We start from the raw sequence: 144179 nt of genomic DNA, 5'->3' as shown, positions 1-144179 counted from the left end.
CAATCATACAACTTCTTTAATCAAATGAGGTAATATGAAATTGGCTAGATTTTCCTCAATACTTTCAACTTCAGTGAAAAATACAATAATTAAACTCTCGGTACAATGACTTTCAAACCTCGGCGCAGTCTCAGCCCCCTCCTTTTTTCTCTCTCTGGATAATAAATCCTTATGAAAGCTGCCACCACGACTGAGACAAATTGTGAAATTGTTTAATAATGTTGACTCAAGTAGTGACATCATTTGGAGACTTTTGGTTTTCTTGCAACATCTTTAAAGACAACTGTGAGTTGCCAGATGTGACAGAGCAGATACAGCTCCCAGCAGCAGGAAGGAAGGTGTTTGCAGCAAGGGGGGCTCTATCTATATTCACCATGGGGACTGAGGTGAGTCAGCTTTTGGGGGAGGAAACCCCAGCATTGTTTTCTACCTCCTTCTCTGGTGGCCCTTTTGACAAGCCCTTCTTTGAAACACTTCTCTTAGGAGAGGGACAGAGACAGGTGAGTTAATGTCTCATGTTTTGGAGGCCAGGGAGGGTGCCCAAGCCACTCTTGCCAGCCCCAGCAAAACAGTTTAAAGTGCTCAGAGAACAAAAACACTCAGTGGAAAGTAAACCCTGCAGAGCCAATTGCTTTCCCCATTCTGAGAAGCAACTGCCGCATCAGGCCCTGGGCACTTGCTGAACCCATGTGGAGTTGGCAGTCAGACTCCGGGAACATTTGTTTTACAAAACCCATCATTTCACCAGGAAGACGCAAATCTACTTTAAGAAGGAGATAAAGAATGAGCCCATGAGGTTCCTTCCCACTGTTGTGCTTTTTCATCTGTGAACAACGTTAGACTAACTCCAGCAAAAATTATTAGGGTGTATCACAACTGTCTGCATTTTGGGAAAAAAAAAAATCACTTTTGCTGTTCCTTGTATGGGACATGTTGTGAGTGACCACCCTGGCTCTGGTCTGAGAACCACACTGTGTTTCAAAAGGCAGTTCAACCCCCACGAAGTACTGCAAAATAATAACACGCTCCCCAAATATCTTGTGGTTTTAAAAGTATGTATCTAATAAATCTGAACATTATCTGTTTAAACGGATGTAAAATGTCTGTCTCTCAAAAGCTGGGCTGTAATTCTAAGGACGCCATGGAAAGAAGAAAAAAAAAATTACTAGCTCTAGTAACAGATGTGAAATTACATTAGATAAATATAATCATTAGTTTCAGTCTCACCCTGGTTAATTTGTTTGTGGAAATGTGCAACCCATTATTCATTAGGTAATTTTTCACACATTGATTAGAAAGCCATGTCGAATTGTGACCCAGCACATTGGGGTTTGCCTATCTCGCAGTGAACTATATCGCTTACAATAGTGGAAATGGGGGACAAAATGTTTATCTCAGGCTGATTTTGTGCCAATAAATAAAGTAAATCAATAGCCAGTGAAGTGTGAACGACATTTCTCTGCTGTATAATATGGTTTTGGGGGCAATTTGACATGCTACAAGGGGAAACAAGGGTCTTGAACAGAAAGGTAATAAAAGCAAATCATGCTGGTAACTGTTACTGAAGTCCTGTATTTTTCTCTACATGGGCAGCTTTAAGATGAGAAAAATAATGCACATAACAGCCTAAAACCACCAAGACACTCCCCAGCTATGTAAACATTGGGGATCAAATCCAGATGTGGTTGAGAAAGGGGTTGGTCTCTGTGAAATAGAAGTATCCGTGGGTGCTGGCTCTGCCTTTAGGTGGGACCCTGGGCTGCAGTGGCAGTGCCAGCACTTCCCTGACAGCACTCACCTCCGGTGGCCTCTTCCCTCCAGTAGCTTCCTTTCTAGGGGGTTAAATTCTGAGGCTATAAATAGTTTTGCATCAAAGCACAGAAGCAGTGTTCCCCTATTCCCATGAGACCACTGCAGTTTATTTTCACCGGTGCTTGCTGCCGGTGTAAATCAGTGGAACTTCATCAGCTGCAGTGGTCTACACCTGTTTGCACCAACAAAGCAGCTGACCCTTCATCGCTGTTACTCAACTTTGATACTTTGCCTTTGCAAATTGCAGATAAGTGAAAAAGGAAAGGAGAGAGAATTACACATTTGTGGTTGGTGCCGTCAGGTCTGTCTTTTACACCGCGGCCCAGATTGTTCTTCCTAAAAGACAACTTGGGCAAAATAGGTACATGATCAGTGATTTTACGCAAGCACCAGTTATGGTGTACCTTGTTTCATCCGCACCGCTTCTTGAGTCAACCAAATGTAAATGGGAATAAACCCATAAATTCTTTTTCTTTTTGGGTGTGTGTTGACTTTTCTATAAGAAAGAGAGTGAAAGAGAAGTTACTGTACAGTTCAAGGCAGTCTTTCATGAGATCTCGGAAATTACTCTCAAATATCATCATGGCTGGCATCAGGACAAAAAAAGAACACATGTCAAACACAGGGAAAAGAGGTCCTATAGCAAATTTCAACATCTCCAATGTACTCTGCGGTTGCGTCACCTGCAATGCCCTGCACAGACCATCACAGCATTCACAGCAGTACATGCAAGGTAAAATACAATAATAAACTCAGTCTGGACAAAAAGCAGTGTAATAAACTCAGGCAGCCTCAACCAGGGACCTTTCCCACCCCTGTGCCCACAGCCCTTGGTGGGTCTCAGCTTTCTCCTGTGGAGACCCAAGCAGTCACTTCTGCCCTACAAGTGGGGACAGTGTCGGGGCAGGAGTGAGCCACCACCCATCTCTAAATACTAGTTAATAGAGCTGAGACTCTATCAGCCATTAAACAGAATTTTGGCCAGTGCAAGCAGCTAGGGACAGGTTGTTCCTGTGTCACCCCAAAGAGGATTTTGTGCTTTCTAGTTCCTCCCTTCCCCAGTCTCAGGGGTGAAAAGCCTCTGCAGATCCTGGGCCAAGCTGTCAGAAAAACTGCTGCAGTAATGAGGTCTGTTTGCCCAGGTGCCAAGTAGTTTAAGCGAAGGTGAGTTGTTTAAGCAGCAGGTTGCAGGAGGGTGGCAAGTTGCTCTAGAGAAACCCTTGTAGTCAGGAAGCGGGCAATCCTATTTCGTTGGGGGTCCTGGCAGTGATTCACGTGTGGCATGGTCCCTCTGAGGGCAGTTTCATGAGCGTCTGCCTACTGCAGAGGGGGCAGCACAAAGGCATTCGTGTCTATCCAGGAATCGAGACCCTTCAATCAAATCACACACTCTGTCTGCTGAAATTAGAAAGGACCCAGTTCCTGATGTATTTTAAAATTAAAATAAATAATGGATGTAATAAAAAATATGAATACATCCTAGTATTATTTAAAATACCATTTAAAATTTGTGGTTTTTCACAGAAATCAAATTAAATTGTCTGAAACAATTGCTACCCCTAAGTCTACAAAATAATAGAACATGTCTATTAAACTCATAGGAGTCTCTTCTGACACCAGAGGGGCAAGAGCAATAGATACCTGTCTATTTATAAGGTGCCTTTGCCTGGCATTTTAAGCCTCAGATGTTTTCTTTAAAATACAGATTAAAATAACTTGTGTTTTTCCACATAATGCAGACTGCATTAAGGCAATTAACATTTAATTAACAGCAGGTTTTCCTCGGCAGGTCAGATTGCGAAGGGCTCACTGTTGTTGCCATAGAAAGTGGAAGGCCGGGCTGTTTGGTTTCCAGAAAAGGAACAGCTGTGTTTGAGCCCTGACAGTCTGAAATCATCCTGGGTAGGCTATAATGCTCCAAAGGACAAGGAAAGGAGGGGGCTGTCAGTGTCACAGAGACCATCTCAGGCTGCTGGAGAATGTCATCCGCTTTAGAAATCAGTGTGCTGTTGTTAGGGTATTTCTTTTAATTGAACTGACAGTAGAGCTTTAAAACTCCTGTAAGCACTCAGTAAGCTAATTTAACTGTTTTCCTTTGATATGCTTTTTAATTGCATGAACTGAGCAGTGCAATTATTTCTCACAGTTTTGCTTTTCATCTTTTATTTTTGCTGCTTCTCTTCTCTTCAGATTCTTCATTCTTTCTCTTGGTAGCCATTTGGGGCTCATTATGAATATTATCCAAGAAAAGATAGATGCACAAATTTCATTAAGAAGTTGCATTGTCGCTCTGAATTGAAAGCTGCTATCAAGATGGTGCAAACGATATTTGTAAAGGGATCTTTAAAAAGGACAGAAATACTGAAATGAAGATAGCAAGATAGATGCAGTGAATCTGTACTAACACAGACTAATATCTCCTGGGGAAAATGAAAAAAGCAATCTCAAAGAGAACTTGGAAGAGCATGGGGGCTCCCATAAGGCTGGTGGGGTTTGCCTTTTCTCTTCAGTAGGCACAAGACAGGGCTTTAAATGGTGAAGTTTAATTTTATCAGTGAAGTGCAATAGCAACAACAACCAACTGTATTTTTCAATAGCACGATTCAAGACTTCGTGTTGGGGAAGGACGTTGTCCTGGTCTGCTCCTAGGCTTTGGTAGCTGTGGGCAGAGCTGCTCCTAAGGTCCAGGGCAGTCAGACAGAGATTCAGACAAAAAAGCCCCACAAACGTTCTTGGTTGTGGTTTTACTCCTCGCTCCTTTCCGGAGGAGAGCAATAGATCAGCTTTCCTTCTTTTGGTAACAGATTTTAACCATCAAAAATAATCCATCTGTCCTGGTGAATTCATTAATCCCTGTACCTGTATATATTTGCTGGAGAGTCTGGCAAGGAAGGTGTAGTGATAGACCTTAAGGAAAGCATCACCCCAGGACTATTTTATGTATATCTATATCTGTATACGTATGTATAATAGATATTGTATATGTATACTCCCAGGAAAGGGAGTGAATCCAGATGACCATTCAAAAAGCACAGCTTGGTGGCGGCTTTGTTGATGCTGAAGACTTAAAGAAACACAAAGTATATGAAGAAACTAGTCTGCTGAGGGCATAGGCATGAGCAGCAGCTCTGCTGGCTGTGAGTAGCGTGTCCAGCTTGTCCCAGTGGGGGCCTTCAATGGCATTAACTAATGCTGTGGGATGCACTGGCCCAGGACCAAAGTGGTTTAACACTGTATTTGCCTTCACAAATATCACAGGTCTGCGTAGCTTGGACTGAGGGCAGTGAAGGGTGGTGGCTTCGTGATTGCCTGCAAGTGCCGACGTGATTGCCTGCAAGACACGTGAGGAGCAAAACACAGAGAGGAGGAGACGGCAGGTTTATTTAGGGTTGTTACTGTGGGTAACTGAAAGAAGGTGGGAACCTGTCTACTTGGGGAAATCAGTGCAGAGCCAGCAGAGGCGAGGGTTTCTGGAGCCATTTCCCCAGTGCTCACTCCTGTTAGCCTACTGACTAGTGCAAGAAAAGGGGCTTCTGCAGTCTTGCTTTTTGGATGAGGCAAATCATGCCAAAACCACCCTCTACAGAAACATCCTGTACAAGGAGGAAGAGGATCATCGAGATTTCCTGGTGCCTAGATTGCCTAGTGCCTGCCCTCCTCTCAGGGTCAGAGCAGTTTTGTGTCCAGGGTGTAGGGCTCCAGGACACCCCCAAAAGATGCGGTCTGCATGGGAGTGAGCCACTGCAAAGAGTGCAAACTCATCCTGGACAGGTTGAGTTGCTTCTGAGCTGGCCGTGTAGGGCCCAGATGTTGTAAATTGGTTGCCATGCCTTTTCTCCCACCTTCCCATTTTTCTTTTGTTTCACTGTTATTATAAAAAATTGGTAGATGGCTAATATTACAAGTCCAGGGCAAAACTACTCATACGTTTAGTGTAAGGACATTTAAATATTTAAAGCAGATGGTTCCCAATGACCTTACATGTCTCCTTTATAAATGTATGTACTGTCTTATAGAACCATCTGCATCCCAATATGCAGCTCATATGTTTCCAAGTGTTTCCTCGTTAACCAGCAGAAAACTTCATCTTCTGTCTGACGTGAGATAAAGGTTCAAGCTCAGTTACAGTCACACAAATCAACTCTCCAGTTGGGAGAAGCATTTACCCCAGGGCAGTGGGGTGCTGGAGCCTTACATTTTGCATTCGGGGTGGATTGACTAGGGCAGGATTTGGAGCATGCCGGCAGGCTTCCTCATGTGAGCTGAGCCTGGGAAATCCAACAGGAGAACAAATAATTTGCAAAAGCATAGCTACTGGTAACAACAGGGTGTGCGCATCACCTGGTGCACCTGCGTTGCCTTGGTGAGTCCTTCTGCGTAATGCAGAGCAATGCAGAGCGATGCATGGCTTCCTGCTCCCCTAGGTCAGCCTTGCTCCTCGCTCTGTTCTTGCACAGAAGAGCAGAGCCAAACTAGTAAAAGCAATTTTCCATTCTCCGAGAGACCCAGGGGAGATGAGCTCTGATCTTGTGCTCGTCTCGCACTCCCTTGATTCCCTGGACTGGCAGCCTTCCTGTGCGAGTCCCCACTGTGCAGAGCTGCTCTGTCATGAGAGCAGTATGGTTGCCTTGCTCCTTTCAAGAAAAATCCTTTAATTTTATAGGACTTGCCCTGTGACTGGCCGTGTGCTACCTGCACTTTTTGGGTAGGAAATCATCTTAAAGAATTGTTCATAAAACATATATAAGTGGCAGGTAGATGGGAAGTGGCATGCCTCTAATTTAAATTTCGATTAGAAAAAAATACAGAAATGTATTACATGAGGAACTGCTAAGAGTTGTATGGAATATTGTGTTTTAAGACCTACTGTAGATCTATGTCGGTGCCTGTGAAAGAGAGGATAATTAGTGCCCGTACTCTCAGTCATATCAGACTAAAGGTAATGGGGTGTAAGAAATGGTTCATTAGGCTCTCTCAAGTACTTTTACTGTGTCCATACTATTTATACCAGCAGAAAAAATTCAATGTCTTTAAAATCAAGTGAAAGCATTCGCCTCAGATTCTTCAGTTTAAGAAATAACATTGAGTGATGATCTCTTAAAGTCAAATGGAAAAAAAAATGTACATAAAAAAACCCCTTAAACTGGTTTTATTAGCTTTCTGTGTCACTCCAACACAGTCTCTGTCCCTATGCCAATCCTGCCTCCTTCATTTGTGCTTCCCTCTATATGTTTAGCTTGCATAGGGGAAAATCTGTGGACACAGGAGGCAAGCAGGCAAATGCATAGCATTTATTTAAGAGAGAAACATGTGTATGGAATATAATTTGCTTTCTAGTCTGAACAAAAGAGCAAACTGTGTGGAGAACAGCAACAAATGTGAGTAAGGGAATGGAAAGAATGACTGATAAAAAAGGGTTAAAAAACCAAAATATGTGTAGCTTGACTAAGTGGGGAGGACAGGATGGCATGCTACAAATGTTTGAAGGGTGCAGCTATCAAATGAGGGTGGGAAAGTTATTTAGGCTGACAAAGGAGATATAAGTAGGAGTAATAGGATGAAGTTAACAAAGGAAAAATTTAGGTTAAGAATCAGGAAAAGCTTCCTGACAGCAAAATATATAATACAGCTCTGGAGCAATTTCTCATGGGAAGCAGAGAAGCCCCATCACAGGAAGCCCTATGCATTTAAAAATAAATTGGAAAAGCATTAGAAAATATAAGGAGAATAAAATATAAGGCACTTTTCTGTGCACCAGAGGCTGGACTGGATAACTGGGGGCCTCTCCCCCCGCCCTCTATTTCCAGTTTTTTCTGGTTCTTTGCTAACAATGTGCCATTTGTACTTTCTAGAAAAGTAACTAGCACAGCAAGGGTAAATTTGGGAGTCAGTCTATTAGCATAAATTACACTATATATCTACAGGATAATAAGGGCATAGCAAAGACACATTGTACTAATACTGCATGCAATTCTGAGTGCACTTTTGAACATACCTCATTTTTTGATTTGCAGTCGTGGGCATCTCCATTTTCAGAATTTGGCCCTAGGTAAGTGCTTAATCTGGTACCTTTGCAGTCCCTGGCAGGAATTAAATGAGCTCCGTTTGACGCTGTACGCTCCACATGTGGAGTGAGGGACGCTGCCAAGACCAGGTGTGGAGCACCCACAGCTCCCACTGGCTTGAAGGGGGAGCGGCGGGCGTCATCATCTGTTGGTGGCAGGTCCTTCCCATGGCTCTTGGGTCAGGAGCTTGCTTTGCACAGGGCTATGGAAACGCAAGCCCAGCAGTTTGAGCTTGGCATGGCCGGCAAACATTTCACAGGGGCAGAAAGCGCATGCAGGACTGGATGACACTGCGTACCCCTTCGCTTTTGGGCCTCAGAAAGAGGATGCATAAATCATTACAGTTCCCCTGGGATAATAAGTTTTTCAACTGACCTATCTAGGGCACAGATTGGCCCAGTGGCCATATTGTATGAGGACAGGTAGGACACTCAACTCTTTAACATACAGATAATGAACGCCCACACCCAGAGAGAATACACAATTAAGGCATCCCGATAAATCTGATTTCACAGAACAGACATACAAGGGGAAATAGGCATATCCTGAAAGAGGTAAAGAGTAACTATCTACCTATGCAAAATATATACCATGCGCATTTAAGTGCCAATTTAAACTTGGGCTGTTGCCACCTGTTCTAAAATTGCCCTGTGAAAAGAAAAGGTTCTAACTGCAAAATATTATTGGGAGGTTTAGTTATACTAGCATCATAAATTGCCTTTGCATACATTTTAGAAGAGGTGGTGTCTTGGTCTTAGAAGATTATGCTTTCTCTCACACAAAAGAACAACTGCATCTTGGCTAAAAGTATCTTGATGTGAAGATGTGAGTATCTCAGAGACATTTGTCTTTATGCATACACAAACAATGGACAGTAACCCACGACCTTTACACAGGAAAGTGTTTATGCGTAACTTTCAAATCACAGGGAACAGCTCACGTGTTTCACATAAGCTTGTCCTCCAGAACATTCCTGGTGATTGTGATTGTCGTGAGCACGTGTAGGCTTTAGTGCTGCGGAAGCCCAACATTTTCCTGCATTGCGCTGGTCTTCCACAGAAATAATTTTTGTTTACCCTGAGAATTCATATTTACTAAATTCAGCCTCTGCAGTCCTTACAGAGGCAGAAGAAATGCCCAAAAGCCTACTGACTTCAATGTTTGTTGGATTTCTCTTTTTCTCCTGTACTAGGATTGCAGGACCACACCATAATTACTTTGTGAGCCGAGTATTGAGCCTTCAATTCTCCCTGTGTTTGATGTTTGGTCCTGGAAGACAGACTGAAAAATGGTTCATATGTTTTATATTCTTTTAGAAAGCAACAACATCTTCTCTATGCAGAATGCAGAATGAAAGCGTCCCTCATGTATTGGCATGAAATACAGGTATCAAATGTTTTGTGAAATTCCAGTGTACACTTGCTTTATCTCGAAATCATTCTGTACATCAGCCTGAATTTGTATTCCTTTTTTAAAAATTGTCCTCCATACCGTGGAAGTGCTTAGGGGGACCAGCAAAGAGCCATGATCCTGCTGTGCCAGGAGAGAGAGAGACCCGAAAGATGATACCCCTGTGGAGGAGTTGACACTGTTTACGTGTGAGAGCACTAAGTGACACTTGTGTGGTGTTTACTGCACGAGTTGAAAACTCTGGGCTAATCCTTGCTGGCACCAGGTTCGGCCAAGGATCAGGTCCCCAGTAAGCTGCAAAAGCGGGGAAAATGCCCAGTCACATGCTGTGCATTGCGCAGAGGTACAGCACATCTCCCTTCCCGGGAAGCTGCGAGGAGCACAGCACTCCCGCCATCGCGCACAGCTGCACGTTACAGGCGTCTTCCTCGTCCTGCCATGACTCATTTCAGTAAAGCAACGTATTTCTGCACAGAAAGCAAGGTATTTCTGCACAGAAACACCCTTTGTGGTAAACTTCCAGACCATTTCACAATTTCACACAGGGCTCCTTTGAAAATAAATCACTCTTCATACGCTACTTTGTAGCTTTCTCTAGTTACACTTTTTTTCCTCCCCCCTCCAAAATTCAGGGGAATTCCAGAACATTTTGCAATTAGCTAAGGATTATATTTCCTTATTTTTATTAATTTTATGTAAAGTGGGATTTATCAGTGGAGCATTCATTGACACTGACTTCAATTTATTCTGATGAAACTGACTGACATCTGTGTGTGCTGTTCATCAGTCATAATTTAAACCATTCTTAATTGCATTAAATGTAAATTAAGACATTCAATTTCAGCCATTATTTTTCATAAAACACTGTGAACTGAATTTTAGTGGGTCATGAGATCTTACATTCAAAATAAATAGGGTAAATTCGAAACTTACCATTGATGTTCATATTTCACCCTTTGTCGGCTGTATTTCTTTTGTAGCTTACTAGATTGGAACAATTAATTTTCTCTCTGAAGGGAACATGAATGGCTAAAGATGATGTAGCTGAGTTTTTTAACAAATGACTTTATCATTTCTAGAGCTTGCTTGTTACCACAATGTATTAAATATATTAAGAGAAAACGCAATTAACCTTTCATCTAAACCAAATGACAAATTAAAACAGAAAATGCAAACCATGCCAGAATCAACCCTCTGATTTTGAATTCATGAGGCTAAGCTGCCGGTATTTATTTGTCTGAGCTTCCTTGAGCAACAAGGGCTGTTCCCATTCAGCAACAAGGGCTTGGGTCAGGCAACACTCAAAATAACAGAAGGATGTGCAAGGTGCCTTTGCTGTAAAGGAGGGTGGCGTTGGGTGAGTGGGTTGGGGGGCTGTCCGGGAAAGGTCAGATATCTAATTTTTGGAAGTTTAGACCAAAGCTCCTCTTTAATCCAGTGGATCCCATCCCAAACGTCTAGCACCAGCAAACCCCAGCGGTGAGGAGGCCATTTTTAAAATCGAGTGTGTTTTGCTCCAGACCGAGGGGTGGGCTGCACTCTGTAGCTTGATGGAGGGAGCATCCCAGCCAAGCTGGCTTTTTGTTGGAGCATGGCAGGACTCAGCTTGTCCCCAGCCTAAGGTGGTGACTTCGGCTATGCTGAACTTGTGGCAGGGAAAGCCACTGCCACCTCTGGAGCAGCCTCGCCTGGCCCAGCCTGTGCTTTCCTTCCAGCCCCCTGTTACACGGATAAAGCCCTGGCCTGCCCCAAATCAGGGCTCCACTCTGGGATTCACCCTTACAAGTCACTGAGTAAAGGCTACAGCTCTTCAGGAGGGGACCACAGGCCTTCCCTTACATGTGTAGTAAAATTTTATATAACTATTATATATGACATTTACATTCCCATGCCAGTTCAACTGATGGAGAATGAAGTGTTGCAATAAGTCTGGAGATGGGTAGTGATGCAATCATTCTCCCAGTTTCTTGCTATTAATATATGTCTCTTACTCATTTTTAAAGATAGCGTAAATGAGAGTACTGAATATAAATGGCTTTTGTAAGTCATTGAGGTCAGTGAAGCATGTCATTGTTTGCAACTTGAATTCCATGAAAGCACTGGCTGACTGAGATGCACACTATATATTTTTCTCATAAATAAAAACCACAAACAATATTCAGTATGTTTAATGATAATTATAAAATAATACTGTGTACAATGAGTTTCCAAAGCCAGAACTAGTTGAGAGTGCTTAATAATATGACCTTACGGTGTCATCTTTAGTGTACGTGATGCCTATATGCCAGCAATGTGTGAATTATTTCTCTGGCTGTACGTTAGCAAACATTTGATTATGATTTATTTTGGGGTTCTCTGAAAGATGAAGTAAGTTCTTTAATATTAGCATTACTAATGATTTTAATGAGGCATTAAAATGTTGCAGTATTGTAGGAACATTTTTCTTTTTTAATATTATTTCATTAATAGTTTACATGAATGTTAATGTTAAATTGATTATGGAACCTGAAAGAGTAATCCACAAAATGTCAAAGTGCCATTAGCACAGTGAAAGAGCCCTCCAAAGGCAGGGATCTGGTAAGAGCTAATGAGATATCTCCGTACCACATAACACTGAAGCAGCTTTTTCTAAAATTAAGACTGAAAATTAGGTTCTAATATTCTTCACTTTGGGACTCTCCAGCCATTTCAGCGACTGAGTGTTCAGCCTCACGCACACAAAAACCAGCTCAGACCCTGATCCCAGAGACTCACGCAGAATTTGGTCTTATGTTGATATTCATTTGGTGTGTGAGCCTCAGTTAAAATTAAAAAAGCCAACTGCAAAAGAATTTTAAGAAAAAGGTCTTTCATAGGATGCGATGACTGCATTATCCACGTATCAACACTTCTGCAGAGTGGATCAGCCGTAGGGATTTATTTTCACATGCAGTAAACACTGTATGTATCACTCTTAATTTGAACAAGAAAGAGCACGATGAACATTTCCAGTGAGTTTTGCAAAGCAAATTTTTAGTTAATGCTCTGTTTTCTCACCCCAGAGGGCAGGTATGTTCAGAAGAACATGTGGAAATATGCTGCTTTAGAAAACCTAAATGGCAGTAGGGTATAAGGAGGGCTAGGAAAGGATCTGACACCCATCTGTGAGGTTCTCCACTGATTCACAAATTTGTGAGGTAGGGATGTTTTGAGACTTGTCCCACAGCAGCTCTGGCTTAAGCAACTGGCACTTAAACAGCAGATGAACCAAGGTCTCACTGACATTGTCAGCTTTACAGGGGAAAAGTTAATGTAAAGATGAAGCGTGCTCAAACAATATCATCTATGTGTTAGGTAAATCCATGCTCTCATGTGCTGTCCGTATATGTCTTGAATTTCCAATGATAGTTTAATTGTGGCTGGGGCAAATAAGATTTGCTCTCTAGACCTGATTTCTTCTTATATCATAAGAAGAAATTAAGAGGTGAACTAGGCCATTTTATGGTTCCCCCCTAACTTAGTGCCATGCTGTGGAATATATCAGAGTATCCAGCAATGCTAATTTGTGTAAAAGCATCATATTCACACCAGAGCAAAAGGTATCTTGTCTTTTAAGTTTGTCCATCAACAAGCATGCCTGCCTGCAGTCTCCCAGCAGCCCAATAGCTGCTATGATATTCCACATCAAGTCTTCACCACTGGCGTCCAAGCCTTTCTCACAGCAGTTATTTCCAGGATCCCAATTTTGCTACCAGGGCCAGTCTCCTCCCAGCACCTTTCAAATGGGCATGGCCAGAAGTATGGATATTCAGGGGTCCCGGACCCATGGGGACAGATCCAGGAGAAGGTGCCAGGGCAGGGGAGGTGGCCCTCATATCTTCAGCCTGAAGCATGATGGGAGTGGGTTGGGGCTTTGGCACACAGCACAGTACCCTTTGCTGTGCTTGAACTGCATCCTAAAAACATGAAGCCCTCTCATCATGGCAGCCAAGACTGTAAGGTGTTGAACTTCTTGTGGTGTCTGAGTTCAAGTGGAGAGGAGGAATTCAGACTTTCTATGGTATAGGGCTGCCAGATGTTGGCTCCCTTACGGGTGGGTGGTGGAGGGAGCTGAGTGCCCAGCCACAATCTGGATGTAGGTAGGGTGCCAGCCTGGCAGCTCTGGGCGGTGTTTGATTTGACAGGTCCAGGTGTCCCTCTTCAAGGTCTTCCAAACAACCGCAATGCTTGAACAAACCCCAGACAGCAGCAGGTGCGGGAGGGAAACCCCAGTCGTCCACAGCTCGCAGCCGTACTGTGCCACCCTCATCCCTCCAAATCATCTTCCCCCGAGCCAAAGCTCAGGCTGAAGCTGAGCAGAGAGCTCAGCCTCAGGTGGGATTGATCTCTCTCTCTCCCTCTCTCTCTTCCATGTAAGACTCTTGTTGTAGTCTAGTAATGGTAATTAATTAGCCCAACAACACCCTTAGGAAAAGCACTTCTCCTCTGTCACAGGCGAGGAAACTGAGGGTCCATAGCCTATAGCCTGATTCTGCTTGGCCTCTGTCTGTCAAAAACAGTGAAAATACTTTAATGGGCCAAATGAGAGGACTACAGGTCCTCTCCTACATGTCCTCATCTACAGACAATACTCATAGAGTACTCATTATTGCTGGAAAAAAAAAAAGCCTTGGTTACTCTAAACCCCTGTATTACAAAATTCCATAATGGATGTTACTCCTTCTACCTTCTCCATAAAAATTCCTTGGTTGATTTCATAATTCATATACTCAGAATATCTTAATTCAATTTCAGAACGCTTTTTTTTTCTTTTTTTTTTTTTCCCTTAAACAGGTAAACAGAGTTGAAATGGTGTAGAGTCACTTTCTTTCACCATGGCTTGTTTGCGTCCCTTTGATTGGAAAACTGGCTTAATGTAGCTTTGCCTAGTACATGGACTGAAGTCAGCAAAGCTGGTCCTGAGTGTCACTCCATGGCCAGAGTGCTCCTGGGTTTCAATCACCCCTTGCTTCTCCGTGGGGCAATGGGCAGCAAAATGTAGTTTCAAGTAGCCTTGAGAACACACTTAGCTGTCAAGAGGCAAAACAAGGAGGCAACATATCTTTCCTTTCCTCTCCCACCTTAGAAATTAGTGATGGCAGCCTTATTCACTAAACCAGCAACTTAAAAAGCAGTTAAGTAGTTAATAAACAGATCATTTTCTGATAAGAAGGAGAGAGACGATCGGCTGAGAGAGAGACGGTTACAGCTTGTAAGCAGAATTCCTCATTCTTCTCCAAGCCCATGCAGAGCTCTTCTTCATTTTGATTTCACTCAGAAGTTCTGTTCAGAAGCTGATGGTATGATCTGGTCTGTTATACTTAAGTGGGCATGTATTTATTATCCCATTTGTTTATGTTATCTGAATATTCCAGCTTGCATCTGATAGATGGAAATTACCGATCAGCTCGATGTGAAGTTCTGAGTGCAAGGAATATGTTTATCCTGGGAAGACCTGCTTTATTAAAAATGAGTGATAAGATTAATATGACTCTAAGCTGCATTGTTTTACTCCCTATAAAGCTGAGACAAACCTGATGGCCTCTCCTTGCACTCATACGTGGAAGAAACTTCCATTGTACCTAATATGAGATTTTGCCTGTGCAGACACCATTGCATTGCCCCTTCATCTGTTCCCAGCATTAGTGAATAAGCAAAGAGTTAACCTGGAATCCTTTGCCATTTGCAATGCTGTGTGCTGGTTTCCTGCTAGGGAGAGCTCGGGGTGAATTCATTTTCAGCTGAATATGTCATTAAGGAACAGGATTTATTAATGACTTATTAATGCAGACAGAGTCAAACTGAACTCTGGTGCAAATCCTCTAGGATTTGAAGGGAATACACAACTGCTTACAGGGCACGTGGTCTGTATATGCTAGTTCCTGCCATCAGATGTGGATATATAGGCAATATTAAGTATTCTGTTTAACACAGTACACTTATATTCATTACCACTCAGAATAATAAAAACTTCCCATTTTACAGTGACATTTATTTACCGCCGAGCACCAGCCCAGGCACAAGAACTCCCAGTTCACTCCTGTATATAATCTCAGGGTCTGTCATTCACATGTAGAAAACTCAGCTCTCTATTTAGCACAGTGTTGGTGAAAGATAGACATTTACAGGGCCCCTCTGCCCTTGAGCTGTTCCATTAGTGCATGGAAAGCACCTTGCAGCCTGTGACAAGCGCAGCAGATCGGCACTAAATCAAAAATCAGTGCCAGCCAGGGATCTAAGCCACCATGAAGGTCACAGCCATCAGCTGCATGCCATCTCAATCCAAACAAAACACGCTGGATACAGGGGGATTTTCACTACTCACAATAGGAGACAAACACATCATGTTAGTGTAATCCCCTGATAGCAGTGAAATGGGTAACTGACCTTTTAAATACTTTTGAGTATTTAATAAAACTTTGAAGATGGGGAAAGGAGGTGCTGGTAATTTTTGGGTGCTTTTTATAGTGTAACTGAAATGTTGGCTCTGTGCCACAGAAATCCAAAATGTTAACAAAGAATTTCTCCCCCGGTGCTGGGAGAGCTCGTATATTTAAAAAATCTTATGAATTAATTCACTATATTCATTTTTCCCCCCTAAATAAATGCTCCCTATTCAGAATCATTTTCTCTATTGGATGATAAGAAACTTACCCAAGTATCCTTAAGCAGTTGATTGATATGAAAGATATTTAAGTGAAGATACAGTTGTGCACAGCATCTTTCCTAAAGTTGTAACCCAAAGCAATATCCAGAGTTGATTCCTGTAATAGCAGGCACAAAGCTAAATGAAAGGAAAAGAAAGGGATGGGAGATTAAGAGGTTTAAGTAAGGCAGCCAAGGTAGTTTACTGCCTGAGTTGAAAGGAGATGAACAGAGATCGAATGGCAGGATCTGAACTCACCAAGCCACATGCCTTCTGTCAGCCAGGCTGCAGGAGGGGAACCAGGTGTCCAGCAGTGCTGCGTATGAACCCCCACACTGCCATGGACATGTATGGGCTCACCTTCTCACTGGGGTCTGTACAGGAGGTGCCCGTATCATACATAGCTCTCTCTCCATCTTTCCTCCACAGAAAGTGGTGTTGAAAACCATTTCCTTCCACAGGACTCCTTAGGGTCAAGGGAACAGAGAAGGGACAACAGTGATGGAGGTTAAAAAAGAAATACTTCCTTCACCTGTGGCCACCAGTGGCCAATCAGTGGCCGATGTCCCTGCACAGCCCTGGGGCTGGAGCTCGGGGTCTCCTCTCCTCCTGTGAGGGCTTGACCACTGGGACAGTGTGTTGATGCACAGTGGACCTGAGCACACAGGTTTCTGTTTGGGGTTCCCTGGCCTTCTGCTTATTCCTGCTGGATTCACAGGGAGCTTGGGGAAATTTTGGGGTTTGGGAGCTAAACCCCAGCATCATTCCACTGATTTAGCCCCTTTTCTTTGGACAAATTATGGAACAAACACCCAAAGCTAACTCCAGAGAAAAATGCCTTCCCTTTCCCAGGTCCCTTCCCTGAGGCTTTGCTCAAGGGCAGCTCTTCCCATTCCTTCAGGATGAACTATGTGCTCTGATGGACAGAGTCTTTATTTCCCCAGCTCTACAGTGACTTACGTTCTGCAGCTAAAAAGGAAAAAATACAAATACGCTGCCTGCGTGCCTGTGTGTATGACATACAAGGTGTGCGGGAGGGCAAAATGGTTTCCCTTCCTTTCCTATCCAAAACTGCAAAGTTCATGTGCAACTGCATGAGAGGAGAATGAGGGCCCCTTGGAAATAAAATGACCAGAAGAGGGAAGACAGAACTTCCCCTTGGAGATCTCCACCTCCTGCTTTGGGAAGGACCATTCCTGTTAGAAATGTAAAATGTATAAAACAAAAAGAAATGCTCTGAATGGGTAGTATAGAAATAACTTTTATGTAATCTATGTGAACAGATCTATTGAAGTGTCAGAGCTTATTTTAGCTATGGTATTTCAGCATTTGACAGACTAATTGGCTGCATCACTAATTATACAGAAAACTAATTTAAATAAGATACAAACCAATGCACTGGGTCAGGCTATAGGTTCATCAGTGCCCAGCGGTGGATACATTTTCTTAAGAAAAGAGTGTAAGAAGCAGGGCACATACAGAAGTAATCCCTCCTGTACCGTACTTCCATGGCTGTGGCAATCAGCCTCAGCCAGGTGTTGAACCGTCATGTTTAAAGCCACCACTGGACCTACCTTTTATGATACTGCCTATTCCTTTCCTAAAACTATTTCAATGTACTTTCCTAAATAAAAGACGAAAGACTTGCTGATGTGTTTTGGGGAAAGAAAGGTTTCTCTTAGAGGAGAATATTTGCAAATTCAAGTTGCATGTTCACATTGCATTGCTGCTCGAAATGCTCATTTTGCTGTTAAAAAAACTTACACATCCACATACATGTGGCTGATTCATAGATCATTTTGTACAGGTTATGTACATCTTATTTTTGTGTCAAAATTACGCATGTATCATCTACATACTTGCACACAGAAACACACACAAGAGCTCCACAACCTATTGTAGGGTGCTCCTACTACCAGTGCCCAGTGAGGCCACTGCGAATACAGGGAAACCCGGCGGAGATTTTCCCCCCAGCCCCAGAACTTCCCCACATCGCGGAAAACCCCCAAGATCGCGCCGGGGAAATGTGCATTGTGGGCGGCTGCCACCTGCTGGCACCAGGGGACGAGCCCGAAGCGGGGGGACGGGACTCCGGCTGCCGGGGCAGGTTTTTCCTCCTTGCGGCTGAGACCCAGGGTCAGGATTTTGTCTGCGCGGTGCCAGAGCTTTCCATAGATCCATGCGCGTCTCTGAATGATATTATTGGATTTAAAATCTCCTTAATGGCAGTTTCGTAGGCTTTCAAGCGAGGGAGGCGCTTGAAAATGAGCCAGAGTGAAGTGTCCTTTCCTCTTTCTTTTTTCTTTTTCTTGTTAGTTAATAAAGTTTTTGTATTCATCATTCATCAGAAGTCAGCCTGGGAGTGTGCTCTGTTTAAACGCTCTGGCTTTTCACTTAATGCATCCCATCTGTTTCTGAAATAAATTGCAATAATCCGTGTTTAATGTTAATCAATGTATTACTAAATATGCAAATTATATTAAAAGACGTGGTTTGAAAAAGCTTTCATTTGTAAATATGGTAGCTTAAAACAGGAAGCATATCTAAAAGCCATTTAGATACAGTAGCCTAACTCTAACAGTGTGGCTGATTTATAAAGCGGTTTTCAAGTTGATCTTTCTCCCACAAGGGGATATGTAAAACTGTTGCATATCAGATTTTGTTAACATCTGATGGGTTACTGCTAACAGTGTAAAAGCCTAATATTCACAACCATGTCTCTTATTTAAATTAAAGCAATCTTATTCCAGCTTTCTAATTTTTGTGCTCATCCTAACATATGAATTTGCATGAAGAGTTTATGAATCACAGTGAAAGCAATTTGAACAAGCTTTTCAATCAGTGCTACATCTTAGTGCCTGATCTAGATAATTCATTGTCTAAGGGGCTCTTCTGGCCTCTCCCTCTCCTTTTCAGGGGGACCGGTCTATCAAGCTGATGTGGCCACGGTCTCTCCACTCCAGCACGTCAATTTGCAAGAGGGCCCTATGTGCAGGACCTTTGCGATGCTGCTCCCACCATCAACGTGGCTCCATTACCCAGCTCACAGAGGCCCTACAGCGTTGCTTGTGTTGCTGTGTTATGCATACAGTACAGGGTCTTTTGAACTCGTTGACTTTCCATGGGACAGTTGTGTTGCATGTCATGGAAGTGCATGTGCACAAAGTCTACAGGCTGGACTTGACCCCTGCACCTAGTTTTGTGTCCCTGAACACAGGAAAGAAAACGCTATTGAGAAGCGTTGGAAAGAAGATCCAGCTGGGAAGATAAATGCTGAGATGTTCTTCAAACAGAGGTCTTTGTCGCCTCAGGCCAAGGTTAGCCATTGCCTCTCTTGTCTCTTTTTTTGCTTTCTTCTTGTGTTCACACAGACTGCTTCATGAAACCACCTCTTCTCCACAGTGGAGCAGCCCTACCTGGAAGCCCTCGGTACCGCAGGCAAGGGCAAGGAGTAGTGGGAATTGTGATCACTGCAGCAGTTCCTCACAACAAGGCAAAGCCTAGGAGGTGCTTATCTCCGTGACTAGGACTGTGTGCGTGAGACCAGCCACCTCCAGTCTCATCCTTCCTTGAAAATGGAAACTATCTTTTGAGCTGGTAGTTGTCCCACATCTGACAGCCTTTGGTCAGTTTGTGTTTAGTGTGACAACACACTTTTTCTTTCCCCATGCTGTGTTATAGAAAATCTTTGATGTTTCAGAATCACACAGAATCACAGAATCACAGAATCTTAGTGGTTGGAAGGGACCTCTGAGATCATCGAGTCCAACCACATAAAAAAAAAAAAAAAACCACACAAAAAAAAAAAGCACCCACCTACTAAACTCCACACCCACAACCCCACACACAACACCACACCACAAACCAATAATCTTGGGCACTAGAGCATGCCCTGAAGAGCCATATCTACACGTTTCTTAAATACCTCCAGGGATGGTGACTCCACCACCTCCCTGGGCAGGCCATTCCAGTGCCTGACCACTCTTTCAGTAAAGTAATTCTTCCTAATATCTAATCTAAATCTCCCTTGCCGCAGCTTCATACCATTTCCTCTGGTCCTGTCGTTATTCCCTCTGGAGAAGAGGCCAACCCCTGCCTCTCTACAGTTTCCTTTCAGGTAGCTGTAGAGGGCAATGAGGTCTCCCCTCAGCCTCCCCTTCTCCAAACTAAACATGCCCAGTTCCCTCAGCCTATCCTCATAGGACTTGTTCTCCAGACCCCTCACCAGCTTGGTGGCTCTCCTCTGGACATGCTCCAGCACTTCAATGTCTTTCCTGTAGTGAGGGGCCCAAAACTGAACACAGTACTCAAGGTGAGGCCTCACCAGTGCTGAGTACAGAGGCACGATCACTTCCCTGCTCCTGCTGGCCACGCTATTCCTGATACAAGCCAGGATGCCATTGGCCTTCTTGGCCACCTGGGCACACTGCTGGCTCATGTTAAGCCGGCTGTCCACTAACACTCCCAGGTCCTTTTCTGCCGGGCAGCTTTCCAGCCACTCAGCCCCAAGCCTGTAGCGTTGCCAGGAGTTGTTGTGACCAAAATGCAGGACCTGGCACTTGGCCTTATTAAACCTCATCCCATTGGCCTTGGCCCATTGATCCAACCTGTCTAGATCCCTCTGTAAAGCCTTCCGACCCTCAAGCAGATCAACACTCCCACCTAGTTTGGTGTCATCCGCAAACTTACTGAGGGTGCATTCAATCCCCTTGTCTAGATCATCAATAAAGATATTGAACAAGACTGGCCCCAAAACTGAGCCCTGAGGGACATCACTGATGACCGGCTGCCAACCAGATTTTGCTCCATTAATCACAACTCGCTGGGCATGGCCATCCAGCCAGTTTTTTATCCAGCGGAGGGTACACTTGTCTATGCCATGATTCTCCAGTTTCTCCAGGAGAATGCCGTGGGGGATGGTGTCGAAGGCCTTACCAAAGTCCAGGTAGACAACATCCACAGCCTTCCCCTCATCGAGAAAGCGGGTCACATGGTCATAGCAAGAGATCAAGTTGGTCAGGCAGGACCTCCCTTTCATAAACCCATGCTGGCTGTCCCTGATCCCTTGGCTGCCCTGCACTTGCCTTGAGAGCTCACTCAGGATGATCCTCTCCATGATCTTTCCCGGTACCGAGGTCAGGCTGACAGGCCTGTAGTTTCCGGGATCCTCCTTCCGGCCCTTCTTGTAGATGGGCGTCACATTAGCCACCCTCCAGTCACCTGGCACTTCCCCTTCTTCCAGGGGACACTTTGCACCGCCACAACTTTGTAAGTTGAATGCCCACTTCTGGACCTGAAGTAGCAGCTTAGTTTGACTTCACCTTCACAAAGCAATGCTCTTCCCTCATGTCACAAAGCCTGAGGTTTGCCCTCAGCCTTCTGGGGATTTCAGTGATGGCACTGTGTTCGGTGACTGAGATTGCCCTCAAGGAATTTCTTTTTTTAATCCCATCTAATCAAATTGAAAAAGTTAAAGTAACGACTAGGGCTGGAATGAAGATCCCTATTCATAGAGGATTTATTGACAGTACCTTTGAAAGTACTGTTTAATATGCAAGGTAAACAAATTAAAAATCCCAGCTTGTGGTCCAAGGGCATTCACAAATTAGAAATGACCCCCTGCCTGCCCTGAGAGTGCTAATGATGTAAAAGCTGAGAGGAGCTGAAGCCTCTCGGGAGAAGAGTGGGTCAGAGGGGATTTTGTTGAATGTACCAATCTGTTTGGCTGTGACAGGCTCTTTGTCTAACTTGGGAGATGACAAGAGGAGCTGAGCCGTCTGGCAAAGGTGGGTATGTCTGTCTATATGGAGTCGCAAGCTTTATGTATTCGTTATTTTTTATTGGCTTAGCTGCTGGTACCTCTTGGCTGCCTGAGACAAGGGAAGACACTCCCGGTTGCCTGCAGCTACGGAGACAGAGAAGCAACAGCCTGAGCCAATATCAAAAAGGGTGACACAAGAAGGGCTTAAATCACAAATCCAGTAACTCTGTTTTGCTTCACAGAAGTTTTAATCACTAAGGTTGTCTCTAACGCAGAGAAAACCCTTTTTGCTGAGAAACCAAAAAGGTCATCCAGTAAACTGTGAGTCCACATCTCACTCAAAGGTTGTCATGAGGAGCAGAGTGCGAGTGGTGGCAGCACTGCTGTCAATCCAGCAACGCATTGGTGAAGTCTGAAGGCTGAGATGGGTGTCTTGGTGCTGCCAAGGATCACATGTAGGAGCCAGTCTTCGCTCCAACACACCTGGCCTCCAAACCACACTGCTGCTCAGGAAAGGCTATCCTGTCCTTGTTTTTTGCCCAGCTGGGCTGTTTTGGAGATTCTTATACCTTGTACAAGAAGGCAAAGCTCTGTCCCCAGGGACGCATGCACAATTTTCCTTGACTCCGTCAAGAATTTGAGTGAAGTTCTAGCCCCACTGAAATAAAAAAACCTGCACAATCAACTGCAGATAATGCCAAGATGGTTACGCAGATACATATCTAGGTGGATATCCATGGAAATCCAGATGGATATCTATGAAGTGAAGGTGGGGGAGGCTGGCTGTTCTTTGGCTAGTGTGTGAAGGAAAAAGAATTTCCCTCACCGTTTTCCTTTGCTCCTCTTGAATTCTCATTTGAATCCAGAATTGATCCAGCTAAGATACCATGAGGGTCTAACTACTGCTACAACAAAAAAGGAGACGGTGGTTCCAAGCCCATATTCACAAAGTAGCACTTGCAGAAATTGCAATGAATAAAATTGTTCAGTGATCAAATCTGGTTTTAAAAGCTGCTGCTAGAGAAGGCCTGACTGGCAATGTAGCAAGTTGGCTGGTTAGCAACAGAGCTGCTTCAGCTGCTTTGGAAGCCTGCACATTTCAAAAGCTGTTCCTGATTTTTGGCTGTGTAGAACCCCCTTGAGGTGTGTTTTCTGGGGGCACTGAGCACCGACAGCTGTAGGCAACCCTCCTTTGGTGGGCAGTGCTCAGTACTTCTGAAAGTGGACCTAAAGCCTGGCACCCCAAATCAAAACATCCCAAAATGTGTTCATTTAGCATGGAAGTTCCTGAGCTTTGTTCTGGAAAGGTCCACTGGTATTTAGAGCCTTGCTAGCTCTTGATGGGAAAGAAGACTAATTGCTGAACATGTCTCTAGCAGTTGAGAACAAGAGATTGACCAAAGATTTCCCTTTTTAAGCTCTGAGTGAGTCCTTGCCAATCGGGTCTCACCTCCGCCTTTTCCCTGTCTCATGCCTGGGAGATTTCCCTTGAGCCCGCCAGGGTGCTGAACGTGGTCAAAGCTGCTGGGTCACAGCACCACCTCATCTGGATCTGCCCAAGAGCACCACTCCTTTTCCATCAGTTTTGAGGGCCCTCAGAGGAGGGAGAGGAACTATGGGCCTGATATTTCCCCATTACCTCACAAAACGTGACAGGAGTTGTGGCTAGCCCCAGGGCAGGAACATGTCTTTTTTGTCCCTAATTCTTTCAGGTTGAGGCTACCTATCTGGTGGTAGGTACAGTACACACTGTCTGTGTACAGTGATAACCGGGCTTCCTGTGTCTTTTTCTGCATGCTGCATGACAAAATACTAAAACCATCTGACTTGGCACGGAAGCATCCAAAAATGTTTCTTGATGGTTTTAATACAAGTATCATCATCTGAACTGGGTTATGCTTTACCATGGCTGAGTTTCCACAGCTGAAACGGGAGACATATTATCTTCTGGTGGATTCAGGATATGTAAGACTATGAAAGCAGCTGATCATTAGTTTTTAGAAACTTGTGTTTAGCTGAGATATGAGCTTTAATCTTTATCAGCTGCGCTCAGCAGTTCTCAGAGCCTACACTTCAGTCATCTCAGAAGTTAAGTTTTTACTTATTTGTATTCCCTCAAGTACAATCCTCTCACAAAATGTCACATGGTGTCTGCTAGACACCATCCTCTGATTCCTTATATAATTGAAGATGAGTAGCGAGACAAGATGAGACTATGCCACAGGGCTTGTGGTCTCACAAGTCTTGGACAAAAGAGGAGGCATAAAGGGGAGTGCAAGATCACAACATTAGTATAGTAAAAAGGGGAGGAAGGAGAGCCCATCCGCTGAGTTGGAGAGCAAGAATATACCTAGGAAAGAACAAAAAAAAAATCTGGAAGTACACAAAATTACATAGAAGTATAGGAAAGTACTTAGTTGTTCACTTTGCTGACTCGACTGTGAATGAAGGGATTAGCTGTGGAAATCTGTCAGAAAAAGACACACCATGATCCTTGTGGTTGAATGTTATAGCGAGACAAACTTCAAGAAGTTTCTAAACATTTTTAAACAGTGGGGTGAATCAAGCCCTGGAGTAGCTTGGCCAGATTTTGTCACGTGAGATCTCTACATGGAGAGTGGCTGCCTTTATGAGGACTTTCTGCAGCTTGCATAGAAACTTGCTATAGAAATGTTTGGGTGAAGTTTTCTGGTCTGTGTTATATGGAAGATGAGAGTTACCAAACATAATAGCTCCTTCTGGCTGAAAATATAGACTTTTGTAGGAAGAAAGAAAGAGGAAAGAAGAAGAAATGCTTAGAAACGACTGAAATCCTATCAAAATGTCCTTCAAGCCAGGACAGTCTGGAGACCAGTGCACTACTCAAGAAAACAGTATTGAATGGGGAGATGACCTCCTCATAACCAGGCCTGGTGTTGGTATCAACACAGCCTCTCCTATTCTAAGAGGAAAGCAAGAGAGGAGGGGTAGTACGATTCTGAGGATCTATGTTTAGTCAGAGGAATTGATTCTGCTGAAATTCGTGTTCCTTTTACACCAGATTTACACCAGACCAAGACTCCTGTGCTCATCAGTCACCCATCTTAACTGTCTTTGTGCCCTTTTTTTTGCCCTTCTCGTTATGAAGAGAACAGTGTAAGACAACAGGCTCTTGGGAATCATTCATGCACTAAGGGGAAGATTTCAGCTCTCACCTAACTTTCCTTGCAGCCCAGATGCAGTGTCTGCCTGTACTTGCTCTGGAAAACAACCAAGGCAAGTTTCATATGGGAGGAGGCGAGGAAAGCCAGCACAGTGACAGGACAAACGACACAAGACAGTTAGCTGGCACTCAAACACACTATGCTACACCATCCAGACTCTTCTGCCACAAAATTAGCCTTGAGAGCAACACTTTTAAGCTTCCAGATGTACATCATGCAAGGATTTATGAGATCAAGGCCAAAGAAAATGGGGCCCTCTTCTGACTTAACCTTACTCATTACTTCAAGGGGGAATTTGTATGAAAAGGGAGCAAAGGATATGGCCTAATACTGCTGTCTTTTTGTGGCATTTCAGTAGGTTCATACAGAGAAGGGAGTCAGAATTAGAAAACCATTTTATTTAATGACATAGTATGAATTAATATAGTAATATTTTTTAACCATGGTATGCATAGAAAAGAACTGTTCCCTAGCTTATCTTCTAAATCATTATGGCTCATCAATTATAATTTTTGTTTGAACTTATTATGTAAAGTTGAATGACATTTTATTTCAAACTGTGCAGACTGAAATGTGAAAGAAAAAACCTTGGTATATCGTGCTCATGTAACCTACACTCCAGTGTATTTCTTAACTGGAGCGCTGGACTTTACAGACCGGATATCACCCTTTTATGACTGAGCCTTTACTCCTTCAGATATTTAGTTGCCTGCTTACCAGTAACTTGATTGGAATAAATAAAAGAAATAATCAAATATTTTCAAGGATTTGGCTTTATTTGTTGTTCTGAGTAGGAAGATTTCTCTTGAATAATGGAAAGGGCATGCCACATGAAATCCAGTTATCAGCATGTGGCCCACATAGTGTTTGGGCAACATACTTAAACATAGACTTGACTTTTAAAATTTTGTTTTTTTTGGGTCTGAATTGGGTCTTAATTGACCCAATTCAGACAGTGCATACTGGAAATGTAATGGAAATACTTTGCTAGATTGGACCTTGGTAAATAGTGAAATTTCCTCATCATCCCCACCCTCAGTTCAGAGATCAGAGAAAGGTAAATGCATCTTTTATTCCCATCTAATTGTGCAGCTGAAGTGGGTACCTAGTGGCTTGTGCCAGCCCAGTGCATCAGGACAGGAGCATAGGAAGGGATTTCTGAGGGCAACCACCATCTCTGTCCCTAAAGGCCCACTTCGAGACCGCCCATGTGCCATTGCACAGCCCCTTAGCAGGCTTGTCCTGCCAAAACTTTGCTTTTGTTTAAAAATCCTTCCCAATTTCCAGCTGCCTTCTAGTGCTTCTATTATACACTAGGGAGAGCTGTTCTCCCCTTTCCACTTGTGTTTGGTTGAGTTGAATTTCTGGTGTCATCTGGTGTGATCAGCCTTCGGGTTATGGTGACTGCTCCCTGCTCACATATGGGTATGAATTAATGTTTTCTCACTGGAGGATCAGACTTGCACGTAACCCAGTGAGTCAGGTCTTGCTAGCATCCTGTACGTTGGTCTTTATAAAACACATATCTGTACTAGAAGTACCTCACCATTGCAGTTGCACAGATTAGTTGCACAGTCACATCAGACTGCCAATGTATTCATATGGCCAGGAACTGAGTGTCACCCCAAGGGAATTAAACAATTAATAGCAGAGGACATTCAACAACTTCTTCTTTGGCAAGGCCCCAGAGGACACCAAGAAGTGACCTGTCCTCTCATTGTAATGACTTAAATGTGCTGTAGGTATTGAAGGCGTTTGCTGTAGCCACCAGAGTACTCACTACAGCTAAGGCAGTGAGGCTTTTTACATTTTGGATGTCTTTGCTACATGCACAAAATTTTACTGTGATCAGCTATCAGGCTATACTTTACCCCCCAAGAGGAATTTCTGTAAGGACAATGGAATCCCTCAACCATTTATGAATTAGGGAAGAAGAGAATGCCCTGTGACCATTTTTGCATTTACTGTGAAGGAGACACATATGAAAATTATAAGTCTCTGATTAACACTTAACCATACCTAAATGCCACTAGAAAACACAGGATGAAAAAACGTGATCGACAAATAGGAAGACAACCAAACAGAAATATGTCATGTGCACAGTACAAGACATTCTAAAAAGGGTTATTTATAGCTTTCTGTGCACAAGCATACACAGCTTTGTTTCAAAATCCATTTAAATTCAAAGAAATTTTTCATTTGTCCAGACCGAAGCCCAGTGACACCACCTGCAAGTGACTGCTATGAACTACAGCTTAGTGCCTAAAAATGTAGTGAAATGACTTTTCAGAGGTACTGTTGAGAGCTTTAGGGATGAAACACAACAAGAGAGATGAAAGTTTGAACTTTAAACTTTACGTCTGTGTCTCCTGACTACCAACAGTCTTATATGGCCACAGCAATTTGGGTTTTCTTGCTTTAGAAAGTGTGGTTGATGATACTCTGACTTAGTGACTCCTCTTAAAGCACACACTGAAAGATATCCAAGGCAATGTGTAGGTCGTTTTTTATTTATGACCTATTACATATCAATGTATTATAAGCAGCAATTTAAATTAGCTCCGTTTGCTTTATTAAATATGATTACTGTGTATTTGTGCTACAATATCCCACTGGAATCCTAAAGAGGGATAAAGATGCCATTTGTCTGAGTGCTGCACAAATACAAACTAAAACGGCCCATGTTTCAAAGAGGTTATAATCCAAATACAAGCAAATACTTTGCAAGAAGATGCAGATGGGGCAGCCCATGGTGCACATCATTAGGTGATGGTTTTGGTCAGTGCCTTAAGGATGACTTGCAGCACATCAGCCCAGTGGTTTCTAAGAAAGTTGTGGATTTTGTTGCAAAGGAGAGTTGGAAGAAAGGATTCGAGGGGGGGCAGTGCATTTTTTTTGTGGGCACTCCTCCTACACATTCAAGATAATGTAGGAGAAAGCGCATCGGCATTCATCAGCAAAGCAACGGCTGAAAGGGAAAAAAACATTACCAGAGCAACACTGGACCCCAGCTTTTGAACCGTGAAGCTGATGGGGAGAGAAATGGATCAGCAGGGAGCAACTCAGATGAGGAGCTGCCTGGGATAGCCTGACTCAGTCTCTGTGGCAGCCGCCCCTCCTCTGGTGAATGAGGGAGAAGGCGGCGAACCATCAGCACCCTCAGCCTCTAAACTGTGTGCCTAAGATATGAGGTACAAGCCGTGCTCTTTGCAGAGGTCTACCTGTTACTCCTGGAAGGGAATAGAAATCCCATCAGACGCCTTTCCGTTTCATGTAGGCGTAATATCGAATTCTGCCTGGGTTTCATCGTGACCCAGCATCAGTTAATACCCATGTGTTGTAAAGTATTAGTCATAATTGGATTTACACTTTTCTCATAAAGTTGTTGAAATGTAACTAATTTTACTGTAATTGTGATCTTTAAAATTTGAATGGTATCTTTTATTGAATAGCTGTAGCAGGACATCATCAGCTTATGGACTTTAATATCTGGAATATAGTATAATTTACATTATTCCATTAAGCATCTATCAGATTTCAAGCTGGGTTTGAGGCTACTGCATTTGAATTACCAAAACGTATACAAATTGGAAAGTTAAAAAAAAAAAGAAATGGAACAGAGTACAGCTTTAATTTCTTTGTTCAAATCTACCATGAGGGTGAAGAAAATTTCTTTTTAAACAAAAGAATCAGATCCATTCCTTATGAAAACAAATGATTTAGAAAAACAAGGTTAGAATGCCACCTGGGGGCTTATATTGCCATCACAGTCCACTTAAGATCAGAGTAGCTTGCAATTAATACTGTCAGATAAAAAAAAAAAAAATTGTTCGCTCCATTTTCTTCACAAAGTACAGTCAGACTTTTAGGTGTTGCTCATGAAGGTGTTATTCCATTTTATGGCACCTGCTTCCTTAGTCCTTCAGCAAGAATATAATACAAGAAATGGGCACTAAAGAAGCAAACCAATTTGCTTTGCAAAGGGAAACACAGCATTATGGCTCTGTGTAGGACACTGCTGCTTTTTCACAAAGAGATGTAAACCAAACACAAGATACACAAAAAGAAGCATATTTATTCACAACATACAGTAGAAAATGCTAGACTACATCAGACATATTAGAAATGTTAGTTAAGAGAGGAAGAGATAACCCAGTGACAGTTTCTATGCCCAATCACTACAGCAGAGGCCAGGATCTCATTGGGGTGAGCTAAAAGGGAAGCCATCATGCTAGAAGATAGAAAGAAAAAGTATTCCTCCAGTCAGCTACAAAGGCCTGGGGACAAGAAATGCCACGTTTGTGGAAGAGAGACTTCTTTTGCAAGTGTAATCACAACATGTGCTGCAAATTTCCCGCAGTGACACTTATCGTCAAACTGACCCATCATTTCCATATTGATAAAGAGCCTTAACACAACCCTTTGCCAATGGCCAATGGTTGATAGCAACAACCCACCAAATTGCAGAAGACACTGCATGTTGGCCCAGCAACTGGACTGCAGTGGTGGATCATGCTCTTTACCTAGGCAGCACAACAAATATAGCACCTATACAAACTACGCTGGGCAACAAAGAAGCAGTTTCTGCTTCCAGGAAGTGTAGAATACATTAGATGCCTGAATAACAACAACTGGCTTTTCAAGATTACAAGAAGGATTTAAAAAAGAAGTATACAGAAATACAAAGGTAGAGAAATGGAAAATGGAGTAAAAAAGACTGAGTTCTTTAAATAAGTAATTCAAAGATGCTCAGAAGCAAAGTTCTGAAGTCAGGTCTCATCAACAAGAGAAAAGAAACTCTCCTGAAGTCCATCTGTGGTTGGTTAACCCTGGCTGGATCTCACGTGCCCACCAAAGCCGCTCTGTAATTCCCCTCCTCAGCTGAAAAGGGGAGAGAAAATACAATGAAAGGCTCGTGGGTGGAGATAAAGATAGGGAGATCACTTACCAATTACTGCCATGGGCAAAACAGACTCGACTTGGGGAAATTAATTTAATTTATTACCAATCAAATCAGAGTAGGACAATAAGAAATAAGAACAAAATTAAAGGCACCTTCTCTCCACCCCTCCCTTCTTCCCAGGCTTGACTTCATTCCTGATTTCTTTACCTCCTCCCCTCAGCAGCGCAGGGGGACAGGGAATGGGGGTCGTGTTCAGTTCATCACACATTGTCTCTGCTGTGCCTTCCTCCTCAGGGGGACGACTCCTCATGCTCTTCCCCTGCTGCTCCAGCGTGGGGTCCCTTCCATGGGAGACAGTCCTCCATGAACTTCTCCAATGTGAGTCCCACCCACAGGCTGCAGTTCTTCACGAACTGCTCCAGTGTGGGTCCTTTCCATGGGGTGCAGTCCTTCAGGAATGGACTGTTCCAGTATGGGTCTCTCATGGGGTCACAAGTCCTGCCAGCAAAAATACTCCACCGTGAGCTCCTCTGTCCATGGGTTCACAGGTCCTGCCAGGAGCCTGCTCCAGCACAGGGTCTCCACAGGGTCACAGCCTCTTTTGGGCGCAACCACCTACTCTGGCATGGGGTCTTCCACAGGCTGCAAGTGCATATCTTCTCCACCCTTAACCTCCATGGGCTACAAGGGGACACCCTGCCTCACCATGGTCTTCACCACGGGCTGCAGGGCAATCTCTGCTCTGACACCTGGAGCACCTCCTCCCTTTCCTTCTTCACTGACCTTGGTGTCTGCAGAGTTGTTTCTCCCACACATTCTCACTCCTCTCTCCCAGTTGCTGTTGTGCAGCAGTTTTTTTCCCCACTTCTTAAATATGTTATCCCAGAGGCGCTCCCACCATCACTGACAGGCTCAGCTTGTGGGTGGGTCAGTGGTGGGATCTATCTTGGAGCCAGCTGGCATTGGCTCTATTTGACATGGTGGAAGCTTCTGGCACCTTCCACAGAAGCCACCCCAGTAGCCCCCTGCTACCAATACCTCACCACACAAATCCAATGAACCATGAGAGCTATGTGAGGCTCCATATTCACCATTTGGGAACCTGGTGCATTTCCAGCTTCTGTTTTGAAGAACACACTCCAACACTGTCTTTACCAATGCCTACAGTCTCCAGGTGCTGCCATGAAGGTCTGTTTTTACCTACAAAGATGTTGTTCAGTGTAGTACTGCACTGCATTTTTTCTATCCTGTCTCTTCCAGATGCGTGACTTGTGATACAACAGCCCAGGCTAAAATAATGAGGTATGGCAGGAAAGGAGAGGTAAAGTCCAGCAATGTATTTTCCTCACAGCATTAAAGAAGAAATAAGATCCCTTCTCATGTTGCTAACCCAAGTAAACAGCATTCTCTGTCCCTGCATCTAGTGTAGTAAGTGCTCTTCGCTCTCTTTTTAATTTTTGGAGGTATCACTATGGATACTGTATTTGAGGATACTGTATGAGGTCATACAGCTGTAAGTAGTGTTATGCTGTGCAGTCCTTCCTTCCAATAAATGAAATGCAATGAAACGAGTCAACACTTGCTAGTTTGGAGAAGATACCAAATTATTTAGGGAGAATGCCAAAGAGCAGACTGGTGATGACAAAATATTACCATGGAAACCCCGGCAGATGTAGCTGCACACACAAAGCAATCCCACTGGCTATGCCCTTAGTCTGCAGGAACAGCACCTCTGAGCTGGGAATCTAGCACAACTGAGCTGAAATGGGAAAGCAGGAGTATGCTAAAGTAGGAGTAAACATCTCCTGCTTTAAAACTGGTTTATGCCTGTCATCAACTTTGGTGTGCTGAGAAGCTGCAAAGAATTCACAGAAGTTAACAAATGGCAATACTCAGGTTACGCGCCACCTATACTTGTCAAACTTGCATCACTACAGCGTTATTTCATCCTAGACCCAGGATGCATCCCGTGCTTTCCACGCACAGGCTGGTCGTTACTAGAAGTTCAGGTTTTAGCAAACCACCATTCTCTCCTGCCCTAGGTATCTGGGAAATCTCAGGTATGTCTCATGATATTGCGTGGTGTCAATTACCAGAAACATGTGTGAAAAGGCAACAGGACAACTGCAAGGCGTAGATTTAGATGTACAGAGCAGCATCTGTTGGGCAAGTTTATACGTTAGGTGTTTCTTTGTTACCTGTGTCTGCTCAAGAAAGGGGTTTGTGAGGCCTTTTGGGTTGGGTTATGTGATGTTGCTCCATGTGCACCTAAAATTCCAAAAGGCTGCCCAGATCATTGCGTTAAGGGCAGAGGAGGAGCAGAACTGTGAATTACATGACGACTATGAATTACATGAGCGTGTCATTTAGACCGACGGTGCAGCCTCATTTGTTCTTGTTGCTCCATCCCAACAAAGACACTGTGGTCTTAAAGGAGGTTCAGCGAAGGAGAATGAAAAGAGTCACAGCCCAGGGAAATCTATTATATACAGAAAATTTTGGTGGTTGTTTACTTCAGGAAATAGGTTAAGATGGTCACAACAAAATGGTAACAATTATTCATTTGTTGTAGCATAAATTTCACCTGAAACTGTATGACAGCAAGTAAAAATCTAGTAAATATTTTATTTGTCCGTTATACGGAATTAATACGTTCGGCCGTTAAACCTCAGGATTCACGAACAGGCTAATCTGAACCAGCCTGAGGCTCCCGCCACCCTTCACGGCCCCCGTCTCAGCACCGCCCCCTCATGGCCGCCTCACCATCACCGCCCACTCATGGCCGCTCCTCACCGCCGCCCCCTCACGGCCGTCCGGCACCCATTCGGCGATCGATTGCTCAGGCCCCTCTCGGCCCCGCCCAGCGGCGGGCTGCTCTCCGCGCGGAGCTCGATTAAGAAGGCCTGTCCCTCAGCGGGAGCGCCCGCTCCGGCCATCCCGCCGAGCCGCCGGTGCAGGGGCCGTGTCGACGGGGATAGCGCCGCCGCCGTAGCCGGCCACCCACTGGGGGGGAGACGCAGGTGCCGCTCCCGATGCTGCGGTGGCTTATCGGCGGCGGCCGGGAGCCGCAGGGCCTGGCGGAGGTAAGGCAGCGGGCGTGGCGGAAGGGGGCAGAGCAGCTCGCGGCGGGAGGCGGGGCCAAGGGGAAGCGTTAGGGTCGTTGGCGGGGGCGGGGGGAGCGTTGTCCCCTCAGCAGGAGCCGTCTGCTGAGCCTGGGGGGGGGGGTCGCCCGTGGGGACAGCCGCCGTCACGCAGCGTGGCGCCGGTGCGGGGCCGTAGGGAGCTGTAGGCCGCGGGGGAGGGGAGCGCTGTGAGCTAGGGGGGCGGTAGGCGGGGGCCTTTGCTGGTCTGCCGGAGGAAGGGGCCTTCAGGGCTAGCTGGCAGCCTGTGGGGCTTTATGGTGGTTAGAAAGGCTTACAAACTTCGCTGGAGAGAGAGTGGGGTGGGGAAAAGAAAAAAACAAAAGCAGACAGCAAAACCCCCGATCTGAGCTTGCCCAGGAGCTGAAAGGCTTGGGAGCCCTCCCTGCCAGTAGCTCCTCCCTGTCAGCTCCTCCTCGTCCTGCTCGGCGCATCCTGGGCAGGTGGGGGTTGTGTTTCCTAGCTTGCAAGCCTATGGAGTTCTGACCCTCGGGACTCCTCCGTCGATAGAGTAAATTGTAGGCAGTAACATTTTAGTTCTGTGTCCTAGTTGTAGTTTGTATTAGTCGTCTAGCATTTCTTTTCAGTTTCTTATCCGTAAAATAAACTAGGCTTATGCAGTGCACTGGACACTGACATCCTTCCTGCTGCCTTACTTGGAAAAGAAGTTTTACTGGATTTGAGGGAGAGATTATTGGGATTTTCTTGTCCCTGAGACTCTGTTGAAGTTCTCAGCTTGGGCTTATTAAAAGTTAATTAACACCATTCCTGAGCTACTTAGTGCTTTTGTAATCTAGACAAATATGAGGAAGTAATTATTTTTCAGCTGCTATACATGAGCAAGTCATGACAATGTCATGGTTGATTTCAAATGCTAGTAGTTAACTTTGGTGGAAGTTTGAGTCTGTACCAGTTTGGAATGATGATGTATGATGTCTGGGAATGCCTCTGACCTTTGTCATCAGTCAAAATGTTGGTTATATTGCAGTTGTATTTAGCAGGTTTCTGTGCAGTTGTTTTTAAAAGGAAATAGGAAATAACACCTTTTTAACATGCACTAGAAAACTATGTTGCTACATCTCCCTCTCCAAAATTTAAACTCTGGCTATGGTTTAGTTATACTATGATTTAATAAAGTGTGAGCGTGAGTCAAGGTGTGGTCCAGTTCTTCCATTCTGCCATTTGTAGCTTGATTAAATCTGATCCACGTGACTTCTGTTTCCATTGCTACCACTGGTTTGCTGAATGATGGTGATCATTTTGCTTCTCCGTGGAAAAACTGAATAACAAATATTGATAAGGATTACTCCCTTAACACTTTTAGTTCTTTTCTCCTGCATTATGTAATACTGTTTCCTGTAGAGATCATCTTCATAACCATCAGTTCTTTCTACTTTTCTTAAATAGATAAAGAAACCTATAGCAGCGTGGGGGCAATGGTCTTCTGATGCTTGTTTCATGTGCTATGTCTTCAGCCAGTCATGAAAAGGCCAGATGTATTAGAGTGGCATTGCACTGGGTGGATAGAGAAAGCTGTCTTAAGTTCATGAAATGTAAATTTCTCCTTACCCATTTCTCTTTTTTTGCTGTGGAATTGAAAATCATAGAATCATAGAATTGCCTAGGTTGGAAGGGAGCTTTCAGATCATCTAGTCCAACCATCAACCTAACTCTGACAAAAACCATCACTAAACCAGATCTCTAAGCACTGTGTCTACCTGTCTTTTAAGTACCTCCAGGGATGGTGCTTCAGCCACTTCCCTGGGCAGCCTGTTCCAATGCTTAATAACCCTTTCAGTGTAAACATTTTTCCTAATATCCAGTCGAAACCTCCCCTCGTGCAACTTGAGACCGTTTCCTCTTGCTCTATCACTTGTTACCTGCGAGAACAGATTGACCCCCACCTCGCTACAACCTCCTTTCAGGTGGTTGTAGAAAGCGATAATGTCTCCCCTCAGACTCCTTTTCTCCAGGCTAAACAACCCCAGCTCCCTCAGCCGCTTCTCGTAAAACTTATTCTCCAGTCCCATCGCCAGCTTTGTTGCCCTTCCCTGTACCTGCTCCAGCACCTCAATGTCTTTTTTTATGGTGAGGGGCCCAAAACTGGATACAGTACTTGAGGTGAGGCCTCAGCAGTGCTGAGTACAGGGGGACGATCACTTCCCTCCGTTGATGGCCATGGTGTATGTCTTAAGCAGAGTGGCTCATTCTCAACTGCAGTACCGTCATGGTCCATATAAGCCAATTTATTATGCTCCGTGATACATATGTAAGTATGTCTGTGTACCTTTGTATCCATATTTTTGGTGAATTGCTTTTGACAATCCCACTTTTAAATCCTTCAGATCATGGGGGTTATAGGAAGTTGTGGCATTGTTTACTGATTATCATAGTGATGCTTACAGGTCCTGCATCAAAACATACAAATTGGGAATGGATTCCATTAGCATCAGCATCTAGCTTTCTCTTCTAAAAACTTGTTGTTGCTACAAGAGAGTTCAATTAATAACTTATATCAAAAATATGTTTCTTCAGGGAAAGAATGCACATGTAACCCAACAGTTCGGTCAATATTAATGAAGATCTGAAGAGAGCATAGCTTGTTGTCTGACAGTACCGGGGGGGGGGAAACTGTTATTTTGTTGTTGTGTATAGTACTTCATAAGTACTGTACCTTTCAATATTCACAGGCATTCTTAGAATTAAGAAAAAATAAGATTAGACACATTGTTCAAAAGAAGTAGCACTGTCTTGTACTGAATAAGAAGCAACAACAGAATACAGAATTGGGATGTTAATGTTACAAATTCTGACTTTCGAAACGGTGTTACAGTTGTTTTGTGAATATATGTTTCTATTAGTAAATAAAAATGGAAGTCGTCTGACTACAGTATTGCTAATGTCATCCAGTGACGCTGAGATGTGCTTAGGATTTTTAGAACTTTCAGTTTTTTAAAAAGAATGTTTTGATTACCTTTTGACAGCTGAACTCCAAGTTTCCATATTTGTTCAACTTTTCTTTATAACCATGCAGACTCTACTTGCATTATTTTAAATGGGAACTGCTATTCTCACATAATTGCATAAAATGAGGAACAGTTGCTTCATGAAATGCATCAGATAGCACAAAACCAAGATAAAATCACAAGAACTAGCATTTTGACAACCTCTTCATTTTAAAAATAAACACAGATTTCTTTCCCTATTTATTAACTTTGTCATCCTTAACTTCTGAAGAATAGTATCATAGACCAATACAGAAGTAAGAGAAAATAATTTATTATTCCTGCAAGAGAATGGTGAAGTTTCTGAGGATAATATGTTTGTCTTTCACGTAGGATTAACTGTCATGTGCTGCATGTTGTACAGTGTTTAGTAATTGCTGTTTTACAGTGCAGGTTCTGTTGAAGTCCTCAAAGAAGAGACAGTCTTAGAAGTAAAATTATGTTGACAGTCACGTAAAATAAATCTAGAAGAAGGAGACTGCTGTCATTGAGTTCCTACTGAGCTATTTAGATATTTTTATTTTTTTTAAAGTAATGTCTGATGTTAAGTTGTTCCAGAATGTGGAAGACCTTAAAAACAAAAAAGTTGTCTTCTATTGAAACAAACTGATGATTGAGATTAGCAGAACTATCGTGCTTGAAACTGCAGTCCTATGCAATATTTTATTGACTCTGCCTGGTGATCAGCTTGCTCTGAGTGATTGATTGTTCTTTTAATTAATAGTCTAGTAGGGGGTAATTGCAGGTGCTGTTCTATAAAATGAATAATCATTCTCTGTGTTTTTTTAAGCAGTTGGCTGTGGTGTTTTGTGAATAGAGTCCCTATGAATGATGTATATATTATGTAACAGAACAGCATTTATTCTTATTTATTTTAAATATGTCATCTTTATATAGGATTTTAAAATTGAACGGTAGATGAAAGATATGAGAGGTTTACAGACCTCGCGGAAGAGGTGTAATTTAATGAACACCTGAATGTATGGTGAATTGAGTCATGAAGCTGGCTCCACATGACAGCTCATGACTAAACTGGGTTTTCATTTTTGTGTATCAGTGATTAAAACAGTAAAAATATTTTTGTTAAACAGAAAATGCTGTATTATAATTTAAAATACATGCTACAGAAATGTATTATTTACTTGAAATAATAAGAAATGATCTTTTGTAATGATTTTCATTAAGGCAAAATGATATTTCAGAAACTTAATTTAACTTCAAATATAACTATACATTCACACAGGAATCTATATGTAGATTGTTAGACGTTACAAAGACCTGGTGAAAATAATTATTCAGTACAAAATAAATTTAATTCCTTTTTTTATGAATTTTAGAAATCCTCTGTACAGACAATCGGTGAAGAACAAATACAGAACCCTTACACGGAGCTCCTTGTCTTGAAAGGTCATCAAGATATAGTACGATTTCTAGTGCAAATAGATGATTGCAGGTATGAAATTGCATTTCAAATTGTTTCACCGCATCCTTGGCAATACTTCATACAATATTTTTAAAAATGTACTAATATTTTTAATCCTTTCTATTTTTTTAATAAACACTCCCTTTTCTTGGCATGTTACTACATCTTTTGGCTTCTCTTGCAAGTTATACTTTCATGAGAAAATAATGGTGATGGAAGTACGTTTCTTGGTACAACTTCATTTGTTTGAAAGAAATGCCTGTAGCTAATTCAGCCCTTCTTTTTTAGGCTGTTCCTGGGTTGAACGTTCCCTTCTGTACATGTCTACACACACTTTCTACTTTCTCCAGGACAATATGCAGTAGTGTCTGCTTCAGTTCTGAGTGGATGCATGCGATGTATGTTTTTGAATTGAGGACAGCTGTTATTTCACCTTTTGGTTCTACAGAAGAATGTAATAGACTCCTACAGAGACACTGTAGCTATTGAACATGACATTCTCAACAATATTGAATGTTGCCATTCCTTTCTTTCTTATCTTCTGTTATGCTTTCTTCTGAAACTTCAGTGATCAATTCACTTGAGCTTTGGTTAACGCGACTTTTTTCTGAAATTCTCAAATTTTGACATTTTCACCACTTTATTCAGAATGACTACTTAGTAAAACGCAACATATGCTTAATCTCTGCATTACATATCTCCTCCAGTTTGATCTTGTTCAACTTGCTCTTCTTTGAAATCTGACAGTTCCTTTGTTTCTCTCTTCCAATTTTTAGCTTTGTGCACTTTTTTTTTTTTTAATATTCCCAGACAATCTTTCCTTGTAGCTAGTTCTCAGTTCCTTGTAGCTAGGTCCAACTTTATTGTGAACTCTGAGGATGGAGTTATTTAACATCTGGAAAACTGGTTGTGAAGCAGAGATGAAGTCACTACGTTTACCATTGTCACTTTGGAAGTGTGACTGAGAGAATGAGTTGTGATAGTTTTATGTTAGGACCTGGCTTCTGTCCTAGCTTTGTCTAAACTAGCCTTGAGTGTTCCCTAATTTAACTTAATTCTGCAAGAGAGGAAATATTTATCTGCCTTAAAAGTAAGGTTGTGAAGCCTTTAGTCAATAATAAGCGTAGTGACTCTTGGCTGATGTGGAGAATTAAATAGAAAACCTTTAGAACTAAGAATGTAAGTAATAGGCAAGAGTCTCTCTGTTAAAGAGCTGTAGTCATTTATATCTTTTATGGATTAGGCACAGAAGGGGTTTTCTAATATATTCATCAATACACTACACTAAGTTAACATGGGTAAGAGTTTGGTTTATATCCTTGCAGCGTACAGCAGGTGTTTTGTGAAGGAAGGTTCTGTCCTTCCCCGTGCACGTTGATTAGTTGGGTGGTCTCTTCCAAATTTAGAATGCCTGCAGAATGTTACTTTCTAATAATTTCATAAAAAGTAATTTTTTATATATGTAAAAAAATTTCACAGAAGACTCCATGCAGAATTTTTAGCTTGTCAGTTTTCATTCCTAATGTAATAAATATATATATCAGAAAAGCTATATGCATTACCATAAAATTTATTTTTCTACATTATAGTAATCGACCAGAAGATTAATATAAAAATAGAAGAATCTTGTGGGGGTTTTGCAGTCTTTTTTTTTTCCCAGAGAAGTTATTAAAATGACCTTTCCTCAAAGTACTTTTTTCCCAAAACACATGCTCAATAAATGTAATTGGTCTTTATAGAAATATGAGAGTATTCTTAGATTGCATGCACTGTCTGATGCAAAGAAATTTTTTGCCATTTTGGGCTTCATTGTATGGTAGCAGGTAAATTACTGAAGCTAAACTAATGATAATAAGTGTAAAACTAAAGCTGCATTGAAGATAGGTTATAAAATAGCATATGGATAAGGAGGTTAATACTCTGAGAATTTGAGGAGTTTATAATAGAGTCGCTTCACTGGTGTTTTCTGGATTGTTAAACAGCTGATAATATTTTTCACTTGATTCTTTTCAGTAAAATTAGTATTGTTACTCAGCTTCTGAAATGTTTTTATTTAGTTCTGCAGCTCTTCCATTGTGTGCTTTTCGTCAACTGTTGTAAGCCAAGTTTCACGCTTCAGGTCTTTAGATAATATCATCTTATTGAGAATTTTGCAGAAGGATTTTCTTGTTTTCTCAGTGGCTCAGCTAAAACCAGTGAGTGGAAAATTTTCTCAGATTGGTTTTTGAAGATACTAAATAAATCCTGTATAAATGTAACAGAAAGCTGTTTTTTTTTTTTCTTCTTCTTCTCCCTTGTACTTTTTGAACATGAAGTAAGGGTCATATTGATTGGAAGATCACTAAGGAAGGCTAAGCTTCAGCAAGAGTCTTCCAAAAAAATGGACTGAGATAAAATTGCATGTAATACTCTAGCATTTAACACATTAAACTAAACAGGGTTCATAACACATTTTAAGAATAGCTTTTTTTGTTGCTCATTTGACCATTCCTTGCTCCTTCAGGAAACAGACAAAGTTACAGATGATGGTGTTCATGACTGGAAAAGAATCGGGTGACCCATGAATCTCCACCTTGGTGAACAGAATGTAACTGTAGGATAACTGACTCTGACCAATGTACCTTGGTATTTAAACAGAAATCCTGGTTAAAGATGAGGAGGAAAATACACAAAACAACACTCTATTGAACTTCTATGTTGATGAATTACATTCGTGCCTTCTTTCAACCACCAGTTTTCTTCCCAGAATTTTGTTCAAATGGCACACAGCTCCAGTATTACTCAAGGGAGGAATTGGAATTTAAAGGACTAGTCCTGAATTGTGAGAAGTCTTACTATTTTAAGTTCTTGATGTTGTGACAAAACAAGGTATAATAGAGCTAAAAGGCAACTAAAGATAAGAAATTAATGTTATCGGAGGTGTGCATTGAAGACTGTTTTTTGCTCTAATGTTTTTAAAGAAGGGCTTGATTAGATATAGAATAATGAAAGATATTAAGAAAGTACAGCTTACACTTTTTTATATTTACTGTCATAGAATAAAACAAGATGATATGTGGAAGAAAAGGGGGGGAGGGAAACTGTATGGCTTTGTGCCTGAAAACTTATTCTGTTAGGAAGTTTCACAAACATTATAATTGTAAAGAGTCTTAAAGAAAGGACATGTATGAAGTTAATGAAACCATTCACACCTGGTAACAAAAAAATTCAGAAGTGATATAACTTTTCTTCTTCATGACTTTTATGCACATAGTACAGATCTTAGTTCTCTAAATAAACGGTTTAACCCTTGGTAAAGGCTCAAAACAAAAGGAAAAATTAGAAGAGTAGAAGGTATTCTATGGAAGGTCTTGCTTCTATTCCAGGCTTTCTCCACTCATAGTATGTCTTTACTGGGATAGCTGGGTTTTGTGTTCCAGCTACAGTAAAGCTGTGGTGTTGATAAGGTGCAAATGTAGCCTAGAGAAAAAGATTGAATTTAGGTCAGACTTTGTTAATGTGAGATTAACATGCTAATATGAACTTGTTTTTTCCTCATATGGTATGCCTTCCAGCTGGATTTTTAGCATAAGTCAAATTTAGCACCTTAAATTCACTCCCTTTGGGAGTTCTTTTTAGCCACAGTTTAAAGTATCATGATAAATACTGGGCTCCTCTACTCTCGGGCTGAACTCGTATGAGTAGTTTGTAACTTGTTAGATGTCTTGCAGTCAGTTAGCTCTACTAATACTGTTTGATTTTAGAGTTTGCTGTTATTTATGTATTATATGTAAGATCTCATATTTTTTAACAAGAGAATTGGTTCTGTAATGTGAGATTCTATTTATAATAATATGTATTGGAATTCTTAAACCTTGTTCTTATATTAATTATATGTTGATGAACACATATTTGAATGTACTGACTTCAGTTTATAAACTGTAATGAGGATTTAAGAATACATATTTATTCTTTAAAGCCAGAGTCTAATATATCATGTAAATATTTTTCTTACATAACGGTTTACTGCTTTTCCATTACATTATGCTATATTGAAGTTTTTACAGTGCTTTTTTTTTTTTCCCCCAGGTTTGCATCTGCAGGAGATGATGGAATCATATTTCTGTGGAATGCTCAGGTTAGCTCTTTTTGGGGGGTAGCTTGTGTGCTCCAGAGAGGGTAGAAGTTGGGAAGAGGAGTTAGAAATGTCTAGTAGTGAAAAAGCAGAATAAATAAGAATTGCTGCAGAGGTGCTGTTTGAAAATGTAAAAGTGGAGGGAGTCTGTCAAATCTTAGTTTACAAAGGACAGCTAGGAAAGTAAAAGTTGTGTGAACCCAAGAGAACAATAGTTTTAAAATTTGGAGTGTTTTGGGAAGACATAGTGATTTTAGAGAGATTTGAGATGAAATAATGATGGGAGAAGCAGAAGTGTGTATGAACTTGTGGCTTTAATTCTTTTAAAATATGCTTGGTGTTTGCTGTGAACACTGAAATGTTGACTAGTAACTTAACAAATCGCAGCGAGGTCCCAATCGTGCCAAGACCTGTATATATACTTAAGTTTTAAGTACATTTCAGTGGCTCTATTAGCAATGTCTATTTGTAGTATAACTGATTAGACTAGGTGGAGAGCTAACACAAAACTGTGTTGGAAAGACACCAAAGTCAAGCAGAAGTTAAACATTTCATGCAGTGCAGAAACAAGGCCTTAATTGCTTGCTGTGATAAAAATTTTCTTATAGCTTTTGAAAACCTTACTAAGGCATTAGATTTATCATGGAAATAGTGCTAAGTGTGATACCCACTGTTCTGCTCTTCTGCTCTGTGTCTCCCTGTCACTGACAAAATTATAGAGAAGGGAGAAGACCTGTGTTAAGGAGGGCTAGTATACAAGTTAGATTGTTCAATAGGAAGTCTAAAATATTGTGCTGTCTAAACTCTGAGTATCAAACATTCCAATTAAGAAAGAAATAAATCTCAGACCATAAACTTTTTTGGAAGCTTTCTGCAAAATTTATGTGACATTTCTGATGGTGTAATTTTAAAATACAGAACTTGAAACTTTTCCTCTCTTTTTAGCAGTTTCAGATAGTGCTTTGCTGTAATTGAAAGCCCATTATAATTCTATAATTTGGAAAAATAAATTGTTTTTGATTATTCAAAGCCATGTCTATGAGTATATATATTCAGTGTTCTGAGCAGTTAGAATGTAAAACTCATTTAGATATCCAGGTTAGGAACTGAGTTCCATTTTCTACTTCTGTAGGATTTTTATTATGTTTTTGTTAAAACAAATCTTTTGTAATTCTAACTTAAAAACGTAGCCCACAAGTGTAAAGAAGTGTACGGTCATAACTACCCTGTATTTTAATTGCATGTTTAAAATGCCAGTATGCTTCTGCATGTGTCTTTGTAGGGTTTTGCCATCTAACTAAACAGAGCAGAAGTAGCTGCAGTTACCTAAGCAGCAGCTTGAAGCTATAGATAATGTGCATACCAAAGAACGCTGCCAGGAAATTGGCAGTACTGTGTTTGCCAAAAATATAGGTCAAGTTTTTCCAATCATTAAAATAAATAAAAAAAACTTTTTCAAGAAAGGGTTTGTCAACAAATCTGAATTTTGCTAGTATACATTAAAAAGAGGGAATGACCAATATTTGCATTAAAATTAAATGAGTTTAATGGAAAGCTTTAGTTCTTAAGGGTTTTTAGAGGTTGTTTTTTTTTTTCACCCTTAGAGTAGTTTTTATTATGTACTGCTCCTTTACAGTTATACTTAATGTGTTCTTTAATTCTAGTTAAGATCTTGAACAGTACTGAAGGTAGGAAGAAGTAAATCCATAAATTGCTTTAGAAAGGGAGAGTTTAGAGTCTTGGAAATTCTTGCCTTCAAAAGTCATTTGGTACCTATGTCATATGCTACAGTAGGCATTTTCCAATGTTTTTGTTTTTCAGACTGGAGAAAAACTTTTTGAACTTCATGGACACACACACAAAATTACAGCTATAGCACCATTTTCTTCGTCAGATGCTTCTGAAGAAAAAAAACATTTGATTTTAACAGCATCAGCTGATAGAACTGTTATTGTATCCTTAGATCTGGAGAGGATTCAAATTTCTATGGGCTTTTTGTTGGCTTTTACTTCTAAAGGTAGTGTTGAGACAGGCTGCAGGTTGTTTGAATTTATTGGCTGATCATACCCAGTAGGTATAATTGGATTACACTAGGATTTTACTTATTATTGCTCACAACTAAATGCAATCGTTGCTACAAAAATGAACCCATAGCAGACCTTTATTAATATGTCATTTTGGCTGAATATTGGGTTTTAAAGACTGAGTCTCTGCATACCTATTTCCCAATCTGTCATTTAGTTACAAACACAGCATTTATAAATATAATGCATAAAAACCTTTCAGTTTCCTTAATGAATAAAGTCAGGTTTGGGACTGCTCTAGTGGCAGACAGGTTCAGAAAGTGTCATGTTTCCATTCTACTGTAAAGGTAAGTTGAGGAAACCCTGAGTATGTCTGTTGTTTTGTTGTAGACAAGAATCTATTACGTATGGCTCATGGGCCATATGGGCAGGTGTGTTAAAATTAACAGCAATGTTTGGTTTAAGAACAGGTACGTAATGAGTGACTGAGAAGCGGACACAATTCTTATTTTATTTTTGCAACTCAATATCTCAATTTTCTTTTTGAAAGGATGTAGAACAAAGATCATTTTATGGCTTCGTTTTGTTACTATGTTAAAAAGGCAACTTACAGTCAAACTAGTTCTTGAATGTTAATAGCAGAAAAAAATCACTGAAAAATTAGTTTTTGCATTGTTGGTAGAAAAATGTAACATATAGTATGTAATTAACTCTGTATTTCTTAGGAAAGTGACACCTTAATACTGTATTTCATAGTACTTACAGCTTTATCTAGCTAAAGCTCATGATCATTTCACTGAGAAATTCCCTGTAGAACTTTTGCAGGGGACATATATCTGATTTTTGTTCTGCAGTGTTTGACAGTTCTTCAAAGACTGGATGTATGGTTGTCTGGAGGGAGTGATCTATGTGTTTGGAACCGAAAATTAGATCTCTTGTGTAAGACCAGTCATCTTACTGATGCAGGTAAAAATGTAAATGACTCATTATAGCTGTTAAAGTGCAAGTAAAATGGATCTGTATAATGATGCAAAACCAACTTGGCAAATTCTCTTTAATTCTAATGATAACATTATGTATTAGAGTCACTCTCTATTTTTTTAAATGTCAGACTTAATCGTTTTAGAATTAAGACTGGTTTTAATCTCCTGTGCTACGTGAATTTTAAAGTATGTCAGATCTCAGTAACTGTACATTAGCTTGGACTTACAGGGCTAGACCTCAGATGCTGATCTATACAGCTGTTTGCTGTAATGTGGACCAGATCCTTTGGCTGGCTTTCTGTATGGATGAGTGGGAGTTTTATTATTCTGAAGTAAAGCTTTGTATTAGTAGAGCAGTAAAGATATCTTTTTACTAAGAATCAGTACTTGTGATGTAGAAGGTTAAGGTTTTGGTAGAAATACAGTAAAAGTAATCAGATCTCAATGTCAATCATGCTTTTCTATTAATAAACTTAAATATTGTCTGTCCATGCAAATTGTTGTGTAATACTGACATACTTCACAAAGATACCTACAAAGCTGTGAATCAAATTAAAAGTTGGAACCGATATTTTCCTTATTTTTGTCATAGAATGAAATAGTGGTAGGCAAAACCTTCTGAATCTTTGAGGATATTAATGCTTCTTTTGCTTCATTGCGAAATATTATGCCACATACCAGTTGGAAGTGGCACTGTAGTGCTTAGTGTGAGGTGCTATTGAAACTTTCATAGAAGGCATCAATAGGATGTGTGGCATCCCTCTCTTCCTTCCTAATCTCTTGCTTCCTTTCTGGGGAAAGAGACAGATTCCTTATTCCTTGGGGAATTTTACTTTAATAGTGTGGCTGCACAGACCAGGGGAATTCTGTGCAGGATGAAGGCAGAGTAACAGCAAGCAGGACATTTTATCTTGTGCCCTATTCTTCTTCATCTGGCTCTGCACAATATTTTAGTATCATGCATACTGTGGTAGTATCAGTATCTGATAACTTTGGTACTGCATGTATTCAGAGTCTCAATAATTACCACAGTGTCCTCAATATTGTCCACCATTAGGGCATAATCATCTTAACTGTTTTTAGAATAAAAAGATTATTGATTCACAGCTTCACCTCAAGTTTGACATCGAGAATTCTGTTGGATTCAGGACCAAAACTCCTGACTGTACCTCTATCTGAAGTAATCTGTTCATGTCCAATGCTGTTTAACTTTCACTTCAGGCAATAGCTTTTATTTTTATAATAACTTACAAGTGGAAGGAAGATTATGGAGAACTTTATTAATAAGGAAATAACATTTTGCTGTGTTTTCTTGTGGCCAATGAATATCCTTTTCTCCTTTGTCTCATGTATTTTTCTAAAGGTATCAGTGCTTTGGTTGAATTGCCTAAAAATTGTGTTGCAGCCGCTGTTGGCAGAGAGCTAAGTGAGTATGTTGCATTTCTGTTAAATGTTCATGTTTCTTTATAACAGCTGCTTACCAGAGATATGTAAAGACCATGCTGCTGGAATTGTAAAGGAAAAGTAAATGGCGTTAAGGTGTGATTAACAGCTTTCTTCCTTTCCCCTTATTTGACAAAGAAGCAGATGATACTAATCTCATTCAGGAATTTTGTTGAGATCTGCATGGCAAAACTTTTCTATATTCTTTGTTATTGTTATTACTGGTTTTGCCACCTGTCCAGATCTGATTGTGGTGACCTACGTTGTCTGTGTGGAGAAGGTCTGGAATTCATGATCTGAGCTGTCAGATGCTAGGCTTATTTAGAGCCTCCTTATCCCAAGATCAGGAGTATGAGGTATTACCGATCTCATTATACTGTCCAAAGCTATAATGAGACAATGTGATGATTTTTATTGGTCACTTGGAGACAGGGTTTTCTGAGTATGCAAACTGTAAATCATTGGCTGTGGACAGTCGTTTAAATAAGAGTGTTGTATAAAATTACTGAAATTTCAAAATATGTAAAAAAAAAAAAAAAATCCAGGAGAAAAAGTAGAGCACTGAATCAGCAAAACAACAAACTTTGTTCAATGTGATTAAACACTTAGCTGAAAAATAGCAATCTGATATTCTGATTGGAGAATCGTGAGGAAACTATAAATAGTCTTCTTGTGTTTAGACATTGGTATACATGTAAACTTCCATCTGGATTTCCCACAGTTCATTTGTAGTGCCCTTGAAACATCATAAAAGAAATTTCAAGACTGGTTAAAATAAAGTCTTAATTTCTGGCGATCTTGATTGCCTTACCAGAGAATATTGCATCCTTTGGAATAATAGTTTTCAGACAGATAAGCCTTTAAAAGAAAAATGTTGCACTTCTACTTTACTTATCCATGAAGACGTCTAATAGTTTTCACCTCTGCTTTCTGCAGCTTCTGACATTGAATGATTCTCTGAATTTCAGAGTTACCGTGCTGAAATGTTTTACCCTATAGTTGCTGTAGTAAGAGGCCCTAATAATAACACTGAAGTGATTTATTCCCATTTTGGTTTTGGTGTTGTGAGTGGTCTTAAGTGGCTTTGCATATCTTGTGCTGTCTCATTTATAATATGTTTTAGTTTGTGTCTTTCTGAAAATGATGTTTTATTTAGGCATAGCTACATTTTATTCTGAATGACAAAGCTTATTTAGACAATTTCTTTCTTTATCTCTGAAGTAATTTTTAGGCTGGTTGCTTCTAATGATGGGTCTGAAGGTTGGAATGTCCTTGAAGTAAAACGCCTTGTTGACCATCAGGATAACATTTTGTCATTAGTCAGCGTCAATGGTAAGAGTTTGTTTTATGATGTTACTAGTTGCATTAGTTACCAGTGGGATGTTTCAACTATGGAGTTTTTATTGGGACCAAACTTTTAACTGGAGCGAAACTTCATAACTTGATGTACCTTTCTGTATAGCTGCAAAGGTAGTGAAATAATGGGTTTATTTATGGATTAACAGTGAAATGAAATAGGGCAGGTTATGATGTAGAAAAGGCACAGAAGAGGCAGTGTCATTGATGGGAGTAGAACTCTGGGTCTCCTTCCTGTTGGGAAAGTTTTAAATACTGTTTTTTTCCTGTTCCTTCTGATTCTTAAAATGGAATATGCAATGCCATGTCCTTTGCAGTTGTAGTCCCAAGGTAGCTGAAAGTTCTTGTTATGCAGATATGGGCCTGCATATAGAGCCGTTATTTAGAGGCTCTGGAGGATGATGCAGTCTCTGCTGCTTATTAGGGCAATACTGAGCTATTACCTGAAATTCTGTCTACTGTACTACAGGAGTCAACCCCTTCTAGTTTGTTCTTCCCTGTTTTTTAATGGAGCGTTCCCAGAGCCCAAGACGAGTTATTCCTGGTGTGATAGAGTGTATATTTGTCCTTGGGCTTATTTGTGTCACTTGTTGGCATAAAGGGCCTGTAGTACAGAGGTAACAAGAAGCTGGAAAGAAGAAAACGTGGATTCTGTGGTAGTTGTTTCTGGGGTTTCCTGGTGCCATTGTTTTCTCCTTTTTGATTATGAAGGGCAAGCAATATTCGGCTTAAAAAGACAATATGCTACCTGCATTAATTATTGTTGAAGCAGTTCGTTTCCATGCATGATGAGCAGAATCCATGACCAGCTACTTCAATCTTGCCATTAACTTATCCATTTAATTTGTCATTAGTATTTCTGTTTATGGCAAAGACATACTTCACTGTGTTTGAGGGGTGCTAATACACCTGCTTGTCCAAGGAATAGAAGGGTTTTGTATGTAGGCAACAAATGAACTTCAAATATTTGTACATACTTCAGGTGGTGTTCCTTGCCCTTGCTATACTGTACTGTGCACTGTGGCAGCTGAATGTTCTCCTTCCTAGTTTTAATTTTACAAGAGAGAGCTCATCAGCTTTGGCTCATCTGAGCTATGCTAGGTAATCGAAATGAGTATTTACTCAAAGGGAGAGGTTTTTGTCCAGTCAGTTACGTAGCGCACATTCTACATAGCTTCACTCAAAAGTGGGCTGTCTTAACTTTCTAGGATTGTAACTTTGTGTGAAATGGATTTTTTTTTTTTTAATATCATGTGATTTCTATGTGTGTTTTTTTTCCTCCCTCTAGACTTGATTTTTGTGACAGGTTCTCATGTGGGTGAGTTAATAGTTTGGGATGCACTTGACTGGACAAAACAGGCCTCTGAGTGCAATTTCTGGGACTCCTCTGTCCATCCAGATGTACAGCCGGAAATAAAATTATCCCAAAGCCCAAATGAAACTTCAGTTCAACACTTAACATCTGATGAGGAGGTAAGAAGCTTTAAAAATAGTTAACTACTTCAAGTGAGCTAGCATGACCTTACCACAGAAGGCGAAGTGTTTTGTGTTTACAGTTTGCTTGTTTTAATATGAGAGGCTTCTTTAAAATATGCACGGCTATTTTTATACAGTCAACAGCTTTTATATAAAATTTTGGTTGTTGAGCTAACTGAAGGGTTATAATGTGTTGATGGTATGGGAACTAATATAATGGACCGTCACAACAGCATTTCTTTTTGAGTGACAAAGATTTATTAGTTGTTTACAGTACCACTACAGAAAAAAAAAACCCGGAGGTGTGTGTTTTGATGGCATACATCTTTCATATTCCATGGTTCTGGAAATGCAGTTTCCACAATAATGCGCCTCTTGAGCAGTTGTAGCTGAGGGTACTCTGAAGTGAATTAAAGAATAGGCATATGTCTATGCTTAGTAGTAAATAAATATTGCTGCTTCTGTTCAGATGGGCTATACTCAATTGCAAAGAGCACAAATACAGGTCCAAAATCCAGTCTACTGTAATCATACTTTGAAGATAATATAGGAGTTCTTTGTCAGAATACTCAGGTAGAACCCAGTTATTGTTCAGGAAACACTAAAAGTCATCAGGTTGTTATTTACTTTTGTGAAATGTTACCAACTATTAGTGGCAAAAGAAAAGATGTTTCATAGTACATGGGTACAGTGGGATTCTGTTTTGGGTCCTCTAGGCCCATTGCAGGGGAATGATTAAGAAAGGGATTCCTGGAAATGGTTTCAGAGATATGAGCTATAACAAAATAAAAGCTGTGTAAAAGCCTGAATCTAGGCTGAGGGACAAGTAGTCACATGATGCATTTGTCTGTTTGTGAAAAGAGCATTCCTAAAACACTGGGGAGAGACACGTTGCAGGGTGTGGGGAGAAAGAAATGTAGTTGTCCCTAAAGGTAGGATTTCCTGTGGTTTTCTTGTGTGTGCTTAGTTTGAGAAGAAGAAAAAAGCCAGTTCTATAATTTAACTTCAAAACATTTTGATTCCCTGCTTGAAAGCTACACAAGATGTGTTTTAAGGGAGGGGAAAAGAATTTTGTGAAGTTCAGCAATAGTTAAAACATTGAATGTGGAATCTGAGGCTGCTGAGGACTTTATTCATTCATGGAACGGAACTAAACAAATTGCTGCAGAATTTTATTTATTATGAGACTTCTGAATGGTGAGAAGAAAAGGTCATTCTACTGTTATGTCCTCAAATAGAAGGTGCTTTTAGGGCAGAGCTGTCAGTATTGTAAAGTTCTTACTTAGAAAGTGGTTAAGAACGGTATTCCTACAATGAATTACTTTGTTACCTGCTATCTAAAAGTAGAATGCTCTTCATGTTAAAAAAAAGAAAATTAAATTGGTGTTTTCTCTGTTAGGAACTTTTTCAGCATGCTTCCTAGTGAGGTAGGTAGTTGAAGATGCACTTGTCTAGTTTGATACTGAGCTCGTAGGCAAAAAATGATTCAGAAACAAATCGGATGGTTAAGATTTGGCAATACTGGGAAACAGTGCTAAAGAGTGCATCTGCTGTCCTGGTATGTGTGTATAACTTGCCTGTTAAGATAGGTGTACAATTTATGCCTCACATCTGTTATTTTCTTGGGGTTTGAGATGACCAGGGTTTTGATGGGGCTTATGTAGGGGCAGGGGGTGGGGTGGGGGGGCGAGGAGAAGAAAAGTGTGATCTGCGAAGAGCATCTTGTGCAAAGCTATAAGACTATATGAAATTTAAGAGCCTGTCTCAAGGTGGAAGACTATAAAGAAGAAGAGGCTGAAATATAGGAATGGAAGATTCATGTGGAAGGCCATTGAATTGAGCCTCATACAAAACTAGGAAAATAACAAAAATGTGCTTCATTTTTTAAACTTGATTTGGTAGAATGCTATCAGAAATCTGAGCTTAGTTTCAGAGCTATTGGAGCTCCCACCACAGATGTGTGCAAGAAAACAAAACCAAGACAAAACCCAAAAAAAACCCAGACAAAGAGTTTTGAACAGTGTCAAAACACTGTTGAATATATGTAGGAAATCTTAGTCAAAGACACTGGGTTACCAGTTTTACAAAATGTTGAGAAGTGTGTGGTGTGAACTGCTTATGAGGCATTAATGTTTGTGCTTTGTACGTGGAAGCAGGCCATTCAGGGAAAAGATCCAGCATACCATTACCTAAACAAGGTATGTTCAAAACCCCAAATATGTACTGAATAGAAGCATTTTGCACTCCTCTGTTTGGTACCAAATATATCACGTGTATTTACACGCGATTATACATTTGTCCTCTCTAAAATCATTATAAGTCATGAGAGGGTCCAGGTCTAATGATCTGTAAACTGTTTGTGGCTTCTTAGGGCTGTGATGGTTATGAGACAGAATCCCTGCACTTTTCTGAAGGAGAGCATTGAATGCAAAATGGTTCCGGGTCTTTTTACACAGTATTGTGTAATACCATTCTGTGACTGAGTTCCTTTTCTGCACTGAGGAGAGCCCAAATGCTTGAGTGAGACCTCTTTGTGCAACTTCAGTTAAATTTAAAAAAAAATAGGCAAAAATGCAAAACAGCTTCCTGTATTCTCAGTCTTTCATGATAAAACAAGAGATTGTCAAAACATAGAACATTATTTTGGTTTAAGAACATAAAAGGTTAATTGCAGAAATGTGTTAATTTGTTGGTATCCTTGGTTTCCACTTAAATTGTAAAGTACAGGATGAAAATTCAGAAATAAAACTGCTTAGAGTATAGGAGGATATCTCTTATTTCCTCCAAGAAATCCATATTTTCTGTATAACTTGTTGATTCTGTATGTTTGGGATAAAGCAGTAACACAAGAACAGAAACAAGCTAGATAATGCGGGGTAGATGACGTCATAGTACTGTTGGAAATCCATTACATGCAGGGTGATCTTTCAGTATCTGTTTCTGTAAGTTGTTCCATTGAATTTTCTTTCCAGTGTGTGTTTGCTGCTGTTGGGAAAGGCATATACGTATATAATCTTCAAATGAAGCGTGTGATTGCCTGCCAGAGAACTGCTCACGACTCCTCTGTACTGCACATTGAGAGGCTTCCAAACAGGTACGAGTCATGGTACATTTTGTTAATGCAGTAAAGAAATGTACAACTTGGAAGCGTGGCTAGAGACAGTCTGCAAAGCTGCGTCTAATTTCTAGGGCAGGGACTTGATCTTTAGTTTGATCTACTTTTATTACATAGAACTTGTTGATCTGATTTTTGAAAATGCATTATTGTAATTCATTGTGAAAAAACTATAATCCAGTGTGCTTGATCCACAGGCTTAGAGTAAAATATTGTGGCTATTTTCAAGATCAGACTTAATAAAGCACTTTTGTCTACATTGTGAAAATATAGCTTAACAGCATTTTACTTCTACAAAGCAAAGGCCTGTGGCATATTCAGTAAATATTTTTCACTAAATATTTGGTGACAGTTGAAATGTTTTAACAAAAAATAATAACTTCCAGCCTTTGATCATTACTGCTGAATTTCTAGCTGGAACTTATTTGACAGCCAAGTTGGACAGTTTGCAATGTATATGTAATCTAATAGTTATGTTGTTAGATCCCTCTGTACTCTTGTTTGGTGGAGCAAAAATCAGTAAGAAGATAAAAATTAGGGCCTTGATCTTGTAAATGCATGTGCTGTTCTAAACATATAATGAAAAGGAGTATCTTTCCTTTTGTTATTTTTCCATAAGAAAAAATATGTTTTTGCTTAATGAAAGCAAGCTTATAGAAGCCAGTTAGTGGAACCGTGTTTGCAAAGTCTAGACTTGTTGTTTTTTGTTTTACAGAGTGGTATGCTTTTAAAATGGGATTGAAAATGTATATTTTTTCCACCTATTTTGTAAGTCCATTATGTTTTGTCCTGCTACAAATGCACATTGCTTTGTATGGAACATCTGGATGTCCTGCTACATTTGAGAGTTCTAGCAAACTTGTGTAGAACCTGAGGCACTTGCTGTCTATTTTATAGAAACATCACAAGGTGACTTGTGCAGATAAGTATCCATGCTATTGTTGCTAATCGACTGTTTTTACAGGCAGCTGATCTCCTGTTCAGAAGATGGCAGTGTGCGCATTTGGGAGCTCCGAGAAAAGCAGCAGCTGCCAGCTGAACCAGTTCCAACAGGTTTGCTAGTAGTGGGGGGTGAAAAGAATATTTAAAAACGATGATGGGAAACACGATATTCATCATATAGGAATAGAAAGGCTTACAGGCTTTGTAAGAAGCGAACGATGTCTGTATTCAACCAACTGATAACAGGTGTGGGAGGGAAACTGAAGAAGACGTGGGTGTACAAGCCCTCCAAGATCTGTTATGGTAAGTTAGATGGTGCAGTTGAAGCAGTTCTGTGCCATAAACCTTAGTTAGAGTTTACAGTTGTATTAGCTGGTTTATCAAAAACTTTGATCCGCTGCTTCTTGTACTGAATAGTGTTGGATCCTCTGCCATGCAAGAGTAATTAGTTGCAGGGCCTTGTGACAAAAGGTAAAGAGAATCCTGTAGATGAGCAACTGGCATAAAAAGATGTGTATTCCACATCTCTTCGTTGAACTTGGAATGACATTGGGACTCACTTTGAGGCTGTATCCAGCCTCAGTTACATACTACCTCTGGGCATCACAGTCCTTAGGGCTAGTTGGTAGTGTTTTAGGAAGCATTTTCCCCAAGTACAGACATTGCCTGTGTAGTGCTTGCTGCTCTTTGACAGCAAGCTTCCTTGGGCACTGGTGGTTGTGGTCTTGGACAGGTGCTCTGGACAATATAATTAGCGTTGTGGATGGGGAACAGTAATGAGCTGTTACTCTCTTGTAGGAATTTTTTTATTCAAGCTGTGAATAATTTTCTTGATGTATATCATCTACCTGGCTGTTCGCCTGTTGATAGTAATTTTTGCCAATATCTTTTTGCTGCTGTGGTTGATTTAGAAACACTTTGTCAGGAGTGTTCTGGCTTCGGTATTGCTGGTGACAGCTGATCTACACAGTTCTGCTTCTTATTGTGTCAAGTGGTATTTGGTTTCATATTGGAAATTTGTAACTTCTATGATAGGAGAAATTTGAAAGAAAACATATGTAATAGTGAGATAGGTGGACTGCTATTGATTTGGTCTGTTTTTATTCTAAGGAATCCCCTAAGTGGTTGTTCATCTCTCCAGTTATCTCCCTTGCACCACTGCCATGGTCTTGCACACTTCTTTTTTTGTGTGCTGATGGGGCTGAGGGAAGAGTCAGGAAGAAAGTCTGAAATGCATTGTGTACGTCTTACTTCTCTCAGCATTATTACAGAGCTCTTCTGGGGGCTGTGGCACAGATGTGTATGTTCTTGCTATCTAAACGAACACGTGTAGTAATATCTTTACACTCCAGTTTGGCTGACAGTTGTAAATCTGAAGGAGGTAGCCAGTGGGCAGTATAAAAACAGGCAATTCAGCATCAGAAACTTGCTTGTTACCTGTATGCCAGCAGGACACACGGGATAGACTGGCACCTCATTTCTCTCCTCTTTGCACAAGTTAACAGTTTAGGAGGACAGAACAAAGGTAAACATCACTGTTCTGCATCTACCTTTGCTGTTCAGTTAGTTCATTTAGGCAGTCCTTGGATTTGTTCTTAAATTTATATATTGTCTCATCCAGGTGAGTAATTCAACATGTTTGCTAAATTACATCTAGAAAGGACAAAAACCAAAGTAGCTATGTTTCCTTCCCTCCCTCATGATGAATAATCCACATGTAGAAATGCTGCTCAGTACAATGCTTCTGTCATTTTGCCGTGCGGACTGTTAAGCTTTTAGATTTTTAGTCATTCCTGTAGTTCTCTCTTTAGCTAGAAGAAATATATTTTATTTGTGATTTTTGCGAAAATAAAAGTGGGTGTTTTTTTTTTTTCCAGGGTTTTTCAATATGTGGGGATTTGGAAGGGCAAACAAGCAGGCAAACCAAGCTGCTAAGAAGATGCAGGAGAATACACCTGTGTATTTCTTGGAGCTGGTGGGTGATTTGATTGGTCATTCATCAGCTGTGCAGGTAGGTCAGCTTCAGTAAAAACAAGAAAAAGTGAATTTCACTTACTAATTTAATTTTGGCAGTGTTTCTTAAACAGCTGTAACTGGCTTTGGAGGCTGGGAACATGTTGATTGTGTGGTATATTTAGTGCAGTGTGAAAACAATACTGTGTACTAACATAAAGTTCTAATGAGAACTCAGACACTCACTGATGCCTGAGGATTGTGCGTGCAGATGTGTACATACGTGCTACAGCTAATCTGGTGGGGTATTAGGTTTGTTTATAGATTGCAAATGGTACAGCTTGGAACTGCATGTTTGTTCCAGATTTCATCCTAAATTCGCAATCTAAACCAGGGCTGGCAGAAGCCGCTCTCCATCATCTTTGAAAGGTCCTGAAAAACAGGAGAGGTGCCTGAGGAGTGGAGGAAAGCCAATGTCACTCCAGTCTTCAAAGAGGCCAAGAAGGAGGACGCAGGGAGCTACAGGCCGGTCAGCCTCACCTCCATCCCTGGAAAGATGATGGAACAGCTCGCTCTGGCCATCATCTCAAGGCATGTAGAGGAAAAGAAAGCTATCAGAAGTACTCAACATGGATTCACCAAGGGGAAATCACGTCTGACTAATCTGATAGCCTTCTATGATGGCATGACTGGATGGATAGGTGAGGGGAAGGCGGTGGATGTTGTCTACCTTGACTTCAGCAAGGTCTCCCACAGCATCCTCATAGGGAAGCTTAGGAAGTCTGGGTTAGATGAATGGACAGTAGGGTGGACAGAAAACTGGTTGAAAGACAGAGCTCAGAGGGTCGTGATTAGGGGCACAGAGTCTAGTTGGAGGTCAGTGACAAGTGGTGTTCCCCAGGGGTCAGTACTGGGTCCAGTCCTCTTCAATATATTCGTCAGTGACCTGGATGAAGGGATAGAGTGCACCCTCAGCAAGTTTGCTGGTGACATAAAGCTGGGAGGAGTGGCTGACACAGCAGAAGGCTGTGCCACCATACAGAGAGACCTGGACAGGTTGGATATTTGGGCAGAGAGGAACCTTATGAAATTCAACAAGGGCAAGTGTAGGGTGCTGCACCTGGGGAGGAGTAACCCCATGCACCAGTACAGACCTGCTGGAGAGCAGCTCAGTAGAAAGAGACCTGGGAGTCCTGGTGGACAACAGGATGACCATGAGCTAGCAATGTGCCCTTGTGGCCAAGAAGGCCAATGGCATCCTGGGGTGCATCAAGAAGAGTGGCCAGCAGGTCGAGGGAGGTCATCCTCCCCCTCTACTCTGCCTTGGTGAGGCCGCACCTGGAGTACTGTGTCCAGTTCTGGGCTCCCCGCTTCAAGAAGGACAGGGAACTGCTGGGAAGGGTGCAGCAAAGGGCTACCAAGATGATTAGGGGACTGGAACACCTCTCTTATGAAGAAAAGCTGAGGGATTTGGGTCTCTTCAGTCTGGAAAAGAGATGACTGAGGGGGAACCTTATCAACACTTATAAATACTTCAAGGGTGGGTGTCAGGAGGATGGGGCTAGGCTCTTTTCAGTGGTGCTCAGCAACAGGACAAGAGGTAATGGGCACAAACTTGAGCATAGGAAGTTCCACCTAAACATGAGGAGGAACTTCTTTCCTTTGAAGGTGGCAGAGCACTGGAACAGGCTGCCCAGAGAGGTGGTGGAGTCTCCCGTCTCTGGAGACATTCAAAACCCACCTGGACGCGTTCCTGTGCAACCTGCTCTAAGGTGACCCTGCTCTGGCAGGGGGGTTGGACTAGATGATCTCCAGAGGTCCCTTCCAACCCTATGGTTCTATGATTCTGTGATTTAGGAATTTCTTAGCCCTTGATGCTGTGAGCCTTAAGGAGGTCTTTTTAGTTTTAAATCAGGTACCATCCTGTGCTTCTGTCTGCCTAATAGAGTATGTTTTTGCTTTAACTGGCATTTTCCCTCCGCACCTTTCGGAGTAGTAAATCACTTTCTTACGGTGGACTTCTATACAAGTTTTTGGCAAGAGTAGGGGGAAGGGCAGGTAGAAAGGAGTGGTGTGGTTCTGGAGTAGTTTTGCTCACAAGTATTCATGAGACTGACTGGTTTTCAGAACTGCTGCTGCCAAAAGCTTTTCACTAATAGCTAACCTGAACCTTTCTGCCACAGGCATTTCTGCAAGGCTTTCTGTCCCTCTCTATTATCTTTCTTTCTGAAAAATTGTTGAAAGAGGCCCTATTATTAGGGCTACTACTGCTACCTAAGAAAGAGGACATAATGTGTAATTCAGCAAGAAGCACAGCAAAGAAGGTGAGAGGCATATGTTGGATCTTTGCTGGGATGTTGCATAGCCGAGGAGTAACTAAAATGACGGTGGCTGTGATTTCCCATAATGTTCTACATACGGAAAATTCCATTTTTAAACTCTGGGCAGACTGGAGCAGTTAAGGCTGGAAATGTTGAGTAGTGATGAAATGTGATGGTCAAAGATGTGGGCTTGGCCAGAGTATTTCTACTGGAACTGCATAGCTGTCCCCAGAGCAGGTAGGCTCAGTACTTGTCCTGAATGCCTCCCCTGGGCAGATCCCTTCAGGAAGCTGAAGAGTGAGGACACTGCAAGCATGCCATAGTGGGATCATGTGACCTGCTTCCATTGGCTGTCATGTTGAACTGCAATTGGTGGCTAATTTTAGGCAGCCTTGTGGAGGTGTCTGAAGTCAGGCATGACTACATGACTTGCTCTTGCAGAATTCCTCCACTGCTGCTGTACTTTTCTCCTGTGTTGCAGTTCTTGCTGGTTTGGCTTCCTCTGTGTGACCAGGCACATGCTGATGTCTGTCACAGTTTTTTACTCTTTGATCCTTCCAGGGCTGGTGATTGTAGCCTGTGATGTTGTGTGGGAAGGGGACAAGTACCCAAGTGAACAGAATGGTGGCTTCTATTCCTAAGAAACCAGGAAATAAGTTTGCACAAGTCTCTCACTTTTCTACTGCTGACTTGGAACAAGTTTCTTCAGCATTCTGTACTTTAGCTTCCCGATCTGTAAGGCTTTATTGCTTTTTCTAAACTGAGATCTTTCAGTGGGAAGTGCTGTTTAAGAGTTGTTTTCATGTAGGGATTTTATGACATCTCAAACATATAGAAAGTATACATTTTATCTTTCATAACTGTGTTCCAGCAGAACCATTTCAGACAGTATTTGTTTAGTCCAGCTGTACACTGAACATGTAAGCAAGCTGACAACCTCATGTGAGCATCATGGTAACAGTAACTGTTTCATTGCAGATGTTCCTGTACTTTGGTGAACTGGGACTGGCTACGTGCTCTGCTGACCACCTCGTTATTTTGTGGAAGGATGGTGAACGTGAATCTAGACTCCGCAGTTTAACACTATTTCAAAAATTGGCACAAAACGGTGATTTGCAGCTGAAATTTTAAATTGCTCGAATACAGGCTACATATGTATAACTTGGATGTGTGAAATGTGTATATAAAGGAAAGTCTGAGCTACTGGGAATGTGACTACCGGTAAGGTTTACACTTAATGTCATGCATTATATTGGAATCTTATTAGTTGCTGCTGCTCTTCTCAAAGGAGTATTTTGCATGTTGAAACTTAATTTTGGCTTACTCTGTTAGCAGAAGTTATGTTCTCTTGAAAGACTGATGCTAATGATGACTCATTAAATACTTTCTAATATTATTCCTGATGTTTAAAAATATGTTGGGTGAATGTCAAAATCACGATTTGTGAAAATCTTTAGATGGGTCATAACTAAAGCAGATGGGGGCGTTCCACAGTGTTATGTGCAAAAAGGAGGCACAAAAAAATATCTCAGGCTTCCAGCTTTATGTAACTTAATTCTTGAAGCTAATCTTTAGTCACTGATGACTCAGATTTATGTATCTACAAAAACGCACAAAAGAAACAGTTCTCAAATAGAATTTTTGCATTTGAAGTTACTATCCTGCACCAAGAGTAAGAGCAAGAAAGAAAAGTAGGCAATACCAACTTGTCAGGTTTAAATTTTTGGCAAAGCAAGGTGTAGTACTACAAGCTTGCTTGTAGTATTACAAGCTTACAGTAGCTGCAGTTTAACTGTGGCTTAATGTATACTGGAGTTTATACAGCACCATTACCATGTCTAGTATGAAGTATGAGTGGTTTAGCTTAGTCTTTCCGTAGTGCATTCATCAAATTAATTTGTGTCTAATAGGAAGCACTGGCCTTACCATGGATTTTCAGGATGTAAGAAACTTTCTTAAGCAGTAGCACTTGATGTGTTCAGTACTAGCAAAACACTTCTGCCAGATGAATTCTCAGCTGAAGTTTGACTGCAAAGAAATCTGCACCAAGTTTGTAAGGATAAAAAGTATTTTAGAGTTTTAAAAAAACCAAGTCTTTAAGTACACAATGCCTTTTTCATCAAGTCTGAGATAACAGCAGTAATCTGCAAGCTAAAGAAGAGTAGGAAAAACCCCAAACTAAAACAAAAACCACAAACCAAAGCAACAAAAACCCAAAAGCAAAAAAAAAGAAGAAAAGGTGAAGTTAAACCCAGGACTGATAGAAAGAAGGTAAGAAGGAGGATGAGATAGTGAGAGGTAAGTTACTATTTGAACAGAGAAGAGCTAGGGAGTAGGGAGTTTGGGATCTTAGTGGTTGTGAAGCCATGTAGAAGAGAATGCCACTGTCCTCATGCCTACTCAGAAGATCCAGCACTTAAACAGTTTAGTAGTGAGTCTCATGCAGCTTTTCAGTGCCATTTCTTACCTTTGAATTGATGAGAACTGTTTTCAGTACAGGAGACTATGGGGCTGTAATTACAGACTTAAGATCCAGCGGCTGCAGTAAGTGCAGTTAAACCAAAGGGATAAGCAGATCCTGACAAGGGCAGAAGCAAAAGGAGGAAGCTCCAGCTTCCTAGAAGAAACCAAGGAACCTTTTAGACTTGTTTCCGCCAGCCCCCCTGGGCACATACCATCCTCCAGCCCCCTAGAAGCCAAGCTTTGCCTCTTGACTCTTGCCTCAATCTTTCCTGGAAAGCAGAGCAGAAGGACAGTAAAATTTTGAGCTGTACATTTTTCCCCACATTAGTTAACTTGTATAACTAATCTTATTTGAGTGTAGAGCTCAAAATGGCATATTTCAAAAACACAAGAATGGTGAAGAAGTAGTAAAATTACCCTCTCCTTTCCATTCAGGAAGGTTAAGCGAGTGTTACATCTTGAGCTGCATGTTCTTTGCTCAGAGTGGCTATTCTATAGACCAGCACAGGATTGCAGCTGATGATAACATGCCTTTGGTTATATGGTATTAAACTTGTGGGAGGAAGGTATGAGCCTTTCTGCCTGTCAGTCTGCATTGTTTCAGCTTGTTTTCATCAGCAAGTGTTGCGTTTTTGGCTACCCCAGTATAAGCTGGAGAGCTCAGTTTCTCTTTGCCTCTTTTTTCCTTGTTTCAGTTGAGATGTAACTGTTTACTTGTATATAAAGTGTGTGTTTACACATTGTTACTAAAAATTTACAGTGGAAGCTTACAAATCTTGGTTTTTTTGGAGGCACTACTGCTGTCATCGGTTATAACCAAAGAGAAGGCACATCACCTTTTTATTATCTTTTCTTCCTATACCATGAGAGTAACTATTTCATTTTTATGTGACTGCTTTTAAGTGAATACCTGGTAGAGAAACAGACCTATTTAACTGAGCAGTTCTAGTCACAGAACTCACTGTGCATTTTACAGGGATGTAATTCAGCCTTAAATAGTCCTACATGCATGTATAAATATTTATATCTATCAAAAGTGCCGTTGTTCTCAGATACACTCCATTGGTAATAGATCTCCCATGGGTCTCTTCCTTTAAAGATGGTTGAGTTGCAAGTATTAAATTGAGTTCTTTGTTTTACAAATGAACTTTGAGTGAGTGAACACAGTAAGGCTATACTAACCCACTCCTGTTAAATAAGAGCTTGTCACTTGCTGTTGGGAAGTGCAGAGAGCAAAAATAGGGTAAGCAGATTAGAAATTTTACTTCCACTTTTGTCCTTTGAAATTTTTTTCCACTTCACAGTAACACAGAATTCCATATGTTCACGTCATGAAAGTAAATATCTTTATCAGACCTACCCTTCATACTTGCGTAACTCTGAGGTGGTTGTTTTACCTATCTGTGCACTGACAATAGCATGTAACAAGGAGCTGTTGGTCAAGTGGACAGGTTAGAGACTAGGTGATCTGACGCAGCTGGCAGATGATGATTAATCTATGCTGACTTCTTTTGCTCTTAAAGAGGACATATCTCCACACAAATTACTTTTTTTGCTTAGTCTCTGACTACAGGAAGAAACACAGGATCTTGCAACAAATATACTGATTCCACATTAACGTCTTAACTCGTGAACCAGAACTGAGGCTGAACTTTATTTCTTAGGTTCCTTCCACCATTCACATTTTCTTCCTTGTGACAGAAGTGTGACAGAAATAATGAAGTGAAATGTTTTACATGGATGTGGTCTTACAGTGTTGCTGTATTTATCAAATTAAGTAAGATGACAAAGCTTTGAATCTTGTGAAATTCTTTTCTCTACTGCAAGCTGCAGTGAGCATTTAGTCATCAGAATAGTTAAGGTACAACCACCGAGAGCACTAGTTCCAAATAAAGGAATGGTAAAAGCAAACAGTTTACAGTATAAAAACGAGAGGTTTAACTTATCTGAATAAAAATCCATTGAAGAATGCTGCAATAGATAATAAGAAAGAATGAATAAACATACTTCACCAGAAACGCCATTCTTCAAATATACACAATGCAGCATTTTAATACACAGCAACCTGCCTTAGCTATGACAAAAGTAAGGTTCTATTACAATTCTAACAAAAATATAGCTTATATACATTTCTCTGCACATACATTTTATGAATGTTTCCTTTTGTTTCAGAACTTGGTACAAAACATACAAAAAAGGTTGGCACATTATGTAAGCTACCTGCAGTAAACAACAATCATTGTCACTTTTATTCCACAGCAATCTAAACTCTGGTTTTGGTTTTGTTTTTTTTTTTCCTTTACTGGGTTCAATTCTTGATACAGCGGAGGGGAGATAAAGAGTATGTCTCAAGACCTTTCCTTTTAATGAGCAGTGGACTGCTGCTTCAACTGCAGCCACAGCTTTGATGCTCTTGCCTGCAGCCTGGAGTGCACAGTGTTAAAAATCAGCAGTTCTGCTAGTATTTGTTAACTGAATAGTCTGAGAATAGGCTAAAATTTGAACTCATGTTCATGTTCTGCACGTGATTAAAATGAGATGTACAAAAATATGCATTTGTGCTTTGGAAGCTTTAGCATAAATTTCATATCTTAAAACTAATGAAAAACTGTTTGATTTCTAACTTATTTACATCTTTTGAAATACTTTTTACATCACAAAACAAACATCATTTTATTAGGAGGGAAAAAGCAGTACAAATTATAATGCTGTTATAAATTATAACTTGGAAACTTTTTTTAAAAAGCAACAGGTTCATCCTAGAAGTAGCACAATATATGGACTTACTGTAAAATTTAGATAAGTTTAATAAAACTGATGACCAGGTGTACAAAACACCACTTTATAAAAAAGGATGTTGGTCAAGTGCCACGATGGTTTTTATGTAAAATTTGATGAAACATTGCATGGTAAGATCTCTTGGATGGCAGAGAAACATGTGGATGGCACCAGTTATATAGAGTATGCTTATTTTCCTTCATTATGGGACCAATTTTAAGGGAATTTGACTCGGACTAAGGTTTTACATGGATAAGAAGAGAGAACAGGTGCTGCTCTGAAAGATAGTACGAGGGCTGGTTTAGGTGGTGCAAGGTTTCTTTTACACCATGTCAGTTTTATGAAGGTTTACTTGTTCTACTGTGCATGTTCTCTTTAGAACTGTGATTCAGAGAGCTAAAGAACATCAACAGAATTGGAGCAAATTTATGCTAGATAAGTGGGTAGTTTATGCGTATTTGTCAACCTATTCTTACTCTACTGGTGACTAGATTACCCCTCTGGCTGAGCAACAATTGTGGGAAGTGTTAGTGAATACAGTTCTATCAATTAAAAGATTTGACAAATGCATATTCAGTATTAGAAATTAGTTTCAGCAGTACATTTTCTGCCACAAAACGTTATTTCCAAAGAGCACTTTTTCGTTGGTGGATTACGTAGCCTTGTTGGAAACATTTTTCTGTAGAATTCAGAGAAGCTTAAAAGTGATGAATAAAGTATCTCCTTCTTGCCACGCAGTCTTAATTTCACTGGAAAGGAAACACCATCCCTCTTGTAGCCAAGTCAGTAAGTGATTCACAGTGAAACTGGTAGATCAAGAGGTCTGTTTTTCTTGCCTTAGTGTCAGTTGTTGTTTTCTGATGGGAGCCTGAGACTCTTGCACTTTAACTCATCCAGTGTTTTCCAGTGTTTGTAGTTATTAGCCAAGTGTTGCATCAAAACAGGTAGATGTGCAAATGCTGAAATAAACAGAAGAAAGAGTGGTACTATGTATACAGAATGGGCAGAAGACCAGTGCAACTTCATCTGAAATTGTCATTCTCCTACTCTCTTTTGTTAGCTAAAGCTAAAAGGGGAAAGATTTTTTCATTCTGTTTCTCTTTCAAAGAAATTCCTTCCTTAATGTATGATGACTTTATTAAATAGTGCTAACACGCAACCACTGTGGTCTCAGTTTCTGCTGCTCAGAAGAAATACACTGCTAAAGGAAAAAAGGACCTAGACAAAAAAAAGCAGTTTTAAGCCATTATTCCTTCCTTCTTTATATAGATTGTCTGGTAAACGCTCAAGTTTCAAAAAGCTGGTGTTGTGTGCAGTGAAACAGGCTTCAGCAGCATCATTGGTTAGATCCTGTGCTGTACTGCTCATATATGGGTACAGCCCCTGAAAGAAATGGACTCAAGGCCAGTTTGAGATTATTCATTTTAGTCTGCAGAAATCTCTGCATCAGAGCAAGGAAGAAAAAAGCAGATGTACTTACCATCCCACGCGTCGAACATATCTGTTATAAAATAATCAATGAAGGAAATTTGAGACTTGGGGATGCTGCAGGTGTTTCTATCAAATACTGGCATTACAACAGGCAGACCCTGTCTCTTCTCTTCATCAGTCTAAGAAAACAAAACTCCAGTTAGCCCCTAGAGCTTTGCTACCTTTCGCGCTGAAGTCGCAAAGGCCAGGGGATTGGATGAATTGCAGTAGGAGACTCGAGACAAACCTTAGAACCCCTAAGGTGAACTGCCTTACTTTCATGTGCTTTATTTCATCTGGAACAGGGACTGAAATCAACATCTCTTCCCTTTCACAAGTACTCTATTACTGTAGTGCTGTGATTGCTCTTAGCTCCAGCGAAACAGAACGCTCTAATCTGGTGATTAGGGCACACCAGCTAAAAATGGAAAATGGGGTTGCAGAGTCCTTTAGCAGAGGAGAGGTTTGATCTCTCCTTTTTCCACATCTCTAATGGCTGTTTCAAACCATTTGTCTTTTAATTAAGAGGGATGTTGCTCTCACTACTTCTCTGCTTGTATTGGGTTATAAGATGAACAGAAGTAAGAGTATGCCCTTCAGCTCTGTGCCCACAACTGGAAGACGTCTGGTTTTATTGCCAATCACCTCAATAGTCTTACAATTTAATTACAAAAAAACCATTTAAAGTAGTATAGGCAGCACATAATGCTGGAATTGGCAGCAAAGCAGTCCCCAAAATCACCAGATGAGGTGAATGAAGAGCAGAACAGTTCTCACACCTCACATTGCTGCAGGTAGGCAGTTTAAAGTTGCCTCATAATACCTTGGCTGCTGGAGAGATACAGCTTAAGTGATCCTTGATCTTACCTAGGAAGTGGTCAAAAATTAAAATGAAATTCAGACATGTCCCAGGCACTAACTACTATTTTCTTTCAGTAAAAACTAACCATCACATGTATAATCTGAATTTGGATGGTAGGCATGCCTGCTTTTCTGTTTGCAGTCATAGCTGATGATTTCCACACCATTAGTGGCAAATAAAAGCTAAGAATCTATCACTTGTCCAAATAAAGAACTAGAAAAGTGTTTCAGGAAGCTGGTGCATTAGTGTTAAGCGAGTATTAAGAAAGGAAGTTGAGCTTCCAGTTCTGTCTGGAGAGATCCCACGTGATAAGCATTTACATTGCCCACATGCCTGCAGTACTGGCCTGCCACATCGCCTGCCTACCGTGACAACAGCTCAGGTGCCATCTTAGAAGAGAAAGGGCTAGCCCGATGATTCAGCTGGGGGCTTTGTCAGGCACAGATCTTCATGCTCTCCTCAGAGAAGGTATTGGGACTAGATGCTAGAATGGTGACAGTCTTGAATTTCAGCTAATTAAACTGACTAAGGCTAGTCAAATCTTTTTATTTTGGCCAGACGAATAAAGTTGAAAGTGTAAAACTTTCCACCATTCTGTACTGCAAGCTTCATGGTAAGCAAACTGTCTAACGTTGGCTGGGGTGAATTCTCGGCATGAAACTGAGGGGGCAGTTCTGACTGGAGATGAAAAGCCTATGTCTGGACTCCATAGGGATGCCAGGCAGACCCCGTGCAGATCAGCAGAACCGCGGGCATGCACTTTCTTACAGAACATAATAGTCAAATTATAAAAATATACATACCTGTGCAAAATACTCCTCTGAAATCCTCCCTGCCCATTCGATACATAGCTCTAGGGGGCGACATGGATTTGCTACATCCGCACATTTAATCATCATGCGCTTGATCAGTGTCTGGTTATCTGGAAAGTTCTTTATATTGGCTGTACATTCACAGTCACTGCCTTCGCTCTGTGAAAGAGAGTTGGTTACAGGGGCCGGTGGCCAGCATCGCTGCCAGCAGGAGCGAGGGCATCATTATCAGCTCTATTGCAATGAGGCAGCAAGCAGGGCACCCAGCGTGATGCCTTCTGATTTCACACAGGGCACCAGGAATTTGGAGGAGAAAGCGATGTCTGAGGACTGCAGCCTTGCTAAGTAACTAATGATAGTCTCATTACATATGACAGTTGTGCAGATTCTCAGAATTACTAGGGAAGTTTGTGAAATGAAGGAGTCATAGACTCTTTATCAGCTGGGGTGAGTTACCCTTCTCTGCATCCCAGCCTTGCCCTCTTGGAACAGGACCAGGGTAGGGGATGCATCCACCAACTGCAAGCTGACAAACCATCCTCCCTGCTGAGTGCTTAAATCTGGGAGGGGGCAGCTTTATTTAGGTGAGTTTCTGGAGTTTGGTTTTCATTCCTAGACAAGAAAACTGAGGCAAACACAGCGGGCTGAAGCGACTTGCACAGCTGACTGTTTCTTTCGCAGGCAGAGAAGCAGGTCTGTGCTATGTGGTTCCAGTATGTTTGCAAATAAAACTGCTGCCTTTGTGCTGGATTTTGATCCCTCAGCCTGGAACAATTTTTGGTCTTAAGTTACCGCCTAGGATGAAGTCTCAGCTAATTTATGAGTTTAACAGTAGGAAAATGCAGGAGTGGCAGACTGGCTGCAGAAAGCCTCTGTTGCTAGGCGGTAAAGTACCAAAGCGCTTATTGACCGCTCTGGAGAGCAGGTGGAGGGGACAGAGTAGTTGTTACAAGTCTGCTGTGGCATCATCTTCTGGGTCTTGAACAGTTTAGAAGGGCACAGGTATATTATGTTCCTTATTGAGTAATAAAAAGCCTCCACCTCAGCTCACCATGGCATTAACACTATTCTCAAAATAATATATTTGTGTAATTATGGCCTCCCTTCACTGCTAAATTCAACTCTTGAATCAAAAATTGAACATAAATACTTTTTACCACCACGACTAAATTAATGTCTTTGTGGTTTATGGGTAGATAGTTTGCAGTTACTCTTGCCAATTCAGGCATTAATCTTCTAACTTTATGTTTAGCAGTTAATTTTTTTTCAGCATGGGTAGCCCAGCAAAGAGCTGCCAAATTAACCCTGCTCCTTAACTGCTGTTCAAGATCAAAAATAGGAAGAGCCACTGTTAACAATAAGGAACAGAACAACCTAATACTGAGGAAAAATACAGGTGGTTCTGTGCTCCACTTTTATTGCTCTCCAACTCTTGTACATTTTAAAATACTCTCTGCTATAAACCAGTAAGATAAAGGAGAGTGAGTCAAAGACAATGTCTTCTATAGGTTAGAAAAGCTGATTGTAGTAGAATGTATGGAGAGCATTTAAAAGCGCTTTATGAAGTGCTGGAACAAATGAATTCATGGGATAAAAGGGAGCGTCCCAGAAGTGCGTTCAGAGCTTGGAAAGACCATGGTTTCAGTGACAGCTGTGAATCTAAATCCTACAGGCCAATGCGGGCATGCCAGAAAACGAAAGAGATTTTAAAAGGGTAGAGATGGAGGAAACATTTCAGAAAAATGCTTAAGCTGTCACAGGGAGAAATGAAGAACAATGAGAAGCCACATTTCCCAGTGACACCTCAGAGGGCTTTTTTAGAAATTGGTGGAACAAGCTGCTGCCTGGTCCACATCTAAGTACAGAGAAACCTGAAAGCGGGTAGTTCCATGCCACCCACTGATGCGGACCTTCTGTCCAGTTATGGAGAACTGACAGAAACTGCTTTTATTTATTTTTAATATCACTCACCTGATTTTTTTTTTTTTCAATGTTTCTAGGAAAGCATTGTTTTCACTGAGCTGTGATAAGATGGTCTTTGCTTAGGTAACACTGCCCTGGAGAACCCTGTCAGTAATTGAGCGCTCAACCTTGAAAGGCGACAGGAGAAGGTAAAGGGCTGGGAAACTCGGAGGCATCTTAGAAATATACCCTGGCTGGTGATGGAGCATTAGGATGTATAACTGATAGGAGTAAAGGCCGGACATCTCTTGGTACAATCAGGAATGGGGATGGGGTGGAGAGGTCTCAGGGAGCAATGGAGTTATTCCTTGTGGCTTGAAGGCTCCAGGTTACATAGACACAAAACTGCCAGGGCAGGTTCCTCAGTGACAATCCCAGGTTTAGGCAAATCCCACTGTTTGGAAGCAGGACCGTAGGCACAAGTGCCAACCTGGCTCCATGCACAGAATTTTGCATGTACAAAAGCACCCATTCGCATGCTTTGTGAACATCAGGTGGCTTTGATACCAAGGCTTAAAAAATGTTTAAATGAGCTAAGGGAAGAGCCAGACATAGAAAACAAGAAAATAAAAGTATCTTTTCACACTTTGAGGTGTGAGGCCACAAATCCAGTTGTGTGTTTTGGGCATTACCACAGTGCAAATTAATACAACATGAATGAAAATGATACTTAAAGTAGTAGAAGAACTACTGAATTACTTCCTACGAGTAGTAGGAAGAACTTCACTGAAATGTATGAAGGCATAAAGTCCTGCAAGCGCTTACGTGTGAGCTGGTCTCCTCAGACCCCATTGGCTTGTTGATGCTGTTCACAAATTTGTTCACATGCTCAAAGTGCTTCGTCATCTCTGTTGCCAAAACCATATCAATAATGGCCTGGCGCAATGTCCGGTAGTGATTTCTAGGAAAGAAAAATATTTCCTGCTCACAAGCCTGCCAGGCAGAGCTCTGTCCTTGCCTCGCCCTTGCCCAGACAGTGCTGCAGAACACTGCTTGGGGGCTAATCCACATGAGCCAGCACCTTCAGAGTTATGAACGGTCTAGGGTTGGAGGAATGGACTAGATCATGCCTCTCTGGGCTCCTCCAGCTCTGTATTGCTTTTCTTCTGTTATTTTTACCTAATGAAAACCACTCCCCTGAAGTCAGTAAAAATTTACAATTCAGTTTCATAATCATAGAATCATAGAATCTTCATGGTTGGAAAGGACCTTTGAGATCATCGAGCCCAACCAAACAACCTACAGTCTCTGCCACTAGAGCATGCCCTGAAGTGCCACATCTAGATGTCTCTTAAACACCTCTAGGGCTGGTGACTCAACCACCTCCCTGGGCAGGCTGTTCCAGTGCCTGACCACTCTTTCAGTAAAGTAATTCTTCCTAATATCTAATCTAAACCTCCCCTGCCGCAGCTTCAGATCATTTCCTCTGGTCCTGTCATTATTCACCTGGGAGAAGAGGCCTGCAACATATAATAATGCTGCAACACTAAGACACCTTCTCCAGGAATGGCACCAACACATTTCCATCTCACTGTATGTTAGCTTGGAACGCAAATCTCAGGTTTTTCAAGAACCAAAAGTGTTATGGTGGGATAGACAGATTCATTATCTATTTGGGGTCAGGCCCTTTCCCTTTCAGGTCCCTTTCTCTCCCACCCTGTCCCTAGGCTGATGCAATGGGAACTCCTAGGCTACATGCATGCCCAGCAGCAGGGTTCCTCCAGCTTTCCCAGAGCTTCAGCTCCCTCCACTGCCACCCCTTTCCATGCCATGTGAATGCAGCAGTACCAGCCAGCATGGGGCCACGTGCAGACACAGGATGCGGTGTCTGGCTACAATGAAAAGGCAGTGGGTCAAGATGCAGCCTTGAGGCTGCCAACTAGACCGTGCTGACATAATCCGTCCGTAAAAGATTATCAGACATCTCTATATGCTTCCAAAAAAACACTAATTGGAGGTTGCGGGGGAGTGTGTGTGTGTTAAAAAAATCACGTCTACCTAGGATTCTGGAAGACGTTAAATATTAATGCCTCTATTCAAATTATATTTTCTGGTTTAGAAGATACGCTCTCAATCTGCCCCAAAATAAAATCCCCACACAAGCAATCACACAGTCACGCTCCCCTTCTCCAGCAGACCCACCTATCAATATTCTTGAAAATGTTGCATTTGCTGTCTTTAGTTGTAAGCTGAAATGCCAGTGCTGTGTGATGACTCTCTAATACAGCCGTATCGTTGTAAAGGACAGCCAGTTCACTGCCTGCATTGCACAGGAAAGAGTTGGTCCGTCCAGGGTGGTCTACGTCATGAATCGTGGCAGCTATTAACGCAGCCACCTCATCTAAATGGTCAAGGCTTCCCTACAAGGAAGAGAGAAAATTTATGAAGTGGTACAAAAATTACAGTAAATAATTCTGATTTCCAGGTACCCACAAATACGCAAGTGTAATCTTGAGTGCATGAGGGATTCCACCTCCTTGCAGCTGTTTTCCACTCACTGTGCCCACAGGTTACCTACTCCAAAACTCCCTCTCCTACCCTCACTCAAATCCTCTTTCCTTAATGAAGCTTTTTACTGTCCTGTCACCTAAGCAATATCTTTGCATTAAATCTTCTAATGGTGGATGGATCCTCTAGTGGTGTCCTTCCACTTTGTGTGCTTGCCTGACTGCTCCTACACAGTTTGTGTGTTATAGGCTTGGCTAGGCTAGGAAATTTCAGTTGGAAGGGACCTACAACGACCATCTAGTCCAACTACCTGACCGCTTCAAGGCTGACCAAGAGTTAAAACATGTTGTTAAGGGTGTTGTCCAAAAGCCTCTTAAACACTGACAGGCTTGGGGCAGCGACCAGCTCTCTAGGAAGCCTGTTCCAGTGTTTGACCACCCTCTTCAAAAAGAAATGCTTCTTCATGTCCAGTCTAAACCGCCCCTGGCACAGCTTTGAACCATTCTCACGTGTCCCATTTCTGGATACCTGGGAGAAGAGCTCAGCACCTCCCTCTCCAAAGCTTGCACAAAGCTTTATCAAGAGCTGTTACTAACAGCCAGTTACCAAGAGACAGAAAAGAGCCAGGTTTGTCCCCCCTATTGTTGCTACTTAAAAATGTAAATTCCTTACTCGTATAAACAGACTTAGAGAAACTGTGTGGGCCTGCAGGCATCACAGGAAAAGACCTCGGGGCAGAGCAACTTTATGAAGCCAGGACCATTATTTAAGTAAACATCTGACTTTTGAATGACACACATAAAATGGTAAACACAGAAATCCTAGCCCAAAGGACTCCTAGGTCCTGGTTATACCTTAACTCTCTCCTTCCTGAGAAAGAAAGCGGTAGCATGCAGGACATCTGCCGCGTGCGTGGAGTTGTGGTATGAGTTGGAGGAGTGGTAGTTGGCTTCAATCACCTGCAGCCATGCTCGCAGCGTTGCTTCCGAGCAGTTTAAAAACTCGGAGACACCAAACCGGGCAAAAACTTTTAAGCCCAAATACACTAATGGCCTGAAAAACAACAGAAGAAAAAAAGCACAGCTGTAAAATAGGAACTTCTGATGTTCTAAAGTGTGGTGGGTTTGACAAAGAAATCAACAAGGCCATAAAAATAAAAGGGGGGAGGGGAGGGAATGGTAAACATTTTTAAATTGCATATCTGTAAACTCTCAAAAGCTTGGCCAAAGTTACAGATTATTACATCTGTCATCCTTTCAGACATTATTATAATGTTTCGCAGAAATGGTGCAGTTCCACCAGAGTTTCACCAATTCTTGCGGCTTCAGAAAAAAATTCTTAAAGACTCAGGTCTTTCATGTTTTTAGTATCTGTCAATCAATCAAAAATACATTTTTTTTCCTGAGGAGAAAAAGCAGACTTTGAACATGACAGAGGTATGTCCCAAAGGCTAAAAAGCCCTAAGACAAAAAACATCAAATGTTTACTGTTTCAAAGAATTCTATGACTTCAGGGCATCCAGGTTTCTATTTCCTGACTATTTGAAGTTGGCAATATGCAAAGTATATTGATGCTTCTCAGCTCTTAGCATCAGGTTACTATTTCATGTGAACTCTTCAAGCTTCAGGAGGACTGGATCACTTCCTAGAGCTGAGGCGGGGGTCTGCCATCGGTAACCCCCCCGCCCCTTGAATTCCAAATGCTAACAGGCAGCGGGTAGCTCTGCGTGTGTGTTGGGGTGTGGGAGGGTGGTATGGGCTGGACCAAACAGAAGTTGTGTGTCCTGAATCCTACCAGCAGTGATCTCCCAGCTGGAGAGGGAATTTGATGTCTGGTGAATGCAATGCTGGGCAGGACAGCAGCGAGCCTGTGTGCGAAACAGTAAGTAGGGCAAAATTTCTGATCTTGTTGGTTCTTAAATCCAAATCCACCGTGGTCTGTCATTTACTCTGTGTTGCCTGTGACAGGGTCCTATCTATCTATCTAGCAGTCACATTTTTGACTCCTGCAAGATGATCTACAAGGCTACTGAGCTGAGAAAGGCATAACCAAAAGCCAACATCTGCAAATTAAAACCACGCAAATGCAAATTCCAAAAATGGCCATTTTCTTCAAACAGAGTACAAGAGGAACGGTAGTCTCTCCAATTCTTTGCATCCTGGAACGAAAATCACTTTTCTCTATGGATAACATGTTTGGTTTTGTGGTCTGCATGACCTCGAAACTACTGGCATCTTCTTCCGTTGTAAGCTTTAAAATCTCAGGCTCTTGATCCTATCACTGGTTTATCCTCCATCCCAGTTTTTTATCCCTATAATGAAAAGCCACAGTTGCCTCACAGCTTCCTAAATCGTAGGGTTATTTAGGTGAGAGAGGGGAGAGGCCTGCTTTTTCCAGCATGACCATTTGCATCGGCAGGAAAAAGGGGCATCTGTGGGACACCAAGCATGTAACAACACTGGACTGTGCCTATCAGCGTCACCTGGACAGAGTGGGTGGGAGTCAAGCAAGGTAGAAGTTGAACGGGAAGCAATCCTGGAGGGCTGCAGACACTGTCAGGGAAGACAACAGTCTGCACAGGGCTCTCCGTGCATCTTGACCATGGTGTGAGCCTGGCCTGTTAAGTGGGACAAGTGGTATCAACACACACACAGAGTAAAAGAAAGACGTCTCTCTCAGATTTGCTGTGTCTTGCTTCAGTTTTTCCAGAGCAAAGAGCTTTCTGCTACAGCTCCTCAACAACCTTTTTGTGGGTGCACAGGGAAAGGAGTCCAGTACCTTTTATTTGTAACAGCCTCCAACTCAAAAATGTTGAAGTCCCAGCTTTCCTCATTATCCAGGAGCTGTGCAATACAGGGAGGAACATCATTGATGGTGTTTGGCACTGAAAGGTGACTATGGCTCAGGTTCATATCTGTTGAAACGTAATTTGGGAATTACAACATTTCTGGATTATTTCCCTCTCTGAACATGCAGAATTCCTTTTAGAAAACAACTCTCTTTCAAGAAAAACAACTCTTTTCCTTATGTCAAAGACTATAATGTATATGTTTTATATTATTACAGAGAATTTGGACATAAACCAAAAAGACTGGTGAACATTTCTTTAAGTGACAATTTAGTTTTTTTCCTGGTCTGAATTTCTACATTTTGAAATGTATTGTTTTAATTATTTGAACCTGCTTCAACTCCAAAATGGAGGCAGTCTAGCACTTGTTCTGCAGTCACTCAGACAACCATTTCCAAGGACATACATCCCACTGCAAATTAGCTCGGAGCTCTGTATCACTAACATCTACAAAAGAAGTCACACATGCAAAAGGAATTTTAAAGTGGTGGCTTACTCTTAGAAAACACATATTCGTTTCCCGACAGTCTTCTCAAACCGTCCTGAAAAGCAAGTTTATCTTAAGTTTTAGGCAGAATATCCATGCATCATTAATTGCAAAACCACTACAGGCACTTTAGGTAATATTCCTGGGTTCTAAAAGCACTGCTCCTATTGCAGCACTACAAGAGCCATCCTTTTTTTAAGGTCTTTCAAAACAGGCATGAAAGGATCTAAGGAACACTAGTATGAGATCTCCAGAAAGGATATTATTAACTATATAGTGTATTTCCCTCCTTGACCCTTTCATTGGCACCTGCTGTATTTCATCATTCAAATTATCCACTATCATCTATTTTTGATTTTCTTTATATTATTTTAACAGGGATTAGCTCAGTGTATGTTAAAAAATCAGGTAAACCAAGGCGAAATCTAGGTGGTCTGTCTCTGGCTGCTGTTACAGGACCAAAGTCAGAACCTGATTAACCTCATTCTTACAGAGGACCAGCTGTAGAGCAATCCCTCTAGTCCTATCTAAGCTTCTAGGCTTTCTAGAAAGTATCTCCTTGAGACAAATCAGATTGGATGATATAGTTTCTAGTGGCAACCACGTTCACTTATGTATGAGGATGAATGCACCCAATGGACTGAGGCGTGGCCATATCTTACTACATCTTGGTGCCTCCTGTTAGTAGAGAGACCAAAATACTTAAGTGAAGTAGTGATGAATTACGAGTCCCCATCCCAGTGCTTACGAAATTTTAGCACAGAAGAGCACTGAACTGTGATCTAGGACACTGTTAGCAGTAATTTAATCTTTGCTAATTTTACTCACACTCATCAGACCTCCAACAAGATCACTTGTGTGAGGATCTTCATCTTTGGTACCTAGCTGAGGGGAGTAAAGTTCTGTTGTCCGCAGGATTTCCAGAACTCTGTCCAAGGCCTCTGCTACTGTGATGGGGCTGTTTTCCTGGGCAGCATTAATTATGTTAATAACCTGAAAACAGATTAAGGAGGCAGGTGAGGAAGAGTGAATGGCACTTTTGTCTTTTCTTAGTACAAAATCTTTATTCCTGGCTTGATTATGGTACTTCCCATTTAGCAAATGCTATGTAATTCCCCCACAGTCATTTAGGTACAACTCTGAAAATGTAAATTTGTGCTCTGATTCCCTGGTATCCACCTGCTATTTGTAACTGGCAAACTCCTGGGAAATGAAAGCAGAAGGGTGTGAAATATCTGAAATAACTGCAGATGGGGAGACCAAAAACTAGTCATGTCCCAGACCTTCAGCATAACCAGGGCTGCTCAGAAGTAATCATTCCGTCCTCAGAGGAAAAAAGGAAACAAATGAACTCCTGGATGTAATTCAGATATCCTGATATTGGATGTAAAAACCTTAATTGTCTCATTGTGAAAATGAAGGGCAGAGAGCAGCAACAGCTGGGCTGTGGTTGAGGGAGAAGAGGTGGCTCTTCTTTGCCTCCCACCTTAAGTCTCAGCCACAACCTGGGAACACAGCAACGACACAGCAGCACCACACACTGGACTGAGAGGGAGAAAGCCCCAGTGCTATCTTCTCCAGCAGCCAGAAACTGCCGCCGAGGCACTACAGGCCTCCCTACGGGGTGCGCTGAGGGAGAAGGAAAAGGAAAGGAGCCAGTTGCTCTGATGGGCATGGTGGTGCTGGGAAGTAAAGAGCTTGATGCCAGGAAGAGAAGATGGGGACAGAGGAAAAAAGTGGTTTGAGGGTGAGAGGTGGAAGGCACCCTGGTTTGCTGGACAGGTGATTGTGCAGCTGGTTTGTGACAGCAGGGTTTGTATAACGTGGATAGTGAAGAAAAGACTGCAGGAAACTGGAGGGAGACAATGTGGTACAGGTGCTCTCTCCTCTGCATGCTATCTTATAAATATCAATGGTAAAAGCAAAGGTGGGACTGGAAGCACATTTCCCTCCTACACGTGCACGGCTCCACAGAGCAGGGTCCCTTCCTGCCATAAGCAGTGTATCTAGCAAGGACACCCTTTTCCCCTTTTTAATATTCCTCCTTGTGACTAGAATTTGGAATGAGAGGATGAGATGCAGAAAGAAGGTAAGAAAAAAAATTATTTAAATTATTCTGTTAAATATGAGTTGCAGGAAACCCCTGGCTGTCCTGCCACAACCTACATACTTCCTTATGAGAGCAGCTCCAAAGTCTGAGTTTGTGGAAAAGGCAGTGCTCAGGACTCACCTTTGTGATAGGAGCTTCTATTGTCATTGAGTGGATCCTTGCCATGGAAGAATACCGTCGGGTCTGTAAACTTGGAGCTGCCATTAAAGAGAGCACCGTTAACGTACTGCAGAGAGTAAGCCAGATGACAGCAATTAAAGAGTGCAGAAGGCTGTCACTGGGGAACAGCACGACAAAATCCAGCCTCATCTCCTATTTCTCCTCTGCTCTCCTGCAAGTTCTTGCTTTACTGTTTAATTTCTTGCACTGTTGTCTACCTCCTTTGCAGCCACCCTTCACTGCTGTCAGTTTTTCTGTCCATCAGTCACTTCGGCTAAACCGAAATGAAGCCATACTTAAGCTATATTAAACTTCATGCCCAGTACCTACCACTCTCCCTTTGTTTGCAGTGGATCTCTGCCAGACGTGGCTTCTCCTGTGAGTGTACGTGTGTATGTCTCTCATCCCAGTGATACAGCTGCTCTAATGAAACCCATTCCTGCTCCCCGTAAGCTGTGCTTCTCTCACTACGTACTGGGGCAGAAAGAAATCTCTGCCCCCACCCTGCTCAGCCCCAGTGAGCAGTCACAAGTGGGACCAGGAGCAGAAGTACTGCTTTCAAGGAACCAGCAGCAACAGGTCCCTTCGTGTCCCACACGGATGAAAACAAAATGCTGGTTCGGGAGCACAAGCGGCAGCTTTCCAAGAGCAGTGGAACTAATGCTTCACCACGCACCCTCTCAGCAGGCTGCCCCCGCCGCGGCATGGACGCTCCCCCTCCCTGTGAAGGCACTGCGTGCCGCAGGCGTTGTGGAGTGATGCTGGTGCTCGTGCTGGGGCACTGCTTTGCGAATCAGGCTAAAGAAATTTTACAGCAGTTATAAAAACTGGAGCAATCTCTGAGCAGCTGTGAATCTGTCTGGTTCCTCTTTCATTCTCTGTTTTTATTGCCCACAGCAAGTCTCTATTTATAACGTCCATTTTGGCAGTTTACTTTCTTACCATCACTACCTTGAGATGTTATTGACTTAACATCAGTTGAGTCTTTCCTTCTGTTCTTGCATTTGAAGGAATGGGGTTCTGTAAATACAAACCAGAAGCTTTAAAAATGCATCAAGTAAGATCTCCACAGAGCCCTCTCCATCTAAAATTCTGAACATTTAATTAAATGATCTTAATGGTACCACATAAATGGGGGGAATATTGTAACCTCTGCACATTGGACACAAGGGAATCGATGTCTATCAATTTACAGCAACTTGTCTAAAGCCACCTGGAAAGCTGTTTCACGAAGAAGTCAAGATGCCTTATAGAACAGGGGAATCACTTCATCTAATTTTAGCTGCCTAAAAGCAGCAGTTTTTCAGGCTGTCTTTGTCTAAGGTAGTTGTCAAAGATCCTGCTTTAGGAGAGATATCTCGGGCAGGTGGGTTGAACCCCTCCTGCAAGTCCCTTTTGCTCTCCACCGACCACTGAACAAGCCTGAGTTTAACTGCCTAGAAATTTAGGCAAGTGAGAAAAATCCTGTCTCAGTCTACAGTCTTCCAGCCCAAGCACAATTCAGACTCAGACAGCTTTTGCTTTTAATTTCAGTAATTGCTTGTACCCTGGGTTTAAGAAAAATCCAACATACTGAGAATGATTATAAACAATCAATTCAATTGCAATGAAAATTAGCCATGCACCAAGCTGTCATTCTTGAAACTGCCATTTGCTAAGGCAAGACATCCAGACAAACGCAATAGCTGGATGAAAAGCCTGGGGATAGCCTCACAAAAAAAAAAAAATTTGGTAAAATTTCATTTTCCTCCAAAACATTACAGTCTGTACTCTCCCTTATGTTTAAAAACAGCAATATCATGCATTCATGCACCTCTTTGCAAGAGTCTCTGTGGTACCTATTCCCAGAGTATCTGAAATGCCACTCAAAGATCAGAGGCCCCAGCAACCTTTCAAAAGGAGAAAACCACCATGTGAAGAATCAGAAATATCATAAAATTGATATTCTCAATATAAGGACCAATTTGCATAACCGTGCTACAAGACAGAATGTATGCAGCCTGCCTTTAGCAAAAGAAAATGTTAGTATACAATTCTCCAGAATTAAAAATATATCCATCGTAAAAGTGACTGAAATACAGCTTCTGTCTTAATTATTTTCTTTACCACAGATTTACAAGACAGCTTGGGCCTCTTCATGTTTTTGTAATCCAGACTGGAGAAACGGAAAGCATTTTCCTCTGTTAACAGCTAAGAGTGGGGAATAACTAATCCATATTAAATTATTTTATTTATTTATTTCTCAGGACTTCTCTTTCAAACCCCTTTCCTGCATTAACATTTGGAGGAGTTTAACACAAGGCACCTGAGTGGGAGCAAACATTTACACATAAACATAGCTGTGAGTGGCAGTATCAGATAAGGCAACTCTCCTTGTATTAAATACCAACTAGCAAGTTGGAAACTTTACTAGTGCCACCTAGAGAGTCACAAGTGCCATGCTACAATTTCAGCTGAAAATATTTAAGTGCCTAAAAAAAAATAATTTCCTTCATCTGGTGAGCAGGATGTTTCCCCATCCAGATGTGTTACACCATCGTAAACGGCATGATCCACATGGATTGTTTTTCTGCCCTCATCACATACCAGTACATGCCAACGGCTCTGGGAATTTATCCTTGGGGCACAACTATGGACTGCAGGGAAGGATAACCTACACCACTTGACTCTAAGGCTGCCTGCTTTCACACTGCACTGCAGTCATCGACATGCTTCATGGGATGTGGCTTCCCAGTCCTGCTGAAATCTGTGACAATAATGAGCAAACCTAAATGCCCCACATTACCTGCAAAATACATTAGTAAGCTAGTAACTATGCGTTAACTAGTAACAAGTGTTCTTCAGCTTAATTTACAGGTGTTCTCACCTTCCCCTGTTTCCAAGAAAGAAACAGCAAGAAACAAAAACTGCATTTATTACAGGGACACGGGAGCAAACAGTTTAACACATGATTGGTCGGTTCTGAAGGATGCAAAACTGCATATATAACCTCTTCTCCCCCCTACTCATTATTGTCACCACAAGGCTCTCCGATGCTCGTACATATTCTTGTGCTACTTGAAACAGCAGGGGATGTCATGCAGTCACTTCCCGTGCTCTTGATAAGTTGTATCCTCCTCCCATGTGAAAATCAGGAGCTGCCTGACATTGCACAGCAACATTGTCCAGTGTTTGATAGCGGGAAGGGCCTTGGCTGCCAGAAGGTAAGACGGCGCGAGAATCTTTTCACTCAGAATAAGACAGCAGTGCTGCGCCTGGCGCAGATCACTGGAATCACAAGCTCAGAATTGGCCTCTACGGCCTCCTCCTTCAGGGAAGATGGTTATTCCAAGCATTACACAGCATCGGAAGAAGAGATTACCCCCTTATGTTCCACACCTTTAGTCAAAAGCTGCCTGCAGAAGTCACTCAGACCTTCAACGCGCTGTCTGCAAGCAAGCAAACCTGCCTGAGACATGGGGCAAGGGTTGTGCAGACATGCTGCAACAACTCGGCGCTGACTGGACACGACCAGCTCTAGCCTGGACACCTTGGACCACTGTCTCCGCCCCGTGATGGGGCCAAACCGATGGCCTACCAACAGGTCCTAAAACTGGAAATACTAGGGCAGGTCTGCTGGCACGAATCAGCACAGTCCCACGTTAATTTCAAACAGAATGGGGTGCCAAGGTGCACCACCTTCAGGATCAGACACAGTGTTTCAATGCAACAAAGAGCAATGCATCTTAACTCCGAATGCGCGGCAAGAGCCCTGCACAGGAGGTTGAATCGTTAATGATGTTTACAAACCCAATTCATGGTGCGACGTCAGAGCAGCTGGCAGCTGTCGTCATTGGCCATCTGCTCTGACCACTGACTCGACAGAGGGAAGAGACAGCATTTCATACCAGCAAAGCACCCAGCCACGACCTCAAGCACAGCCGTATATAAAGGTAAATGACAGTATTCTGACCTGACTGAGAATTGTCTTCTGTGTACTTCTCATCACGGTGACTTTTGTAGAGCTGAAGATGCACCAAGAGTGAAATATATATGTAAGGAAAAAGGATACAAAAAGATTTTAAAAGGTCTACATTCCAACATTTACTGTTCAGTTATTAAAAAAAAAAGTGTTTGTCAAAGACACTTCTTCAGGTGTAATTAAATGTAGAGAAATAATATGAAAGTAAACAGATATGCAATGCAGGAAGTCACAGATACGGTAGTGCTTTTATATACTAAGTTCCTGTTTAATGTCTGTGTCTGCAAGAGAACAGATACTCATTTTTAGATAGTGTTTTAAGTGCAAATTGCATATGAACCTGAAAGACTCCAGGAATAAAACACAAAAAGAAAAAAAAAAACCCGAAAATGTTCACTTTTTTTCCCTCTGTACAGTAATTTAAAAATCGTTTCCTTAGTATTATCTAAGCTAATTTTTCATGCATACTTTCAGGAGTCACTGATAAACTGGACTTCAAAAAACCCAGTTACAAAAACAGGTCTCCAGCAGTGGAAGGGTAGAGGTAGGTGTCATCCATCAGAACTTCCTTTATTTCAAAGTAATTTTTAATCATTATCATTAATGAAAAGGTTAAATACAAAATCTTAATTCTTTATGCTTCTGAAACATCTTGGGTAACTCCACCGATAGATGTTTCAATTTTTCTTAGCATTTAAATGGCATATTTCCATCATCTTAAAGTTTACCTCTATTGCTTGGTCTACAGTAACACAGTTGAAATGCTTCTCTGCTTTTCCGTCCTGCTCAGAAATAAAACCACAGTCTCTCCAATACATGACAGACAGTTTAATATCTGCTAACCATTTCACCCCGTTCCTTTGGTACATGGTTACAAGAAAGTATTTTGCTGTTAATAGGAAAACTGAGCAGAACTTTCAGTTCCTCAAGTCTTCCCTCTAAAATTAGCACATGACATATTTAGGTATAGCTAACTGAAATGGACTAAAAATAAAGCACTGCTTTTTTTGTGGTATTCACTAGAGAAGGTATACATGCCCTCTACTTCAGATGAATAAACTTCAGTGCTTGACACTGCACTTACACATCATATTTAGGAGTCCAGTACTGTCATCTAATCCGTGGTCACTGGCCCCTCTGACCAAATCCATCACCTGCCTATAGCAAAGCACTAGATTGCATGGAAGCAAGAAGTCCGTGGCCACAGCCTGTGAGCTAAAAGGACAGTATGGCAAGGCTGTGCTCATGCGCTTTTAGTGTCCATATCATTTTGTGACAGTGCGTGCTGCATGGTCCTTACAGGGGTTATTCAGGAAAGGAAGGAAAGGAATGACACAAATTCTCTTTTCCATCATTCTTGCACACCTAGGTAAGTTATGAGGGCAGTTACACAGTTAATCTTGGGCCAATATGTTCTTAAGCAGAGAAACACCACCACTGTTTTATATTTATGAATGTGCAAACACCGGACTCTATCCTGCCAGGTCTCAAATTGACAAAGGCAGCATTAATCATTACCTAGGCTTCAGCACATGGGAATAGTCACATGAAAGTCAATCCCCATTCATAAATCTTCACTGTAAGAATACTGAATACACTCTCAGATGTATTTTTTTTCCTGTGAATAAATCCAACCTGCTTAATTTTTGTATGTGATAAATCTAGCACAGAAATCCATGAAGCTTCCTACACAGTGATCTCTAATCATAGTATGACATCCCTTACGAAGGCTGTCAGTAATGACAAAGAACACGTCTACAGTTTTTAAGGGGAAACAATGCATAATAATGTAAAGATGCTTCCGAGTCTGCATACAGTGTCTGAATGTCGAGATCAAGCCATTTAAAATTACATTGATGCAGTGAAACATCAGACATTTGAATGAAAATTTAAATCATGACAGCTTTTTCTGCTCTGTAACTAAATAAATAGTTTGTTTGATTTCCTTTTATTCTTCCATAAACATTTATCTGTGGCTTGAAAAGAGACATAGTACTATTTTAGGGCAGAGAAAGGTTCTACTGCTGCAAGTATTCAGGCATGGATTTTAGGAAAACGGCAGTGTCCACATGTAGATCAGAACTGATACCATCACATCAGTATTGCCACAAAAATAACTCTAAGAAGTCTTATGAATATAATATAGATATTCCTGTATGTCATCGTCATTGCCCATCTATCAGAAAAAAAAAAAGCCAACCCAAAACCAAAACCACACTCAAAATCCCAAAATTCTAAGGCACTCTTTGAATTTTTCATGCAATGCGAGAGCACACGGTGCTCTACTACAGGCAGGAGATATTTCCACCACAGAAGTGAAACAGAATGATTACCTAGTTCTGTTGGAAGCACCTTGTTTTTTCCCCAATGGATGTTAAATCTCCCCAGACCATGCTTTCTGTTAGGCTGTGGTCTTTAACCTTTGTTGTAGACCTCTACATTTGTGGAGAACCCTTTGAAGGCCATATCCCTAGGCTCACCAAATGTGTGAAACTCCCCAGAACCTATAGGTCATTGTGCTAGTGCTTTATTTACCAATAACTGCTTATGAACCAATACTAAAAGCACGAATTGATGGTGCTTTCCAACAGTGTCAGTAGTACAGAGAATATCAATGTGGCCTTGGACACAAGTGTCTAATTAAAATTTCTTAAGTTTACTGGCTGAGGCAGCCCAATGAACAGAGCAATGAAAAACAGAAAGAAGAAGGACTTTTTATCTATATTCCTACTGTTGCTTTTTACAGATAGCTGCAAGTTTGTAATGGTTTTGCACTGATTGTCTTCCACTAAGAGTATCACATTCACACTTCCCTGTAGCAGTCTTTCAGCTGAGTGTATATTATAGAAAAAACATTAAATTGTACCTCAACACCAAAGCATCTATAAATGAAACAATAACAATGATGAGGTTTAAATAATGAATTAAAAATAAATACCTGTAACTTTAGCACTGCTTCTATTAAAAAACACTCTTGCAATCTAGCTTAAGCACTTTAAAACATCCTGCTATTGTAAATGACACTTTGCTGCTAATAGTAAAACCCATGTTTTAGTTCAAAGATGAGGTCAGTTTAAAACATTTTGAGCCCTGTTTTTCTGTGGCAGACCTTCAAAGTTCTTCCAAACCTTGTGCAGCTTTCTCCCTTGACTTGTTACTACCTGCCCCCACAAAAACTTGTGCAAGAGGGATGGTTTCAACAGTCGAGTTTTACAGAATACCACCTGTGAACTTCTTCCAATAGTAGTAGTTTTCCTATGATGTGTAAATATTCAGTATTGTTATACTGAAGAAGGGGCAACTAGAAATAGAAGTGACTTTCTAAATACTTTTTATGCACAAGCATCTTTACCCACATCCTGGATAAAGGCACATTAAAATTCTAAATAAACCAAGATACATAATCCCTCTCATAAAGAACATGGAAACATATCACGTTTCCCAAGAACATCCTCAGTCTAAAATGTTGCCAGCTACTTCCTCTGCTCCCCACTTTCTACCTCACCCCTATAGGCCACAGGCTAAATATAGATTTCACTCCCTTGTTCACAAAAGTCCAAAATTCTTCACTCTCTAGGCCATGTACTAGAGCATTTCTGAGGCAAAGCATGCAATACGATGATTTGCTTCAGAAACTTTCAGAGGGAGGGAACCAGGAGCAGATGACAACAAACAGCTCCCCGTGCCACCAGCTTCGCTGCAGGACCTGCTCGGGTGGATATGTGCCTGGACTGCAGAGACCAGGGCCAACTGCTACTGCTGGTTTACTTGGGTTATGGCTTGGATAACACCACCCCACAACACATGTTCTGATGAGCATGCAATGTCTCAGGTCCTGAGTGAAGGCTACTCTTTATTCAAGAACCACACACTGGCAAACCTTGTGCCAGCTGAGCATGGGTCATTATTAGACATAAGTACACCAGATCAGACTGGCAAGAGCAGCTCTGGAAAAAAGCCCCTCAAATCCCTTTGGACTATGTTGTATGTTGCCCCACAGTATCATGGACTCAACTGTCACATCCATGCTCCAGAAAAGCCTTTCTTTCTCTACTTATCAGTCCTACAAAAGGAGAAAAGCTGAAGATTTCTTGCTTGCTCCAACAATCAATGAGAATCTCTTTGGCAATACAGGTCACATCCTCCTGGAATAATATCAGTTTCTGAACTAAAAAATATCATCTTACTAAAAGCGATTAAAATTATGACATGAAAGAAATACAATACCTGTTTGTTGTTTTCATTGGCACAATGCAGCCTTTTGAGGGACACGAAGTGTCTTATTTTCCTAGCAACAGAAATAATCAGTTGTTACCACATCAAATGGTAGAGAGAAGTGAAGTGATAGACTGCTGTTTTCTAAAGGAGAGGTCTCCAGGCCCTCATGAAACAAGATACCAAACTCAACACCAAACAAACAACTAGGCAACAAGCACTCCTTCAGCCTTAGAGCTATGTTTTTTTTTCTCCCAGGACACCTGATCCTTTTGCTCCTGCAGGAATTCACCTGCACATCTGGGAGCAGAATTTGGCAACGTGCCCATACTACACTGCAAAGGTGCGAGCACTTAGAGGCACGCACACAAAGGAGATCACCCAGCTCATTCTTCCAGCTGACTGGCCAACAGTTTGGATACTGTAGAATAACTTCATAAAGAAATGCGTGGCAACCTGAAATCTAAACATCAGCTTGCAGGTATCTATAGCAGTAACACTATTAATTGTTATGACTTTCTGGCTCTTTTAGCTAGCATACGAGGACAGAGAAATGGACAAACGTCAGTAAAGAACATGACCTCAGTTTTGCTTATTCTTTCCACATTGCTTAAAGCCAGCAGTTATATTATCACCCTGGTGGGTGATACCTGGAGGTTCATGTCAAACTTACAGATAGGGAAAGCAGAGAGAAGGCCCTAAAAATGCGAAAGCAGTTATATACTGGACAAGTCAGTTACCCTCCTTGACCGATCACAGGTGTTATCTTCACATGCTGCTGGATACTGTCTCCTGATTTTCTTCTTGCATAGTAAACACCTTGCCATTCCTAATCAAATGCAGACAACAGAGACAGCATCTAAGAATACATGGCTTGCTGTCAAATATTCATTTATTATTACACAGTCATTACGTAGTAAATAATTACATATCATTTCATGGTTTTATTTTTTAAAATAGTGTAACATTTATTAATCCTTTATTAATTATTATTGCTTTAACAGGCATGTGGTAATGTAAGGACAGTGTAAATATGTTTATCTTGTGACAGAGTATAAAATTTTTCACAAAGAACTTCAGGAATCATCTACTTTGAGGGGTTACAAACATTCCTGCTAGGTCCCACTATAAGCATTGGTGGCTGCAACACATCCAGAGAATATCTCCCTTGGGAGCAGACGAACCAAACTCTGTGCTGAGCATCATTTAGCCTTGAAGTTGTCAGTCATCAAGTGATATGTATGCTAAATTTCAGAAGTACTTGACCTAAGGATGTCCTTCAACTAACCTCAGGTAACCAACAACTTATTCTCACTCCATGACTGTTCTCCCATGACCATGGATATCCAAGGCAAAAGGAAGAAACAATTACTTCATGGCATCTTTTACCCTGTTCTCCCATGCAAATGCCCATTTCTCTTACTGGCCACTAATTTTCCTTCCATCCCCACTGCTACATCAAAACATCAAGAAGACTGCAGGCCAACCAAGAGCCATATATGCACCATCCTTAAGCAGTACGCTGATGCAGAAACAAAAGATATCTTCCAGTACGGATTGGAGAAGAAAGGAAGATAAAGCAGAAGGCTTACCACCTCAAAGAACAGAGATTTTAAGGCAGGAACTCCTTGGCAGCAGAGTAGGATGAAGTTGCAAAATGGGTGGAAGATACCTTTTCTGTCACAGACAAAGATGGACAGACACAGAAAACACACAGGGCCTTTGAGCAGGCAGTGCTAGCAGCTCGGCAGCCCATATAAATGAGGAGGAGCAAAGCAAGAGTGGCTTGCAGGTACTGCTAATGAACCAAGGTGAACCTGCAGACAACTTCAGATGGTGACCCCCAAAGCTCAGATCATTGCTGAAAGTGACTCAAAGGTTCAAGAACTCCTCAAAGTTCATGAAGCAGAGAGTGAGACAAGGAACGGTGAAAAGTACTTCTGCAGCCCATGGGAGATGGGATAAGAGGCTGTTGCGTGTATTAGGGGAACACAGGGCCAGGAACATGTAGCACTTTTGTGGCCCATCACCACCACAACAGGAGTTCACAGCGCACTGCAGATATTCTAACCATAGTTAGAAAAACAAACCCCATTGGGTGCTGACGTATTTTGGTCACAAAATATGTATGCCACGTGGTGCTCAAAGCATGCAGTCAATGAAGGTTCTGCAGTCATGGCAGAGCAGTTAAACCTTTTGGTTGGATGATGCAGCCACCTGAGAGACCGACAGAGGGACAAATTGTTGTGTTCAAACTAACAAAAGTTCCATGGGCTTGAAGCAAACCAGAAACACAGAAAACATTCTTGTATTGATCTTAAGCCAACAGATTGGTAGAGGAGTTCAGTCAGATCCTAAAAGCAAATCTAAAGAAACCTGTAGTCACTTGTCTGAGGCATGGGCTGTTGTGCTCCTAAGACATCTAAGGAGCAGAACTGTGGTCTTATATGTGCACTCCAAAAAACCACATCTTGTGTTCTTAAACCTAGAGCATGAAAAATAGAGCCGAAAGAAATCTGAAGTAATTTTGCATGAGTTATTTTATTTGGTTACCTTTCCTTTTTTAATGAATGTGTTGATGGTGTCTAAAAGATCTGCACAGTTTTTATCGCTTTTTGGTAGTTCAGTAAGTTCCTTGCCAATAAGCTCTCCCTTGTGATACCCCATCATCCGTTCAAAGGCTGGATTAACATACTGCCAAAACAGAAGTACTTTAGAATACTATGAAAAAAAACATATTTAAAGGATAATTACTCACATATAACTATCAAAGCGTCACAAGTTATACATCTAAAGCCATAACCACAGATCCCTACAATTCGGTGTTTTTCATATACAAATACCATGTTACAGTTAAACATTTTATTTAAGTAAGGAGCTGAACTCAGAAGGCGATATCTAAGCTGCTATCAGAAGGCACAGAAAGAGAACAAAACTTTTTACTGTACAGGTTATCTAGTTGTGCTACAGATTTCATGCTGGTTTTACCATAAGCAGCATTAATTTACTCAAAAATATTATCTAGATGAAGTTACTGAAAGATAAGTCTTAACACTTCTGTAAGTGCCAACGTGCAGCATCTAGAAATAACACAGTTCATTGTACAGGGCTTTCTAATGGGCAACAAAATTAAAATGCCAAAATAGAACAGAAACTAATGAGCAAAGATCTCTTTGGGGTTCCGCTCTCCAAGTTCTATGAAACAGTTAAGTTTCTTTTCCCTACCTGAATGACATGATCTTCACTGGTTATTTCTATAGCTTCCTGACAATGGTCTAATGCTGTGAACACCGCATTACAAGCCCTGAAATTAGTGAAGGATTCACATTAGTTTATTGTTAGAACATTTTGCTCACTACAAAAACATTGCTATATTGTACTTATTGGTAGATGAGTCACAAAGTAGAGTGTTGTTTTGACTAAACCATGTTACTGTCTCCATTATGATTTTTTTTTCAGGAAATCCAGCTTCAGACATCTCTGCTGTTAACGTGTTTTTACTGCAGATCGCATTGTAAAATTGCTCATGTGTACTGCAGAACCTTAATAGTATATTACTTTCTCCAAACATGCTCTAGACATCAGAAACTAAAAATTAGCAGTAAAAATAACAAAAGGCTGTTAACACCAGAATAGAAAGCTTTGTGACCATTAAAGATAGGGAAAACAAAAGTCACCAAAGCATATATATACAAAGTTTTCAATACAGCAAATAGATCGGCACTATCAAAGAAGTTGTAATACAACATAACTAAAGGAAATAATTTAATTCATCTCAAAGTCCTAGTCATAAAAATATAAATTTTCCTGCTTCCAAGTAATAATCCAGTGACTTGATTTCCATACATCCTGATCTTTATTAAGGGCCAAAACAATCTTTGTTTCCCATTTGTTTCAGGGCTGTCCTTGAACTAATGCATGAAAAACAAGAGCCTTACCATCTTGCTACAAAATTTAAATTGCTTATATTATAAGTTACACAGGATGGGATTAACATTTATACAGGCTCCAAATACTAGAAAGAAAAAAAGTGTATAAATATATGTATACACAGAGAGAGTGCATACTAAAAGAAACAACCCAGGTGTACTTGCTTTGATAGATGTCAGTCTTCATCGAAACACAAACTAATTATCTTCTATGTACCTCTCATTGCAGAGAGCATAAATGCACCATGCGTAAACATTCTTGTATACAGTTATTACCTAAAAAGAATATCTTGCTCCCAGACTACATAGTGGGATTTGAATTAATATCGACGACTAGAGAATTAAGAAATACAGGACATTGCTTGTTCTACTCATCATGGAAGTAACTCAAAACCAAACAGGATACACAAGGAAATATACACAGAGACATAGACACGCAGCCACGTGGATGAAGATTTGTAGGAAAAACTGTTGTATATGGAAGGCAACACCAGTATTTCAGCCCATACAATGAAAGAATCCCCAGTGTAATTTCACAAGTGATTTTCTAGCAGTCCAAGCCGGCTTCAAAGTGTGATTTTGAGCTGTGTGAAGGAACTAATTTATCTCAGTGATAGATGCCTGTCTGGTACACCAACTACTAACAAATGTCATTACGTAAACTTTCTGCAAGAAAACACATGGCTATGTTTGCACTGTTCAAAGCCTAGTATTTTCATTTGATCTGGTAACCATCAAGCCAGCAAAATGACAAGTTTAAATGACCCATATCCTATTTGATTAATACACACTTCCCACAGATGTCCAACCAAGCTTCAAACCAGAAGAAGCTACGTGGAGAAGCGGAGTCCCACTCGGAATGGAAAGACACTTATGACCACTGACATGACCTTATACACTGTTTTCTTGGGCTGGTCCTACTTTTTCACCATGTTTCTCTTGTATCTGAACACCTGAAATGTCCTGGTTTTAATTCCATTGACTAACTTTCTGAAAATATTGTCTCTTCCCTTCACTTTTGCAAGGCTGTATAGAAAACCTCCTTAGACAGCAAACAGATCAGAAACCCAGTGGGACAGACATACAGTGCAACACTTCTTTTCCCACTTAATTAAACCACAGGGATGAAAACAAGTTATAACCAAATAGCATTACCAAATACTAGTTCTGCTTAGTTTTTAATGGCAAATTCATTTAGAGCACCTGCCCAGTAAGGGAAATCCTCTGCTGCAGGACATCATCTTCTCCAGAAATTTTATCTTTTAAAAGGCTACTTTGTGCCCCCAGATGTTAGTACAAATGTTGCTTATAAGCATTACTTGTGCTTGTTATGTGATGAGGAGTATTTAACTATTTAATTTTCCTGAGTCTGCATCTATTAAACTCTTTAAACTACTTAACTATTCTGGGACTGCATCTGGAAGTGGCAGTAGCAAACACTGAAACAGCACTGCTTGTTTTTCATAGCATTTTGCAATGCTGCCAAAGGTTCCCAAACCAGTCATGTTCAGAGATGATGTGAATATACGTATACACACACATAAATATATATGTAATGTGCATCATCTATATACAAAAAAAAGGATAACACAGAATACATTTTATATAATGTTATTATTTACATAAATTAAAAAGGAGTAGGCTCACGGTTTATGTCCCTTCATTCAAGAGAGCGAAAGCAAGCAGAATTACAAGTGGGTGGTATACTGCTGTTTCCTTAAACAATATAGATGAAAGAATTGTCAGTAGATGAAATGCTACTGAGGACTGACATTGTTTCCTTCCAATTTTAACTAATTTCAAGATTTTTTTGGTGATTGCTATAAATAAACTTGCAGAAAAATATGATAGCCAACATGAATCATGCTCCCTGTGATGGAGTTTCAATTATCTGCATTCATAATTGATACTACTTATGTAGAGGGGCTCAAACTCTATTGGCATCTTGTTCTTGAAACATAAACTGCAAGCGCTGTGTGTATAAATGACAGTACTCTTTCTATACAAACCTGATGTTTCTGATCTATGCTGACTTACTTCAGAAGTCATTCATTTCATGTTCTATTTACAACTGAACAACAAACCAAGTCAGGACCACCGTAACACCTAACTAACTCCTAAAATTTCACAGCTGCTTTATTTTCCTGCCTAGTTTTGGAAAACACCTATTAAAAAACATGTGAGCCCAAATTATGTATTTATTTTTTTAAAAAAAATTGTACTGTAATTGCATTCCGCGTGCACAAACATGTAGTCACTTTGGGATCAGTTTGCTGAGAAAAATCTACTTAAATAGAGACACAGAAACCTGTAGAGAAGTGATAGTATTTTCTTTAGATGGGACTGGAATTAATTTATCACACCCAGGGCTCTACACCTTCTCTGCACGACATTCAACTTCAAGAGCTTTTTCTTCCATATAGCTGAATTGCAAACATATTTACATGCATGTATAGGCACCTGTATTAAATATAAAATTAGTCACATTAAAGAAAATGTGATAAGGGAATGAAAGTAATTTAATTTCTCGCTAAGACAAAAAACTTTGCTCCTGTGTGCCACGTCTTGCCCAAGCAAGAAAATAAAACCTCAGTGTATGAAGAGCCAGAACAAAGTTGCACTCAGCTTAGGCCATCAAATATGAAATCTCACACACATGAAATCAAGAATGACTTTGTGAAGTTTTACCATCATATACCCATTGGCAGCCCATAAACCTTACACACAGGACAGCATTTTTAAAATGCTACCCTAGCAATTAAATGAGCCAAAGCCATTGTTCTGCAATATTTCTGCTAAAGGATCTTGCCCTGACTGTAATGCTGGTAGTAGTGGCTGCTAGAACAATGTCATATTCAATAAGAGCACCTCAAGACATATGGGACACAAGCGAGCATCAGAGTAAAGGAGATTACTGCACTTTGCATTGAGGAAAGCCATCATTTAAACCACCAGTGAATGAAACATACACAGACCAAGCTTTCTCGGGGTACCAGTTACTAAGGCACTTAAATTTGTCCTTTACGAAATAACAGAAGAAGGAAAAAAGGGTGTAGTACATTAGTTAACATACACAAAGCACATATACGCATAGCTGGGAAGAAGCAGAAAGTAACCTGACACAATTATGTAGACCAAGCGGTTGATGTTTGCAGTTTCTTGCACTTCTACATACCGTAATTTGAACTGAGATCGTACTTCCCCATGCTCTATTTGAACCAGTTCATTGTAACAAGCAGTTATGCTGCTATTCTCCATGAATTGCTGGAAGACAAATCAAGAATGCATGAAATAGATTGGAATGGTTTTAAACTGTTATTTCTGTTCCTGCATCTAAAATTCTAGCCTTATAAAGAGAGCTGGCATGAGTCCAGCAAAGGGTTGTGAAGGTGATTAAGCATGTCTCCTGCGAGGAAAGGCTGAGAGAGCTGGGACTGCTCAGCCTGGAGAAGAGAAGGCTAAAGGGGGAATCTCACCAGGGTATACAAGTATCTGAAGAGAGAGCGTAAGAAGACAGAGCCAGCCTCTCTCCAGTGGTGCCCAGAACAGAGGCAATGGGCACACAGGAGATTCCCTTTGGACACCAGGAAACACTTTTTTTACTGTGAGGATGACTGAGCACCAGCATAGGTTGCCCAGGGAGGTTGTGGAATCTCCGTCCTTGGAGATGTCCGAAAGTTGTGTGGGTATGGTCCTGGGCAACTGCTTTAGGTAGCCCTGATTGAGCAAGGAGGTTAGGCAAGATGACCTCCAGAGGTCCCTTCCAACCTCAACCATCCTGTGATTCTCTAGAAATAAAAAGCTTTAGTTGTATCTTCTGCGTACAGTAATCGTCTTTACCCCAGGAATGATTTCCTAATTCTTAAGACAACATGGATACCTAAATACAAAGCAAGTATAAAAATATGCTAAAAGCTCAACTGTGAATTTTCCCATTTGGTTTTAGCAACCCAGTTAGAAACAGATAATCTAAAAACCACCCAAACACAGTCTCACACAAAACCAGTATTGCCTTGATGCTTCATTTTGAACATCTATCCTTAATTCAGAATGGACATAGAATACCTTAGAGACATAAGACATTCATGTTAAAAAAAGAAAAAAAAATTAATTACATTTGGCGTTTCATTTGTTTTCAAGCAAATATTACAGCTGAAGCTCAGAAGGTGAAGTAACTTTGCTTCACAGGTAAGCTCACTGAGCCGTCACTGTCAATTCAGAAGTGCAGAAAAGTATATAAAGTAAGGAGCATGCTGACAACCGTTATAAAACTTCTATATACCCCAGAAACGAGAGAATATCCTCTCTTTGTTAGGCAGAGGTAGTAAGCTGAAAGGTCTTGCGTTTGGTTCTGCTGAAATCAGAAACTTTATATTGACAGAAAAGAAGTAGATTCTCTGACTTCAGTTAAAGTTCATGGCTCATTAGCAAACTCCTGCTATGAAGAGCTAAATCACGCCTTTATAAATACACGCACCCACTCCAGTTTTCATAGAAGATACCCTATGCTGTCAATAGTTCTCACAGCCCAGCTGCATGCAGAGTCAAGAGGCAGCACTCAAACCTCTGAGGAACAAAGAACGGCTTTTAAGAAATCTATGCTTCTCTCCCGTATGAAAAATTGTGTTTTGAGGATCAATGGCTTAATCCCAAGCTGCCAGCAAAAATGTAAAAACTAAAATTAAAAATAACTATTGACACAGGTCTGCTTCTCTGCTTAGAGCAGTGTTAGGATCTTAAAATATCTCTGTAACTCTTACTTCACACACTAAGTGAACGCATGGGAAACGAAGAGGCACAATATCAAGGTGGCAGAAGCAAAGGTGTAAATGGTGTTGTGTTTTTGCATAACAACCTGCCTGCAAACAAACTTGTCTTCCACAGCACTGCAGATTTAGATTTTCAGTTTTAGGGTGCTCTTTTAAATATTCAAATATGCTCATGCTAAATTTAAAACAATATAAAAACAAATTTATCAGTCATATACAATTTAACAATGATGGCAAGCTATTTTACAAACTAAATTTGCTAGAGCATATGAAACGGCTTTATAAACTGAATTTTAAAGTAGCGCTGTTTACTGACAAAATTTAACCGCTGCTGTTTACTGACAAAAACCAACCACTATCTCTTCACAAATCTTTGGTTTAAGAATCAAGAATTGCAGTTTGTTGAAGTACTAAACCTGCTCTTAACTGTTGTATAGTCTTCTGCAAATGCATAGAATCTCTTTATTTAAGTTTATAGTTCTAATGCCGTTCATTCACTGGCTCACTCAAAGCTGAGAAATCAACTGGGACCTGAAAAAAGCAGGAAATACTTCCTTTTTCTAATCTGTGCATCTATATGAGGCATGAGAAGCTGAAGATCTATTAACTTTCAAATATTAGAAGGCAGACAACAATATTTTAAAAAAGTTTAGTATTTATACAGTACCTTTTGATTTAACTAACATACACTCTAAATTGCAGCTTACTTCATTATAATTGGATTCCGCTGTTGTCCTGTACTTGACACAAGCCAAGACCTATCAGCTAGTAGGAATGCATCATTCTTACTGCTTAACAAGAAGTACTAGGTCTAATATTAAAGATTTATTTTGTTGCAAACCAGAACATTTTAATAGTAACTGGTCAATGAGAATCAATGTTGTTTAGGAAACGTACTAAAGTTCAAAATACAAGACAAGATTGTAACTGCAAACGTTAAGGTCCTCTGTTTGCTAATTTAAATCATAGTTAAAAGTCAGTCAGGAAGCCAAATCACTTATTTAAATTAGTCCTTCCTAAGCAGGCCATCACTATTAGATTTATGAGGCTGAGAGGAAAAAGAAAAATCAGCATAATAAATGCACTGCATTAACAACACCATTAAAACACAAACACAAAAGCTGTTAATGATATAGGCCAGAAAAAAAGAAAATTAAAATATCAGAAGATGTAATAAAATAGACTTTCTTGAGTAGGAAGAAGAAAAACCAGAAAGAATTCAGCATAAAGAAAAATACCAAAGGAATATATAAAATTAACAGAAAATCCTGAAATCTCCCTCGGTTCATAAAACTTTTAGTGATCATAGTGATCCAGATCTAGATAGAGATCAATCATCACTGATTTCATTAGAAGAAATGAAAATTGATTTCTTTAGGACTAGTTACAATATACATTATAGGTACACATGAACATGGAAAGATATTACTCTAACATAAGTATACATGAATGCAACAGAACATTTTAAAGCAGAATAATCTGCTATTCACTGCACACAAAAAAAATATGGTTATTTGCAAGAGTATCCCCCAAAAGAGATTAAAGGAGTTCTTTGGAATCTTTAAATACAAACCTGATGTAAAAAGTCTACAAAACTCTACAAAAAGGTGACAGACGAATTGTCTAGAAGCTCAGACTCTACTAATCAAGTTGGAGAGGCACTTAGGAGGCAGTCACCACCAGACGGAGCAATTGCATTCAGTGTTTTGTCAAGGGAAGAGGAGGAAGTCAATGAGCAAAAATAGGACAAATGCTGCTATGATGAACAGTCATAGTCCAAAATAAAGCTACCAGAAAGGTTGGACTGTAAAAATAAAAATAGTGACGAGAAACTTACAATTTGAGCAGATATGATTTTCCAAAAAGATTTTGCTGCTGAGGAAGAAATGCCCTGCAAATACTGTCTCTCTATTTGAAGAAGGGTATTTTTAAATCCTCGTTTGTGCAGGGGCGGGTTTTTTGTTTTAATGGATTTAGTCCCTACTGATCTCCATCCAAGCAGAAATAATTCCTATGTCCACCCCACGGCGAAAATAGGATCTTTGACATCAGATGTGTTTTAAAGGCTTGAAAAGAATTCCAATAGGGAATTGCTGTATCATTCAAGCTCTCAGATAAATTTGGGACGGCTAGAGGGAATGGTCAGAGCAGCTGCCAGGTGCAAAAAGATTTTACTTTCCCAGGCAGACAGAGATGTCTCTCAGAGCTGCACAGGGTCTCCTCCTAGAGCACAGGCTCTAGTCAGTACTCCACCCACAATCTAGCCCACAAAACATATTGCCCTGCATTGCTGTCAAACGAAACACCAGACTTGAGAAGAAATAAAGATTTGTTTTTTAATTTATTTTTTTTTTTAAAGTGAGAGAAGGAGAAAATTGCACGAAGAAAGCATTAGCATTCTTGGGCTGACCTTTTTCAGCCCCAACTTTTCCAATTTTTGGAGCATATAAGCACTTCAGAAATGCTTTTGCCTTTAATGCTTTTGCCCCCACCGTACCCTTGCAGGAAAGGCAAGACCTATCACCTGTTTTTGGAGATGACCTACAAATGGTGACTCTGGTGAATGTTCTACTCTGTAAACAAACTCCAGGTAAATATGAGTTAGCTCAGATACTGGCCTCAGTATGAGCATACTAGCATGAGATTCTGCCTGGGTTAATTCCCTTCCTTCTCTTATTTTCCTTACTGCAGTTAATTGTCCTAACTATACATGGTTAATTCCCCCTAGCTATCCACTGACGTGCTTCTAGCATTTCAACACATAACCTTCCTTATGAACTCCTCACTTTAATATTACAGCTGATTTATATTAAATTAACATAACAGTAACATCCTTCCAAAGCCGCTCACACAAACGTTTGATAGATTTCCAGAGCTAACTCTTGCTTTTCTGCTCTCTCCTACAAAGCTGTTCTGAGAAACAGCATGAACAGCAATGATTTTCCTTTCTGCTGCCTGTATAGGAAAGACTCTAACGCTGTCCTGAGAAGAACAGGTGCAAGCCAAAACAACAATCTAATGAAAAAAATAAATTTCTTTACATCAGAAGGAGCTGGACTAGGCTTGTAGTCCCTTTAGGAGAGAAATCCCAGCAGCCTGAGGCACACAGAGATGTCCGGGTGACTAGTCAGCATGCTGTGATATGCAGCACACATTAATCGGTGTCCCCCATCACTGATTTTGTAATGCAGTCATAAACAAAAACCACCCACCACCCACCCAGGCCACAATAAGTTAATCTCAGTATTCCTCCTTAGTCTGGAAAGACTAGCTAGATCACAGATTCTCTTATATACTTCTTGGATACACTATTGAGAAGAAAAGATTACCCAGTCAACTACCACTGGTTTTCGATAAATTTTTGACATAAGCAACTGTATAGTTTTTAATTTAAGGAAATAGAAGCATCCATAATTTACAACGCAATCATGATTACTATATTAAATATGTAATTTATACATACCCTATCAAAGCCTGCATTAAGAAGGGGAAGAACAGAAGTCTCTTCTTGGTCTGCAGATCTACAAAACAAAATCATAGAATTGGTTAGGTTGGAAAAGACCTTTAAGATCATCAAGTCCAACTGTCAACCTAACTCCATCAAGTTACCACTAAACCAGGTCCCTAAGTGCCACTTCTACACATCCTTTAAATACCTCGAGGGATGGTGACTTAACCACTTCCCTGGGCAGCCTGTTCCAATGCTTGACAACCCTTTCGATGAAGAAATCTTTCCTAATATCCAGTCTAAACCACCCTTGGCACAATTTGAGGCTGTTTCCTCTTGCCCTATCACTTGGGAGAAGAGACCGACCCCCACCTCGCCACAACCTCCTTTCAGGTAGTTCTAGAGAGTGATAAGGTCTCCCCTCAGCCTCCTTTTCTCCAGGCTGAACAACCCCAGTTCCCTCAGGCGCTCCTCGTAGGACTTGTGCCCTAGACCCTTCACCAGCTTCATTGCTTTTCTCCGGGCATGCTCCAGCACCTCAATGTCTTTCTTGTAGTGAGGGGCCCAAAACTGGACACAGTATTGGAGATGCAGCCTCACCAGTGCTGAGTACAGGGGGACGATCACTTCCCTAGTCCTGCTGGCCATACTATTTCTGTGACAAGCCAGGATGCTGTTGGCCTTCTTGGACACCTGGGCACACTGACAGCTCATATTCAGCCAGCTGTTGACCAACACCCCCAGGTCCTTTTCCGCCAGTCAGCTTTCCAGCCACTCTTCCCCAAGCCTGTAGCGCTGCACGGGGTTGTTGTGACCCAAATGCAGGACCCGGCACTTGGCCTTATTAAACCTCATCCCATTGGCCTTGGCCCATTGATCCAACCTGTCTAGATCCCTCTGTAAAGCCTTCCGACCCTCAAGCAGATCAACACTCCCACCCAACTTGGTGTCATCTGCAAACTTACTGAGGGTGCACAATGATCTGCCCCCATCTAGATCATTGATGATGATATTAAACAGAACCAGTATGTTGTAGGTCACACACCACTTAAGAATTGGATAGTATCGATTTGACATAGTTACCTAAACATAATGAATGCAGTGAGAACACTCTTGCATAAAATACATACATAAAATTATACTATTACAGAAGTTGATGCTATAGTCTTCTTTCATAAGTATTTGCAGCTATTATTCAACCTGATGGTTATTCCTACAGCACACCTAACAGATACTCTACAGAAGTCCTGTGTCTCTTCACAGACACACAAAGATATTACAAAAAGAAACCATGAAGAAGATTAAAGACATCCTGTGATGTCCTATGAGATGAATCTAAAAAAGTGTTATTAAATAAAAAGTGGAGCAAGTTGCAAAGTCTTACTCAGCAGCAAACTTCGTCTTTTTTCTAATCTTGGCAGGAATGTTTCTTCTCCTGACACTCTATTTCCTACTATTTTAATTGAGCTAGGAAATCAACAAAATTAGAATCGATCAGTAGTGTGCAGGAGTTTTAATAAAGGCAGGAAAGGTCTCCTTTTTGAACATATTTGACAAAAACGTATTTTAGTTAATAAAGATTCTGCCTGAATACACGGGGTATGAATTACTGAATAAGGATGTCAGGACAACATTCTGGTGAGTTTAGTACCAACAGCATTGAAGTTTACTCTATTACCCAGTTCCCTACTAGCCACAGCATGTTACTTGATCTAGTTATTTCCCTTAGAAAGTAACACATAGCTTTCTATTTTTTCCTTCTTTTAGAAACCAACACATAGCTTTCTAATTTTTCTTAGTATACAAGCCATTACATTATGATCCTCTCAAGCTGATAAGGACAGTACTAGTCTATATAAATGTAAGGTTACCAAATACTTAAATAGGCCACATGAAACATTACTAACCCATTTCAGGTAAAATAATATTAAACTTACTCTATAAGGCTTGCTAGTAAGATACTTTCTGTTATTAGATAATTACTATAGATAACATTGTTATAAAGTAAAATAAAAATTTTCACAAAACAGTAACACTTACATGCGTGGAACTACAGCAAGTATTACAGTGTGCTCTGATGGTTTTGTGGCACGAATAGACCTGAGGAAATAAAAATTTCTCAGTTACACCGCATGCTTTCTCAATGTTACTCTCAGTATCTTCACAGACAATATAAAGGACAGCCAGGACAGAAAGATGCCACTGAGGCTAGAAAATAGCATATCACGCTGCCATAACCTACCTACCCCACTTAGACAATCCATTTCCATTTTCGTACCAGATTCCTCAGATTTTGATCAATGCAGTGAAGAGGCAAGAGTTCCAAAATCACAGGGCCTGAACACAGGTCTCCAAATCCACTCTTATAACCTAGTGAAGGTTTACCCTGTTTACTTAGCTTATTTGGAGCAGACTGCCCTGAAGGTGTGGGTTGAGAAAGGTCAATCTGTGCAGTGTATTTCCAATACCCATTAGCTAATTTAAACAAGAATCTCCACCATCTTCTCCCGTAATTACCATTGTGATTCTACATATTGCAGAATTTTCTTCAGAGGGTAGGAAGTGCTTTTGGAGCATGCAAGTAACAAAAGAGGGTATAGCAAGTGTCTATGAGAGAGTATGATTTATGAAATGCTTAATAAACAAAATGTGGCCACTTTACATACTATTTAGAAACTGAAAAGTATATGACCAGCTATCAGAAGAACACTCCATTCAGCTTTTACTGGCTAAAGATAACTTTTTTCAATCATGTCACCATTGTCCTGAATAAACAGTCTTTTTATTTTTTGATGGTCTTTTAAAAGAACTTGTGTCAGTGCAAGCATTTGAGCTTTAAAATGCTCCTTCTCATAAACATGGCAAATTTCAGCTCATGATGGACTGAGAAGCACGGTATGGTGTATGGTACAAAATGTATGCTTAGCTAAAAGTGTACTTTAGCAAAGAATCCCAATACCAAGAACTTGCAACCTTAGAGCCACTATAATAGAGTTATGAGTACCAGAAGAGTGATATGAACTTTCATGAAGCACTGGCAGTGCCTGACCCAGTGGACAAACAAACACATTCCTCTGAAGCCCTGCAGCTTCAGACTTTGCTGCAGCAATCACCCAGGAAAGAAGCAGGCACAGAGAGCCGGGAATAATTTCACAGCAGTTCTGCCCTGTGCTCTGATAGAAGCCCATGACCTAAAGAGACGGCTCTACAATTCAGCTTTGCCAAAAGCATATTTTTCATGTTGTTCTCCTCTTGCAAACCCTCTGGTGTCAATCTCCAAATTCCCATTTTACTATCATTTTGGGGGTTCTTTTCTTGTTTGGGTTTTCCCCCACCATTTTTTGTTTTTAAAATTAGGAAGTTTTGTTTTGTACAATATATTCTGAAGTTCAAGAGAAGCATAAGGTCCTTTACATTACCTGCAGATATCTTCCGCATCAAAATATTTGGAATTCCTGTGATCTATAACAATTATTTCCTGGTGCTTATCAAGAAAACATTCAAGCGCTGACTCTGGAGTCCGGGCAATATTGCACCTGTATCCAGCTCTGTCACAAGCCCACCAGAAACCATCACTTTGGTTGTCTTCTTTTGCAAAGATCAGCAAAACCTGTAAAGCAAGCAAAACAGTGGCACCGCATTAAACATACAAAATATTTCTCTGCATGGTGCAAGTCTTAACAAACACTTCTGCTCTGTGAAAGATTAAGACTACTTTGGAAGTGGGAAGGTTGAACAACAGACTGTAAAACAACCGATGCAGCAGCACAACTTTCTTCATAGACAGAGTGATGATCAATAGGTAATCAAGAATTAAGTGCATAGGATGGATATCTAGGGCAATGCCAGCTGCCAGATGACAAGTCTCTTCTAACTCACGTTTAAATTCAATCAGCAACCACCCAGAGTAAGTGGGGAGGTGTTCAAACATCATTGCCACTCTCATCAAGCCATCCCAGCTACACACACTTTTAATTGTAATGAACTGTCTGAAATGCAACTGCCTTAATTATTGCTCTTCAGGGACAAACAATTAACATAACACAGTTTTATTCACTATTTCTCCTTTGATGTACAACAAAATGGAGTTAACCCACATTCTTTCAAAACTGGACCGCATACAAGATGTTATGGACAGTGATGGATAGGGGGAAAAACATTATTCAAACATCCCAATTTTTACCCAATACCTAATTATGTAAATATATGAGGTAGTTTTGCCAACTTCAACAGAACACTTAAGGAACTGCTCACACAAGATCAGGAAGGACGTGTGCCGAGGCACTGTTCTAAAAATCAAATTGATGCTGTAGGAAGTCTGCTTGATAACTGAAACACAGAATATAGACTGAAAACAACTGTATTTGTGTGCTTCTAGTGCAAAAGAAAGAGCGTTTTTAGGAGAGAATAAATTCTTCATCCTTCCACTATTATACCTGTATTATCAGCGTACAAATTACATAGCCAGGAACCTGAGCCATGTACACAGTCCCCTTCAGAATTTGCACATATGTACCATAGCAACTGATCACTAACCATGCCACCCTGTGTGACAGATGAAGAAAAAAAAGGTTAATTTAGTGCCAATATGCTGTGAAAAAGAAAGGTCTCAAAAAGTCCAAAATTTATCCACAGCTGTTCAAATTGTGCAGAAAGGCAGCAGCCAGAGAATAATCTATTTATAAAGCAAAGTCCTGCTCATTTCACAAATAAAAGTCATCCCCTGTCTTTACTGAAACAACCTGAGCAAAATATGAAAAATTTTGCCCTAAATATCCATAAGAAATGTCCATAGCCTTTCATCTGTGCTGCTCTATGCAGCTGTGGTGTCACCACATGAAATTCAACATCATCAGTCTAGAAGCTAGAAAAGGTGGCCATAACTTTTCTCTTATCTTGAGCTGTCTGCATTGTTGAATTCTAAACAATAAACAAATCAATTAATGTTACTGTAGCTGGACAACCAGTCAAGGTTTCATTAAAGAGTGGAAGAAAATAAGTCAGAATTTCCACAAATACTAAGAAATAACTTAAGAAGTTTCATTTTAAGTTTCATTTTATTAGGAAGAGTACTTTTAATTGCAGTTAACAATAAGTAGAGTTACTGACACTTAACATCCAAGGTAACTGTTGTCACTCTACCTAATCCCTGACTTTTTTCCAGCCATCAAGATGTTGGAATGCATTGTTGAGCTGCATGCTCTGTCTGTGAATACTTGGGTAAAGTCCCTACTCTGATACAATCTTCCGTTTGGTTCCAGCTGCTATTAGTTTACTTTGTTCCTAGTTTGTTCGGTACAATATGGTTCAGGAAATAGGGGTTTTGGGACACATTTTTTGATATCTTCTGTTTCTCAACATTCCCAGTTTGGAAATAAAGGATTGAGAAATGCAATAGTTTGCCAGCTGTAAAATAATAGAACTTAATTAAACCACCCGATCTCCCAAGGGTAGCTAATTGTGAATCCTTCTGAGAATATTAACTTTTAAAGTTTTTTTTAAAGCATTACCACCATGCTTTCTCATTAACATTTGTATGAAGCTTACTCTAAACCATCTAAACATAATGTAACTAGAAGTATATTGCAAGATACACTTTCAAAGTCAAGATGAAAGTATAACAATCCATATAAACAACACTGTCAAAGAAAAGTTTGAATTCAATCCATGTTTCTTGGCAAAAAAACCCCCATGTGTCTATTTTTTGGTGTGTAATTTGCCAGTGTTGCTGTAAAAAGATCATTTTACTCATTGCTGTCCTGGTTTAGGAGCAACATGGAATTCTCCTGTCGACACCTTTACATTTTTTGGTGATGTATTGGAATTTTTACCATCTTTCTAATTACTTGCTTTGCACAACTATTGCGTGTCTTGTTCCCAGTTGATCATACAAATGTCCAGAAAATGGACAGAGCTTTGCTTTAAAGAGCTCAAAATAAAACAAGAGACACCAGCTGAGTACAGACTCAGGGTAACACAACAAAACTGAGAAAATTACAAACAGCAACTTAAGAAGTAAAAATAAATTTACGTAATTATTTTTATGTTACTGTACTCAGCAAGAGAGTTTTAAGCTGGAAAACATATAGCGGCTCTGAATTAAGTTAGAGAGGAGATCTCATTACACTGAAAATTGGTATGGGCCAACAGTAAAATGCTGTGCATCATCGTGCTTCGTTTGCAGTGCAACAGGGAAGATCACCATCATCAGAACGGAAATGGAGCTTGATGTCAATGCTGTGAGAGAGATGATGGCCAATGAACATGCTAAGAGGTAGAAATGCAGTATTTGAATGGGGGAAAAATCCAAACCTGTGTCAGCCCTGGTAAACACTTCTGCCAAAGGGTGAGACAACTTTTTTTATGTGCACTAAACATTTATAAAAACGGTTTTTTTCTCCTGTGTCCTCTGGAGAAAGTGTGTTTATATGTAGTTTTATCATGGTCATTTCTAAGGTTTGAGAACCAAACCAAGCCTATTTGCGAGCCGTGGTACAAAATCAGACATACAGGCTGAGTGTAGGGGGTGGGTGTTCGGAGGTCAGAGCTGGTAGGTTTTTGCTTTGGACTCTTCCCCTTGCCCCTTAAGGTCAGCAGCACCTCGGTCACGATCTAGTACAAACCAAACCAGATTTGTCCTCCAACACAGGTGGTCATAAAGTCCACTGAGGAATCTACTAAATGGTTTATGGCAGGTCACAGCTGCAAGTAAGGTCACCTCCCAGCCAAAAAAAATACTGGCCATTTTGAGGTTGGCACAGGTGTCCCATAACAGCATAAAACACGCACCAGAATAAAATGACCATCACTAGGAAAAGCCCCGGTGGCAATTGTTCTAAGAAACTAAATTGACTTATCAGACAATTGTTAACATGATGAAGTACCCACAAATAGACATTTAAAATGTGATATTCAGTAGCTGTTTGCTCTGCACAGTGAAACACGTAACTCCATTGTCAAGATGGAAAAAAAGATTAACATGCATTTTTTAAATGTGTGGATGTGTGCAATACTAGCCAAGTTAGCTGATGTGATGTGGCTTATTCCACAAACGAAGGAGGTGGCTTTACGTAAAGTGTTTTTCCTTTACTGTAAATAAGTTACTGTATGACAATGTCTTTATGGAAAACACTTCAGTTAATAGTTTTACTTAAGGTCTGCTTTCTGCTTTATTTAAGGTCCTCTGTGGTTCTCTTCTATACTTCTCTGTTCTGTTGTGCAAAACCCAGCAAAACTTGCCGTGTACCCAAACTTTATAATGGAGCTCTCTGCTTTGGTACATCAGAATTGAATAGTTTTCAACATCCAGAGAGGCAGCCCTTTCCCTGCTAATGCACATACACGCACCCGCCTATTGACAGGACGTATAAAAGGAATGATTTGGTGTTAATGGAAATCTAAGCACCTTGTTTACCAAGTTAATTTACTTGTAGATCTCTTCTCAAGCAATCAGATAAACCAAAATACCAATTACCCATCTCACAGTCCTTCACAAGTAAAATGAAAACATTATACTTTATTGTAGGGGTTGAACCTTAATTTCGTCACTCATTAACACTGAATTGACTGTATCAAGAAACTGAAAGAGCATCTTACCTGAATGGGATCTTGTGTCAGTCTCATGGGCCCAATTTGTACTTCTGTAGTTGAAACCTGCTAAAGAAGAGTAATACAGATATTTTCCTCCACACAACATTTTACAAACAAGAATGAAAGATCAAACAGAACCATGAAAGACTCTCAAAGGCAGGCTGGCATATGACTCGCAGCCTTAATTTGGTTGCTTTGATGTGTATCTTTTAGGAACGTATTTTACCAAACTCCTAATTTTGTTTTATTTGCTTCTAAGTTAAAAATTGTAGGACTTTAAATAAGGAAACAAGAAGCACCACTTCCTTTTCCCTCTTTCCCCAACAGAATACCTTGGTTGCACAGTAGGACTTGTATTTTGCTTAAGACTACAGAAAACTATTTTTTTCTGGCCAAAAATTGCCTTATTCATTTGAATATAATACAGAACTTGTTTTAAAGGTCTTGTGACATATACTCAACAACAATATTTTAATGGATTTGGTTAGGAAAAAAGTAACTTTTCAGACAAGAAAACTTGTTTGGATTGCAGATTGAAAATTGTTTTCCAGAACCATAGCCTTTCATTTGCAGGAAAAAACATTGCTACCATGTGAGCCACGACATTTGCAGAAAACATGTGAGCACATCATAATTTAAGCTACTGCAAGAAAGCCAGCAGAGGTTGGCTGTGGCTGCTTTGTTGCCATATTTCCTGGGAGCTGGACTACCTTAATACTTTCTGTGTCTTTATACATTTCAATACGCATCTCCTGTACACTATGGATTTGTTTCACTTCAAATCATTAGCTACAGAAGGTTGTTAAGCAACTGAACAATACCTATGTCCTCCCACAGATGCATGTACTTAAGGAAAAGAGTCTTTGAACACTTAAAAGACTGTTGTCCTCATGCATATGAAGGATTATTTCCAAGTTATTAATCTCCAAAAAAGCAGGTTCTCTGCTTTCCAGGTACCGGTTACCCTAGCTGCCCGGTGTAGGCAAGTTAAAGCAATTGCCCTGCAAGACACGTAACTTGAACAAAACACTAATTTTAGGCAGATTCGCAGGACCATTCCATGACACACAGGAATCCTGGAGCCTTATTTCTGCAGAATTTTGCTCCAAGGCGCTCGTTAGTTTGAACCTTTTGTGTAAGTATTACCTTACTCTTAATTTTAGTATTTTTCAAAGGAATGTGTATAAACATTCAAAATGGGTGAAGTTACCGGTATTCAACATTTCTCCTTAGAGAATACAATATCATGTTAAGTATTAACAGCCTTGCCTGCATGTGTGACAGTGGTGTTATGTATAGCTACAACTGACACGTCGGACTTTCATGCACCACTGAGCATCGATTCTTCTCAGCCCAACAACGTCCGTCAGAAGGTGGTAACAGGCAGTACTCCAAAAGATTAAACTACAAAGCCTACCACTGTTTTCCAAAGCAAAAACAGCCCCCAATATACAAGTAGTTAACCTCTCCTTTTCTCACACAAAAGCTTCACTTCCCCTTGAGCTCCTGCCACGGCAGAATGCAACTTAATGCCAGTAAGTATATCAGAATAGAAATGAAAGTTAGCACCCACCATCAACCATAAGTTACAAGTAAGGTTAGAGAAACAGTTTTTGAAAGCTCCCAACCCCTCTTCCCCTCCACCGAAATAGAAAAACAGCACATTCACACTTTAATGGTATTATATAGGAAACTCTTAAAGCATGGCTCATCATCATTCACTTTGATTTTTTCTTAATAAAAGTTTTAAAGTAGTCTCATTAGACAAATCTGTAAGAATACACAACAGACTTGGGTCAGTATATGTGCAAAAGCTTCCTTTTCCACAATGCACAGCTCTGACTGTCCCAGAATGTATTAATCAAGAGCCTGGGTTCCTTCACAAAAGACAGTTAGGACACAGATATTTATTTTACTATCCATTTATTAATGCTACTAGGGAACTGACATTGTCAGTGAATGCCTTACACATTTCTACCACTTCAGAGGACATCCAGCATTAATTACTCTGTTTTGCACAAGATGGAATAACTGTGTCTAAGACATAGATGAATGCAGGCAAGTCTCTCAGTCCCTTTACAGAGATTCCTTTATAGGGTAGCCACTTCTCTTAGCCTGGGTATTTTAAAACAACAACAACAAAAAAATCCACACAACTGTGACTCAGGGTTTCTCTTCATGCTGCTTCTGTGTCAACCTCCTGAATAGAAAATGCCTGAAGAGAAGGGCCTAAAAATCAGGGTCTCTCTCTCTTCCCCGCTCCCAGTTTCAAGGTGTTTCTGCCTTTTCTAACAGTAGGAAAGTTTCACGATGACTAGAAAATCCGAGAGCCCTGATGTAGGTCAACTTGTCCCCATCCTGCTCTGTGCAGACACGATAGGGTCAGAACCGCACACAGATGCAGAAAAGGTGCTGCTATATCTGAAAGATTGCTGTGTATAACCTTTAAGTTCCTAAGTTGCTCAACTTTGTTACTTACACAATGCATGAAAATAGATGGGACCTTCAAATTTAAGACTGGTAATGAATCCAAGCATAGGAAGGATTAATAAACCTTCTCATCAGATACAGCAAACAGTGTGTCTGAAATCCTCCCTCCTGAACTTGGAGTTACGAGTTTTGTTTTATAAACTGAATCAGTCCCTTGGATTTATATGCCCTAATTAATCTGCATACAAGTGATGGTCTCACTTCTCTCATTCAAAACACAGCTAGAGGAGGCAGCAAGAGTAACGACATGAGTGCCTGGCCTTCACAAATGTCCTACAGATCTCTCCTTGGCCTGAAAGAACTAGTTTCACATCTTCCTAACTCCCAGAAGAATCTGACCATTTGGATGTTGCATATTAGTGATATCATGACCATACCTCTGCTCATTTCCTGACTTAAGTGAATATCTCATTGCTGATGATTTCCAATTTAAATAGATCTCTCATTATTTGATTGACTGTCAGGAAGGACTGCTAATAGATCTGCAACATAAATCAATTAGTACAGTAGCTCATGACAAACTTTTCTGGTAAAACATGTGGAGACAAGTCTGGTTCCAAAGAGGTCAGTGAGAAAATGCCTGATTTCAGTGAGCAGAGGAACAGACACAGGGTTGGAAACAAAGAAATCATAAATAAACTAACCATCTGGGAATACCAAAAGCTTAAAATCAGTGCATAAAATTTTGTTTTAGCATTTTAAACTGTCTAATATTATTTCCAGTATCATTCTAACCTCCTAGGCAATCTCCACAGGAATCAGCTATTGGCCAAAGAATTAAAGACAAAGTCAATGGTACTTTCTTAAATCCTATGTTTTTGTGTAAATCAGTGGTCATCAATTACGTTACTATCATATCAGTACTATCAAGCAAAATGCACTTACCACTTCATTAAAGTTCCACTCTTTTAAATCTCCAATACAACAGTCCCCCTTATGCTTGCAGACCTACATCCCCTGCAGTTTACAAATCATAAATAATAAATTACCGTTGTGACAGCCAATGTGGCTTCACGAAAGGCAAATCGTGCCTGGCAAATTTGGTGGCCTTCTACGACAGTGTTAAGGTGTTGGTGGATAAGAGAAGAGCAACTGACGTCATCTATCTGGTCTTGTGAAAAGCATTTGACACTCTCCCACACAACATGCTTATCTCTAAATTGGAGAGAAATGGATTTGATGAGTAGACCATTCGGTGGATAAGGAACTGGCTGGATGGCTACACTCAAAGTGTTGTGGTCAACAGCTTGATGTCCAGGTGGAGACCAGTGACAAGTGGCATTCCTCAGGGGTGGCATTGGGACCAGTGCTGTTTAACATCTTCGTCAGTGACATGGACAGCAGGATTGAGTGCACCCTTACCAAGTTTGCAGATCAACAGCAAGCTGTGTGGTGCAGTCAACACGCTGGAGGGAAGGGATGCCATCCAGTGGGTCCTGGACAGGCTTGAGAGGTGGGCCTGTGCAAAAATCAAGTTCACGTGTAAGGTCCTGCACCTGGGTCACAGCAATCCCAAGTACAAACACAGGCCAGGTAGAGAATGGATTGACAGGAGCCCTGAGGACCTTGGGGGTGTTGCTTGATGAGAAGCTCAACATGAGCCGGCAACGTATGCTCACAGCCCAGAACGCCAACCACATCCTGGGCTGCATCAAAAGAAGAATGGCCAGCAGGTCAAGGGAGGTGATTCTGCCCCTCTAATCCAGTCTCAGGAAACCCCACCTGGAGTAATGTGTCCAACTCTGGGGCCCCCAACATAAGAAGGACATGGACCTGTTGAAGAGGATCCAGAAAAGGGCCACGAAGATGATCAGGGGATGGAGCTCCTCCCCTATAAGGAAAGGTTGAGAGAGTTGGGGCTGTTCAGCCTGGAGAAGAGAAGGCTCCGGGGAGACCTTATAGCAGCCTTCCAGTACCTAAAGGGGGCCTACAGAAAAGACAAAGAGTGTAATGAAAGCATGAGGGGTAATGGTTTTAAACTGGAAGAGGGGAGATTTAGATTAGATATTAGGAAGAAATTCTTCACTGTGAGGGTGGTGAGACACTGGAACAGGTTGCCCAGGGAAGCTGTGGATGCCCCATCCCTGGAAGTGTTCAAGGCCAGGCTGGATGGGGCTTTGAGCAGCCTGGTTTAGTGGGAGGTGCCCCTGCCCATGGCAGGCATGTTGGAACTACATGGTCTTTGAGGTCCCTTCCAACTCTAACCATTCTATGATTCTATGATAATTAGTAACACAACCACTGTAAAAGTAATGAATAATTGGTACAACAAAATCTTCTCGAATAATTATTCATTGCTCCAGAGCAACAGCAACTAGAGCCAACCAAGCAGTTAAGGCGAAGGCGTTGGTGAGTTCAGCCTCCTGGAAAGGCTCAGGATGGATGTGCCAGTTGAGAAGCATTGCACAGATGCCAAGGTGCCTACAGACACCCTTTTGCCCTGAAGGCTCCTTCCTCCAACCCGCTATAACTTCTTTCCCCTTTAGTCACTCCCACACAGATGCATCCCTTCCCTCACCTTTGCAGTATGTTTTCAGAACTCTGTCCCGTTGGTTTACTAAGCCGGTGACCAGACTCTCTTCTCGACCTGGCTCTCACCACACCGCTGTTGTCCCCTGGCTCCATCTCCCCATCTTTGCGAGGGCTCATTTTCATTTCTCTCCAGCTCAGCTTTCCCCATCTACACCATTTCCATATTTGATTATACTACTATTTTCAAGGGCAAATCCCTTCCCTTTTTTTCCTGGACAAATTGCAGTCCTGAAAAGGATTACAACCACGTGTGACCTCAACACTGGTCTTAGCCTTTCTTGAATTCCCTTATGAGACACAAGGCCCACAGCTGTTCTCCAGCATCCCTGGCCTGGAGCTGGTGTCCTGCTCCTCTTCCTGCCACAACACACCTGACCAGGGTGTCCAGCTCTTCCACTGTTCAGCAATGTTACTCCCCTCTCTTCTTACCTTTCTTTTCTTTGTCTTGTCTTTCTTAGCAGAACTATGTCCCAATCTTTCTCCTCTTCTTTTACTTTTTATCACATCTGGCCCACTCAACTCACATCCACTGCCATTTTTCTCTATCTAAGACTTGGCCACTCTTTGTCTGTTTGGAGTCTCCCTATGCTTCTTTGCCAGCTTCAGCTGTTACAGGGAATATCACCTGACCTGTCTAGCAACTGGTGTGTTTTAAAGAAGGGATGCATTTATAGGAGAAAAATTAAGACCTCTTTTGACAAAGATGCCACCTCTGACTTAAATGATAATCTGGCAAAAGTTGGGAGAATAAATGGGATAGATCATTACACACTCCTGCTGGAGACTTGGTCCTGAGCCAGATGGCTTTTGGCCTGACCTCCACGGTTCTTCCAGACACCATTAATTTGACCGGCTGCCTCTGTTTGTCCTCTCCACCCACCAATACAGCTACTCTCCCAACTCTCTTTGAGGGAGCACTTCTATCTGCCACCTCTGTTGTAAAGTTCTGTTTTTTTATTCTGCCCTTGCTGTGGCTTACAGTTGATTTGTATTTCTGCTTTCCCAGCTGCTGGGATATTTCCCTGGCTCCCACTAGAGGGCTGCCAACTCCCTTTGCTCCTCAAGCTGCTCCCCTCATACCAGCTAGCTGCCACCTTTCTCCTTTTTCTTGATCACAAGAAGCAAAATATTTGCTCCAAAAATGCAGTTCCATGGAGGACTTGCATCTATATTCCCCTACTCCACTTTCACAACAGAAATCTCAGCTTTTCTCTATGTGTCTAGTGGTCATTTTAGGCAAACTCCCCTTCCAAATCCACATCTCCCCCATCAACCTCTATCTGCAACCTTCTCTCAGTCACTGTGAGTACTGCCACCAACCTTCTTCTGCTTATACACACAACCTGTAAGTCATCATACACTTGAGTTTCTCTTAAGTCCTCCCACCCTAGCGCTTTTTAAATCCTGCGCATTCTACAGTAGCTATAAAATGTGGCCATTCCTTCTCAACTACCTGCATGCTTTTCATCCAGGTCTCATATTTTGCCTGCAGATTATTACAGCATCCTTCTCTTTAGCTGTGACATAGGAAAACTTGCCAAGCTTACATTTGACTTGCAGAAGGATGCAGAAGGCACACACAAAATCTTCCCTGCAGATGAAAGCAACAGAGAAAATAAAATAAAAGGGCTGCAAACAAACCTGTCTTCTCTCTGAAGACCTTTCCCAGCCTATTTCTTATCCTGATGTGAATTATCCCCACTCCCTAACATCCCTTGGCCTGGGATGTTAGGCTGTGCAGCGTGGCTGGTGAGTTTTCAAGTTTCCAAGTTTTCAGCATCTCTGCATTTTTGCTGACAAAACCCAACAAAAAGTAACCCCAAAAGCCATGCCCCTAAGTGTTTAGATGGTTAGTACATATGACGGTGTCACTTTTACAATACTGTCTCACTCCTCTCATCTGTGCCCCTATTAACACTCATCAACAGTTACTCTGTTGAAGGCAGCCATGATATTTCCATTTGCATTGCACAGCCCTTCCACAATGGTGTCCTGGTCTTTTAAACAATACTCATGGATATGTTTTGGGGTTTTTTTGCTTTCTTGAAAAGTAAACACACCCAGGGCCAGCATATGCAAAAAAAAAAAAAGCTAGTACTTGCAATGTTTTTATCACTTTGTAGGTTTATTCTTTCTAATAGTATCTGCATATTTGGATTCTTGACTAAAATTTATTATCTCACTTTATGCTTTTTCTGCCCAAGGAAATGTTAATGAAATTTCTACCTTAAATAAAAGTAAAAAAAGGACAAAAGCAACACCTACATATATTTTGCATAAAGTATTACAGTACAAAATTGTTTTAAGATAGGATGGAAAGTGCAACCTAATTTTTTCAGAGTATTGATATATTAAAAGTACAGCCCTAAATTTTCATAAACCTTGCAAAAAAGTTCTGTTTTCCCACATTTTCAGGAATCAGTCCAGCTCTTATTACTATAGAAAATACAATCAGAACTAAACTCTCCTAAAATGAAATTTGAATGTTTTGAAAATGATCTCCTCTCTTCTCCATAATTATACAACTCTGGATTGAGGCAAATGTGATCTGAGTGTTCGGAATTTATGTCTTTTTGTTTTGCAAAACTTTCAGTTAAATTTCAGAATGCTTTCTGTTTTTAAGAAAGTGTTATTTAAAATTAGGCACCTCAAATAAATTAATGCTATTAAAAAAAAAACAACCCGATTTTTACAGCATACTCTGTAAAGAAGAGTATTAAACAGTTTCACCACAAAACTCCAAGATAAGCAGAGGGTTTTTTCCTTATTATATTAATTTAGCACTCATCTGGGGGCTCTGCGATATATTTGCATCTTTGTTTTAAGTTCTGCAGTGTAGCGTTTCCCCAATCTAATGACAAGCAAAAAACCTCAAAATTCCCTTGGGGGGAAAAAAAAAAGTCTTTTACTTATGTAGCTGTCACACATATGACTACCCAACTGGACCAAATCCTCATCTCAGGACAACAAACCCTGAGGCATGTAGCATTAAAACACTACATACACAGGCAATAAACTGGACCCAAATCCACGAAAACATGTAGGTTTGGCAGGCTCGGCTGTACTTGCATGCACCTAGCTCAAGGGTAGAGTTCACAAATCTGCAACTGGTTCTTATGCTTATGAAGAACAAGCAGAATGGGGATGAGGCCCTCTCAGTCCTTCCAGTTGAAGCTATGTCGCTGCATACATGGGAATTCCAAATTTATGAGGGAGAAAGTAAAGGGGAAGAAGAGCCTTCCTTTCCACCTCATGTCTGGGCGATGAAGTCAGGCTGCTCTTGCACACTCTCGGTGACCTGTGTCTGAAAAGGAGCCTTTAGCACTAACTTCCTTTTTCCACCTCCCTCTTCCCCACCAACCTTGCCTTCGCCTGGTGGGGGAGCACTCACCTGGGACAGAAGCATTGTAAAACAAGATTGGCTGAGCATAGGCTATCGTATTACCAGATGCACCGGAGCGCTGTTGTCCCTGCATTTGCCATGTGCTCTGAGAATACCAGCCTGACTGGGTCCTTCAGGGGACCTGCCATAGAAATGTCTCTGCCTGTGAACTCCGCATATTCTTCAGCGTGAGGTATGTTCCAAGACCACGTATCTTAGTAGAGCTAAGATTGGCAGCAGTTCCGGAGATAAGCAGAAGTTCTCATAAACACTTCAAAGCCTAAGGATCAAATGCCTACAGTTGAATTTCTGTGAACTACACAGCTCGTAACATATTGGATGCTTAAGTTTTTTTTTGAGTTTGGTTCTCAGAGTCTGTTCCTACAACTACTTCTGCGCAAAGCTGCACAGATCTGTCTGATCAGAGTCAGCTTTAAGATCAGATGTTAAGATTTCTATCTTTCTTCCTTCATCCTCATTCCACTCTATGTAGTTTCCTGGCTTGTCTTTCAAATAAGAAATTAGAAAAGTAAGCATTCAAAAACACAGATTTGTTTCTTCTCTATTTCTCTTTTTTCCCGCTGCAACATAATTAATTTCTTTTTAAGTAATTACAGACAGTAGTGATAGTATAATCTTGTCATTTCAATCTAAAATCAGTGGTAAGGGAGGAAAAGCAAACCAACGGGATGCAGGTAAACTTCTGAAAGACATGGTGAAGAGAGGGGAACAAAGGGCAGCTAGCACAAACAGGTCACAAAAATTGGATCATCCTTAAGAGAAAAAGAACTGAGAAAGACAAAATGTACCAGTGTCAAGTTGCCAGCAATTGTAGGCAACGTCTTGAAGAAGCAAGGTGCCACTTGTAAAATAATTCTGTGAGCTTTATTATAACAAATATGCGCCTGATATAAAATAATAACTGAAGCAAGAATATTATATTAGGAATTTTTTGCATTTTGTTCACATTTTGGTAGCAGCTTCCTTATGAATACATTATCATAATAGGAAGTAGAACAATCAAGTAGAAAAGACACTAGTTTAACAATTATTTTGTTAAATTTGGCATAGAAACTACCATCACTGATTGGTCCTCAATTCTGCTCACAGCTGCAGCTGCTTTGAGACCTTCCAAGAGAAGACAGGCTACAAAAATCCCACAATCCATAAAGACTAGTCCATGCCTCTTTAGTTTCTCTAATTCCCAGATTAAGGCTTCCAACACAATCTGGAAGCATTCCTGCAGGTTCGTACATACAATTTCTCCCCCCCCTGCCCCCCCTATTTTTCTTACATGGATTCAAGACTCATGATCTGCGCATTGGTCCTGCTAATACCAGTATCACGATTCTGGTTCTTAGCACAAAAATAGATTTGGTGTCCAAGTTACAGCTGGTTGAACATGATTAATTAGGATGTCCTTTAATAAAAACACACAAATCTCTGGGGAGATTTCTAAACACATTCCCATGTCCTTTTTAGAAGCTCTGTGAAGAACGACCAAAAATTGATCAGACCAACCGATCTTGGCCCAACGTCCTGTCTTCAGAAGTGGCCAAAAGCAGATGACAAACTGAAAAATTCCAAAAACAGGGCAAGCACAGACTGACACTGTCCCTTATACTACCTAAGCTTGATGCTGATAGTTCGTCTCAGTTTATGCTTCCCTTACAGAAAAAGCCACACTAACTCTTCTCCAGCATATGATGTTATCCAATAAACTACCACATCTACTTTTATCTCGAGACACAGTGGTTGCCCAGTATGGAAACAGAATGTAGTTCCTAGATGATCTTTGGTACCCTCTAAGGAAGACTAACAAGTCGTTATCTGATTTTCACTCCACTGGCACTGAGATCACCTTAGTGACACAGTAACACACCTTAGTTAGTAGTTCAGCAGTTTCAGATTTTTTTTCCTTGTGAACTCCTGGGTCAACATGCCAACTGTGTCCTGGCAATCTTTCCTTCTCCTTCACCTCCTCCCTACAGCAGAGCAATAAATAGCCCACATCCCCAGATCTACTAACAATATGCCTCTTGTTCAAGAGCAGAGTGTCCAGAGAGGTGGCTCAGATGACTTGTCAGCTATTCACGTTGCTTCAGAAGCGCATGGTCATTACATTATCACTGTCAGTGAAGTTTTTATGCCAATGACATAAAAAAAGAAGTATAACAAAAATGGTAGAAATTAAATTTAATTGGTAAAATATACACCAGGAAGATATCAAATTACAAAATGCTGCATCACAGTCTGATACCAAATGCATCTCTTTCAAGAAATTCTACCTTCAGTGCATCCTGTCTTTCTCATTCTAAATACAGTATTTATTTTAATGAAAAAAAAAAAATCATATTCCTCAATGGGTTTTCTGGTTAATGTTTTACATGCAAATCTGCAGAAACAAGAAAAATACAGCCGCGTCGGCTTATTTCCTACCTTTTGATGAGAAAGCCAAGCATTTATTCTTCTTTACATTATGCTGCTCCTAGGTATTGCATGTTCCTTACTCTTACGTTTGTGTAGAAGTTTAGAGGTTAAATTTGCTTAGAATTGGCTGGATTTCCATACCACAGTAATACAAAATTTGAGAAACCAAATTGGCTGTGACAAGGTGTCTTTTCAAGGTAACAGCTTCTTATCCACAGATGCTGTTAATTTGTTTAAAAAGGAAAAAAACCCCACCAAACATCCAAAAAGCAAAAAACACCCTGCAACATTTTTAGCTAGTTAGGGGGTTAAGTCATGGCAAAAATCTAGTGCATTGATTTCCAGTAGTATTTTGACTAGGCATTTTGACTGGGTATTCCTGCTCACAAAGCGGGAGGACACATAAATTTAGCATTCCTTTCTCCACTGACTCCCTACAGTGCCTCATGGTCTACAGCAGTAGGAAACTTCCTCCCCTTCCCCCAGGTACTCAGAACCTGAATAGAGGAAGGGCCTGACTAATGCCTAGAGATGCTCAGTGAAACACCAATGAGTAAAGAAGCACAAAACTGTTGTCTTAAGGGACCCCTGAAGGTCATCTAGTTCCTCCAAGTGGTGCTATCGCAATGTTAGATCAGATCAGCCATGCCTCTGCCTATCCCTTCTCAGCATGGCTGCTGCTCAGGCAGTCACCTCCCAGCCTGTACTAACAAGAAGGGAATTAAAATCCACGGACTGGCCAAGTGTTTTAACTTCAGAACTAGTATGTAAGAGAAATACCTGCTATCATAATGTAGCCCTGTTTTATTTCATTCCTTTCCCCTACCTGTAATATTGAATAAATTCAGACCAAATTGGCACCTTTTTTTTTTTTTTAAATTGCAAACAAATTTCACTTTGAAATACTTTTAAAGTGAACATTGAACAGACCCTATGGAAGCCTCCAGAGATATGAAAGTTCAGTAACTCTCCGTGTAACAATTGTGGCAAGTTCAAAAAATGATGGCTTCTTTAAAAAAAGATATACTTCCACATTTTAATCCAGCAGCACACCGATAATAAAGAGACAGACTCGTGTCACAAAGAGCAACATTTTTAGTCTTGTGGAAAGAAAACCAATTACAGAATACAGTCCCCAATGACATTGGGTTTATTTTGAGTATTGAGTTTGTCACCAGAAGTTTCTCTGAAACTTCTGGGTTTTTTGTGTATTTATCTTGTTGGCTCCCACATTTCACTTCACTAAATATGCATGGCAGGTAAGTTATGTTAATGTCCCGGCAGCGTGAAAAGGCACGGGGGAAACGAAGTTTTCCAAACATCTATCAAAGCAAGCAGATTCTGACCAAGAATTGTGGATCTCGGCATGGTGAGACCTTTTTCTGTTAATCCATTTGTCATTACTGTACATTCGCAACTTTGTAAGAGCATGAGTCACACACATTACCGAAGAACCCAGGCAAATCTCCTTACATCCATCCTATGGAAAAACACAGCAACTAAGCCTGATCTGTTTCAGAAATACACGCATTGGTGCTTAAGAGAGAGCAAAATTCAAAACTATAGACACAGAAAGAAAATTAATCTTATTTTATATTAAGAATATTAATCTTTGTATGTTCAGCTAGTCAAAAAAGCAACCAATCTGAGGATAGGAACAAAGACCCAACAAAAACAACTTTATGCTGCCATGTAAATTTACGATGAACCCACACTTTCAATGCTGTACATTATCTTTTGTTTTCCTTGAGATAAGTTAAACAAAACTAGAAAAATTCAAGAGAAAGCAATAAGAAAAATCGTAGATATTCCAAAACATCTTCAGAGAACTAAAAAGACTAGGCAGTTTCTACCAGGAAGAGAAGTATCTGAGGAACGGAATAGGCATCTATGAAATCATGAATGGAGTAGAGCTGAATGAAGAATGACTCATCAGTAGTCTTCACAATAGAAGAAATATGATGCTTTCACTTAAATTATCAGGCCACTGGAGGGGCTGTTTTTCAAAAAGCAGCTGAACAAAATTTACCAAATGTAGGCCCCTGTGTCACTGTGAAACATGTCAGTAGGAACACCACTTCAACTCAGATGCCCCTTAGTTACAGGTTGAGAAAGGCCCAGGGCGAGATCTCTCTCCATCTGCCCTCTTTTCTGTCTGTTGTGTACAGCTCTTTGTACTTGCCCAAGACAAGATAATGGGCCGGCAGACCTATGGTTCAATACGGTAGATCAATTCTGGGGCATGGCTATTAAAATTGATACAAAAAGATATGAAGTGAGTTCAAATACTAGAAGATTCAGGTAAGACGATCCTGTAAGTATGAACGGAAGATAGAACATTGATTTGCGGCAAGCTGCTAGCTAAATAATCTTGATATTCTTCCATCAGCTCTTGGTCTAGGTAAATATTCAATAACTTTTGAAGCATACTGTTAGTCTGCAATCAAACAATCATTTTAAAACGTAAAATTAACTTTGCCTTCCAAAGACTGACTAAGTAAAAAACATCTGGAGGTTGTCTGCATACACCTGAGGGGCTGCCAGCTCAGCATTAGCTCTAGAAGATTGTTCAGCTCCCTCCAGCTCACATGGAAAGTGCTGCCAAAACAAATTCAAGTCCCATTTCTGTGCTGGGTTGTGGGGGGCATATTTCCAGGGCTCTGCGATGTCAGTAAGAGTCTGCTGGAAGACAGTTATCATATTTGAAACTCCTCCTGGAAATTAGCAAAGGAAGAAGTTAAATATTTTAGTATGTGAATATTGGGGAGTTTTCCACAAGTTCACTTCTACTAGAAAAGGGCAATTCCTTTCTCTTCCCTCAATGTATTACTGGCTTTGGCTGCTGCTTGTTGGAGGACTGTTTTAGTTTGGGAAGATTTTGACAAGGAACAGTGTGTTCTCAGCTCATTTAACACTGCTGTTAACAGTAGTAAATAACCTACCTGGTTTCTTAATGGAGGAAAAAATTTTAGTTGTCTTGTCTTCCACTGTTTATCTAACATAAAGTATGCAGTGTTTTACTGAAAGTGAACAAATTAAGACTGAGCTGAATTCACGGGTTCTCTCTTGCCTTCAAAATGACTAAGATTCAATAGTCTGGGAGCAGTCAAATACTGGTTTGCAAGCGCTCACATAGGTATTAGGGACTCTACTCCAAGAGTTAAAAGGAAGACAACTTTTTGATCCAAGGTATGCACTATGTTTTTAGTCTACTATTTCTCCAACACTTTTCAAGGCAGGTATGACTAGCTATCAATATCAACCTTAAGCTGGAGTGGTTAGCAGGCTGCTTCTTCAGAGACGCATGATGGATGCCACCACCAGAGCTTTGGCTTAGTATCACCTCCTCTTATTTCTTATCCTAGGTGGGCATAGCTGGAAAGGATTTCTTCCTGGCTCAACAAGGTCAGTTCATATCTTCCCTTGCCAGCTACTGTAAGGCACCTACAGATTATCTCAGCCTAAAACCAACATTTAAATTCCTCTTGCTGGAACACAGGAAAAAAACCAACCAACCCACAACAAAAAACCCAGAACAAATATGTTCTGATAAGCACTAGTCATTTATTGAATTTTTTCTGAATTGTCCTGCACTTAGAAAAAACTCAGCTGTGAACTTTTATCTACATTTTACAAAAGTACCAAAATAAGCTCCAGAAAAGAACAGGGTATTCCTCACTTTCTTTGAAGACATGATGTTCTCTCTCCCGCACTCCTTCACCTGTCCAGACAGTGTTTGTTTCACAGTTCTTCTGTCTTGATTGTTTGAGTTTGGGGACAGGCAGCTGAAGTCAACTAGTTTGGCCTTTTAACTAAAATTTTAGCATCCACAAGATATGTCTTAGAATTATACCTAAAAACTCTATTAAAAAAACCCAAAACCCAACAACAACTCCAAATTCAAAATACACAGCACAACCACAAACAAAACAAAAATTAAATCTTCCCAAGTTTTCAGGATAACAGATACATATGTGCACTTTTCCCATTACAATCTAACATTGACTCTAAAATCCAAAAATAGCCTTTAAAATATGTCAAAAATAACTGTTTTGCCATTGATACTTTTATAAAAAACCCACTGATAGAAGAATTATTCTCAGATCAGAGTCTATCATCTCAAGTATCAAGAGTGACGTTGTCTCCAGTACCAAAGCCTCCAGCTCAACACCACCTATTATTGTGCAGCTACAAATTATCAACACGAAAGTCTGTGCCATGTCTCACGCTAAAAATTGTGCAGACAACAAAAATCGAAGCCATATTGTCATCAAAATAAACAACTCAGAGGCTCTCATGCTGACTGAATAATTCATGATCACATTTAATTCAATACAAGTTTCTATTTTAATTTTGACAAAGCCACTGCAGATAATCCAGACAGCAGCAGTAGCGTGTGAATCTAAGACTCCAACACGGACATCTGGATATCACCTTCTGGGACCTGCACAGTGCCTTACCCACAGGTGAGTCATCTAACCGGGCCACTTCGATGTTACCCCAAACCAGCATTTTCACCCTTTGTATTTTGTCATTCAAGACTAAAGTGTTCATGAAGCTTGTCTCATCTATTTAGGTTCTAAATCTCAGAAGCAAAGATCACCTTTCAATTTTATAATACCTCGTATAAGAGGGCACACGGGCTGACTGACCCTATAAGCCCTACCCAAATACAGATGAAGAGTGGAAGAGTAGAAGTAGTATTTATACAAGGCGGGTACAGTGGCACACATGAAGCGGTCAGAGGAAAGGGAAGCTCTGACCCAGAGGAGCAGAGAAGTGGGTGTTAGATATACCTGAAGTATTCATACCGTACTAAAGTAAGAATTGCCCTGATAAACCTGAAAACTTAATTACCTCGTCTTACAAACTTGAATGTAGTCATGTTAATTTCACTGCCTTTACTCTACTCATGTAAATTCTGGTAGGATCAGCATCTTATGTTAAGTTTTAACTTTTGCATACAGTTGCAATCCACATAACCTCTGCAAAAGTATGGAAAGAAGGCAGTCCTTCAGCTGCCCTGCTGCACCATAACAAATTATTACTTATGCCATAAGCAATAATAATTTTAGTATTACTCATCACTATTTCCCCAGTGTCAGGGGAAACCATTAAAGCATTCTGGAAAACAACTTTTTTTTGACATTTTATTCCAGTCTTAGCAAGGAGAAGCACCACCAAATTTAAGTGCCACTTTCCAGACCCAACATTAGAAGGCTCATGCCAGTGTTCTACAGAGGGCTCTTACGGCTCCTCCAGTTTTTATGTACTGACATCTATTTGAACAGAATATAGTCATTTTCGTCCACCACTAGGACTGTCCATCATTAGGATGTGTTATGCAACTCACTACTAACACAATACTGAGAGCATAAAAAATTACACTGTCATACTCTCCACAGATAGTGAAACTCAACTGTGTCAGCTACCAATCTTCTCCCAGGGCTTCTGCATGTGGGAGTATGACCTTCCACACCCAAGAATTAAAAGCAGAAGTTCTGGCCACTGAATGCAGTGTTAACTGCCACACTTCCTCTCCCCAAAGAATAGTTACATAAATAGATGTCTATTTTCAACGCATCTTATATTGCAGAAGCTAAATTCTATGCACCACAGCCTCAGTTCGTCAATCTATTTAATTTTATTTTACGAGCAACATCACTGGAGACAAAAAGGGCTTCTTGGAGAGTTAAAGGTAGCATGGGCCAAATGCTGCATATTTTGCAGAATTAAGCAACTACTAAGCACCAGGAACTACATACATATCATGAACTGTAGGAGAATATTAATCTCCTCTCCAAGAGGTCACACGGGCAATTCAAAGCGGACACTTTCCAATCACCTTTATCTAGAAATCCTGTCTCTGAAAGTCATAAAAGATTTTATTCCAATTCATTGACAAAATTTTAACCAACACAGCTTTTATAAGGCACGGTGTCTTCATTTTAGTGGATTAGACTCAGTATCACATACAGCTCCACTGAAGGACTGCTTATGCATAAATTACTTACAGTTTAAGACTACAGTCCATGAGATTACAATAGAAAAATATATTGCTGGAGTTGTCTGTTATATATCTCTCATGTATCTATTTTATAACTGCCTTTTGATGGGCTCTGCAGGAAAATACTTTGTATTTACTATACTTATTCACAAATATATATCAAAATATAGAAAACAGTAACTTCTATAAATTTCTTGCTGAGTCACATTCAGTTTTCAAGGAAGTTGAGAAATTGAGACATAAACTGGGGGAAATGAGCTTCCAAGAGAGCATGGAAAGTGATCTGGGCAATCATAGTCCCATCATATTGGCACTCATGCTAAAAATCTGTGCCAGAGTTATACGGAAGAACAGACATTGAGTTACATTGAACAGAAGGTGCAATTCAGTATCATTTTACCAAACTTACTGGGTCACCCTAATATGAGAGTTGATAAAGACATACAAAATAATAGCAGTTATTTTCTAGAGAAAGGAAACTCAATGGACCTGTCCTGTTCAAGCCTGCTAAAAGGCGTTTGTTGGGATGCCACAGGCAAAGCTATCAAAAAAGCTGCAGAAAATGGGGTGAATAAAGGAACTGCAAGGTAGGTAGGGCAGCAGATAATCTTTAGGGGAGGGTTTGTAGAAATGGGCTGAAATTCAAACAACATGAAGTGCCACGCTGTGTACTTATGTATATTGCTATGTTAGAAACTTCTTACCTGAATACAACAGAAAAAGCAGAGATGACAGCTCAGGACTCCTGTCAGTAAAGTCAGAGAGAGGGGACCAGAAGTAACTTTTTCAAGGCTTTGATGAAATTAAAGGGGTTGTAGAAGGCGGCCCCTACAATTGCAGGGGCCAGATCTCTGACCCAAGAGTCCTTTCTGGCAATTGCATTTTACTTCACATAGCAAGTTGCCGTTAAAATTTAAATGCTTCCCCAAAAGTAAATGAGACATTGGGCTGGTGGGCCTTCTAAAAAAGTACATCTGTAATGAAATGTATGTAATTGTTACGGTTGTTGAACATAAAGGCCCATTTCTGGGCCCACATAAAACAGTGGGCCCAGCTCACTGATCCCATCTGCAGAAACCTCGTGATGATGCGATAACGAAGTGCAAATACCCATATCCTCTGCACTAAGTAGAACAAGAGCATCACTGATTATTTCAGTTATGGCACTGCAAATACATTAGTACTCCTTACAGAATCTAGGCCCCAAGTCTTCAGATCCACATAACATTTTTGGAACAAGAGATTTTCACATATGCAGCTCTTTTTGTGGAAATATCCCTTTTCCTTTTTAGACCTTTGTAGCGATATGGAGCTACACAACTGTTCTATATTTAGCTGCCAGACACAGGTTATAACCACCCTAAGGCTCTTATAGACTTCTTCGGAGTGCAGTGACCCTGCGGAAAGGTAAAGTCAAACTGGTGCTCTGGTTTTTCCAGTCAAGCTGGATGATTCTACTCGTGCACTTAAATGTTTTGCTAAGTCAGGCTTCAATGGAGGCCAGGATTGCAAACACATAACAGGTGCACTGGGTCAGATCAAGCCACCAAACTCACATCATGTCTCTGAGAATGGTCAACACTGTATTACAGGTACAAGACCAGGGCAAGCACGTGTGATGCCTCCTGCATCCATTCCCCACTGCAGGCCTTAGAGATTTCCAAAATACACAGGAGTAATTTTTGAGTTATTAATATTCCAAAGATCTCCCTTTCCCTTATTTTTTTCAGTGTCCTGGTGAACTCATGTTAACACGCTCTGTGGAACACTACCTCCTTTTTATATATATAGCTGTAGAGCAAGGCACAGTCTGACACATTCTGTAATTTGCAGTCATTATGTTTTTCACAGAAGTTGCCATGTATCTGGTACAGATTACTCAGAAAACTTTCATTAAAAATATAGCAAAGCCATTTTTAAGTCCTCAAGGTAGATAAAATCATATTTTCAAAGTTAGTGTGAATCAGCATACCCCTAAATCCACAGCAGGTCTGAGACACCAGCTCTCATTGCCTGTAAGGCAATTTAACAGCCAGCACAGTGAACTTACCTTACAGAGAGATCTGAAATAGGCATTTGCATTGTGGACTCTAAAAGAAAAGTGTCCTTGGTACACCACTTATGTGCATCTTGTCCAGTGATGTTTCTTCCCTACAGAAGCTGAGAAAGTTACTTCTCAGATCCAAATTAGGATAATCTGATTTTGGGGAGACTTTAGTCCCCCAAAGACTAAGAGTCCCCCAAAAAGTTAGCAATAAGATGAGAAAGAAAGGGAGAAGTCATTTTGCTGGTGACGAGAACTGTAGGGATTTTACAGAAGCATGCATTATTGATGCATTTTAGTATCGATTTTTAAAAAAAACACAGAATCACACAGAATCACAGGATGGTTCAGGTTGGAAGGGACCTTAAAGATCATCTGGTTCCAAATCCCCTGCCCTGGGCAGGGACACCTCCCACGAGACCAGGCTGTGCAAAGCCCCATCCAGCCTGGCCTTGAACACCTCCAGGGATGGGGCACCCACATCTTCTCTGGGCAACCTGTTCCAGTGCCTCACCACCCTCACAGTAAAGAATTTCTTCCTGATATCCAATCTAAATCTACCCTCTCTCAGTTTGAGGCCATTACCCCGTGTCCTCTCATAACACTCCCCGATAAAGAGTGCCTCCCCATCCTTCCTGTAGGCCCCCTTTAGGTACTGGAAGGCCGCTATCAGGTCTTCTCGGAGCCTTCTCTTCTTCAGGCTGAACAGCCCCAACTCTCTCAGCCTGTCCTCACAGGAGAGGTGCTCCAGCCCTCTGATCATTTTGGTGGCCTTCTTCTGGACCTGTTCCAACAGGTCCATGTCCTTCTTGTGTTGAGGACTCCAGAGCTGGACACAGTACTCCAGGTGGGGTCTCACCAGAGCAGAGTAGAGGGGCAGAATGTGCAATGAACACATACAAAATGCTGAAAAAGTGCCATTCCCCCATAAAAGTCTGAATGCTGGGTTATGCTTAATATTTCATGTTTAAAAAGTTTCTTGTGTTTTAATTGCTCTTGCAGCTTCCAGTAGAGAGGTACACATATTTGCAGATACAGTTCTTCTCATAAAAGTTCTAATGAAATACATTTGCATTAACTGGAATTTTTATATTTCACATATGAAAACAGCCCAAAGAAATACCCTTTGTCATTAAAAATAAAAATTAAAAAAGTAATTACCTAATTTGGTATTTTAATTTCAATTATGATGTACGCAGAAATAGTTTTAAATTATTCTGTCACTCTTACCACATTTAAAATATGATTGCCTCAAAACACTTACCACAAGCCAGCTAAGGAGCATACATTTGGAAGTTTTCAGAGGATAACTAAAAACAACTGTATGCACAGTTCCCGTTTTTCTCCAGAGTGGGATACTCATCTATGGATTGGGAACTATTCTTCCAGCCAAGGAGGAATCAGCTAGGAGCTTGCTCCCACTTGGCGACACTGAGACCGCCTCTCTGGTGGCACAGGAATCCTCATGGCAAAGCAGGAACTCTCCCTGCAGCCAGCAACCTTGCGGGAGGCAGAAGCCACAGCATTAAAAACATCAGGCCATCTCAGAACTTGGGACAGAGAAGTCTCAAGCTGACTTTGCCTATATTAGACTAGAAAAAACATTTACCCTATTTCTACATGTAATAAAACTTAAGATTTTGTAGTTACCAATTATGTTCTCAGATTAAGAAAGTGAAAATATGAGGTTAGAATAGAAACCTTACTTATGTTCTCAGCAGATAAGAGCTATTCCTCAGTTTCTGATGAATGCCAGTAACTTTAATTGAGTTTTTTCTTTGTTGCATAAGGTACTTGCTATAAAATGCAATGAAATTTTACGTAGGTTCAAGTAACTAGATTATACTATGAACAGAGTAATTTTACTGGTACCCACCACAAATTATTTTATTATCCTTGGAAGACTACTGAAGATGCTGCGACTGTGTACAGAAATAGAATAAATACCTTCTACTTGTCAAGGATTTGTAAGTGAGCTCTAGTGAAAAGACTAATTCTGAGAAAAAGAAACAGCTGCAAGAGTGTCCATCTATCTTATTTAAGATGGCTTGGTTTAGTGATTGTCTCTGCTGCTGTTGAAAGGTAGACTGCAGACATTTCCATCTGAGATTATTACTTATCACTGAAATGTGTACAGCATGAAGCAGTACAGAAGTATCCGTGAATTTTTATGTACAGCAGAATACACACGATTGACCGTCATTCACTTTACCTTTCTGTTGCTGCCAGTAGTATCAGGTAAGCATTTCATTCATACGCTTCCTCTCATGACTAGGTTCTCCAGGAAAAGCAACATAACGACAATGGATCAAGTAACAGCCTACTAGTCCAATTTAAAACCACGCTTGGTTTCTTTTGACTGATTCGGTCTCAGATGCAAACCAAGTCACAAACCATATCTATTTAAAGATAGCTTGCTAAATTCTTCACCTTAGTGCTTGCCCTTCAAAGGGGATGGTTTTCCATTTCTGTATATACTCACTGAACACATCTGCAAGCATTAAACACAGACAGCAAAGCCAAATATTTAACACCACAAATGATATCATGGCTGATGGTAAGGTAAGTAAATAATCACTCCTTTTATTTTTCACCCTGACAGTGCAACCTCTACCAAAGATGCAAAATACATCATTACAAAAAGTAAAAAAAAAAAATCAAGTCAGTTGCCAAACGAGGAGGAAGAGCAGCAGTAAGAACTGCAATCCCATTTGTGGAGCCAGTGGGCCTTTGGAGATCTGGTCCAGCTGTCCAACGCCACCCACTTGTCCTTTACAATAGTGGCACAACTGAAGTGTTTAGACACCCAGTGAGGGCTCTTAGTACAAGGCTGGTTGTGTCTCAGCAAGAACTATGAGGTGTTGATCCTACGCTGCCAACCTCAAAAGCATACATCCTTGGGCTGTAGTTAGGTGTAGTCAGTGCAGACAGCTGCTGAAGCATATATCCAGCCTCCCAGGGTGTATTTTACAGCTGATGTTGCTGTAATCATTAGCCCTCAAGCTTTAGTAATTTAAAGTTGGTTTAAAACTACTGTGGGTATCGCTATGGTAATGTGTTGTTGGACCTCCCAGCTGCAGCATGAAGTGAAGTTAACAAAGTTAGCATTGCCAGACAGAAATTTTCCAGCTGGATCCTCCCAGCACCAGAAAAATTTAATTTATTAGAAGTAAAGCCCTTTGAAGAAGCAGTAAATCAGGTGGACATTTTTATCAAAATATAAACAGTATCTGAGATTGACTACAGTAAGTTCTGATTGTCTTGAAACATTTTTTCCAGGATTTTATCTTTGAAATATTTCTCTTGTTGAAGTGACATTTCCAAATAAGCAGGAAATCCAATTCCCGCTAATTTCCCATCAGCATACAAGTCAGTTGCCAAGCAAATTTCTGAGCAGACAAGCAGCAAAAGTTTGGAAGGAGTTTAGAGAGGATGCACAGAAGACTATCCTTCCTGTTTTACACTTAATCCTGTGACAGGCAGCAATTGAAGTACAGCTTAAATTCACACATCTGTGCCATGATATTTTCCTGTCCGTCGCATACATACTGGTAGCAGAATAGATGATATGCCTACTTTGTCAGACACTCATCAGTTTGGGTAATACTTGGAACAGACAGATAGAACCGCTCTCCTCCAGAGTGAGAAAGAATGCAACTGATCATCAAAGAATGAATGAGGAGACTTGGCAGCTGGTAGACACAGGATGTGAACCGTGACTAAAAAGAACCAAGAATTCCACACATTTAAATGTATCCTGCTTTGATCCCATTCTCAGCCATGGCAAGGCCTCTGCAACTGGTCAAATGGGGGGAGAAAAAGAACCCCAATCAAAACTGGAGGGGACATACCAGAAGATGGCTCACCCAACCTGCAGACAAGCACACACCAAGTATGCAAACAAACATACAATGGATCGCTCATCATCCAAACAAGGCAGGCTGTCCTCTTCAGTGATCCGATGCTGAAAGAACAAGTGAAAAATAAAAATCTTGTGAGAAAGAGAGTGGCAGATCAACGAAAGGCAATGGTGGCAAGAAGCACCACCACCATCTCCAAGTGATGCAAATCTGGTATGTTGCACCTATGCCACGGCACTGCCTCCTTCAGTCATCAAGAAAAGTTGAACACTTATCAGGAAGAGTTAGGAATGAGGCATTTGGAGAAGCAGCACTGCCCAGCCCAACTACTAGCTACAGCTGGTATAGCGCTACGGGCTGTGTGGGAGACACGCTGCCAGCTGTTTTGGTCCCTGACAGTCCATTGACCAGAAAAGGAGAAAACATGGCTGAATCATTTCGTTCTATTGAATTAAAAATAAAATAGAGGGAAACTTTCAGAAAATTTGAATAGCCTTTTCCCCATTGCTATCTTCCCGTCTGAAAAAGGCCAAATCTTCATCTCACCGATGGCAGTGGAGTCTTTCCAGGAGCAAGATTTGCATCCTAACATATGGAGTGGTGACTTCTGAATTTGTCCATTTTTACCAGACTACATGTATGAATTGCACATTTCTGCACTGGGGCGGGAAGTGCAAAAAGGTACAAAGTTTTTACTGCCTTATCATTGAATGCTGTTTTGTATTTTAAGCTCTTTAATTAGATTTTGGGATAAAATGCTGCTCTTCCTTCAATGATAAGAAGTGATACACAAAAAATCCAGAATACTTTTTGGTAAGCACCTTAAAAAATAATCACATTTACCTTCTTCTGGTGCTCAGTTAGATAGCTAGCTCTGTCAAGTGTTCTTACAATGTGTGTCTACAATCACAGTTAACATGATCTCTCTCCTGAAAGTTTCTGAAGTGCACAAAAGTTTATTGCTGCTCTTTACCACTCAGATATTCCTAAATCTGCCTGATGACAGTATCTTGTAGGAGTAGCTCTCCAGCCCAAACTCAAAGATGATCATGTAAACAGCACCAGTGACACAAACTGAAACACCTTGCAACTGTGAGCAAGTTGCCACCATTTTCCTTCATTTTGTTCCAGTGGATCCTGTGCGGCTACACTACATGAGTTACCAAATAAAACAAGGGTACGTTGAAGCAATTCTTCACTCAGTTGCTGTTTAACAGACTATATGCCAAAAACCGTATGTGTATCATAAAATATCAATTTGTAAACATACACGTATTTCATGCTTGGATAGGTAAACTGTATTACATATTGACATCAGAGAGTAAGCATGAACATGGTAATTAAGGGTCATCCTCTCACAGGGAACCATCTGCATTGACCATACAGGAAACCAGTGTTCTCTGATAAGACTTTACATGCAAGCTACCGAAGTACAGAGCCCTTTTCAATTTTAAGCTATCTGCAGCCTATTCGCAATCAAATGAAAAATAACAATAAATTGAACATGAAAGGATGGCCTTAAAGGAGTTACTTTCAGCACAGCAAAATTTTCAAATCTAAGGCGAGGCCGCAGACGTCTTATAGCTCTAAGGGGAAAAAAAAAAATCCTTGATCTAAAAATAGCCTCTTGTATAAATCTGGTGGAACCCATGAAAACGATTCCCTTCTTTGAAGATGATTCATTACTGAACTCTTTGAACTGTATGGATGGTCCCTAAGCCACTAAAATGCCAGAGGGCCAAAAAAGATCTGTATGTGCGTCGGCTGTTCTAGTTAATGCGTATCTGCAAACAGACAACAAAGGAACCTTCCGAGTTGATAGGGCAGGAAAGAAACAAACACATGTAAGCCCAAATTCTAAAACTGTTGAGTTTCTCACCACCTGCCAGTTTTGATTCCTGAACTCTCCAAGCATGTGTTGGGACAAAATGGTAGATATTAGGACAAAACCCAGGAACACACGGAAATACAAGACTTTGTTCCACATACATTTGAGAGGGCCCAAACCCCCAAGAGCAGCGCACAAATCTAGTTCACTGCAGGATCTTACTGGAGGTCATACAATATCCTCACACTTTCTGGTCAAGTATAAAACTGATCAGTCACACTAGTTTTTATGTTATTGATAATCTGTCAAAGCCCTTTTCAGGACAAGACCCTCCCATCAAGCTATGAATTTTTTTCCTTTTAAGAGTATAGAGCTTGCACTGGCAAACAGACTGGTTAGTAGTCTTCAATTTGCCTAGACAGATATTAGATTCTTCTCTCTTGCTCTCAAATATTAAATTACATAGATTTAGAAGAAGCCCTCTGTTATTGTGATGGGGTGGGAAATAAAACCACAGGAAAGCACAGACTACTAGGTGACTTTAGGCAGCAAGGGACACATTACTACAAGTTTGTAACACAGAACACCATCTGTGCATTCCTTGTTGGAGGGAAAATGATGTATGCTTGAATTGTTTTAGAAGCTCATTAGGACTACCACAAATAAACTCCAGAAACAGCATGTTCAAGACAACTGCTACAATCCATGAAATTTCTTAGCACTGAGTTGCAAGCTACGTTTTTGTTGTGTAGCCATAAGATCTGTACAGAAATCACTAGATTCAGACATCACATCTCCTCAAGACTTCCAAGTGTCATTGGCATCCTGTGCCACCAAGACAAATATTTTTCGCCCCAAAACACCTATTGACCCATATGTCCCTTCAGCCTCACTCTCTTTAGTTTCAGTCTCTGTCCTGGCCTCCTCCAGCCCGTAACAGATGCTCCTACCTCAACCACCTCAACTGAGGCTAGATTGATTACTTTCTTTTCACTTGAACAATGATGTCTCACTCTGCTTAGCTGACCTCAGATCTTCACTTCATCCCTCTCTGCTCTAGCCATCCACTGCACCCTCATAGTAATCTAGGTGACTATTTTTATGTCCTCAGAAACCTCCAGAACAAAGACAGACAAAGATTTCCCAGGTTTCCACCCGCGCACTGCGGCTGCTTTCCAGAGCTCCGTGTGGATGGGAGCAGCGTCCACCAGCCCATTGCACCACATCTACAGCCCACCCTACCATGTCCACGAGAATGTAAGAAATCAAAACCTCTGAGATGTCTTGCTATTCTGGCCTCTCTCACTTTGCAGTCTGAGGCAAAGGGAAGAAGCCTGAAAACATGCCATAGCAAGGTGTTCGACATGGCAGTTACCTCCTCTACCAGACACAACACTGCCTGGCATACAAACACAGGCCTATCCATTTAACGTGTGCGAATTGCTTTGTTCTGAAAGGGAACATAGCACCTTTTCCTGAAAGCTTGTGTTACAAGTAACAAGCAATAAGACAAGAGGAAACGGCCTCAGGCTGCACCGGTGGAGGTTTAGATTGGACATTAGGAAAAATTTCTTCACTTAAATGGTTGCCAAGCATTGGAACAGGCTGCCCAGGGAAGTGGTTGAATCATCATCCTTGGAGGTATTTAAAAGACATGTAGATGTGGTACTTACGGACATGGTTTAGTGGTGGACTTGGCAGTGCTAGGCTAACTGTTGGATTTGATGATCTTAAAGGTCTTTTCCAACCTAAATACGTCTCTGATTCTATTTCCCAATATAATTAAACAGCTATTTAGGAATCGGCTTGTCTTGTGACAGGAAGAAGTAGTGATTCATTAGGATAGGACTCTGGAATGAATGGATGGATTTTAGGTAAGCGGCCTCAGAGCCAAGAGGAAGAGAAACCCACAATAGCCAACAGTCCAGGAGGAAGAGGACTCACATGGGAGAATCTCTTCGGACTCTTTCAAAACAGAGATTTGAACTTGGGTGTTTCAACTCCAGAAAACACCCTAGCTACCATGTTACAACCCACCCTAGGGTCTCTGAGTTTCAAAAGAAATTCGATTCACTTTGGAAATGAACACACACAAAAGTTAAAGCCTCATTTTCACCTTCCTTTTCTAAAAGAGATTTCTTGGGCTTCTGACTAGCACAGTGGCGGGATAAGTTGCATTTCATAAATGGACACAATGATTATTAAGCATAACTGCAGGAGAAGGATGATCATTGGCAACATTCAAGTTTACAGTGCCTTCAGACAGCCTTCCAAATCTGCAACGGGGGAAGAAGAAAGCCTCTTTTGCTGTCCCTGGGGCAAAATGGCTGACCTAAGAGCAAAGGGAAAACGGAGTGCTGGAAGCAGCTCCAAAGCTAACTTCAGAGACCGGGTCCCCAGTTCCACATTTGATTAAGTGGGTTTTTTTATAGCACTGAAACGCACTCTACTGTAAGTATATCACTGTTTTGATTAAAACATGCATAAAAGGAGAAAGAAATCGGACTCCGCCCTTCCAAATATAAACAAATCAATTGTAATTAAATCTAATGGGTTACAGTTCTACATGCAAACTGGCTGTGAGCACAGTTTGTTCTAGCTTATAAATAGCTGTTGAATAGCTTGTTTTCCAATAGAACCATTGCTTCAAATCTCCATTCTGCCCATTTCAGCTCATTGCCTTACCTCGCAGTGGACATTACTGACCCTATTAATGCAGAGTCTTCCAGCTAACTGTTGTTTCTTTGGATTTCTTATTTAAACATAATTTCCTAATATCCGTACACATACACATGCTCACACTTGCCTACATTCTCTGTGGATTTTGTGTGCTGGAGTCCTGGTGGCCCAGATTGTTGTAATTCCTGCTCTATTCTCCCACACTATGAAACCAACTGACAGTGGTCCAGTTTTCTCATCCTCTTAGAAAGAAAGCTGACTCCTCAGATTCAGTATGAATCCAGGGCAGGAGATCAATGAATTGTAAATCTAGATCCAAATTAGTTCTGTATTTTCAAAGTGAGTAACTCACATTATTAAAAGCTTAATAATGAGGCTGATTCTAAAGTAGCACCATTTAGCTGAGCGGCTTCTCAGCATAAATCTAAGCTCTAGCATTTCTATATTCAAGATATGAAACATTTGGTACTGGATGGCCAAATCAGTGGGTAGAGATATACAGAGAAATTTTTTTAACAATTCTCCAGAATAACTGTCTATTCACAGAGTCAGAGGTAATCCAAAGGAACAGAATGTCTCCAATACATTTTGTTCTTTTATAGCTGACAATACAGGTGAGAAAGAAGTTTATAAATAATTGGATGCTGAAGGCCGGGGCAGTGGTTGGCAGAAATGGTTGACCTGCAAAGAGAAAATAAAGCTCATAAGCAAATGGACTAATGATCCTCTCAAGTGCAGAAAGTTACCTGCACTAGACACTACCTCTCACCATGCCATCTTACTCAGAATTAATAATGTATCCCCAGGCAGCACTTCTTCCTCCGCAAAAGGAAAGGTGACTCAAGCTTCACAAGCCAAAAGCACCAGTGTTTTGGGGGAGTCGTGGGAGCTCCTATAGAATGAGTTTGCCTTACTTCATGGCCTGTGACAACTGCCCCAAAGAAGATGTCCCCTGAGAAGGAAGGGGACAGTCAGTTGTTGCTGCCACGCAAGACTGTTGAGTACTGGGCTAGAAATGCATCTACTAAACTGGGCCAGAGGGAGACAGTACTACAGAAGAGATCATCAGGTGGCAGTTGTCACTGTAAGCTAATGCCCTCGACCACAAAATGATGCACTTCAAACACACATGCCGCGTTCCTCAATGCTCCGTACATTTATCTTTTACATGGGAAAGGTGACTGTTGATTTTCTGAAGCCATAATCCTGCTACCATGGACTTACATTGAAGTCCAGAAAATACTGGGTTTTGTTACCATGACAACACTCCCCCAAAAGAGTTAAACTCTGCTATGCCATAAAACACTTCACATGCTATTTCCTAGCAACCACACAGGTACATATAGCCTTCACTGAAGGCAATTTTAGAAAAGTTACGTGTACTTTAAAGATAATTCTACACATTTCACATACACCATGCATCTTCCACTTTGGGCTACACTGAAGAATCCTGTAAATGAGACAGACTTGAATCTTTCAAAAAAATAAAAGGAGTGACAGGAAAAAAGGCAGACAGGAAATACAGGCAGAGAATGATCTCTGTAGAAAGTAAAGTACCCTGAGATCTGGAAGCAGTGCAGGTGGCGCAAAAGGAAAATTTAAACCCAAAGCATGGTTTCTTTTCCATCTCTGGTTTACCTTCACATCACTACTTACACTTTCACCAAATCTTACTCTCCTGGACTTGAATTTTCAAGCAACAACACTTTTGAGGGAGTACACAGATAATCCAAAATAAGAATACAGTAGTCATGCAAATGACATGCCTGCCTTATACTATGAAGATTTTAATTAAAAAACCAAACAATCACAACAAACAACCCCCAAACTCTGCTTCTTTTTTGCATATGGGACTGAGGCTTATGAAGGCCCTCAGCTCTGGTTGCATTAATTTGACAACATTACCCATGGGCATACAGCATTTCAGAAATCACTAAGATCTAGAAACAATACTCCTTTTAATTTCTACAGGCTTCAGGCATCATTACACAAAATTCAGAACTACTTCACAGCACACTGCAAAGTTATTGAAAATATGCACTTGCATTACTCCTTACTTCAGGAATGGCTACACTGTTGGATCCAGCCTGGTACAATTACCTGATCTAGGAAGCCATGGATGTAGAAGTGGTACAACCCCCTGTCTGAAATAACAAACCCCTGGAGAAGTTGAAGGACCCCCAGGGTCAGCTGCTTAAGTGCTCATTATGGCAAATAGGCCAAGCTCATCACCTCAATGTGACAGATGTCCAACGCTCGGAGGGGCACTTAAGCCAGCTGAAAGGAAATGTCTACAAGAGATGTTTGGTGGCTTTGCCTCTGTCTTAGACTACCCACAGAGCAGGTGTGGTGTTTAATTTCACAACCAAAGCCCGCTCAATTACTCTGCTGTCTAAATCGCTACATAAAGTATGATAGATGACAAGATTATTCCTCATCTGAAGGAGAGGAACGGGAAACTGCGTGCCCATTTTCTGTATCACACTCTAGTCATCGTTAAGCATTCTCAACTGCAGGAATTCAAACCTATCTCCTGCATCTCAACAGCATGCACTATTCCCTAGGGTATATGGCACAACTTCTCAGCTTGCATTACGTCTTTCATCCATGTGGTCAGTTTTATTTGAAATCTCTCTGCTCTGCATTCATCACGATCATGGAGTATTAGAAATTGTCAAAAGATCCACATCAAGCTCCCCATGGTCTCGTTTTGTGCATAGCAAATGGTATAAAGTAGAAAACAGATGCTACTAATGCTCAGTTTACCTAAAACTATTTGGTACTTTGGGCACTGAACACAAATGTTTCAAAATAACTTTTTACTGGAGAACCTAGAGGGGTGCAGGGGTCCTGAGATGCCTGTTGACTCTCAATGCCAAAATAGTTGAGGCTCATTGTTCTCTTACAAGCTTCCCACACTTCTCTTTTCCTACACAAACTAAGGGGGTGGCGTGTAGTATGTGGAAGATGCATTTTATATTTAATGACATAAACGTCTATCACCCAGAACAGATTTAGAAGTCCAAAATGTTGTGTGACTCAATACCAAGTAAGTTTAATCTACCAGGCTGCTCTGTTTCCTTTGCCAAGCGGTTTGTCGTTTTCTGAAGAGATGCTTTTCTCCATTCTGTAACACTTCTCCTGTCTAGCACTGCTTAAGAGCACAACTACCGGGCTTGTTGAAGTTTACCTGCATCATTTGAAGGAGGAATGGAAAGGTCAGATACAGAGCAGCAAATCTTTGCAAAAGTCCTTTTAGTATATTCATTTGACAAGTCTAGGCTCAGCCCAAGAAAAGAATTTTTCTACTAGCAATATTCTTTATGATTAATCAGGCCAGCACCTCTCAGAGAACAGCTTGCCTAAGTTAAAATGGCTCTGCACTGTAACAGAGTTCAACGCTTTTTGGCCTGCCCAATCTTTTTTCTGTCAGCTTTGCCACCACAGAGTATGCCACCGCAGACTCTGATGTCTTAGGTGTCCTATTGAGTTGTGAAATGGACCTTCATCACACTAAGTCACAGAGTTGGGAGGTTTGTTTTCCAAGTTTACCCTACATCTGGTATGTTCCATGTTCTACAGAACATACTATCAGCCAGTTAAGCAGTAGTACACTCCAAACAAAACAAGAAGTGCAAGAAGTATGGTGACTTTTCTTACACATGATACTGCTTTAAAGGGATGAACTGAATTTGAAATCAAGGCAATGCTTAAGGTTGCATTTCTCCAGGACCCATGGACCTGATGCAACACTCTCAGTACTTGGATTTCACAATGCTCCCCATAGCACTTTGCATTTGTCTTTGGCAGCATCTTTTTCCCTATTCCCCCAGATTTAACAAGAAAATTGTAAAAGTTAGGTGCTTGACATATTAGGGGACATACTTCTCCTCAATGCTTCCACCTTGGAACTTAACACAGACCAACACTGGTAAGAGATACTGTCCCATTGTATTTCTTCTTATTTCTGAGCTTTGCTTCTAATAATTATTTTGCTATAGAAAAGCCTGGGAACTGTCAAAAACTGTTCCAGTGTGACTGACTTCCAAGAGAGGTTCATAAACAGGTTTTTCTCTTCCATGAAGAACACAGCTTAAGAACCAAACCACTACACCTGCTGCTCTTGTCATTTCAAGAAGAAAAATATAAAGTAATCAATAGAAGACTGAAGAGGGTTGGTTGGGGTTTTTCTGGGTTTTGTTTGTTTGGTTGGTTCATTAGTTGGTTTTGTTTTGTTTTGTTTTCCCCACTATGCTATATGTTAGTAACAAGAGCCTTAAAACTTGTTTATTCTTATAGTCTTTAAGTTTGGCTAATATTTAAGTATCAAGATGTTCAGGAAAAGTACATCTACGCACACACTTTTACTTAGGATTTGTATTTGGCCACAATTAAGAGATGTATTTGTAAACATAGACAAGGTGAACTTTCATTATCTTTTCAAAACCCCAAGGAAGTGTTCAAGAAGCTGTTTACTTCTTGCTAAACATCTGGTACTGTTGCACTTCAGAACTGGCAATATTTGAGCAATGGGTCAAGCAGCCATTATACACTTGGTATTGTCTCATGCTCAATGTTGTGCTTCATTATGTAAGCGTAATGTCTTTTATCTTTACATAAAGATGATGTAGGGTTTGAGATATTAATACTGTTTGCTGTTCTGGTACTGTTTTGTTTTATTAAGGAGGGAACGTGGGCAAGGAATGTCTGGTTTTTACTTCAGTGTTTCTGTCCAGCTACCTTAGCAACATAGCGTATGGCTGGGCACCAGAAACTGTGGGTCGTATTCCAAATCAGGGTGCAGACACATCTTATAATATTTAACAATACTTTAGATCTTTGTCAGGTGACCTGTAGATATTTGTTACCAAGCTTTTGAGATCCACAAAGAAATGCCCACACGATAGAACTGCTGAATGGTTACTCATAACCAGTGTGAGCAGGATGTGACCAACATATCTGAATGCTCTGAACAATTCAGAACTTTTTATTAAGGAAAGGGAAGAAAAAAAACCCAAACAATTGTCTTTGTAAAACTGACTTCACCCCAATGAATACAGATTAGGTGGACTTAAAAAGGTTTAGGTAAGCTATATATCTTAAGCGACATGGGATTGGTTTTGGTTTTTTATTTGAATTGCATTGGGTTGAAATCATTACAGGTTGATTTTTTTTTAACACCACTTCAATATTATCGTATGGATGAGTTTTAAAACATTGTATAAAGATTGGTTCAAATGTAAATAATGCAATACTTGACTGTGTAAACAACTAAAGAACAGTTTAGAACAGAAAATTAAAACAAACAAAGCAGCATGGTTTAAGTGGGTTGAACAGTTACACAACTGGAATTTTATATTGATATATAATAGTGCTAACAGCCATATGACCGTGTATTTTTTTTTGTCCCCTAAGTAGAGTTAGATGAGATTTCAATACAGCTAATATGTGCAACCAAGCCCTACAGCAGTTTTAAAACCATGTAGTATTCCTAGACACTTTGTTCTGTACAAAAATAAAAAAATATTTTTCTTCATTTTTTATCTTCTCTGGAAATAAATATTGTTATCATGTACTATTGGAGAACCGTATTCCCATACTTTTCCATGTCCCATGGCCCAGTAGGTATTACCTGCTGTTTTTCCTTTATGATAGATCTATAGTATTCCAGCCTTGCTTTGGTCAGACAAATACTCAAGTATAATATTAACCTGTAGGAAATCATGCCCGGAGTAGCAGCAAGAATGGAGGCTCTAAGTTTAAAAATGATATAAATATTTTACAGATCTTTGTTCTCTTAAGAATGGAAACACTTCTACTATATCATTGAAGCAGTTAAATAAAAAAACCCATCGTTTCCGTTAGGTGCTTGGGACTCTAAAATTGTAAAAAGAACTGAAACTATCCAAAATAATATTACAGTGCCAATTACGAAGTTCAAAAACTTCTGAAATAGATTGACTTCTAATAATCAGAAAGTGGACAAATACATTTGTTTATAAGAGCACATGATGCAATAATAAATAATAAACAATTCATAAGAACAGAAAAGGGCATTATCACTTAAAAAGACCTTTTTTTCAAATCTCAACTTAAAGAATTGTGCAAGAATTTCTAATCTGTTCTCCTCTACATTAAAAAAAAATTGTCTTTTTTTCTTAAGTATTCCGCTCTGAAACTTAAAAAAAAAAAGATCCCCAAACCCAAGAAATACAACAGGTTTTTACTCCAGTCCTGTTCAGACTTTACCCTGTCACTGATTATGCAGGTTCTGCTTCTGAATGAGGAAAACAGTCAATGTAACCACAGACAATTCTGCAAGTTTCTCAGCATTTGAACAAAAAAACTGACTATGGGTTGTGGTGGTGTTTTTTTTTTTCCTTTGTGATCTTTCTCACCTATGTTTTCCTTAGATGACTTCTGGATTTTTTAAATTATAGAAGAACATTACATAATTTTTTAATTTCTTAATTATATTCTAACAAAAGCCCATGGAATTTGCGCTAAGATATCCTGCTGTATTAGTACAACAGAAAAGTAACCTAAATTGCAGCTGGGATCACTGTAGAATCATAGAACAATTGGGATTGGAAGGGACCTTAAAGATCATCTAGTTCCAACCCCACTGCCATGGGCAGGGACATCAAAGCGCCATCCAACCTGGCCTTGAACACCTCCAGGGATGGGGCATCCACAACTTCCCTGGGAAACCTGTTCCAGTGTCTCACCACCCTCACAGTAAAGAATTTCTTCCTAATATCTGATTTAAACCTATCGTCTTTCAGTTTAAAACTGTTACTCCTCATCCTATCACTACACTAACTGATAAGAGTTCCTTCCCATCTTTCCTGTAGGCCATCTTTAAGTATTGGAAGGCTGCTTACTATAGGGTATCCCTGGAGTCTTCTCTTCTCCAGGCTGAAGAACCCCAACTCTCTTGGCCTGTCACAGAATCATAGAATTGCTGAGGTTGGAAGGGACCTTTAAGATCATCAAGTCCAACCATTAACCTACCCTGACAAAAACCACTTCTAAACCACGTCCCTAAGTACTACATCTACCCTTTTTTTAAACACCTCCAGGGATGGTGAATCCACCACCTCTGTGGGCAGCCTATTCCAATGTTTAATAACCCATTCAGTGAAAAAATGTTTCCTAATATCCAATCTAAACCTCCCCTGACATAACTTGAACCCATTTCCTCTTGTCCTATCACTTGTCACCAGGGAGAAGAGGTCAGCCCCCATCTCTCTACAACCTCCTTTCAGGTAGTTGTAGAGGGTGATAAGGTCTCCCCTCAGCCTCCTCTTCTCCAGGCTAAACAACCCCAGCTCCCTCAGTCGTTCCTCATAAGGTTTGTCCTCCAGACCCCTCACCAGCTTTGTAGCCCTTCTCTGGACACGCTCCAACACCTCAATGTCCTTCTTGTAGTGAGGGGCCCTGTCCACATAGGAGAGGTGCTCCAGCCCCGATCATCTTCGCGACCCTCTGCTCGACCCGTTTCAACAGGTCCATGTCCTTCTTGTGTTGAGGACTCCAGAACTCAATGCAGTACTCCAGGTAGGGTTTCACGAGACTGGAGTAGAGGGGCAGAATCACTTCCTTCAACCTGCTGGCCATGCTTCTTTTGAGGCAGCCCAGGATGTGGTTGGATTTCTGGGCTGTGAGTGCACGTTGACAGCTCATGTTGAGCTTCTCATCAACCAACACCCCCAAGTCCTTCTCCTCAGGGCTGCTCTCAATCCATTCTCTGCCCAGCCTGTGTGCCTGGGATTGCCCTGACCCATGTGCAGGACTTTACACTTGGCTTTGCTGAATTTCATGAGGTTTGCACAAGTCCACCTCTCAAGCATGTCCAGGACACGCTGGATGGCATCCCTTCCCTCCAGTGTGTTGACCACATCACACAGAGCTTGGTGTCATCAGCGAACTTGCTGAGGGTGCACTCAACATGACACCACTCGCTTTGATAATAAGCTTTGGAACAGAGCGAAAATAGGGCAAAATTATTTTCAGAAAACTTTCAGGGAAATTAATGAAAAATCTACTTTGATATAAATGAAAGAAAGAAATAATCCAGAGCAATCACCTCTTTTAACTGCTAAACTTAAGTGCAGATGTTGACGTGCAGGTTGCAGTAGTGCCTGCCTTAGCCACTGAGAGGGGGACCCAAGCCTTCCAGATTTGGCGCGAGATGATCCTACAGACACACTGCCGGTATCCCCTACCCCTACACCAGTATTTGCCTATGTGTGCAAGTCACAGCAGTTTGGTTCTCAGCTGAACATCCACGCCTAGCAGCAACAGTTCGTTTTAACCAGATATAGAGGGAGGAAAAAAGGATGAAGATAAACCTACAGAGGGAAGAAAACAGTATGAAGAAAACCCTACAGCATGGATGAATTTTTTGCTGTTGAGAACCAAGCAGTGAGGGATCTTATTCCATCGTATTAACACCCTTCCCAGACGCCCATTCCCTGCCGTCAGCCACAAAGCTCGAAATAAACCCTTTCCCCCCGCAGCTGCAACTCCAGGACCGATCGCAGCGCAGGGGCACCCCGGAGCCACACCGGCGCTGCGGCAGCCCGAGGGGCCCGGCGGCCGGCGCTCGCCCCCGGGGCGGGGAGGCGGGGGGGGCTCCGGGCCAGGCGTCCCCCGGCGCGGCCCCCCCGCAGCAGTGCCAGCCCGGCCCGGCCGCCGCAGCTGCGGTGAGTCAGTGGGCACCAGGGCAACCGCTCCTCGCAGCTGCATCCCGGCTGCCGAAGCATCATCTCCCTCCCCGGGGGAGGCGGGGGGACGCTCTGGCTCCGTCCTCTCTCCGCCGCGGCCGGGCGGGGGACCCGCGCCAGCGCCACCGGGGACCTCCTGCGGAGCGGCCGCCGTTTACCTTGACGCTGGCGTTGCTGGTCTGGGTCTCCGCCTCGATGCCGCAGCAGCGGGGGGTCCTGGCCCGGGCGGAGGCGCCGGGCTCCCTGCGGTCCTTGCGGCGGGGGCCGGCGGAGGGCGGCGGGGGCGGCTGTCGGCTCTGGTAGGCGAGGACGGAGGGGATGGAGTCGGCCGCGTCTGTTCTGATGAAGAGGCCGTGCAGGGTGGCGGTGCCCTGCGAGATGGTGGTGGTCTGGTGGGGGGAATTGGACTCGTCCGAGTCCCGGCAGTAAATCACGCCGCTCTGCGAGACGTGGATGCTGGGGGCGCAGCCCATCCCTTCCCTTCCCCACCCCGCCCCGCTGCACCGCCGGCGGGCCGGCCCGCTCCGCTCCCACCTGCCGCCCGCCCGGGCTGCGGGGCCGCCGCCCCTGCGCCGCGCACCCCGCGCCGGCACCGGCGCCACCCCCCGCCGGTGGCGCTGCCCCGGCCGCGCCCACCCATGCGGCACCTCCCCGGCACCCGCGGCCGTCCCCCCGCGCCGCCTCCGGGGACTCCAAACCCGCGAAGCCCCTTCCCCGCCTCGGCAGCGTCTTACGAAGCGCCTGTAGCCAGCGGGTCCTTCAACCGGGGAGGGGGAGGAGGAGGAGGAGGAGGAGGAGGAGGAGGAGAAGCATCCTCGGCGGTGCAGCCCCCTCCCGACCCTGGCAGAGGGTCTGCTTTCAAGCCTTCCGTACATACTACCTGACGCCCCCCCTCCCCCCGAGTTGTTCCAAATACTTTTTTTTCCCCCCTTTTTTTAAAAGTAGTTAAAAAAACTTATTTTGACAGTCAAAGTGCGCCTACTTTCTTAGCCACGGGCAAGCAAATCTCAATTGTTTGGGGGGACTGCAGGGAGGTGTTTGGAGCCACAGAACACCCACTGCAATTTCGGATAAAAGGCTAGGATTGTTCCAGATTTTTTAATGCTGTTTTTCAATTAAGCCAATATGGAAAGACAAAAACTACTACTTTAGCCTATATGTCCGATAGCTGCCAATCCATGTTTCCAGTCCCTGGGGAGGTAATCAAGCAAAATGTTTAATGCTGCAGAGATTTACACACCTTCTTAGCTTTCCACAGTGAACAGTTTCATTGACTGCAGGGAAACTACCTACAAGCTGTAAAGGTAAACATGTGAATTTTAAGTCTTTGCAAGATTTTAGTTTAAATCTCTGTTTTCAATGGCACCTTATAAATCCTTCAATAATTGGTAATGTCATACAAGCAGTATGCTGCCTGCCCAATAAAGCATTTATCTGACACCCAGTTACCAACAAACAGTTGTGTATACACCTTTTCTTCAGTGTTACCTGAAGTTTGATCGCTGTTTCTCCACCTAGTTTTTAGCGAGTGATGTAAAAATACCAGAAACCTGAAGCACAATTGGTGCAAGGATTGTGATGCTGAATGACAAAGTGCTCTGAACATGTTATTTTGGCTCTTCATACTCCTGAAGCGCTTTCATGGATTAGAGACCAGTTTATTCAAAAGTGATGGCTTCACAGGTAAAACACTGCAGTCTAGAGAGACTGTTTCAGCCTTTAGCCTCTGTCTCTGCTGATCCAGTCCATGGGTCACTGTAATTATGGCAAATATGGACATTCACTCATCCATCAAGTACTGGACTGAGATCACCAACCTATTTGACGAACTATGGTTTTCCAGTCACCAGAGAGAGCCTGTGTTGGCCCTAGTAATCAAATTTCTCCAGGTAATTTTTTTCCCCCACTAGTTGCCAACGTTCACAAGCCAAGTGGTGGCTCATATCCTGCATATGCTGCATATTTGCACGCTGCCATGCTGTTCTGCTGATGGCTGTCTTTGAGGACCACCTTGGAGATAGACTCACTGCGAGTGAAATGAAGCAGGCTACGCTTCATCACCCAACGACGGCGCCTTTGTTGCTGCTTAGGCTGCAGTTCTGGTTGAGACCTTCTGGTCTCCCAGAGCATAATGCACTTAGCTGCAGATGAACATGTCCTAAAACTGCATTTAATAACAAAAGAGCAACCAGTTGTATGTATTCCTTGCAATGTTTTCAAGTTCCTTTTCATGTCTGTTAACAGTTGGGAAACTACAGTTGGGAATTTGAGTTACCTGCCTTAGACCACACTCGAGATTTGCAGCAGAGCCAGAAGCTCAGGAATACCACTCAGAACGCATGCATTGGTGTAAATGCCGTTGCCTCAAAAGACCTCTAAGAGCAGTTGACTGTCTAGTTTGAGACTTTGTTCATAGGAATTTACCCACTCCAGATATCAACAGCATCTAGAATTTTAATAAAGGAAGACTGTAAACCTTGGTGAAAATGTCATGTCACACCCTAAGCTGCATTGCCAGCTATTTACAGTCCATTTTTCTGAATCGATATCAGTGATAAGCTATTTCGTCAGTCAGTCAATACCTAGGTCTCCTTAACATCCCAGTACTCAGGTGGGTTTCCGTCTTGTTCCTACTGAATTCTGTGACAACTTTGCTATTGATTTCAGACAGCACTGCCCATTCTCACATGGATTTCCCTTGATTAGGTTTAACATTTAACTTGATGTCAGAGAATAAGTACCTAAATACAGTTTTCATATAGCTCTCCCTGTGATGTTGATTTTGGGGTATTGGGGAAGGAGCGACACTGAAGAGGATGAGCCTGCCTGTGCAAAGTGCCAGAATGCTTGACAGAAGGGAAGGCTGCAGGATGGGGAACTGCATGGACTGCTGAAAAGCAACAGAAAAGGGGGAAGAGTAACTTAATGCTTGGTCTGGCAGCAGAAGCACAGAATCACAGGATGGTTGAGGTTGGAAAGGTCATCTGGTCCAATCCCCCTGCTCAAGAAGGGACACCTAGAGCGGGCTGCTCAGGATGGACATATCTGGATGTTTTTTTAATATATCCAAGGATAGAGACTTCATCACCCCTCTGGGCAACCTATTCCAGTGCTCAGTCACCCTCACAGTTGCCTCCTGATGTTCAGAGGGAACCTCCCATGTTCCAGTTTGTGCCCATTGCCTCTGGACCTGTCACTGGGCACCGCTGGAAAGAGCCTGGCTCCGTCCTCTTTGCACTCTCCCTTTGGGTACTTATATACATTGATGAGGTCCCACTTGAGCCTTCTCTTCTCCAGGCAAAACAGTCCCACCTCTCTCAGCCTCTCCATATGCTTGGTGCTCAGAAGGAACTTGGAGAAACAGACAAGCAAGTGATGATTAGCATGAGCAGAGGCTGGAGTGGGGCAGAGTGAGTGGGTGCAAAGAAGGATGACTGTCTGCCGCTGAAATAGGAATTGAAGAGACGGAAAGTTCAAGGTTCCTTTTCCTAACATCAGTACTCTTCCTGCATCTTGCCTGTGAGAAGACAACCATGGATTTACTGGACATGTGGGGAAGAGGGAATATTTAAAACACATGCATGCACAGTTGCACCATCTCTTATGGCATGCTCAAGCCATGCTCCTGCAGTCATCTTGCTACAGTCTGCGGCGACTGATGCCCACTAAAGCAGAAGGCTTTACTGTGAGCAGCATGCACTAATTCAACCAGGGACTTACAGGAGGGACTGTTAATGTACTAAAGCAGACTCTACCCTCAGAAATGCAGATTTAATATGGCCCCAGAATTAAGTCAGTGCATCCGACCACTGGAAGACATTCACATGCACCAGTTTTTCCACTACTAAAGAGCCTTCACTGGCTTTGGTTGCAACTGTATAAATCCTAACAAATTTTATGCTCAGCGGAAACCAATTTCTTACATGACTGATTTCAGCATGATGAATTTAAGCAAATGAGTGATTCTGGAAGCCATCAGTGGAACCCTGAAGCATCTCTTCTTTTTTCCCAGTAGAAGGCAGTGGCTATACATTCTCTGTGGTATTTACACCTTCAAATCCCACCACAATGAGGAAAATATATTCCTCCAAACTTTATATCCCTTCCAAAGCCAGTCATAGGCTTCACTCTGACCTCAATATTAAGACTCTGCTACGAGTAGGTTGGTAAGTTTATGTTGGCATTATTGGAAGTAACATCTGTAAATCCCAGTTCATTGCAGTAAGAATATACTACTTTAGAGGTCGCATTTTACAGAGACTTAAAAATCTGGTACTTGACAACAAGCTACTGAAGACAGTTACCTCTATTCATGGTTCATTTACTGTAAAACCAGTTTAAGAATGTATAAATAAGCCTGTATGAAAAAAAAAAATTACTAGGCTCTTAGGAGGCTCAACAGTTTCTCAGTCCTTTCATATTGGTCCAACAGATTTCTAAACTACAGTAAAAACTAACATGCTGCATACCCAGACTAGAGCAAAGTAAATACCTAAAAATTATTCAAATTATCCAGACTACGTGTTGTGTTTTTAACTTAAAATAGATATAAGGAAAATAATAATTATAGCATCTAGAGTAGGACTCTTCTCTATATACCTCAATTTTGTTAAAAAACCCACCACCTCTATAGTAATTTGATAATCTATAATAGATAATCAAATGCTCACCCTATGCTTCTACTCATCAACAATACAAGAAATAACGGCACTTGGAAAACAGGAAGATATTAAATACAAGAGGTGAAGGTTATTTCTTTTGCCTGAGGAATAGC

The 144179-nt window shown here is 41.1% G+C and overlaps 2 protein-coding genes across 4 annotated transcripts; one reads left to right on the top strand and one right to left on the bottom strand.

Annotated features, from left to right (window-relative positions):
• The first annotated feature begins 32707 nt into the window (after nucleotides 1-32707).
• Nucleotides 32708-62150, top strand: WDR41 (WD repeat domain 41). The gene is made up of 13 exons (XM_054186903.1): nucleotides 32708-32901; nucleotides 37301-37416; nucleotides 41455-41503; nucleotides 43322-43453; nucleotides 43809-43871; nucleotides 44379-44490; nucleotides 45871-45933; nucleotides 47172-47282; nucleotides 48595-48779; nucleotides 51755-51876; nucleotides 52862-52950; nucleotides 54717-54850; nucleotides 58092-62150. Exons 1-13 carry the CDS (start codon nucleotides 32851-32853, stop codon nucleotides 58242-58244), a joined length of 1380 nt encoding a protein of 459 aa, XP_054042878.1. The 5' UTR covers nucleotides 32708-32850; the 3' UTR covers nucleotides 58245-62150.
• Nucleotides 62151-63172: 1022 nt separating this feature from the next.
• Nucleotides 63173-139878, bottom strand: PDE8B (phosphodiesterase 8B). 3 transcript variants are annotated; one of them, XM_054186898.1, is made up of 22 exons: nucleotides 139564-139878; nucleotides 103431-103487; nucleotides 99254-99444; nucleotides 97875-97934; nucleotides 95850-95907; nucleotides 90793-90881; nucleotides 86914-86992; nucleotides 86242-86382; nucleotides 84429-84517; nucleotides 83701-83761; nucleotides 79465-79516; nucleotides 76455-76532; nucleotides 75474-75550; nucleotides 74072-74236; nucleotides 73253-73298; nucleotides 72687-72822; nucleotides 70763-70961; nucleotides 69603-69820; nucleotides 68226-68361; nucleotides 65490-65657; nucleotides 63835-63964; nucleotides 63173-63313 (listed from the first exon to the last, which is right to left on the bottom strand). In XM_054186898.1, exons 1-22 carry the CDS (start codon nucleotides 139876-139878, stop codon nucleotides 63198-63200), a joined length of 2661 nt encoding a protein of 886 aa, XP_054042873.1. In that variant the 3' UTR covers nucleotides 63173-63197. The 3 variants fall into 3 exon arrangements, with proteins under 3 accessions (XP_054042873.1, XP_054042875.1, XP_054042874.1); XM_054186900.1 differs by having other exon boundaries at nucleotides 70868-70961; XM_054186899.1 differs by having other exon boundaries at nucleotides 76464-76532.
• Between the last annotated feature and the right edge of the window lie 4301 nt (nucleotides 139879-144179).

The sequence above is a fragment of the Rissa tridactyla genome, chromosome Z, assembly GCF_028500815.1.
Source record: "Rissa tridactyla isolate bRisTri1 chromosome Z, bRisTri1.patW.cur.20221130, whole genome shotgun sequence".
Classification (NCBI taxonomy): domain Eukaryota; kingdom Metazoa; phylum Chordata; class Aves; order Charadriiformes; family Laridae; genus Rissa; species Rissa tridactyla.
The sequence above is the reverse complement of the archived record's forward strand: the minus strand, read 5'-3'. Positions and strand labels throughout refer to the sequence as shown.

What these genes read in the sequence shown, in the direction of transcription:
- WDR41 (XM_054186903.1), top strand. Translation starts at nt 32,851, where the DNA reads ATGCTGCGGTGGCTTATCGGCGGCGGCCGGGAGCCGCAGGGCCTGGCG. An exon ending in GTGCAAATAGATGATTGCAG is followed by an intron (nt 37,417 to 41,454) that starts GTATGAAATTGC and finishes TTTTTCCCCCAG; the next exon opens with GTTTGCATCTGCAGGAGATG. An exon ending in GTCATTAGTCAGCGTCAATG is followed by an intron (nt 47,283 to 48,594) that starts GTAAGAGTTTGT and finishes TCCTCCCTCTAG; the next exon opens with ACTTGATTTTTGTGACAGGT.
- PDE8B (XM_054186898.1), bottom strand. Translation starts at nt 139,878, where the DNA reads ATGGGCTGCGCCCCCAGCATCCACGTCTCGCAGAGCGGCGTGATTTAC. An exon ending in GATGCGGAAGATATCTGCAG is followed by an intron (nt 97,935 to 99,253) that starts GTAATGTAAAGG and finishes TTATTTCCTCAG; the next exon opens with GTCTATTCGTGCCACAAAAC. An exon ending in CCAATGAAAACAACAAACAG is followed by an intron (nt 79,517 to 83,700) that starts GTATTGTATTTC and finishes GTGCATCTTCAG; the next exon opens with CTCTACAAAAGTCACCGTGA.